Source organism: Heterocephalus glaber, unplaced genomic scaffold, assembly GCF_053883595.1.
Source record: "Heterocephalus glaber isolate CG9 unplaced genomic scaffold, H.glaber_assembly_v1.0 deba00000470, whole genome shotgun sequence".
Taxonomy (NCBI): Eukaryota; Metazoa; Chordata; class Mammalia; order Rodentia; family Bathyergidae; genus Heterocephalus; species Heterocephalus glaber.
Window position 1 is genome coordinate 15,028,350 of NW_028258145.1, and position 144,179 is coordinate 15,172,528.

Below are 144,179 nucleotides of genomic sequence, written 5' to 3' on the forward strand. Positions count from 1 at the left end.
CCTTAAAAAGAAAAAATGTACTTAGGAGATTCAAACTTTCTTACTTCAAGGTTTTTTTTTTTGGTAGTGGAATGGAATGAAACCTAGGGTCTCACATATGCTAGGCAAGCACTATACTTCAGATTGGGATTTTAAATCTTAACTACAATGTTTAAGTAATCAAGATTGCTTGGTTCTGGCATAATGATAGGCATATTGATTAATGGAAATAAAGTTGGGATTCCTAAACCAAATCCTTACATTTATGGTTAATTGCTCCTTGGTAAGGGTGGTAAATCAATGCAATGTTGAAAATAGGATTTTAAGCAAAGGGATGTGGAACAACTGAATATCTGCCTGCAAAATAATGAAGTTGAGGCCCTGTCAAATTCCATATATGAATATTAACACAAAATGTGACCAAGACCTAATGAAATAGCTGAAAAAATAAAATTTTCAGAACACAAATCAGATCTTGTGACTTAGCATTAGGCATCTGTTAGCTATGACATCAATGACAAAAAATCAAAGAAAAAACTTAGATAAATTAAACTTCATGAAACTGAATAAATTTTGTGCCCTCATGGGTACTTGAAGGAAAGTGAAAAGGTAAACCACAGATTGGGATATGTCCATACTTCTGAAAAGGGATTGGTGCCTCAGTTAATTCTCTCTGGAAGTCATACTAGGAGGTCAGCACTGGAAGAATGGTCTTAAACTTCATGCAAGCTGTGGGTTATAGAGAACTTATGTTAAGGAAAGAAGCCCCTTTCCCCAAGATGAGAATTGAGAGGTAAACTTAGAGGAAATAAAGAGCTTACAAGTCACAGAGTGCTCAGGTGGACAAAGGAATTATTACTTCACATTGTGCAGCAAGATGGTGGAGAACTGGGCTCAGCAGAGAGATTAACATTCCACAGGCAAAGACCTTCACTTAATATTATAGCTCAGTGAGAAGTTTTATAGGATTTTTTTCTATTTCTTCCAAGAAAAAGGAAACACAAAGAAATCAAATGTTTGGAAATAGGTTCAGATAAGCCAGATCTAGAGCACATTTTCAAATTCCTGGAATTCTTTTGTGTAAACAATCTAGTTTTTCTCAGTAATTTTACAGAGAAATCTACTCAGAAGATACTCATATGCATAGAGCCTTCCTTGAGCTGTTTATCAGTGTATTTGTCCATGGATTTATTCTTTAGTGGGCAATAATTTGTGATTATTTTGACAACAAAACTGGCTTTCTTCACAGACTGAGAGCCAGGAACTCATCCCAGATGACCCAGAGCTTTACAGAAGCTGCCTCAGTGGAGCTGGAATTCCTCCTCAAGGACAAACTGTCATATATAACAGAAGGAATCCTCAGTAAACACCAGTGGGGAGCAAGTCTCTGTGTGTCTAATCCCATCTAAAGCAGTGTAACTTTGGGTTCCTCGGATGAGTAGAGAACCATGTCTGCAGAATGTGTGACAATGTCATGCAAATAAGCCACAGATAACTCTATACAGAGATTGGTCTAGATGGTGTTTTTTTTTAAATCAGAAGCATAATTCTAAATGGTTTGTACCAAACTAAAGTTTATATTCTTTTTTATATTATTGAACTTTATGTACAAAACCACTTGATTCAAATAAATATTTAATGTAAAAGCAAACATTCTTTTAAACTGAGATTTTGTTTACATCTATTGTACCATTCAAATGCTTTACCATCTTACGTGATTTCTTCAAAATCTGTTATTAGGGGGCCGGGGATTTAGCTCAGTGGTTCTGGCACCTACCTTGCAAGCACAAGGTCCCAAGTTCGATCCCCGGTACCAAAAACAAAACAAAACAAAACAAAATCCGTTATTAAGGGTATATATAGAAAAGCATCTTCTTTATAAATAGAAATGAAGAGTTTTTTTCAGCTTTTATTATGACATAAAACATTTACTCAACAGAAGTAATTTCATTACTATTTGGGGAAGGGAATCACCAACTTTCGTGCAAACAATGCTAACCTTCTTTTAAGCATTAAGAGCATATCTGCTTAAGAAATGACATAAGCAATAATCCTACACCTACATCTCCCCTAAAATAATCTATTTTTATATATGTATACAGCTTTAACAAATTACAGCCAAAGAGGAATGTTCAAAATCCACTACTCAGAGGAAAAATGAGAGTTTAGTGGAATTTGTCATTTGTAGAGCTTACCAATCAACAAGTCTATAATGGAAGGGAAAGGAAAAATTATGAGAAAAGAAAAATTAATGGAAACAAAGTCTATGTAAATAGGGAAAGGTGAAGGGGGTGAAGGGTACACAGGTAATGGGGAAAAATAAGAACCAAGATACATCATGTACAGGTACAAGCACCCAATGATAAATGTAAACGTAGTATACCTAAAATGTACCAATTAAAGAATTTAAAGGAAAACGAAAAGAAGACTGTAATGAAAGCTGCTTCTTTCCTTCTTTCCTATTTTTTAACACAAAATCAGTTACCAAGAACTTAATATTGGATGACAAATCACATCCATACTATTAGTTAAATAGTGTCACAGTTAAACAAATCTTAAAGTCTAATCAAATGAACATTTAGATTTATAAATTTCTGGAGACACCATTAGAAAGCTTATAAATCCCATCACTAAACAAAATAGGGAACTGCATCTTGTGGTGGTGGAATGAAATTTAAAGATTAAATAATACTTGTATTTACAGCAACATTGATCCTTTATAAATAAAGAATATGAAAATGCAGTATCCCTAAATGATAATAAAAAATTGAGGTGATGTTACTCAACCACAGTGCTTGGAGTTGGAATAAAAAACAATTGGTGCTCATTAATGTGCAAGTAGTGAAAACCATTTTCTGTTGGAGAAAATCCAACAGCAAGTATGTGCACAAAACATATAACACAGGGAAAAATTTCTCAAAATAATTCAAGTAAGCTCATCTGTATTGGATATCTACTCACAAAATATATTACAAAGACATCCTTGTAATGATGAAAAGAAGGTATAACATTTTCTAGTTTGATTTTTTTAGTATAGAACACTTCCCCTCCCTTTTCAAAGTGGCATCTTAAAAATCACAAACTTCTGCATCCTTCCATTTACAATCCTATGAATTTTTCATGTTACTACCTAATGGAAAGAAAAATCAAAAAAGGAAAGTGTTCAAGTTTAAAAAATATACTGGATGAGCAATGTACTAAAATCCACATGAAAACAAATGGTCATGAACCCCTATAAACCAACAATGACACTTCACTGACAACAATGTAAAGAGTGTACATCATCTCAAACAGGCGTAAGATGAAGAAGTGCTACTTTAAAACTGTAAAATTAACTTATGTAATGTATATCTTACATTGCAATTTTTCATTCCAAATTGATCAAGAATCAAGTTTGATTGCAAGTAGTAATGCAACAATTTGACAAAATCTTCATTTTCTAAAAATAATCACATTCCAATTTTCCATCCCCCAGAAAATGACTCATAATTGCAAAATAGAAAAACTGCCAATCACAAATGCAAAAAGCATTATAATTTAAATATATGATATAATTTCCAGATTAAGTCAGTATATTTATAAGACAACTATTGCAGTTAAAGATTTTTTTTGAAATATTGCTTTTCATTTTCAAACTAGAAAATGTTTTGATGACATTAATAAAACTCATACACATGTAATGCTGCATAAGGAAGTGAAGTAGAACCCTGATACAAACATCCTTGTTGAAATCATTTACTTCATCTAACACTGCATATGAACCTATGAATTAAAAAGAAGAAACAAAATCACAACTCTTCCTAGAGGCTGAATTCCCTAGAATGGAATTTCAGTTTTTTCCATAATATGGGGTTAGATCTTTTCAGAGTTTTTGTTTTTTGCTCTGTTTTTATATTCACTTATTTTTCAAAAAGCCTAAAGAAGCAGATTTCAGGCACATAGACATTTACTTTGAATGTCCCAGGACACTTCACCATATTATAGTAAGATAAACCTAAGTTATGGAAGCCCTCAGCCCTATTGCCCACTGAAGCACCATGACCCTGAGAGTCCCCTCCATGCTTCTCTCTGATGTCACATGGTCACATGGGCCCTTTTTCCACATCCTCTCCTATTCAGAGTAGCAAACCTGTCCCCGGAGCCTGTAATCAGACTTCTGCTGTAAGGGCTTCCTGCCTGCAATCTTTTCAAAGCATTGCCTCCAAAATTAGGGAATGCATTTACTCTCCTGTGGTCATTTTTTTTTTTTTTTTGGTTTTTGGTGATGAACCTCTTGATACTTCCAAACACCTAAAAATATTATCACAGTCTCTGTGTGCAGAAACACTGGCTCCAGCTTAATGGAAACAAACAATCCATCTCCAAGACTCTTTTCCAGACATACAGATAATTCATATATTTCCAGTCATATGAACCCACACTAACAACCTCAGGCAAAAGAGATACAAATATAATAAAACTCCATAGGTATGGATCTTCCATTTTTTGACTGTGGTCATTAGAGACACAGGCCTGCTTTTTGGGTTATGCTTGCTCACATCTTTTTCTTCTCTGTGTTCCATGTGGAGGTATCACTTTGGTTGCTATTACTAAAGCCTTCATAGAATGTACTAATGTGTGTGTGAGAGAGAGAGAGAGAGAGAGAGAGAGAGAGAGAGAGAGAGAGAGACTCCTGTTTAGAATTAAGAATATTATCCTATAATTTATTATATAGTGTATACCTAAATTGTATCAATAAAGAATTTAAGGAAAAAGAAAGAATTTAAGGAAAAAATAATGATATGGTTTTGAAAATTCAAGTATGTTTAGACTAAAGAATTATTTTAATATACCTTTACATTTTGTGAATACATAAGTGTAACAGATTATGAGAGAAAACAACCACTCACAGGAGACTTGTTAAAGCCTCCTATTAAATTTCACAGGATTTAGCAATATTTCTTCAAATTCAATCTTCTTAAAAGAAACTTTGTAAAAAATAAACTTTCAAGAAATGAGCTATAAGCTGCACCCTGCTCCTTCCGTCTTGCCCAGTCTGCTTGGATCCAGGAGATGGTGAGGACAACCCCCCGGGCAGGCACACCTGCTGCCAGTTTGGCTGTGTGTTCAGACAAGGGTAGCTGCACCCTGCTCCTTCTGGCTTGCCCCATCTGCCTGCATCCAGGAGACCATGAGGACACCCCCTCCCTCAGGCCCACAGGCCCCCGGCTTGGCCTAGTGGGTGGCTGTAACAACAGAGCCCCACTCAGCCTCTGGCCTCTTGGCTGTGCAGCTACCCTGTTCCACACCACAGAGGCACAGAGGGACATAAAGAACATTGTCTTGAGTTGCAGAGGTGAACAGCAGAGAGAGGGCCTCTTTCATGCTCCCTGATGAAAACTGAAGCCCACTGGAAAAATTAAGGGAATCTCTGCAATATAGGCACACCAGACCAAAGTAATTGGTAAGTTGGAGGGATCATCGCCTCCCATTTGATCTTGGAGTATTTTCAGGGGAAAGATGGCTGGAACTTGTAGTAGAGCCTTATGGAGTTCAGCCCTATGGGAGGGCAGGGAGCTCAATTTGGGACATGCAGCCAGAAGTCTGTCTGAATCTCAGGGGTCTGTGCCTGGCTTATTGGAACTCATTGGCATAACTGACAGTACCAAAAACAAAACATGAAAAGACATTTAAGCAAGTCACAAACCCATGCTTCCATCCCACAAAAGGCAATTTCTGGGGAAAATGAGGTGGAAAAGTCTGATTATCAACCACCTGGACACCCTGAACTGATAGCACAGGAAGTAATAAAACAGATGAATGAGGCTCTAGAAAAATTCAAAGCAGAAATAATCTCCCAGATAACTACAGAGATGGTGAGTAGAGTGAAAGACATGATTAGAGGCTCTAGAACAGAAACAGGTAAAAAAATAGATGAGCTTAGAAATATGCTGGAAGCCATGGATGCCCAGCATAAGAAATAGAAACCATGATGGCCCAACATAAGAAAGAAGTGGAATCCATGAAACAGATGCAAACATATATTCAGGAGACTAAAAATTCCATTGTAAGCATGCATAGCAGATTGAGGGAATCTGAAGATAAAATATCAGATATAGAAGACAGGATCGTGGTTAGAGACCATGAAAACAGAGATTTCTTAAAAACAGTAAGGGACCATGAGAAGTCAATCCAGAAGCTGCTAGATGACGCAAGGAAGAATAAGATAAGACTGATAGGAGTCCACAAAAAAACAGGAGAAAATGCAATTGACATAAAAAACTGTCCACAGAAGTAACAGTAGAAAACTTCCCAGACAGAGGTAGAGAATTGGACATTCAGACAAGTGAGGCATATAGAACTCCAATTAGACTGATCAAAAAAAATCTACACATAGACACATAATAGTTAAGATCCCAGAAACCCAATAGAAGAACAAAATCCTATAGGCAGTTAGAGAAAAGAAACAAATCACCTATAATGCAAAGCCTATCAGAATCATGTCAGATTTCTCAACACAAACCCTCAAGTCAAGGAGAGCCTGGAGTGAAGTATTTCAAGCCCTAAATGATAATAACTTCCAACCTAGACTGTAAAATTATCTTTTAAAATCAATGGGGAAATTAGATACTTCCATGACAAAGAACACATGAGAAATTTCATGAATACCAAACCAGCACTCCAAACAATCCTAACTAATATCCTAGAAAAACATAATGAACATAACAACTCCATGAGGCCAAACAGAGGGAAGCCACTAGGCAAGGTAAGAAACTAAAGTGAAAGGAAAAAACAAACAAACAAAAAAACAAAAACAAGAAATAAAAGAATCACCAATAATAAAGCATCATGACAAGGATGAGTCAATATCTATCAATTATAACTATCAATGTCAGTGGTCTCAATTCACCAATCAAAAGAAATAGACTGACAGAATGGATTAAGAACCACAATCCAACAATATGCTGTGTACAAGAAACACACCTAACTCAAAAAGAAATACATAGACAGAAAGTAAAAGGATGGAAAACAGTTCTCCATACAACAGAAACCCAGAGAAAAGCAGGGGTAGCAATTCTATTTGCTGACAAACTAGATTTCAAACTAAAATTAATTAAGAGAGACAAAGATGGTCATTACATCCTTGTGAAAGGAACAGTCCAAGAGGAAGAGATAACAATCTTAAATATATATGTAACAAATAAGAATGCCCCCAACTATATAAAACAAATATTAATGGACATGAAAAGCCAAATAAGCCCTAATACAATTGTAGTGGGCGGATCTTAATACCTCTTTATCACAATTAGATCATCTAGACAAAAAATAAATAACGAAATTCTAGAATTGAACCAAGCTATTGAACAAATGGGCTTAATAGATATTTACAGAGTGTTCCACCCCACAAAATTAGAATACACATTATTTTTGGCTGCACATAAGTCATTCTCTAAAATAGACCACATGCTAGCTCATAGGACATGTCTAAGTAAATGTAAAAGAATTGAAGTTACCCCCTGTATACTTTCAGAACATAGTGCAATAAAATTGGAGATCAACAACATAAAAAATTGCAAAACTCCCACAAATACATGGAAATTAATAACACTCTCTTGAACATCCAATGGCTCACAGAGGAAATTAAAGAAGAAATTAGACAGTTTCTACAAGTAAATGATAATACCAGTACAACATACAGGAATGTGTGGGACACAATGAAAGCAGTTCTATGCGGGAAATTCATAGCAGTGAATGCCCATATTAGGAAAACAGAGAGAACTCAAATAAATAACCTAATGCAGAACCTCAAGCTCCTAGAAAAAGAAAAGCATAACAAACCCTAACCTTGTACAAGAGAGGAAATTATAAAGATCAGAGCAGAAATCAATGAAATGGAGACTCAGAGAATGATACAAAAAATTAATGAAACAAAGTTGTTTTTTTTAAAGGATAAATAAAATCGATAAACCTTTAGCCAACCTTATGAAAAAAAGGAAAGAAAAGGGTCAAGTCCATGCAATCAAGAATGAAAAAGGTGAAGCCACAACAGATACAGGAGAAATCCAAAGCATCATCAATTCTAACTTTGAGGACATGTACTCTAATAAATTGGAAAACACAGAAGAAATGGACAGATTCCTAGATACATATGAATTACCAACGTTAAATGAAGAAGATATAGAAATTCTAAACACCCCAATTACAATGAGTGAAATTGAAAACGTAACAAAAATTTACCAACCAAGAAAAGCCCAGGTCCTGATGTTTTTACTGCTGAATTCTACAAGACATGTAAAGGAGAACTATCACCATTACTCTTTAAACTTATCAAGGAAATTGAAAGAGAAGCAAAGCTTCCAAATTCATTCCTGGAGGCAATTATTACTTTGATTCCAAAACTAGGGAAAGACACAACCCAAAAAGAAAACTACAAGCCAATCTCCCTAATGAATATTGATGCAAAAATCCTCAACAAGATACTGGCAAACAGAATACAAAGGGTCATCAAGAAGATCATACACCCTGAAAAAGTCGGATTTATCCCAGGGATGTAAGGATGGTTCAACATTCATAAATCAATAAACATAACACACTATATTAACAGACTCAAGGACAAACACCATATGATTATCTCAATAGATGCAGAAAAGGCATTCGACAAAATCCAACACCCAATGCAGCAAAGGCATTCGACAAAATTCAACATCTATTTATAATTAAAAACCCTACAGAAAATTGAAATAGAAGGTCTTTATCAACTTTATTAATGCTATCAATGAAAAAACAACAGCCAACATCATACTAAATGCTCAAAAACTGAGAACTTTTATGCTAAAATCAGGAACAAGACAAGGATGCCCACTATCACCACTCCTGTTTAATATTGCACTTGAAACATTAGCCACAGCAATTAGAAAAGAGAAAGAAATAAAAGGCATAAAGATAGGAAAGGAACAAGTGAAACTGTCATTATTTGCTGATGATATGATACTTTACATTGAAGACCAAAAATACTCTGCCAAAAGACTTCTAGACTTAATTGAAAGATTCAGTAGAGTAGCTGGATATGAGGTCAACACTCAAAAAACAATAGCCTTTTATATATAAATAATAGACTCACAGAGAGAGAAATTAGGGAAGCAATTCCTTTTACAATAGCATACAAAAAAATTAAGTATCTAGGAGTCAATCTAACAAAAGAAGCAAAAGATCTCTACGTAGAAAACTGCAGCCCTCTGAAAAAAGAGATGGAAGAGGATATAAGAAAATTGAAAGACATCCCTTGTTCCTGGATAGAAAGAAACAATATAGTGAAAATGGCCATACTTCCAAAACTATTATATATGTTCAATGCAATCCTGATTGAAATTCCAATATATTTCACAGAACTAGAGAAAACAATCCAAAAATTCATTTGAAATGAGAAGAGACCTAGAATAGCAAAAGAAATTTTAGGCAACAGAGATATGGCTGGGGGTATTACAATCTCCAATTTAAAACTATACTACAAAGCTACTGTGATAAAAACAGCATGGTATTGGCAAAGAAACAGACCCAAGGATCAGTGGAATAGATTAGAAGATGAAGAAACAACTACAGATATGCTCAGCCACCTCATCTTTGACAAAGGAGCCAACCAACCTCATTGGAGGAAAGATAGCCTATTTAATAAATGGTGTTAGAAAAACTGGATTTCGTCCTGCCAAAGACTAAAACTTGACCCATGCCTATCACCATGCACTACATTAAGATCAAAGTGGATTAAAGATTTAAATATTAGGACAGAAACACTAAATTTTCTGGAAGATAAGTTAGGTAGAACTCTTGAAGCTGTTGGTATAGGTAAAGATTTTATGAATAAAACCTCAGTGGCACGGGAACTTGCACAAAGAATCAACAACTGGGATCTTATTAAAAAGCTTCTGGACTGCAAGAGAAACCACCAACAGAGCTAAGAGACAACCTACAATCTGGGAAAAAATTTTCAGCAACTGTACCTTAGACAAAGGCCTACTATCTAGAATATATAAAGTACTTAAACAAATCAGACCTCCCAAATTCAAAGACCCAATTCAAAAATGGGCATTTGAAATGAAGAGACATTTCTCAGAAAAAGAAGTAAAAGCAGCAAATAAATATATGAAAAAATGTTCAATATCACTGGTTATTTGATAGATGCAGATGAATACAACACTGAGATTCCACCTCACCCCAGAAATAATGGCTGCTGTTAAGAAATCATTTAATAACAAATGCTGGTGGGGGTGTGGGGAGAAAGGAATCCTTCTCTATTGTTTGCTGGGAGTGCAGATTGGTTCAACCACTGTGGAAATCTGTATGGTTATAACTCAAAGAATTAGGCTTAGAGGTCCCATTTGACCCAGCTATCCCCCTGCTGGGTATCTTCACAAAAGAATTAAAAGAATCTTACCACAGCAATATATGTGCACCCATGTTTATAGCTGCATGGTTTGTAATAGATAAAGCTTGGAAACAGCCCAAGTGCCCATCAACTGGAGACTGGATAAAGATGTGGTTTTTTATTAAAATGGAGTACTATTCAGCAATAAAGAACTAGAAACTACAGACATTTGTAGCTAAATTAATACATATTGAGGCCATCCTCTTAAGTGAAATAAATAGGACACATATGTGTAAATAGTGAATAATTTCTCTAGTGTGAGAAACTGAAAGTGTAATTAAGGATACACATGGATAAAATTGCCTAATAACATATTTCTTGGATTGTGTTTCCATCGCATGTCATATGACTGCATAGAAATTTAAATTAGGGAGAAGTTTGGCTTATGTGGAGTCTGCTAACTAACTGGAGTTTTTTTTTCCAGATCATTATTTGTTCAATATTGGTTTGGGGGACCTTTCTGAAACAAATCACATCCTCTGGTGTCTTGTTGGTGCTTGAGATGCTTTTTTAAGTTATATGGAAAAATGTTTAAGTTCTCTTCAGTTCTGTTTTGATTGAGTTCTACTGTATTTGAATACTATTGTAGTTTTTCCCCCCTTGCATTGTTCTTCTTTGGGTGGTTTTAATTTTTTTTTGTGTGTGTGTTTAATAATAAAGTTATTTAATAAAAAAGAAATGAGCTATATAGTAAAATGAAAATACTACATAATAGTTTTCTTACTTCTACTCATATCCCAAATATCATCTTTCCATATTGAATCATGAATAGAGTTGACTTGATTTCACAAACTGTTAGAATAATCACCTGAGCTAGCAAATAGATGCTCCATACTATTCTCTTTCAACTCACTTGTTTGTTTTTGATATTTCCTATATTTTCCCCTTTTTCAGCTCCTGGTGTTTCTCACTTCTCTCACGAGCATCATGCTAGGATTTTAATAATTTCAAGATTTTGAATGTGCTTTTTCAAAAGATGAAACAAAGTCAAATACAAAGAAACTTATAAAATGTATCAAAAGAATCAATAAATTTAAATATGGAAATGTGAGATATTTATTTTAATCCTTTCTCCCACAACAATTTGTTATCATCAGCTAGATTCTTGTCCTGAAATTCCATATTTAAAAATCAATATAATTTTTACTCAACTCTCTCCTCCAACCTTATGAAAATATGTTACTTTGGTAAATTTCCTAGGAAGATATTGAAGACCAAGCTGACTTGTGGAATCATACTTACTACTGCATTTGCTTACTTGTATTCATTAGCAATTAGTTTTGATTTTTCGATTAAAATAACTAAGATTACATAGGGTTGCACACTATTCTTTCCTTTACCCTAGATATGTTGGATTTATTTTTCAGGACAGTGACTGTTCTTGGGAAGTGACTTGATGTAGGCATAGTTCTACAGAAGCTACTTCATTCACCATAAAGTATATGAAGGATGGGCAAAGAACAATCTGGTTGTCTTCCTGAGTGCTAAGCAGTATGACAAAATGACAGCTCTGAGCAGTTAAAATCTTTAATGAGATGCCAGGAAAATGTCAATGACAGACACAGGAGACACTGAGACATCAGCCCTGTGGGTGCAGGTCTTGCTCTTCTCACAGAGTGTATTCTCACATCTTACTGTCCCATCCCATGTGGGGACACCCTTTTTATTACAAGCACAGCCCATAGTCATCTTTCTTGTGAGTGCCATGATGCAGGACCTCTTTCCATACTGTGTAAATATCCTGGCTTCCTCCTTTCATGTGTTGCCCCAGTCATTAATAACTGATTTCACTTTAAAATTACTAGAGATGTGTGATGGAGAAGGATAATAGTAACTCATGGCACAAAATATGTTTAGAAGAGATTTTAGCCAGACATGGTGGAGCATGCCTGTAATCCCAGCACTCTGAGAGATGAACACAAAAGGATTATAAATTTGAGCCCGGCTTGAGTAACTGAATGACTTAGTAAGGCCCTATCTCAAGATAAAAAATAAAAAGGGCAGTGAATGTAGCTCAACACAACATTTTTGCATTGAATTTCTGGTGGGGGGGGGGGGTCCTGTTATCCCAGAAAATATTTATAACAGTAACGGAAACAGAAACACAATCTCTATCAATGGCATTTACTGGAATTTTGTGTTATGTAGTCAATGCTTCCAAATTCATCTAACTTAATGTGACTCTGATTCTCCTGCCTTCTGCATCATCTCCATGAGTCCATGTGCTCCACTCATCCCAGGACAGACTTTCTCTCTCAGGCTGTCTAATCCCAGGTTTCCCCAAGCTTGATCTGCTTCCACGCCAACAAGTTTGTAAGTTTATCCTGACCCTTCTGGGACTCTGCTGCCTCATAGCAATTAGAGAAAAGTAACTGCTTATATCTCAAGCTGATTTAGTCACTGAAATGGTGGTCACTTCACTTTTTTATTGTCTTCCATTTTCTCTGGAAAGAGTTTTTCATGTTGTTATTATTTCATTTTCTTAACCATTTGACCCTTAGAAATGACATTATGCTGACATTTTTCCCAAAATTTGCAAATTAGACTGACTATATCCAGTAAAATCTCATTAGACCTTCTCTGATATCCCCTCTTTATATACCCCAAGGCTTCCACCCTTAACTACATGGCTTCCACAACAGTCAAAAGGCACAGTTCCTTTGATCTGAATGGTCTAAAGTGCCAAACTTCTTCAATGTACATTTCTAGATAAGTGCCATACATGAGCTGTGATTAAAATACATGGTAAATATGGAAATTTTTAAAATAGTTCAGTAAAGATACATTATTATTAACTTTCCTCAAAAAATACTGTTCCTCATTTTCAACACACTTATCCCATTGTTCTTGCTACTTTCTGAAGCAGCTCGGGAAGTCCTCTTTCATGAGTATCTTTTTGAAGTGTGATTAAAAAAAAAAAAAAAACCAATGTGGTAAATGCTGCCACCAAGTTCCAGATTGCAGAGAGGCAGACTCATATCTACATGGTAGTTCTTCATGCACTTCATTCACCAGATCTCACACTGTGCAATTTCTAGCTTTTCCTTAAAGTGAAAATGATTGTGAAGAACAAATGTTTTGAATCAATTCAGAACATTGAAACAACCATGAAAACACAACTAATGATACAAAGGAAGACTTCCAGAACAGCTTCAAAAAATGGCAGGTATGATGTTATAAATGTGTTCAATGTGAAGGAGAATATTTTGAAGGCATTAATGTAAATGTTTCTTTTACTGTAATACATTATAAATTTGTTGATCATATATCCTGGTTACAGCCATAGATCTTTTTTATTTAATTAATTTTATCAGTACATTTTAGATATAGATAATGATCACATTCACCATAGGCGATTTGTACCTACACTTCATATATCTTGATTCTTCTTTTTTTCCCTCCCCTCTCTTCAACCTCTCTTTTCCTCTTTATTTACAAAAGCTTGTTCCATTTTTTCTTTCTTTTCTGTTTTCTCTTCCATCCCTCTCCCCACAGTGCCCCTTCCCATTTGAATATTTTCTTCCTATTTCATAATATGTATTATACATTTTGGTGCTTATTTACACTTTTGGTTTCTCACACCAAAGAAATAATGTGATATTTTCACATGTGTGTTTGATTTATTTCACTTAAGAGTGTGATCTCAGGGTGCATCCATTGACCTAGTAATGTTCCAAGTTTATCTTTCTTCATGGCTGAGTAGTACTCTATTTTATTAAAAAACCCCACATCTTCTTTATCCATTCATTGATGGGCATTTGGGACGTTTCCAAGATTTAGCTATTACAAACTGTACCGTTAAAAACATAAGTGTGCATATATCACTTCAGTGTTATGCTTTTAATTCTTCTGGGAAGATACCAAGAAGGGGAATAACAGGGTCAAATGGAACCTCTAGTTATAGTTTTTTGAGGCATCTCCACACTGATTTCCACAGTGGTTGCACCAGTCTGCACTCCCACCCACAATGGAGAAGAGTTTATTTTTCCCCACAGCCCCACCAGTATTTGTTTTTGGTTGATAATACCCTTTCTTTCTGGAGTGAGATGGAATTTCAGTGTTGTTTTAGTTTACATCTCTCAATTGACCAGTGATGTTGACCATTTTTTCATATATTTATTTGCAATTTCTATTTCATCTGAGAAGTGTGTATTCATTTCAGATGCCCATTTTGGGATTAGGTCTTTAAATTTAGGGTGTATGTCTTTTTATTTTTTAGTTCTTTATACAGTCTAAATATTAGTCCTTTGTCTGAGGAACAGCTGTCAAAAAATTTTTCCACTCTGTGGGTTGTTGTTTTACTATATTGGTGATTTCTTTTGCTGTTTAAAAGTGCAGACTGGTACAACTACTGACCTAGGTATAAGCAAAAGCTTTATGAACAAAACCCTGATCGCATAGGAAGTGTTACAAAGAATCAACAACTGGGATCTCATCTCAACATCAGGGAAATGTGGAGGACAAGTATATTAAAACAAACATTACTATTTTTGGAATATTTTATAATTCTAAAACTATTTAAAGTTACTTCAAATAGACAAATAATATAATCAGAAAAGAACATGAGCTCTTAATAAATAATTCCACAGTTAGTATTCAATTTTTCTTTCATTCTTTCTTTGAAATTCTCATCACTAATAAAAATCTTGGATCCACTATCTATAGTGTATTCACTTCTTTGTTAAATCCTAGATTATATGTAAGGGAGTTTGAAAATTGTTAGTGACTATCCCTGAGAATAAGAAATTGAGGTATTGGATTTCAAAATGTGTCTGGGAGTATGCTTTTCTTTAACCTGTGGGTGTAGATATCAGTGAAAAGTTACATACACTTTGTTGAAAAGTTGCTTGTTAGTCCGCACACCCAGTCTCTTTCCACGCATCCATAAATTTCAGGTAAATTTAGTTTGGAGGCACTTCTACATACCATGTCTTAAAGAGTATAATAATCCTCTCTGCAGAAAACAAACAACAACAACAAAAACCTAATATAAAGCTGAAAAATTATCAAAATGACTTTCAAAGCTCTAGATATCACCAAAAGCATAAAATTTATAATTATTTACTGTTTAAAAAGTACTAGAGTTTGTGATAAGGACAGAAGAAGTCTCTGGGAATTGCTTAGGACTACTGGAGTCCACCTTATGCCATCAGCAAGAACTGTGTGCCGTCATGTCATTCAGGTGGCAGCAAAGTGTAGCAATTGTTCCCAAAAGGGAAGGACTTGAGCTTCTATGTGGAGTGAAGCAAGAGCCTTCATTGTTTCCAGCTAAATGTGGTGAACTGTGTAGGATATGAACAGGAAAACCCCAGAGGTTTACTGCACAAGTGACAGCCCTGATTGGGACAAGAAACAGACCAGGCAGAAAGTTAATAGTGGATTTCTGGAAATGACAGAGTCATACAATTATTGAGATCATTTCTACAGGTTTATTCCACATACAAGAGATAGAGACCCAAAAAGGCCCATGAGCAAAGGGACAGGAGGTAACAGCAGCTACACTTCGCATGCATACTTCAACCCACACACAGGACAACTGATGGAAGCATCGTGAGCTTGTGGTGTTTGAGCCAAAGTGCCCATCACTGGTACCTGTTATGGCATGTGGGTGGAGGGGCAGTTCCCAGAGATTCAAATTAGAAAGCCAATTAAACAAGAATAGAGACACTAGTAATCAATTACCAAAAGGAAAATAGACTTCAAGGCAGTTAATTTAAAGTTTTCAAGTTTTAAAAATTTTTTATAGGATCAAGGACTTCGAAAGGAAGGTATGAAGAAAATGATTCAATTAAGAACAACTCAGTAGAGAAGTGAAAGTTATGAAAACTACACCAAATGGGAATTCTAGAACTGAACAGTAAAATAAAGCAATTCAAAATGCACTACATAAGTACCTACCTGTTAATGATGGCAGAACCAGTAAAATCAAAGGAACATCAATAGAAATTATGGAATCTGAAGAAAATGGTTATAGAAAAAAGACTGAGGCCTCAGAGATTTAATAGTTCAGTGTGAAAAGTACCAACAACTGTGTGTGTCAGACTCGAAAAGAAGAAAAATTTTTGGAAGAAGATTGGCAAATAATTGTACTGTAGTTCAATAATTTATAGATCAGATAAATTTAAGAAACATCTTCAGATTCAACATAGCAGATTCAGAACTTTTTAAATTACAGATAAGATGCTGACATACAATGAAGAGGAGAAAATTTTCAAGGACAGACACAGAAAAAGAACAAAAAGACATTAAGTTTTCTTTATGATCAGTGGAGGTAAGAAGACAGTGGTATGATATATTTCAATGCTGAATGGAAAATAAGTCAGCCAAGAACTCTAAATTAAGTGACATTTTACATCAAAATAAAGCTAAACTAAAAATACTTTCCTTACAAACACAAGTGGGGAGAAATCATTGCATGTAAAAACACCTTACAAGAAATCCCAGAAGAAATCGTTCAGATTCACAACAGGTGAAAACAGGCAATTATCTGCATTCACATGGAAAAAAAATGAAAGCCTCAAAAATAGGCTAGAAACAAGAAAGCAGATAAAAGTAGAAAAAATACTTCAATTTATAGGATGTTCACATCTAGGACAAAAACAAACTTTTGTGGCAGACTTCAGCAAGATCTTATAAGTTACAGGAATCATTATAGATCGGGAAGGGGGATAAGAGAGGTATGTAGGGAATTGAATATTTAATTCCATACTTTTATCTGAATCATGACTATGTAAAAATATATTTGTTGAGCATTAAATGTCTCTGCTCTGTAAACTATAAGTGTATTACTTTTAACAAGTTAAAATATCACATCTAATAAACATCTACAAAAATAAATTTAAGAATACCAAATACATATGGAAACTCATTTTTATTAATGAAAAACAATGATTGAATCTCTGAGTTTTTCCTGAAACACAGGTGTTTTATGTCCCTTTGCTCACAGGAGAAGCCCTTCTATTGTCCCTTTTCATTTTTACACTTTTTTTTTGTTTTGTTTTATTTTTCTCACACAGCTGCACAATAGGGGATTTGCATAGTGTCTCTTGGGGAGGACCTGCCCTGCAAGACTGGGATAAAAGCTCATCTGTACTCTTGCCTTAACTGACCTGGTCTCCTCACTTCAGCTCAGAATGAGGCTCCCTGCTCAGCTGCTGGGGCTGCTGATGCTCTGCATCCCTGGTAAGGACACAGGGAGATGAGGTAGGGCGTGAGGTTGGAGGGTGAGCTCTGGGGACACACTGCAGCCCACATGTGTTCTGAGATTAGTTGCTTACCCTCCAGGATGGCACATGTGCTGTTTCCACCTGTGAGAGTGAGAAAGAACAAAGGAGCTAGGACTTGTATGCTGATGAAGACTCTGATACAGAGAGGATTGGTAGGAAATGAACTAAGTGTCTTGAAGTGTTCAATTCTTTTTAAAAATTAAATATTTCTGGTGTGTACATCAAAATCATAAAAATTATATAGCATGAAAAAAACCAAAAATGATTATTCTGAAGATGATTAAAATTTTCTCTACATGTCTTTCAATTTCTCTCTTATTGTTTCAGGATATAGTGTGGATATTGTGATGACCCAGTGTCCACTCTCCCTGTCTGTCAGCCCTGGAGGGCTGGCCTCCATCTCCTACAGGTCCACTCAGAGTGTTGAAGGCAGCTATGGTACCTATTTGTATTGGTACCTACAGAAGCCAGGCTAATCCCCACAGCTTCTGATCTACAAGGTTTCCAACTGGGCCTCTGGAGTCCCAGAAAGATTCAGTGGCAGTGGATCAAAGACAGATTTCACACTCAAAATCAGCCAGGTGGAAGCTGAGGACGCTGGAGTTTATTGCTGCATGCAAGCTCTAGAATATCCTCCCACAGTGATACATCCCCAAAGACAAACCTCCCTGACCCAGGAAGCCCAGCTGCCTTCATGCGTTTCTTGTCTCAGGAGCAGCACAGCAGAGTCTCAAGTCTATAACAGGAAGAGGGAAATAGATTGCTCTTGAGAGTCTTGGACTGTGAGTGACTCAGTTAAACCTCAAACACTGTCTGTTTATTTACCTGGCAGCTGAAAGAGACTTAGCACACCACAGGCAGATGCAGAATGGGGGTGGCTATCCCACTAGTGATGACAGAATTGAATAAAAGTCCACCCCAATCCTGTATGACTTTTTAAAATTTGTGAATTAAACATAATCTCCACAAATGCCATACAAACAAATTTGTGCCAGATTTGTTGAGTATATCTTTAGGTTTATCAAAATACATTTTTGTATTGATACTAGGGTCCTTTTTTCTTGTGCCAGGTCTTTGCACTTAGCAACATACCCAGCCCTCTTTCCACTGTTTACTTTAAGATTAGGTGTCACTAATCACTTAGTTACTGATCCAGGACTCAAACTTTTGAACCTCCTGCCTTTCAGAGTACTGGGATTACAGCTATGGGCCACCACACCCAGCTGAGGCTTCTCAATTTTTATTAATGAATTAATTAATTCAATTCATGTTTTTTGATTCTGAAAAGCCTATTTTAATTTTCTTTTTGAAACAAACCCTTACCAAGTTTCTATGTTGCCCAGGCTAGCCTTGAACTTGTGACCTTTCTGCTTCAGCCTCCCATAGGTCTGGGGTATAGATGTGCCCCACCAAGCCGACCTCAATATATTTTTACTATCATAATACTCTGAAACAAGTATTTTTTTATGATTCCCAAGTTCTTCTTCTGTTTTCTACTCATGGTCTCTTTCCATAAAGATAGTAGAGATCACATTCTGAACTGCTCATCTTTAGGTGCATCTGTCTAAAATTCCTGTCTAGAGAACTGAGACTATGGCACTATTTTCCTATTCACCCAAGGCAGCCCAAGGAAACTTTTTTTTTTTTTAATTCTTTGATTGGTACATTTTAGGTATACAACACATTTACATTTCTCATTGGGAACTTGTACCTTTACATGATGCATCTTGGTTCTTACTTTTTCTCCATTCCCAGCCCTCCCTTCACCCCCTCCACCCTTCCCTGTTTACAAAGACTTTGTTTCCATTTTTTCCATTTCCCATAATTTTTCCTTTCCCTTCTTTAAAAGGAAACTTCTGAAACTCATTCTGCCCCAAGAAGTCATGCAGCAGAGACCACGTGATGGGGTCAGAGACTATATAAGCTACAATGACATGTTGAAACACTGAGGGTGGAGATCAAATTCTGGTTTCAGATATATATCTATATAGATATCTGTATAGATATCTATATAGATATATATATCAGATATATATCAGATATATATTCATATATGTGAATGATTGTATGCACAGTTTTGATGGACACTCAAAGTATGTGGAGATTTCTATCTCTCTACCCCAGCAAATCCATTCTATCTTCTGCGTCAGATCTCAGGAAATGTCCTTTGAAAACAAGACTGCATTAGAAGTTCTGTTGGGCAACCTATGGGTGCAATGAGATTTTCTTTTCCCAGTTGGCTCTCTCATTCCATGCCAAGTGACAACTGTTTTCCAGTTTTAAATTTGGTAAATATGAGAGGAGAATAAAATGCCAGGTGGACTTCAGCTCAAATAGGTCAAGTTTCCTATTCATTCTGGAAAGTTGATCACATAATTCTCATTTCCACCATTGTTTTCTGATGCCCCTAATATACAGCTGTGCATTTTTTTCTTTTTTAAACTTTCTGAGATATTTGTATATTCACATGCAATTTTAAAGGGGACAAAGAAGATCTCATATACCCTCACATAATTCTCCCACTGATCACATCTTGCATGTTATAGCACATTATCACAAGAGGAAATTGATATTGATACAGCCCACCCATCTTGTTTAAATTCCAGTAGATTTATTGTATTGTGTGTTTACATACAGCTTTTTTACTCATTCATGTGTTTTTGCATGTCTATGTGTGTGTGTGTGTGTTTGTGTGTGTGTGTGTATGTAGTCTATACCACAGCAAGATACTTTCTTTTCCTACCCACCCCAGCCCACTATGGGAATATCTCATTTCTGTTTCTTAATCAAAAAACATTTTAAATATATATTATGTAAGGCATGTTGTTTTGAAATGTGTGTACATTGCTGAAAGGCTCAATTTAGATAAGTAGTATATAGATTACCTCATGTACTTATTTTTTTTGTGATGAGAACAATTAATGTCGTGTTAGTGATTTTCAAAATACAATACATTATTATTAATGATAGCCACCATGTTGTGCAATAGATCTTTTGAAATTATTCTCTTTATCTTACTGAAATTTTGTATTTCTTTAAGTATTTTAATGGGGTTCGTATTGAACCATATTCATTGTTTCAGTGTCATATTTTCACCTGTGCATAAAATACATCTTGATCACATCCTTCATCCCATTAACTTTCCTTATACCTTCTTTCCCCCCTCCCATTTATTCTCTTCTTGTATAATAACAATATCTCTTCAACATTTGTGGCTTTTTTTAGATACCACAAATTAGGGAAATGGATATACATTCCCACTCACTGACCCTGGTCATGGGACACAGAAGAGAGCTCTCTTACTGGGGAGGGATGGAATATTTTGAATGATTTACAGAGCAGTGTTCAGAAATATGAGACACAGAGTCTTGAGAGGACAGAAAGTGACCTTCTCCAAGCCTAGAGGAGAGCCAGAGTCAGAGAACAATCACTGCTGGACCTCAGTACTGCAATTCCTAGGCTCCAGAACTAGAAGAAAATAAATTTCTCTTGTTTAAACCAGGAAGCACAGTATATTTTGGTTCACTTGGAGGTCCAAGGAGATATATATGTCAGCTTGACCCTCCCCGACCAGAATGCTTCAGCAGATACCTTATGGGCTTGAGGACAAAGCTTTGTTCTTCTTCCTCCTACAGCCATGACTGCTGAGAAAGGAGGACTCAGAATTCATTCTCAGTATGTTTGCATTTACTACCATTGTTTCCTTGGGGACTTGGCTGTTGCCCCTATTTTCCTTTCAAATTAAAATTGTGTCCACTTGAATGGGAATTTCTTGGCATTTATATACATACAGTTTCCAACTTAGATGCCAGTAGGAACTGTGTGTTGTCTCCATCTCTAGCCTTGTTCCTATGGTCCAGAAGATAGGGTCACCATCCAATCTAGGACTCATCCAAGTATCAAAAATGTCACAGCTTGGGACCAGAACTCAGACCTACTTCCTAGGATCCTGCTCACTCACGCAACTCCTTTGACATAATGCCTTCCTGAGTAAGGGACAAATGTCATTCTGGCTATCAGTAATGGAACTGCCCTCGGTGCATGTGTTTCTCCTTCTTTCAGCTTGGGGCGATAATCTCCCTGGCTGTTGTTTCAACCTGTGGGAGCTTCTATAGGGCTCAGGCTATCTTAGGGGAATAGTCTGGGAGACAGCTGTGAAATAAAATCTTATTCCCTGTTCTTCTTCCACTCTCTTCACCACTTAGCACCTCTAGTTTATCTGCTCTGTAACATCAATTTGATCCTACAGTAGATGATTTTTAAATAAATCTCTGCTATGAAATCATTTGGTGAGTTTTTTTAAACTCAAAAGGTGGCAGTGGCCTCCAGAGTTGTTTCTTACACACATCATTATTGACCCAGAGTTTTTATTTTGTTCTATGAATACTTATGGAGGAGTCACTGTTGGTAAGTTGTGGTTTTTTGGAGACCAGAAAGAAACATGACAAATTTTCAGAAATATGCACATGTGGCAAAGTCAACTCACTGTAAACAGAGTCCCAGCAGCCATATAAACCATGAAATCTGGACAGAGAGACCCCCATGTCACTCAGTCAAAAGAGAGGCTGCCAGCAGGCTGTGCAGTGCCTTGTGCTTTGACCATCCAACTACCAAGCTGCCCTGCGTGATGGGAGCCAGTAGGGGAGATGCTGCTGACACCAAGAAAACTTTGGACATAAAACTTGTCTCCTCTTCATCCCCAGAGCATCTGTCCATCTCCCTATCACTTACTGCTATTTGTTCCCAGATTCCCTTGGGGCAGTAAGTGCCATCTACATGGGACAGGTTATGACTTGGTTCAACAGGGACAGAGGTGAGTCCTGGGTTTCCTGACCCATGGGCTCAGGAATAGAAAAGGGATCCCAGTGAGATGCAACAAGTCTGAGTTTTAAAGCTTCAGGTTCAATTTATCAAAGCTTTAAAGGATACATTATGCTGTTAATTCAAGTTACACTTTGCATTCACCATTAATTGGTTTTATGAAGGCATGAAGAGTACCAAAATTGATGAGCATTAAACAAATTGTTTGAGCTGCAAAGAGTAGCAACAAATGCTAGGACAAATTTTTCACATCAAACTTTGTGGAGTACCAAATTCCATGTATGCAGTCAAGTACCAAAGTATGACTGTATAGCTATTAACATATAAATATGTATATTATTTATTCCTAATATTGATGCACTACCATATAATTATATCAATAAAACATATAAACTATTATATGTATTATTTAACATGCAGATTACAGAACTATGAAAATGATTCATTTAAAATGTTCTTAGTTTCTTTCTAAGACAAGGGTCTGGGTGGGACATCTGCTAACACTTCTCTTTGGCCCCAAGAAGATATTGGCCCCTGAAAACTGATGAAAAGATTACTGAGAACACCTGGACCCAGAGAACCAGTACCAGCCCTGTGGTTTAGTCCCTGAGACTCTCACCGTGGCTCCAGGCTCTCAGCTTGCTTCGGTGCCTATGTGTAGTGAACAATTTCCTCCCCTGGGTGCCCTGCCAAGCAGCCCTATGGGCAGAACATCTGGTCCTCCCAGGTCCTCAGCTGCAGTGCTCAGGAGTGCAGCTGCTTTCAGCCCAGGTTTGAGGCCAGTGTTCCGAAATCCAGACATTTACTACAGTACCTGAAAGTCTGTGCTGACACTAAATTCACACTTTCCAAAGCCACAATTGTCACCCTAGTAATTAGAAATTTTACCTCATTGTGATCTTCACAAACTGAGATTCTCCAGCTCTACCAGATAATGATGCTCTGGGATCTTTCTTCCTCATACACCTTCACTTAGAAAAATTAATTAATTCAAAATTCAGTAAAACTCTTGACAGCTACACAGCAGCCAGTCCCCTTCTACGGTTTATTTACCACCAGCTCTGTCCTGCTGTGCATGGTAAGGACAGGTGAGCCTCTCCCACCCCAGGACAGGAGCAGGGACTGTGGGGTGCATGTAGTTGGCTCAGAAATAATCTGGGAGAGTAGAGCGATGGATGGACACAGTGTCTGAGAAAGATTTTGTTTCTTCGTTAAATGAGGGAATGTGAATAGTTCACCTTGCCCAGCCCCAGCTGATTTGCATGTGCCTAGGGCACAGCCCACTGCCCTGAGGATTTCTTCATAGGCTGCTCACACCCTGTGCAGGAATCAGTCCCAGTTAGGACACAGCATGGACATGAGGGCCCCCGCTCAGCTCCTGGGGCTCCTGCTGCTCTGGCTCCCAGATAAGGAAGGAGCACACTGGAATTATGCTCAATCCAGTGTGGTCAGTGTTGCTAGCTCCTTAGGAAAGTGTTCTTGTAACATGATTAATCATGTGGATGTTTGTATTTGTGTTCCCAATGTAGGTGCCAGCTGTGACATCCAGATGACCCAGTCTCCATCCTCCCTGTCTGCTTCTGAAGGAAACAGTATCACTATCACTTGCCGGGCCAGTCAAGGCATTAGCAGTTACTTAAACTGGTATCAGCAGAAACCAGGGAAAGCTCCTAAACTTCTGATCTATAGGGCATCCAGCTTAGAAAGTGGGGTTCCGTCGAGGTTCAGTGGCAGTGGATCTGGGACAGATTTCAGTCTCACCATTAACAGCGTGGAGCCTGAAGATGTTGCAACTTATTACTGTCAACAGGGTAACAACTGGCCTCCCACGGTGATACAAGCCATAACATAAACCTCCCAGGGAAGCAGAATTGTGAGGCTGGGCTGCCCTAGCTGCTCCTCTTGAGGCCACAGTCAGCTGAGAGTGTTTCTCAGATCCAGCAAGCCTATTCCTGGTGGGTCATGATTGTAACTTCAGTTGAGATTCATACAGCATAGTAAAAGTCATTATAGAAATTCTCAACAGGAATTGTTTTAAATGCAGGGAATGATACCTAAGGTACTTTATGCATCAAATTTTTAATATATTTTATTAGCACAATAATTGTACACATTCATGATATTCTCTAGGATTTTCCATATATGAACACAGCATATGTTGATCATACACATCCACCTTTCTTCTATTTTGTGTTCTTCCCCCTCACACCTAACATCATTCTTTATCTCTATTAATCACTATTATTTCTGATCATCTTTATTTTTACAGTTTCTCCGTATAAGTCAGGACAAGCGATACTTGTATTTTAGTGTCTTCATTTCACTTCATATGGTGTCCTACAGTTCCATTCATTTTTTTCCAAATGACAGGAATTTATTGTTTTATGGCTGAGTAATACTCAGTTTTGTATGTGTACCATATTTTATTTATCCAGTAATCTATTGCTGGTTATAGGCTGACCTCAGATCTTTTAGATGCTGCAAATACTGCTAGAATAAATACAGACATTCATGAATGTGCGTTGTATGCTGACTTTATTTTCTTTGTATACACGCCCAGGATTAATTGCCTGGATCATATGGTAATTCTATTTTTAATTTTCTGATGAATCTTTGTACTATTTTCTATAGAATCTGTGCTAATTTCCATGACCAACATTGTATGAGAGTTCCTTTTCAACATATTCCCAGCAGTTGCTATTTTTATATTAAACATCAAACTGTGGTGAGACCGTTCTTCAGCCACTGGTGCTGGGAAAATTGAATATGTGCCTGCAGAATATTGAGACCTGACCCCTATAAAGGTATTGGTACAGGCAATGATTTCCTGAATAGGATTCCGAAACCTTATGTGACACATGGGATTATATTAAACTTCCAAGCTTCTACACATCAAAGAAACACTCAACAGAGTGAAACAACAACGTAAAGGTTAGGAGAAAATATTTGCCAGCTTTTCACCTGACAGAGGGTTAATATGCAGATTATATAAGAAACTCACAAAATGTAGCAACGATTACCACAAAAAACAAAATGTGGTCAAATGATCTGAACAGACACTTCTCAAAAGAAGAAATACAAAAGGCCAGTAAGTATAGAAAAAATAGTCTATGGGCTTTAAAAGAAATGGCTGAGAAAAAAGGTAGTCGAAGTAGGCTATAAGAAACAGAGAAATCACTCACCCTCCTCTGGAAGCCAGAGAGCATTTGCCACAGGATCTATAAGCTGCCTAATGTGATTTTTCAGTGGTCTGTGACGCCCAGACGCTGATGCTCTTCCCTGCCTGATGCTCTTCCCTGCCAGAAACAACTCACAGGTGAGCGTCAGTCCTCATCTCTGATAAAGGGTCTGTCTCCAGGTGTTTTGGGATGCATGGGCTCTTCCTCTCCTGATTTCCAAATTCTACAGAGAACTCTCACTAAGCAACTCTATAGAAAATCCAGGAGGAAAAAAATTCTGGCAAAGATGCTTCTAAAATGTCAGTGATGATGTCATACTGACAGCTGACTACAGTGTTGTCACTGTTTCACAACTCTCAGGGTTTTATCACTCTTGCAGTGGACTTGGGCTACACTTGAAAATCCTTCTAAATCTACAAGATGATCTAGCTTCAGCATGAAATTTCATTAAGTCTTATGCTAAACCATGTGATATTTAAGATTGTGTGTCTGATTTAGTTTACTTAACATGCTCTTGAGGTGCATCCAATTTCCTACAATAATTTGTTTATGGCATATAGTACTTTATTGTGTATCAATATCACATTTTCTTTATCCATGCATCTGTTGATGGACATATAGGCCTTTTTCAATATTTCACTATTATAAATTGTGCTGCCATAAACATGGGTATGAATGTATTAAAATGATGATTTTAACTCTTTCAGGAAAATACCTAGAAGTGGAATAATTCAGTCAAATGGAATTTCTAGTTTTTACTTCTCTAAGCAATCTCCATACTGAATTCCACAATGGTTGTACTATATTACCTTCCCACCAACAATGTAAAAGGGCTGATTTTCCCCCCATGGTATAATCAACATTCATTATTATTTAATTTTTTGATGATGGCCATTCTTTCTGGAGTGAGATGGAATCTCAATTTTGTTTCAATTAGAATTTCTCTAATGGTCAGAAATGTTCCATGCTTTTTATATATCTATTGGCCATGTGTACTTCTGAGTAGAGTTTATTCATTTAGCTTGCCCATTTTTGATTGGGTCTTTTATTTTGGAGGATCTATTTTTAAAAATTTCTTCATATATTCTATATATTTGTCCTCTAAGAAATGGTTTGGAAAAACTCAACAAATGCAGTCATATCAAATAAAAAAAGCTTCTGCATAGCAAAATGAAAAATATTTAAATGGGACAAAGTATTCTTTATAAGTTAAGGAAAGAGACTGTTATATTTTCCATTTTAAAACCATCACTTAGAAATTTTAAAGTGTAATCAATATATAAAATGAATGTTTAATTAATAAAAATATATTACAGTGAAAGGCACAGTGATGTTATTCCCTTCAAAATACTCCCTCTTCTGCAGACATACTGATCCCATCCTTCTTGCCTCTTTCTGAAACAGTTCTGGAAGTTACCTTTTGTGAGTGTCTTCAGTTTCACTGTCTTGGTTGCCTTCGTGTCCTGAAATCCTTCAAAATGATTAATTGTCAATGCAATTTTGAGTTTGTGGAAGGACCAGATATTACACAATGACAGATCCATTGAATAAGGTAGAAAAGAATGCACTGTAATTTTTATGTTTGGCAGAAATTGCCTTAAACATTTGAATAGTGAGGGTGAATATGATGACTATTTAAATAAAACTATTTATTATAGGTAAAGGCATGTTGCCATTTATTCCTCTCAAAATTACTCATGCTCATTTCAAACATGCTTATACTATCATCCTTGGAAATATGTGTTTTACTGTAATAATTTTTATAAAATTTAAACATTCACTGCATTTGTATCATTTTTTATATAGCAATTTATCCTGAGTACTAAGCACAAGAACTATAATATATTTAACCATGTTTGCTCACTTAATCTATAGATATAAAAGTGGATTAAATTTTCTATTTTTTAAATTTTTGCATATTATTCATGTCAGTCACTGGCCTTTGGCCTTTATCTCTAATAACCTGATAAGCTTTGTAATGGGAAATTTTTATAATTTCATATAACACTTTTGGAAGATTTTACCCTTTATAATTCTCATGAAATTTTAAGTAATTTTGACAAGATTACTACCACCCACCACTAAAGAAAATATAAAATTGAATTTTGTCACCTAGCAATGTCTTTATTGCATATTTCTTTTTTTCCTTAAATTCTTTTATTGGTACATTTTAGGTATACAATACACTTACATTTATCATTGGGTAACCTGTACATTATGTATCTTGTTTCTTATTTTTTCCCCATTCCCTGTCCTCCCTTCACCCTCTCCACCCTTCCCTATTTACAAAGACTTTGTTTACATATTTTTCCTTTTCTCATAATTTTTTCTTTCATTTCTTTCCTTTCCCCTTCCCCTCCCACTTCCTCTACCCTTTTGGACCCTTCCTTCCTATTTCAAATTATCAATTATTCATTTTAATTATTTTAATCCTTATTTACACTTTCAGTTTCTCACACCAGAGAAACTATTTGGTATTTACACATGTGTGGCCTATCTATTTCACTTAAGAGTATGTCTTCAATATCCATTCATTTAGCTATAAATGTCTCCAGTTTGTCATTCTTTATGGCTGACTAGAGCTCCATTTTATAAAAAAAATACATCTTCTATATCCAGTTACCAGTTGATGGGCACTTGGGCTTTTTCCAAGCTTTAGCTATTACAAACTGTGCTGCTATAAACATGGGCTCACATATATTGCTGTGATATGATTCTTTTAATTTTTTTCGGAAGATACCCAGCAGGGGAATAGCTGGGTCAAATGGGACATCTAGTCCTAGTTCTTTGAGGTATCTCCATACTGATTTCCACAGTGGTTGCACCAGTCTGCACTCCCATCAACAATGGAGAAGGGTTTTTATTACATATTTCTTATTGTTCCTGTCAAATTACTGTAAAAATTACTGTTACTATAAAAATTTTCATAATACTTTCCTTTGATTTGTTCACTGTTGTCAACTCCGTAGTAATTTAACCATTTTTTTCCAATGTGGTACTTTGCATCTTTTTCTATCTTTCCTTTATCCCTCCTCATGGAATAAACATGTTTTCCACTTCTTTTGGGGACAGTATGCCCCATATGACTTGGTGGTTTTTCTGGGTATGACATTCTTCACCATGTTACCATGTTTACATTTTATGCTATGCAAAGTGCTGTGACATAGCCTGACCTTCACAGAAAATGTGGTCTGTGTCCAATCACACCCTCCTACTCCTCTATAGAAATCCCTGCTCCTTACAGATACAATCTACATAATTATTACAAGCCCAGATTCAAACTGGGCCTGTGCTCTACACAAGTCTGTATGCATAGGGAGATAAAAATCTGTTTGACAAGGAACACACAGTTCTTACACTACAAAGTAATCTAGCATTCTCCCATAAATGAGCCTAGTTTCTTGCATCTCTTCCTATCACTACAAACCTGTAGTGCCTAAGCAGATCTGTCAAATCTCCAACTCTACCACTCTAAGAACCACCATTTGTGGTGTATAGATGGAATTGAAATTAAGAGGAAGAGTAGAATTTGACTATGTTCCAGCATCTTCTAAACCTCAGAAGAATAGATTGGTACAATGAGAATGCCCTGCATGTTCTTCTCCATAAGCAATACTCTTCTTTTGTGAGCAGATTGTGTCTCCCATCTTATACTCCCTTGCCATGTAATCTGGCATAAGAGCCAATGGTCATCTTCTGCCATCCCACGGTGGGGGAGCCCTTTCCACAGTGGTTAGGTTCCAGAACCCTGTTAAATCTCCTGGTTTTCTCCTTTCACTTGTTACATTGCTTTCTTTCTGAAACTGTTTGGAAAGTGTACCCTAAACCCAGTCATTAAGAACTGCTTTCACTTCAGAAATAGAAGAGATATCTGATGTAGGAAAATGGTGAATTATGGAATGAAGTATATTTAAAGAAGTATTAGCCAGACATGGTGGTGCATTCCGGGGAGGTTGAGCCAGGATGATTACAAGTTTGAACCTAGTCTTAGTAATTTAGTGACATAGTGAGAACGTAACTCAAAAAAAAAAATTAAAAACGATGGTATACGTAGCTCAATACAATGACTTTGAGTTCAATCCCCAAGACTGAAAAAAGAGAGAGAGAGAGAGAAAGACAGACAGAGAGACAGAGAGATATGCTTAACAATATTTGATCTAAAGAACACTTCAGCTTCTGAGAAAAGAGAGCTTGGGTTAAAAGAGACAGGTGGCATGAGTAATCACCCAAAAGCTCATGAAATGTCTAGCACAAAAATGTGCAGTGGCCATGGAGAGGGACAGGTAGTTAAGGCATTTCAAAAATGGAAAGAAAAATATCCTTGACTTTGGTGGGAAAGTACCTTGAGAAAAGAGAACAACAGTCACTTACCCGGAGACCAGAAGTTAACCATGGCAAATTCCAAGATTCTAGGCCAATCTCTGCATCTAACAATATTTTTGACATATTTATTTTCACATTTTATCTTTTCTTTTCTTTTTATTTAAACACTCTATCTATCTATCATCTATCTATCTATCTATCTATCTATCATCTATCAGACTCTGGTTAGTAATGGCAATAATTAACCACAAGGGGTTCAGAAAATTAGAATAAATTAGTTTTCTGACTTCAGTAATATCCACAGGAGCCAACTGAGGGACATTCTAAAGTTTCTTCCAGTTTCTGGAGATATGTTTCCCTGAGAGGTTGTCTTAGATGAAAACCAAGTGAAAAAAAAAAGTATGTCACGAATCATGCGGAGAGCAAAAACAAACTTTCTACTCACAGTAGAAAAGACTGACTCAGTTCTCTGGTACCCAGAGGAAACCACAGCTTTTGCAGACAAACAATAATTAACACAGGTAGCCCTGCTGCTGCTTGGGCTACCTGGAAACAGGTTTTTCTGAGAAAAGCCAGCCCTGAGGTATGACCATCCAAGCTTACTCCTGCTGTGCCTAGAGCACAGCCCACTGTCCTGAGGACTTCTTCATAGGCTGCTCACACCCTGTGCAGGAGTCAGTCCCTGTCAGGACACAGCATGGACATGAGGGTTCCCACTCAGCTCCTGGGGCTCCTGCTGTTCTGGCTTCCAGGTAAGGAGGACAGCACTGGGTATTTATTCAGCCCAGTGTTGTTAGTACTTCCTGGATCCTCAGAGAAGTTTTCTTAAATCCTGATTGATTGTGTGGATCTTTGTATTCATGTTTCTTATGTCAGGTGTAGAATGTGACATCCAGATGACCCCGTCTGCATCTTTTCTGTCTGCCCCTCTAGGAGACACAGTCACCATCACTTGCAGAGCCAGAGTATTTACAACAGCTTATGTTGGTATCAGCAGAAACTGGGCAAAGCTCCTAAGCTTCTGATCTGTGCTACAAGCAATTTGCAATCTGGGGCCCCACTGAAGTTCAGCTGCAGTGGATCTAGGACAGATTTCACTCTCACCATTAGCAGCCTGAAGCCTGGTGATGTTACAACTTATTACTGTCAGTAGGGTGGCTATAGGCCTCCCACAGTGATACAAGCCATGATGTAAACCACTCAGGAAAGCAGAAATGTGAGGCTGGACTGCCCAAACTGCTCCTTCTGATGCGGCCCACCGCTGAGAGTGAAGCCAGGCTCCCGAGGTAGCTAAAAGGTTTTGTAGAAGGTTTAGCAAGTATTCTTTGAAACTTATACTCCCTCTTCTCCTCAGTTCCACCGTTACAGACATTAATACCTCTCTTGATTTAATGAAAGACACTGATCACGTCACAGGAACAGCATTGGTTACAGCAAGAGTTATGATTTATACAGAGAAGCAGAAGCCACTGAAGATTTCCAAACAGAATCCTATTTTTTTTAAATACAGGCAACAATACTTTTAAAGACCTGCAAATATTACAGTCAAAAATGTATATATAAAAATGTAACACAAAGTAGATAATACAAATGATAAATTATCTTGTCTTACTTCAGAAACCAGAACAATTTTTCAGAAGCCAAAGAAAATTCTGAGCAGTAACTGTGTTGATACAGACAGTACAACTCCCAACAGCAATGTTGCAGAGGCCAACCTTATACAATAAGGCAAGACAACGTTAGAAATCAGACATTCCTTGATGCTCCTCCAGAATCCACAGCACATTTGCCACTGAAAGTATGGCTGCCTGATCCTATGGCCCACAGACCTGTGTGCAATCACAGGCCTAGGAAAGCTAGAGCTCTTAGCTGCCCACAGCACCTCAGCAGGTGACTCTCCAGTCCTCACCTCTGTCCCTGTGTCTGACTTCAGGTAAGAATGGGTAGTGTTTTAGACCTTTTCTTCCTATTTCACAATATCAATTATACATTTTGATCCTTATTTACACTTTTAGTTTTTCATACCAGAGAATCTATTTGGTATTTACACATGTGTGTCCTAGTTATTTCACTTAAGAGTATGGCCTCAATGTGCATCCACTTAGCTGTAAATGTCTCTAGTTTCTCATTCTTTATGGCTGAGTGTTACACCATTTTATTAAAACACACACACACACACACACACACATATCTTTATCCAGTCTCCAGGTGATGGGCAATTGGGCTGTTTCCAAGTTTTAGAAGTAGGGGAAGTGGCAGGGGAAGGGGAAAGGAAAGAAGGGAAAGGAAAAATTATGAGAAAAGGAAAAAATGTAAACAAAGTCTTTGTAAATAGGGAAGGGTGGAGGGGGTGAAGGGAGGCCAGGGGAATGGAGAAAAAAATAAGAGTCAAGTTACATCACGTTAAGGTACAAGATGCCAATGATGAATGTAACTGTAGTGTATACATACCTAAAATGTACCAATAAGCTTAATGGAAAAAAAAAAAGAATGAGTAGTGTTGAATCAGCCCATGCTGACTTCTAAATCTCACATAAGGTCCCTCATTAAGCATCTCAGCAGGAGACAAGAGAGGAAAAGGAGTCTGGAAAATGTTTTTCAAGAAGTGATGGTAAGTTTACCTCGGATCTTCCTGTATTGTCACTCTTTTCCCAATTCTCAGAGATTTTTCCAGTTAGGCATGGCCCCAGATTAATTTCACATGTGTTTCTAAGTAACATTGACAAGGTGCAATAATAGTAATCAAAATTCATTAAATCATAGAGTCAACAGAAAATGAATAAATTATATAAAATTAGTAAGGATCATTTGATAAAGTAATATAAAAACTACCTCATAAAATAAAAGGCAAAACTAACTAGACATGGATGTAGCATTATTTTCATTAATACTCAAAATTTGTTGAAAATTGAAAAGTAGCATCAGCACTAGTGGTAGCATATTACAAATGCAAAATTGCAGAGCAACTGTATATGTATTGAATAAGAATCTGCATTGTAACAAGCTAACAGGTGACCTATATAATGAATAAGGAGCTATTGGAGGGAATTTTATGAGGGGAATTAATGGAAATCTTTTTCTATTATATCTTAAAAATTTAACATTTACCTTTATTCCAATCATACCTTGTGCGATATTCTCACATGTAGACTTTAAATATTTTTATTAAAATGTAGAGCATTAATATGAATATATATCAATTCATAAACATAGTAGGAAGAATTTAAGTTTAAATAATATTTAAACAAAAAGAGTAAAATTACATCCTTTTTCCATTTGTTTATAATATGTGTATAGGTGCACTTATATTTATTGGATATATTGTTGGATACAAACATTCATATATCCATGTATTCATGTTTTGTTAAAACTCTTGGAAAATCCAGATATTTTCTTCTATTTCTGAATTATTCCTGAATACAGAGACACAAGTTTCCCTTCATATTTATTTATCAGACACTTACAGTGGAATAATTTCACACCACAGCTTTAGTCAGTGGTGGCCTGGAAGAGTTAAAATCATAACAATGTAAACTCCAAGAGTTCCATCATGTAGTGCCTGACCAAAGATCAATTAGCAATCCCAATAACATCAAATATTGGTTTTGACAGATTATTAGATCTTTGAAGAAAAAAAGCTGAAGAACTGGAGACAAAAGTATTTTGGAAAATTATGACTGGACCTTTCACAATGGGCCGAATTTAAAACAATGACTTTTCAAGTGAATACACATCTGAAAGTCATTGCTCAACAGAAGATGCTAGATTCTTTTCTTTTTTTTTTTTTTTTGGTACCAGGGATTGAACTCGGGTCCTTGCGCTTGCGCAGCAGGCGGCAAAACCACTGAGCTAAATCCCCGGCCCAGATGCTAGATTCTTAATCTGATCCAACACAGAGACTTCAGTCAGCAATTACCCCCCACCCCAGCTTTTCCAGTGAGTTTCACACAGGTGCTACATATTATGGTTTTCAAGTAGCCAATGCTCATATGGCTACTGGTACTTCTGAACATCCAACTTGCCAAGAAGAATGACCCCTCATGAATCTCTGATATTGTGTCATGTACAGGGGATCAGACTAACACCTGGAATCCAGTTGATTGTAGTGGGGTAGCAGAAATGTGCTTGTCCTCTCCAGTGTTACTGTCTTGAACATGACCTTCCTCCCAAACTGGTATGTGGCAAGGTTCAGTGGTTTCTGCAGCTGCACTCCTTCGTAGGGTCAATTCAGAGAAACAGCATCAATTTCTGGGATGTTCCACAGGTGGTTTTAATTCCTCAAGATCTTCTTTTTCTGACAACACAAAAACCAAACACTATTTATTAATTCTAAAATGACATTTCTAGATCAGGCCTAAAAAAGATAGCATTCTAGTATGGTCTTTAAATTTATTTTTTTAAAGAGCTCTTTTTAAAGTTCTAAAGAGTACTAGGAAAAAAAGACAAGGAAAAAAGAAAGAAACAATAAATAAATAAAAGCCCTTATATCCAAAGAAATAATAACAATAACTGCAACATAAACACAATCTACACTGCCAATATCCTTTACTGAGATTTTTAAGACTTATGATGTGTATTAAACTGCACTAAGGGATTAATGATCTCATGCACGCATATATGATATATAGATGAACAATCAGAAGTGCTAAATCCTAAGTCAGAGCCTGCTCAAGGCAGCAGTACTTGTAGGAAGAAAGACAGACTCTGATAATCTGACTCCATGTATCATACTCATTAATTAATCAATTTTCAAATGTATACATACATATATACAGTAAAGCATAATTACTATAAGTAAAATGAATATAAGTACAGATTGATGACAATAAACATGTTTCCCCCTCTATTCACTACCCAGATCAGCACACGCACCGTCTCCAGGATTGTCCCAAAACTCCCCTAGCCCTTCTATCAATATTCATCAATTCTCTCTGTCCCTGAACTTCTTGTTAATGGAATCACTCAGAATCTGTCCTTAGTGTCTTACTTCTATAGATCAATATATTTTTAGATTCATGTATGTTTTTTCCGTGACAGTGATATGTTTCTTTTTATTGTAAAATATGCTTTAGAATATAATTTATTCATTGTTTGGTTTATGAATTGTCTTCAGTTTGGGCATATTACTGATGAAAAGTCTAGAAACATTTGTATACCTAGGGTCTAAGTATTCATTTTTCTTGGCATGAAAATGTTGAGTAACTGGGTTGGTGTACATTTTCCTTTCCTAATTACTGCCAACAGTTTACAGAATAGTGAGCAATACACTTAAGCAATCTTGTAATTGAGGATTCAGGTGCTATCTTCTCTACTACTTTGTACTATCAAAACTATTTTTGTATCTGGGGCCTGGTTAGAGAAAGAGAATCACTGGGTCATAACCTGGAAGGGTGAATTCTTGTCCTTGAATCCTCTCTTCTCGCTCTACTTTCTGGCTGCTGTGAGGTGGGAATTTTTCTTCTACCACGCCCTTCCACCATCATGTTTCTTCCTTGGAGAAGCTATCTATGGACTGAATCCCCCAAGACTAAAATCCATATTAAATTTTGCCTCCTTAGTTTCGCGTGTTGAGAATTGTGCCCAGGGATGGGACAGTGACTATTATCACTATCTAAAATTAAATAACCTTGAACTTACATAACATATTTAGCTTGGTCATGATGGATTACTTGAGAGAAGGGAGAGGGACAGAGCAAGGGAGAGAAATAGAAAAGTTACTTTATTATTTTAGTCCTACCTAATATCTCAGCCAACCAACACCATGCCAGGAAATACATATTGAGCAAAATAGACACATTTTCCCTCCAGATGTGCCAGAGGTCCTTATGTTCTCACCTGAACATCTTTAGTGTGAAGCTAACTGTGAAGAAGACTAGAACTTGGAAATCTAGCTATCTTTGCTCCCTGTGTCCTCCCCACCAGCAGCATCAGCAGAAACAAAGAATAACAGGAACCATAACTGCTTCCAATGCTTTCATCTCGGTGAGTTTTCCCCATCTGAATCTGTGACACTTAGAAACTGACGTGATAGAAATAATGCTGAAGCCTTCTTTTCATAATAAGAAAAGTGATCACACCTCAGAATAATGGAGATGTTAGATTAGTGATTCTCAAATTCTGGTTGGGCCAGTGCAAGGTACCCACACATGTATACAAATGTCCATGAAGCAACACTGTTAGTCCATTTGTCAGTCCTATGATATTCTATTCTATTGTATTTTTCTCTATTTTCTACCACTTAAGTTTATTTCATTTAAGTATGTTATTATGACTGAACAAATTAATTTGTTGACTAATTAATACTAAAAATACATGTTACAAAACACTGGGTTACAGAAGATGCCTCTCACAGGGATATTCTGCAAAAATAATACCTCAATTTCCCGAAAAGCTTTTTCTCAAGCAGATTCCAGAGCGATTATTGTAAATTTTCTGTATTTTATGACACGGCATAAGATTGAGGGAAAAGCAAAAATATGAAAACACAAGCCCGAGTCAAGAGTATATAAAAAAGACAATACTGTGGCACTCTCACCTTCCATAGGACAACACTTTGATAATGGATACAGGAGTGAATATATCAAAACTGCCTTTGTGGGCATGATTGACAGTCTGAGGGACACAGTATAGAATGAGCCAAAAAAAGATATGTGTACTTGTGAGTGAAAAATAAGCCCTGAAACCTGCCATCACTATGGATGAAAAATGCTTGAATCACAGAGAAATATGCTGTGAAGTAAGTACTATTGCTTATACAGTTTCACCCATGTAGGAACTGAAGCAAAGGGATCTTAAGGCATTTTACTGATAATGATGCAACCAGTGGGTAGGGATCTAACTTCTGCAAACCAAATAGTTTTACTAGAGGACCTGCATGACTGTAGGTGGACTATGGGTAGGAATGATGATTGCTTTCTGAGATTTTCCAAAAACGAAGAGGAGTGCTAATGAATCTACTTCACTGGAATGCTGAGAAAAGACAGAAAAGCAAAATTACAACTTCTTTGTGGAAATCAGCAGATTTAGAGGAAAAGAGGCTCAGAATCAGAAAATGTAACTCAAAGAGCTGATCAGACTGGAGAAAAAATGTGCTTTGAACCAAGCCTGGGAATGCAAAGTGCCTTCAGTGTTTCCAGCTAAATGTGGTGAACTGTATAGGAGATGAACAGGAAAAGCCCACAGGTTTACTTCCCTGGTTGAGACAAGAAACAGACCAGCCAGAAAGTTAAGGATTTCTGGAAATGACAGAGCCATAGAATTACTGAGATCATTTCTCCAAGTTTATTCCACATATGAGAGACAGAGACCCAAAATGGCCTATGAGCAAAGGGACAGGAGGTAACAACAGCTGCACTTTGCATGCACTCTTCAACCCACACAGGACAACTGGTGGAAACATTGTAAGCTCCTGGTATTTGAGGCAAAGTGCCATCTCTGGTACCTGCTATGGCATGTGGATGGAGGGACAGCTCCCAGAGATCCAAATTAGGAGCAAGAATTAAAGTAGAGACATTACTAATGAATAACAAAAGGGAAATAGATTCCAAAGCCATTAATCTAAAGATGTGAGGATTTTAAAATTATATGCTATGATCAAGGACATAAAAAGGAAGATATGAAGAAAGTGATTCAACCAATAGGGACTCAAGAGAGAAGGGAACATTATGAAAAAAGACCAAATGGGAATTTCAGAACTAAACAGTAAAATAAGGCAATTCCAAATTCATTAGATAGATGCATACTTGTTCAGGATGGCAGAATAATCAGTGAAGCCAAAGACAGATCAATAGAAAGTATGGAATCTGAAGAAAATAGTTAAAGAAAAGTGGCTGAAGGCCCCCAAGAGTTATAGTTCAATGTGAACAGTACCAACAACTGTGTGTCGGACTCAAAGAGGAAACTAAAGGGAGCAGAAAAAATTTAACAGGGCATCAGCAAAAAATTTGAAATATACTGAAATTCAATAATATATACATCAGAAAAACTTAAGGAAATATCTTTAAACACCAAAGGTTCATAACTATTGAAGTGAAAGATAAGATGCTGACATAAAATGAAAAAGTGAAAATTTCCAAAGAGAGACATAGAGAAATGATAATAAAGACATGGATTAATTTTTCATTATGACCAATAAAGGCTAGAAGACAGTGGAATAATATTTCTCAAGGCTGAATGGAAAACAAATCCACCAAAAACTACATTATATGATGTTTTATTTCACAATAAACACAAACTAAGAGCATTTTCCTTATAAACACAAGAGAAGAGAAATCATTACATGTAAAAACATTTTACAAAAAATCCAAGAAAAAATTCTTCAGATTCACAACATTTATCTGAATCCAGAAGAAAAAAAATGAAGGTCTCAATAATAGGTTAGAAACAAGATATCGGATAAAATCAGAAAAAAATTCTTACTGCCACTTATATGATGTTGAAGTCTAGGGAAAAAAACAAACCATTGGGTCAAGGTCTTGTAGGTTACAGGGGCAGTTGTAGACTAGAAAGGGGGATAAGAGAGATACTTGGGGAACTGATAATTATATAGTTTTATCTGAATCATTACTGTACATAAAACTATATTATTGCACATTAACTGCCTCTGCTTTGTACACTATATGTGTTTTATCTTACAAAAATTTAGAAAGATCACATCTAAGAAAGAAATAAGAAACACTAAATACATATGGAAACTCATTCTTAATAATGAAAAACAATGATTGAATCTCTTGAGTTTTCCTGAAACACAGATGTCACTTTGCTCACAGGAGAGGGCCTTCTGTTGTCCCTTTCCACTTTTGCACACTAGTTTTTTTTTTTTCACACAGCTGCATCACTAGGGGATTTTCATAGTGTCCCCCAGGGAGGACCTGCCCTGCAAGACTGAGATAAAAGCTCATCTGTACTCTTACCTTGACTCACCAAGCTTCCTCAGTTCAGCTGAAAATGAGGATTCCTGCTCTGCTCCTGGGGCTGCTGATGCTCTGAATCGCTGGTAAGGACAGGAGAAATGTGGGAGGAAATGAGGTTGGAGGGTGAGTTCTGGGGCCTCACTGCTGCCCACATACGTTCTGTGCATGAGTGAAATGAGCTGCCTACCCTTCAGGATGGCACATGTGCTCTTTCCACCTGTGATAGTGAGAAAGAACAAAGAAAGAGCTAGGGCTTGTATGCTGATGAAGACTGATATAGAGAGGATTGGTGTGGATGAATTCTCCAGGCCCCTGGAGCCTGAAAGTGTTGAGTTCTCTGTCAAAATTAAATATATCTGGTGTGTAATTCAAAATTATATAAAAAAAGTAGCCTGAAATTAACAACAAAAGGAAAATTGTGAAAATTATTGAAAATTTTTTCACATGATCTTGCAGTTCTCTCATTATTTCAGGATCCCACGGCAGTATTGTGGTGACCCAGACTCCACTGTTCCTGCCCATCACCCCAGGGAGCCAGCCTCCATCTCCTGCAGGTCTGGTCAGAGCCTCCTATGTAGTGGTGATGAAAACACCTATTTGCATTGATTTCTGGAGAAACCAAGCCAGTCTCCACGGCCCCTGATCTACACGGTTTCCAACTGGGTCTCTGGGGTCCCACACAGGTTCAGTGGCAGTAGGTCAGGAATAGATTTCACACTGAAAATCACTAGGGTGGAGGCTCAGGATGCTGGAGTTTATTACTGCATGCAAGGTAGCTATTTTTCTCCCACAGTGATACAGCCCTGAACATAAACCCCTGATGGAGGAGGCCCAGCTGCCCTCATGTGTTGCTTATCTGAGGAGCAGCACACAGGTGCTCAAGTTTGTGTAACAGGAAGATACTAGAATCCTTGAGGGAACAGGTTGCTTCTGAGCACTCTGGACCATGAGTGACTCAGTTAAACCTCAAGCACCATCTGTAAAAGAGAGTTTGCATGCAGCAGGCAGAAGGAGATGGAAGTGGCTATCCAGCTAATGACGTGGTGAAGTGGATATTTCTATGATAGAAGTGAATAAAAGCCTACCCCAACCCTGTATGACTTTCTTTAATTTGTCAATTAAATATAATAAGTATAAATTCTGACAAACATATTTGTGCCAGATTTGTTGAGTACATCTTTAGGCTTATCAGTTTTCTATTGTTTCAGTACTGGAGATCTTTTGGGGGTGTAGTGTCCTTGCACTGAGCAACATACCCAGCCCTTTTTTTATTTTTTAATTTTAAGATAGATCATCACTAATCACTTAGTTGTTGAAGCTGGGCTCAAATTTTGATCCTCCTGTCTCAGCCTTTCAGAGTACTCAGATTTATTTATTCACTTATTTTATTTGTAATTTTTGTTGTACTGAAAAGCCTATTTTAACACAGGTTCCCACTAATTAGTTCCTAAGTTGTCCAGGCTGGGTCTGAATTTGCAATCCTTCTCCCTCAGCTGCTCATAGTTCTGGGATTACAGGTGTGAAGCATCATACCCAGCCATATATATATATATTTGTTTTGTTTTTGATTTTTTTTTGGGGGGGGGATTGGGGATCGAACTCGGGACCTTGTGCCTATGAGGCAGGCGGTGGAACCACTGAACTAAATCCCCAACCCCTAGATATATTTTTAATAGCATATTATTTGGTAATATTTGGAAACATATTTTCATGATCCCAACTTCTTCCTCTATGCACTACTCACGGTCTCATTCCATAAAGATAGTAGAGGTCACATACTGTACTGCTTAACCTTAGGGGAATCTGTCTGAAATTCCTGTCCACAGACTTGTGGTCCTACCATCCTTTTCCTGTTGAACCTGACACAGCCAAAGGGAGCTTCTGAAACTCATTCTCCCCCAAGAAGTCACCCAGAAGAGACCATGTGGTTGGAGACTGTGGAGATATAACATACAATGACATGTTGACCAGAAAATCCACCCTGCTCAGCACCGTCAGAGGAGCAGTGTGGGTGGAGAACTATGGGTCAGGTACATATAGAAAAGATTTTGTGTCCAGTCTTGATAAAAACATTCATAATATGTGGGGATTTCTATCCTACTTCAGAAGACCCAGACTCTCTCCTGAGTCAGATCTCAGGAAATGTCCATTGGAGAAACAGGCCCTGTGTTATAAGTTGCCTTGGGTAACCTCCAGAGCTCAACTAGATTTTCTCCCCCATCAATTTTTTAATTCTGTCCCAAGTTAAAACTATTGTCTGTGTGCAAATTTGGTAAATATGCGAGAAGAAAAAAATGCCAATGCCAGGTGGACAGAAACTCAAATAGAATCAATTTCTTATTCTGAAATTTTAGATCACCTAATACTCACTTCTACCATTGTTTTCTGATGTTACTAATATACATGTCTGCATTTTATTCTTTTAAACTTTTTATTTTAAGACATTTATAGATTCACATGATATTTTCAGAAATGATACCTAGACATTTATATACCTTTCACTCAATTTCTCCCATTGATAACATCTTTCATACTATTACATTAACATGACCAGGAAAATAACATTGATACAGCCCACTTATGTTGCTCTCTTGCTCAAATTCCACCATTTGTACTATGTATGAATGCAGTTCTTTCACCCGTGTGTTTATGTGTGTGTGTGTGTGTGTGTGTGTGTGTGTGTGTGTGTGGTATGTGCTTCTATACAATGCCAAGATACTTCCTTGTGCTACCCACCCCACTCCCTGGGAAGGATATCTTATTTTATGTCTCCTAATTTAAAAAATCATAAATATTTATTGTGTACAGCCAGATGTTTAAAATATGTATACATTGCAGAACGGCTCGATTTAGCTAAATAACATATACATCACTTCACATACTCATTTTTTGTGATGAGAACAATTAATTTCAACTCTCATCATGAATATCAAAATACAATATATTGTTATTAATAGTAGCCACCATGTTGTACAATAGATCTTTTGAAATTATTCTTATCTTACAGAAATTTTGTACCTTTCTGTAAGTATTTTTATTGGCTCATATTAATTTTACCATTATATTGTTTCAATGTGACATTTTCATATATGCATTCAGCATAATTGGATCACTTCCATCACCCCCTTACCCTGTCTTATACCCTTTTTTCACTCCTGTTTATTCACTTCTTCTGGTCTAATAATAATATTTCTTGAACTTTCATGGTTTTCTAGATTCCACAAATAAGAGAAATACACATACATTCCCATTCACTGACCCTGTTCATAGAACACAGAGGAAAGAGGATATTTAGAAAAATTTATAAAGGACTGTTCAGAAACATGAATGTAAAGCAACTCCAAGTAGCAAAAAATCAACCTCCAAATGTTAACCATAATATTAGCAGGGACCCCAGAAAGCTTTCTATGTTATATTTATATAAATTTTCTTGTCTTGATCAAATTTCTCTTTTGCTACACTATAGCAGGGTCCAAAGATTGATGGTGGAATTACAATCTGTGGACAGAATCCATCTAATTTCCCAAGCTAGGCTGGCCTCAGTCTCCCAAAGAGCTGAAATTACAGCTGAAATTACCACGCTCAGCTATAGTTCTATTTCTTTTCATTCTCCTTGGTCACACTATGAGACACTCAAGTCAATGTATCAGTAGGCATATTTATGCTGTTTCATGCTCTTGCTTAAAGTTTTATTCGCACTTATTTTTCTTAAGCTTTTAATACTATGGGGATGTTTAATAAATTTATGCCATACTGTTTCTCTCTTTTCTTCAAATGTTTACTTTGGGGCAATTGTTTTGAAACTATTTCTCTTGTACATACCATTTTCACATACAGCTCTGAGAGTATTTTGAATCCAAGCCAAATTATTTTATGTAATTTTGGACATTAGAATTAAGACTTAAGAGATGTACTTTTAGTCATATAATCAAGAGTACTATTGACAAGTAAATATTTGCTTTAATTTCTTCATATAATCAACATAAAATCCCTTTATTTCTTCATTTTTATATAAATGTTTTCAGCGCAATCAGGCTTCCTCAAAGAGATTACGTAAAACAACTATGAGCAGTTTACAATTTCACTTGGGACTTCTAGAACATCAGAATATGAGAATGCCAGCCAGTTGGGGTATAAAGTCCTACCTGGTCTCCAAGGAACAGGATAAGAAAGGTTCCTAAGGCCTTTCTAAGTATCTAACAAATTTTCAGTTTTTGGTTCTTTTTAAAGTTTTATATTATTGACTTGAGGCTACTTTAAAAAGCTCAAAATTTATTTCAGTTCAAAATATTTACAAGTCAGCTGGGGATTTAGCTCAGTGGGCTTGCCACCTGCTGCACAAGCACAAGGACCCAAGTTCAATCCCTGGTGCCCCCCCACAAAAAATTTTTTTACAAGTCAGTGAGAGGGAGAACAGGGTCTTGACAATCCAGAAAAACATAAGAATGTAAGCATAGGTATTTCACAATATTTAGAGACAGCATTTAAACATAAAAGATAATCATATTCACAGCATTCTCTGAGCTTTCCACACCCTAGAATCCCATAAATGTATCCTCTAGTGAGGGTCAGTTTGCAATTACAGTAATACCTTGGTTCACGAACACTTGTATTTGTGAATAATTGGGTTTGGAAACAGAAGCATTTGGCAAAATTTTGGTCCATTCGTGAACTCCACAGCTGGTCACAAACACGACCACAACCTTCTTCCCTGGAATCATAGAACAAATTACGTTCATGAACTGGGGCTCCACTATATACTGAAGACATAACAGACGTGATTCATAGCTGCTTAAGTGCTCGGGAATCTACTACTGACATCCTATGTTTGGAGGAGATTATTCTGCTCGGCCATTGGTCTCAAGCCTCACAAAAGACAAATTAAAACTTTGAGTCGGAAAAATTTTTTTTTGTTTTTCTGTCTAGGACCGGAACACTCTTCCATATGTTTCTAATCTTGACCAAAGCAGTGTAGGTTTAGGGTATTTTGACTGATAAAATCTTCAAAACACAGTCTGGGTTATATGCACTATTAACACACTCTGCAGCACAAACAGCGATCACAGACCATATTCGCAGGTCCACTAACTACATTCATGCAAATTATATACCAGCTGCAATCTTACGGGTTTCAACCTAGTAACATTTGGCGTCAGAGACAATACCATAGTAAAGCCCATGTGGATAAGTCCTTTTTCCTTCAGCTAATAATGGTCACAGTTAAAGACAAAGAGAAGTCCCCACACTACCTGGATCCTCTTTAAAATATATTGTTCTTTGTTCCCAGTATGGTGGGACCAATTTTGTCTGCTCCTTAGGTTTGTTGTCAGACTACAGCATGGTAAGTTGACATACAGGAAAGTAAGGAGTTTCATACTTTCAATAGGTAGGGCTAAACTTTCCTGATGAACAAAGAATTTATATGTTATTTTACAGTTTCTATTGATAGATTATGATACTAAACAATCAAAATGGAAGCTTTAAAAGATTTTATATTCATTTCAAAGAAATTGGCAATGGTCTATGATGTTTGAGCTCATTAAGGAATACTTTTTAAAGGTAACATTTTTTGCACTTGGATTATAATAAAAGAAACCCCAACTGGTTTCTCACTCTTACTGATTTTCCAGCACTTCATGATTCCATTTTGGAAAGTGGATGTATTTATTCTCCAGAGTTGTCTTAACAAGTTCCACAAACTTGGTCTTAAACATCATGAACATATTCCCATAGCTCTGGAGGCAGGAGCTCTGAAACTAAGGTGCTACCAGGCTATGCTGTCTCTGCATTTGTAGGAGGAATCTTTTAACTTTTCCAGTCTTCAGTGGCCACAGGTTTTGATTGGCTTATAGGAGACACAATTTGTATTAGTCACTTCCCATCACTGGTACACAATATCCTACACACACATCTTAAAGGAGGAGACATTTAATTTGTTTCACAATTTTAGAGGGGTCAGTCCAATGTTGGTTGGGCCTATGGTAGAAACATTGTGAAAGAGAAAAGCTGCTTAGTTCATGGCTCATCTTTTAAAACCATACTTAACCTCCAAATAAACACACTGATAAGTTTATAATTCTGCACATGATGCATCTATCTTGCATGCAACTGAAAACATAATAATCCCTCCCCACAGAGTCCACAGTAACAGCAATTTTCAAAAGTCTAAGTCAGATTCTCTTGTGAGATTCAAGGCAAACTTTTAGCTGTGAACCTCTACAAAAATAAAAGAAAAAATTACATAACCCCAAATTACAATGACACATAGTAAGCATTCCTGTTCTATAAAGAAGGAATAGAGAGACAAGAATTGGACCAATGTAAAACAAATACCAAACAGAGAAAACATTAACTCTTGTGGCTCCATACCCAGCTTTGGGACACATGATGATAAGATGTGATTTCCAGAGGGCTTGGGTGGGTCCATCCCACGGCCTTGCTGGTTGTAGCCCACATGATCTGCCTTGACTTACATCTGTAGCTTTCCATGGTAGTCTTTTCATGTTGTGGCATCTCTTACTGTCAGGAATACTCAGTGAACCTGTGACCTCATTCCCATGCCTTCATACACTGCTCTGTTAGGGATTCCTTTATTGGCCTCCAGCTCTTTCCTTTGAAATCAAAGTGAGTGCCTCTATGGTGGCACAAGTCTTGATCTGTTACCAGAAGAAGCAGTCGTGAGGCCCACTTGGACTTGGCTACAGTGGGCACTGAATGCCTAGATGGCTGAATGCTGTGAAATAAATTCCGGAAAACCAATTCCTTTGGTGGGTCTTCTCAAATGGGGAACCATGGGCTTTCCTATCAAATGAGTTTAGATTTTTCACCTATTGACATTGTGAGTTTTGCTGATTTCTCAGATGCCATCAAAACTTCTTGTCCTTGCACAAATTATTTGGTTTCCTTTTAATGGTGCTAATCTCTTCCGCACCCATACCTTCTTTGGCCATAGATTTACACCTAGTTTTTAGGACAAAATTTAAGGCTTTCAAATTTTTCTCCTCTGTTTATTGCTCCCAGTTACCTTTATCTGTCTAAAGGCAGCCAGCATTATCCAAGCCACAGCCTGAATGTTGCCATGCCTTCAAATCATGCCTTCAAATTTCCGCCACCAGATCAAGTAGTCCACCAACCTTAATCTCACTTTCTTGTTTCTTACACACAACCTACACCATTGTTGGCCCACAGTTTTGTCTTGAGACCAGTGCAAAATGGAGACAAATTTTTCTGCCAGAGAGTAGCATTCATATACCGTAGTCCAAATGTCAGTGAAATTCTTGTTCTAAACTGAAACCTGCTGTGCCTGACCTTATTGTTCACATTTCTGTCCACATTCTGGATTTCTGAGCTTCATCCAGAATCACTTATCTGGGTCTAATTACAGCCTTCTAGCATTTCTCCAGGCAACTTCTCTAAATCTTTCCAAACTGGTTCCAAAGAATTCTGAGCTAAAGGGTAAGGTATTGTTACAGAAATAATTTATTTTTATTTAGTACCAGTTTTCTGTATTAGTCAGTTTTTCTATTGCTGTGAGCTGACACTCACAACTACAGGAGAAGAGGTTTAATTTAACTCCATGTTTCAAGGGATTCAGTCTATGGTTATTATGTGTGTAGTCAAGACTAAAATGCAGCCTCTAAGAGATGCAGCCTCTAAAATCCTAACAATGTCATGTGATGGAAAGACCATTAGATGGCAGCAAAACTCCATGTAAAAAAAAGAGTACTACTCTCAGCTATAGGAGAGAAACATTAGGAGATCCTGTCCTATTTTCAACAAAGAATCCCATAGGCTTCTGGGGACTCTGGGGCTGGCACTGTGCTGAGTTAAAAGTGAATCCCATTTTGTGCTCTGTGTTTTGTGGCCCAGCCATACTGCAGTCTCCTGCTTGCTCTGTGTCCCCAAGATCCATCTGTTGTGAACTGAATTGCCTTGCCTAAATTCATGTCTTAAAGGCCTACCAGAATGTGATTTCACTTGGGTGGAGGGGTTATAACAAAGTAATGAAAATTATATACGGTCATACAGGTAGGAGCTAATTCCATAGTACTAGTGTCTGTATAAGGTGAAGCAGCAGTGAGATTACTGTTCTTGCTCACAGACATCAAGGAAAAGTATTGAGAAGGCACAGAAAGAGGGTAACCTTCTGCTAGCCAGGAAGAGGGCCCTCATCAGAGATAAAAACACTGCTGGACCTTGATCTTAGGCTTTCTGGCCTCTAGAATGTGAATGAAATGAATTTCTCTTGTTTAAGTCATGCAGTACAGGGTATTTTGGTTTGATATAGGACTCTAGGCAGAGAAATACACCATGCTGACCCTCCCTGAGTAGGATAGCCTCAGCAGGCACCTCATGGACTTAGGGTCCATCTCTGCTTGTCTTCCTTCTCCTGCTATGACTGCTGAAAAATGAGGGCCCAGAATTCATTCTCACTATTGTTGTAATAACACAATTATTTCCTTGTGGATGTAATTGTTTTGCTTTCTTTTTAAACTGAGTGAGAGTTGCTTGGCATTTATGTCCATCTACTTACCAACTAAGATGCCAGTGTGAACCTTGAGTTGTATTGATCTTTAGCCCACTTTCATCTGTCCCAGAAGAGAATCACCATCCCTTGCAGGGTCTGCCTGAGTATCAACAATGTCCCATCCTGGCACCAGGAGAATTCAGACCTGACTCCTAAGTTCCTGCTCACTCACACTTGTTCCTAGACTTGAAACCTTCCAAAGTCTGGGACAAATGCCATTCTGGATATCAGTAACTGAACTTCCTGCTGAGCATGTATCCTTCCTTCTGTCACTGGGGATGAAAATGTCACCGAATTTGCTGCTTCAACTGAGGGTGGGGCTGCTGATGGTCTCAAGCCCTCTTAGTGGAGCAGGCTGGTGAACAGCTCTGAAATCACATCTCATCCTGTCTCCTCATCCCACTTCATCAGTATTGGACACCTCTAGTGTGTCTCCTCTCTATCACTAATTAGAGGTTTAAGGAGATTATCTTTTTAAATCTTTGCTATGAATTTAGAATTTCAATTCTTCCATACTTAACCAGTGCTTTTCCATGACTTAAAAGTTATTTTTTACACACATTCTATTCTGAACCATAGTTTGGATTATGTTCCATGAATACTCATGAACAGGGATCACTGTTGGTAAGCTGTGGTATTTTTGGAACCCCCCCCCCAAAATAGCAAATAATAAAAGCTTGTATGTGTGGCAGAGTTGACCCACAGTGAATAGTCTCAACCATGATGTAAACCATGAATGCTGAGCAGAGAGACCCCCATAGCCAGCCAGTGAACATCCAGCCACGGAGCTACATGAGCTGCCCAGTGTGATGAGAAGTAGCAAGGGAGAAGCTGCTTCTGCCTAGCAACCTCTGGCCATAAAAGATGTCCCCCCTTGGTCCGCAGAGCATCTATCCACCTTGGTTCAGTGTCTGTTCATGTTCATCATTTCTTTTCCTGGATTTCCACCCAGGCAGCACCAATGGCAGGGTTTCTCAGATGCAACCAGGATTTGAAAATTATTTGAAGGTGTAAGAGAAGGCAGGGTCTTGCTCCTTACCTCTATTTCCTCCTCCTCTGTTCCAGAAACTCAGACAAGAGCATGCCTCTCCTAATTTAATAAAGGACACAATCATTACACTGTAGGAGTATGGATTAGAGAAGTATTGAGATTCATACAACAAAAGGCAAGCAATGGTAGCTATTACAAGCAGAAATATAAAATAAAACACATATGGAAGTGAAAGAGATTTTTTTAAAAAGTAAAGCTCAAAATGCAGAATGAGGTGGACCTTGTGGTGCTTGCCTGTAATCATAGCAGTAGGGAGGCTGAGGCAAGATGATTGTAACAAATCCAGAGCTAGGCCTGGGCTATGTAAGGATTTAAGGCCAGCCTGAGCTACATAGTGAGACCCTTTCTCAAAAAGAAAGCAAAACAAATTACAAACACAGAAACAGCAACAATAACAGTATGTGCTAGAAATGTGTATATGCTAGGAATATGCCTATTTCAGCACCCCAAAAAACACCTGCAATGTAAATTCCAAGCAGGAATTGTTTTACTGAAACAATTAGAATGTAGATTACAACTTTTGAAAGGTCAAATTTTATTGTGATTGAGAAACCAGATGCTAGAAATGCAAGATCCTCTGATGGTGCCCCAGAAAACAGAGCACATCTGGGCCTGATGTCATGGTCCATCTGACCATGGGGTCCCCAGGTGTGTCTGGAAACCCAGGTATGGGAGGGCTGGTGTTCTCAGTAGCCCATAGCACAAGCTCATAGGGGATTCTCCCCCACTTCTCTCCCTGGAGGTGTGCACAGACCAAGCTGAATCCTACTCCTCCTAAGTCTCAGAGGTCCTTCTTTGAGCATTTCCATGGAAAAATGAGTGGATAAATCAGTTCAGGGAAGTCTACTTCCGGAACTGATGGTGATTATAGGAATAGGGCTTATCTGCTGACCTCTTTGAATGCCAATATGTCCCCCAGCTCAAAATTTTATTAGGTATGTAATAGACCCAAAGTATTTTTATAGGTGCTGTGAAGTGAAATCAGAAAGTTGAGGTCACAATAAAAAACAATCATAAAGTCCTAGTGTCAAGTGAAAGTCATGAGTTTTCCTGAATTGTATGAAAGTCATTTTATAAAACACAGCAACTTACTTGACAAAATCGAACCCAACTAAATGAGCATGTACCATTATTTTCTATCTACATAAAATTTGTTCAGAATCCAAAATCAGCAGTAGCACATCAGTGAGATTGTACAAATGCAAAATTTCAGAATCATATTAGACCTACTCAATGACAACCCCCATTTTAGCATGCCAAGATATGACCTATATAAGTATTAAGAAGCTATATTTAGAAGTTTATACCAGTTACTTAGAATCTTTTTACAGCAAATAAGTCTGTGGAAGGACATTTCTATTTAAAGCCACATATTAACAAATGAGTCACCTGTACATTTTCTTTGTTTTTGTTACTATAACAAAATATTTGAATCTGAGGACATTATAAAGAACATAGACATATTTCATGAAGCTTTGCAGGTTACAAGTTCAATATTATGCAGGTTTATCAGACCTTTGGAGAAACACATCTGAAGGACTACAGAGAAGAAAATATTGGGAAAGATATGATTGGATCCTTCAAGTTGGGCCAAAGTTGAAAATTATGAATTTCCTACTAAATTTCTCACATAAATGTCAGACATCAGCAGCCAAATCTCAATTGTTAGTATTATTCAATACATATACTTTAGTTGGTCACTCTTCCCAGCTTGTCCAATGAGGTGCATGCAAACATAAAATAATACGCAACTAACAAAAGTCTCACATGGCTACTGATGCTATTTTTTCCAAATCCTAATTGTAAACACATATGAATTGCATAAATTAATAAGAGTCACTATATTTCCATGTGTGTATACAACATGAGTCCTTTATGTTCATTTATCCATTTTTGACCCTCTCCCAGCTCTTCCTCTCTCTCTCTCTCTCTCTCTCTCTCTCTCTCTGTCCCTCTTTCTCTTCCTTTCTTCCTCTCTTTCGTTATTCTCACACTGTCTTAGTCCCTCATTATCCCTTCACTATATACAGTACAGATTTTTCTCTCTTAGCTTCTGTGTATATTACGGCTTATATCCAGACGTCCTCAGTAAAAGCCTCATGCTCTCATACTTGGGGCTTTTGGGAGTGAGTGGATCACGGGTGCATGATGGTGGATTAGTCCACTGCTTGGTTTATCATAGTTCTTGGTGTAGGTGATGGATTTGTTGAAGAGAGAAGACCCACACAGGGTGAGGGTGGAACCAACCAATGAGATTATAGCTTGAATGGAATACAAAGTGACAAAAAGGAAGTTGGCTGCTTCCTGCCTGTCTTGCCATGAATTGTTTCTCCTCTGCTATGCCCATTTGCCATGTCGTTCTGAATTGGAGCCAGCCAAGTATAGTCTAAAGCCTTTAAAAACTGCAAGCTAAAATAAACATTTCCTCCTTTACCTTGAGGTTCTCAGATATTTTGTTCCAGCAATGACAAAGTAACTAAGACAACAAATGAAAGTAAACATGAGATACTTGCTGTCTGGGGATTTAGCTCAGTGGCTCAGCACCTGCCTCACAAGTGCAAGGTCCTGAGTTCAATTCCTGATAGAAGAAAGAAGAGAGAGAGATTTGCTTTTCCTTGTCTGGCTTATTTCCACTTTTTTTTTTTTTTTTTTTTTTTTGGTAACGGGGATTGAACTCGGGTCCTCGTGCTTGCACAGCAGGCGGCGAAACCACTGAACTGAATCCCCAACCTTTGTCTGGCTTATTTCAATTAACATGATTCCCTCAATTTCAGTACATTTTCCTTAAGTGACAGAATTTTATTTTGATTCATGAATAAATAATAACCTACTGTGTATATACCATAGTTCTTTAGGACTTCATCTGTTAATGGACACCTCCTTACCTTAGCTCTTCTGAATAATGCTGCAATAAAAATACATACTGTACACAGCTATCTGTTCTGCATGCTGACTTCATTATCTCTGGAATGTACACAGTCGCAGGATACGTGGATCATACAGTGGTTCTATTCTTAATATTTTGAGGAATCTCTATATTGCTTTCCATCATGACTTTAATAATTTATATTTCCAGTGGGAATGCAGAAGCTTTTTCTATATACTTGCCACAATTTATAGTTTTAAAAAATATCTTTCTATTCATTGGTGCACCCAGCTTAGCAAGAAGAACGACATCTCCTAAATCCTCAAAGTCCCATGGCAGATGAAGGATCAGCCTCTCGCTCAGAGTTCAGGTGATGCAGTGGGCAGCAGGACAGTGCGGTTCCTGCACACTGTTACAGCCTTCAGCTTGAATCTTCTCCCAGCCTGCTGTGTAGTGAGGCTCAGGTCCTGTAGTTGTTTACTCCCTGTGGTCTTATCCGGGATTCACCATGGAATCTACTCTGCTTCTAATGAGGTGTAACTTGAAGGTTCTAGTGATTACAAATCTTAGGAAAATGTAATTTCTTCTTCCTTTTTTTCTCATTACATTCTTGAAGTGTAGTAGTGATAACTTACTAGGCCAAGATTATCGGAACATCAGAGCATGGGCAAGAATTCTGCACTAAATATTAATCACAGCTTCCAAACTCAGGTAACTAAAAAAACCCCAAAAAAAACAAAAGAAAAATTTTCTGTGGTATTGTGCTATAGCTAGCAAGCCCTGTGTCATATGGAAAGATACCCCCCCCCCAAAAAAGATGTGATGTGCATCTAAGAGAACAAAGCAACACTGTACTCAGAGGAAAAACTGAGTGATTTTGTTCTCTGGTCAAAAGAGAGAAAACATACTCTGCACAAAATAATCTATACCAGTGTGGGCTACTCTGGAACAACTGGGGAAACTGAGGCTGTGCTGAGTTAATGTACGATCCAGCCCTGCAGCTGTGCCCAACACCTGCTGATTTGCATGTGCCAACAGCACAGCCCACTGCCATGAGGACTTCTTCATAGGCTGCTCACACCCTGTGGAGGAGTCAGTCCCAGTCAGGACACAGCATAGACATGAGGTTCCCCACTCAGGTCCTGGGGCTCCTGGGGCTCCTGATGCTCTGGCTCCCAGGTAAGGAGGGACAGCCCTGGGGATTTATTCTGCACTGTTAGGACAGAGCCACCTGGAACTTCAAGTACCTTCTTTTATAATGTGATTAATTATGTAAATTTTTTTTTTTGTCTCCACTGTCAGGTGGAAGATGTGACATTCAGTTGACCCAGTCTCCATCTGTGGCTGCATCTTTAGGAGAGTTGGTTAAACTGACTTGCCAAGCCAGCCAGGGTATTAGTGATTATTTACACTGGTATCAGCAGAAACCAGGGGAAGCGCCGAAACTCCTAATCCGTTATGCAACCACTTTGCAGTCTGGGGTCCCCTCCAGGTTCAGTGGCAGTGGATCTGGGACAGATTTCACTCTCACCATCAACAGTGTGGAGCCAGAAGATACTGCAATTTATTTCTGTCAGCAGAGTTATAATACCCCTCCCACAGTGATACAAGCCATGACATAAACCACCCAGGGAAGGAGAAGTGTGAGGCTGGGCTGCCCCATCTGCTCTGCCTGGTGCCTCCACCTGATAAGAGTGTTTCTCAGCTGCAGCCATGATTTGAAGTTTGTTTGAAAGTTCTAAGGAAGGGGTCAGGCACAGTCCTTGCTCCTTACCACTGCTTCCTCCTCCTCATTCCAGCAACACAAACATGACAATGTCTGTCCTAATTTAATAAAGGACACACATCATTACACCTTAAGAGTATGGATTAGGACAAGTGTTGAGATTCCTTCTGGGAAAGGCAAGAAATGATAGCTATTTCAAGCAGCAATGTAAAATAAAATACATAGAATGGGAATTTAAATTTCTTTCACAGACCGGAAGTATGTAGTAAAAGAGACGTATAATAAAACACAACACAAAGTACAGAATGAGCCGGACATTGTGGTGCTTGCCTCTAATCACAGCAGTAGAGAGGCTGAGGCAAGAAGACTATAATACATCTGAGGTTAGAGTGAGGATACATAAGGTTTTAAGGCCAACCTGGGCTACACAGTGAGAACTTGTCTGAAAAACAAAGCAAAATAAACCAAAAAGCAGCAACAGCAACAATGAAAGTAGACTGTAGAAATTCGAGATTCCCTGATCATACTTCAGAAGCCCAAGAACACCTACAACATAAACTCCAGCCAGGAACGGTGCACTAAATGTAATTAGAATATAAGCAACATCTTTTAAAAGGCCAAATTTTGTAATGATTGGGATCGCAGATGCTAGAATTATGAGATGCTCTGATGCTGCCCCTGAAGCCAGAGCACATCTGCACATTCCATCATGGTCCATCTGACCGGGGTCCTCAGATGAGTTTGGAAAACCCAGGAATGGGAGCACTGGTTCTCAGCAGCCTATAGAACAACCTCCATCCACATCTCTCCCTGGAGGTATGTGCAGATTATGTGGAAATGTCTTCCTCTAGATCTAAGTCTCAGAGGCCCTTCTTTGGATATTTCTATGAAAAATGAGTTGGAAAAAAGCAATAAAGGGAAACCTACTTCCTGAAGTTATGGTGATCCAGGAATGAGGCATATCTGCTGACTTAGACCTAGTTAATGACAATCTGCATTTTACAATGTTAAGGTATAAACTATAGATGGATTTAAAAGCTATGTTTTGAAGTTTATTTCAGTTAATGAGAATTTTTTACAGTCAATAGGTCTATTCAAGGACATTTCTATTTAAAGCACACACATTAAAAAATCATACTCATGTACTTATCCTTTTTGTTACTATAAGAAAATATTTGAAACAGAGCACATTATAAAGAAAATTGGTTTGTTTCATTAAGGTCTGGAGTGTGTAAGTTCAAGATTGGGCAGGACATCTGGTTGTCCTCTGGTAAGGAAACAGGCATCTGAGCCAGAACATTGCATAGAAGTAGCAAGGAAACCAGCTGAATGCTGGAGTAGCCAAGCATACAGTGTGGCTTCACTTTATAACACCACCCTCTCATTAAAACTCACCCACTCTGTAAGATCAGCAGGAATCCTTTCAGCATGCAGCACCTGCAGTAACCTCATGAGCTCCCACTGGGCCCCAGCACTCACTGGCTCTGCCCTTCTAATAGGTACAGGGAGAACCCAGCATGTGTGTCAGAAGGGCTGTGGGATGTGCCGCATGCAGAGCTTAGCAATTTTCATCTCCATTTTTTAAAAATACCAAAAATTTATTGGCATATTTTAGCATACATATGATAACACTCATCACAGGGAATTTGTACATGATACATCCTGCCTCGTTTACCTGTTCTACCCCTGCAAATCTCCTCCCCTCCCTATGTACAAAAGCTGTTTTCATTTTTTTCCATTTTCACTTTTTCTTCTCCCCTTCTTCCTTTCTTCCTCCCCTTTTCATTGTTCCCCTTTCATTTGAACATTTTCTTCCCATTTGCCAATATCAATTGTACATTTTGTGCCTGTGCCATGGGTTGTTTTTCACTCTGTTGGTGATTTCTCTTGCTCTGCAAAAGCTTTTTAATAAGAAGAGGCCCAAGGTACTGATTCTTTGTAGTATTTTACCTATGGTCTAGGTTTTGTTCATGAAGTCTTTGCCCACTCCTTTGTCCTCAAGCATTCTCCCTATTCATTCTTCCAGCAGATTTAGTGTTTCTGTTTTAATATTTAGATCTTTGATCCATTTCAATTTTAGGTTAGTACATGGTGAGAGATATGGGAATAGTTTCAGTCTTTGGCACATGGAAAGCCAGTTTTCCAATCACCACTTATTAAAGAGGGTATGTTTCTTCAAGTGAAGGTGTGTGGGCATTTCATCAAAAATAAGGTGGCTGAGGATGTCTGGAGTTGTTTCTGCATCTTCTAATCTGTTCCAAATCAAGCGTCTTCCTGTACACAAATAAACTCACTGAGAGAGAAATTAGGGAAATAACACCTTCCAAAATAGCACCCAAAAAATGAAATACCTAGGAGTCAATCTAAGGAAGGAAGGAAGGAAGTAAAAGACCTTTTCATTGAAATCTACAGTACTGTGAAAAGGGAGATAGAAAAGGATATCAGAAAATGGAAAGATATCCCTTGTTCTTGGATTAGAAGAACTAGTATAATGCAAATAGCCATATTTCCAAAATGGCTATAGAGACTTAATGCAATCCCAATCCCAATTCTAACAGCATATCTCACAAAATTAGAAAAAAATAATGCTAAAATTCATTTGTAACCAGAAGAGACCCAGAATAGCAAAGGTAATTCTGGGCAACAAAGAAAAGGCAGGGAGTATCACAATGCCTGACCTGAAATTATACTACAAAATTACTGTGATAAAACCAGCATGGAACAGGCAAAAGAACAGAACTAAGGATCAATTGAACAGATTAGAATATGCAGAATCATCTCTGTTTTTAATTAATACGAAATGAAATGTGGAATATATTAAGATTACTTTCCTTGTCTAAGGAAAATGTGCACAAATATTTGTCAAAAGAACGACCAAATGCTTGCTTGTATGGTAAATTTGGGCATTTTGTTCACTCCTCTGACACATCATGACAGTATTGGACTCCAAGTAATCACTGCTCGGTTGTATTGCTCCTTGATCAAATAGATTATGGAGATGAGAAGAGGAGCCTGCATTAGAGAAGTAGCGAGTGAGCTCTGCCTACGTAGCCAAACCATGAGCATAAAGACCTAGGTACTTGAAAGTACGTGTTGATTGGTTTCTCTCTATGATGGGGGGGGGGGTTGTTTATTTTATTGTTTTTTGTGGGGTTTTTTGCTGCCATGGATCAAACTTGGGACCTTGCACTTGTGAGGCAGGTGGTGGAACCACTGAGCTACATCCTGGCCCCCTCTGTCTCTGATTTTTGAGTGGCTGTTTATTAATCATTTTCTTCCAGTACTGATCAACACAAAATTTCCACCTCTATCTTTTTACAGAACTGTTTAATAAACCTGTATAGAGTTAATATAAATATTTATTAATCAATTCATGAAGATCTTGAGAAGCTAAAACTGAATCATAGCTGAGTAAAAGACTAAAATTTGTATCATTGTGCCTACACGTTTATAATATAAATATAGACACATCTATTTTACTTGATATGCCATCAGCTACACATAATCACATACACATGGATTGATGTCTATGTTACAATTTTAGGTTAGTTCAAGCATTCATTTCTTTTTATCTCTGAATTATTTCTGGTTATATAGACAGGTTTTTGTTCTGACATTTATCAGTCCTTTGAATTCAGCTGACATCACACCACTGCATTAGTCAAGGACTTCCTGGAAAATGGAAATCACACAGTGTGAGCTCCATGTGTCAGGGCTCATTGTACCTTGACACAGAGCATTTTGCAATTCAGTGACATTAAATTCTGATTGTGACGAATTATCAGACCTTTTCATAAAGATATCTGAGTGATTGGAGAGAAGAAAATATTGTAAAATCTGTGACTGGACCCTTCAAGTTGGGCCAAAGTTGAAAATTATGAATTTCTAGTACATTTCTCATCTAAAGGTGATTCATAAGGAAATGAATCTCAATTGAGAGCATGATCCAATACCCACACTTCAGTTCTTCACTCCTCTAAGCTTGACCAATGTGGTGCATGCAAATATAAAATAATAAGTTTTTCAACAAAGGCTTATATGGTTACTGATTTTTTTCAAATCAAATTTATTATAAAGAAAAATGTAATTCATAAATTCATGGGAATCATTATATTTCCATGCATATGTTCTACAAGAGTCCTTCACTTCCATTTATCCATTTGCTGGTCTTCCTTCCACTTCTTCTCTCCCTCTTTCTCTCTCTTTCTCTGTCTCTCTCTCCTCCTCTCTTTCTCCCTCCAGTGTTGTTAGTCCCTAATCTTTCCTCCACTTTATACAGTGCATTTTTTTCTCTTTAGAGTTCACATGTATTATGGCTTATATCTGAATGTCTTCCCAAAGTCTTGTGCTTAATACGTGGGGCATTTGGGAGTGATCACAAGAGAGTCCTGGGTGGGTGATATGGGATTAGTCCACTGATTGGGTTGTTAGAGATCTGAGTGTCTGTGATGCATTTAATGAAGAGAGAAGACCCAGGGTGGGGAAAAAACAACCAACAGGATTATAGCTTTAATGGAATAATAGGGAAAAAAGAACTTGTGCTGTTTCCCACCTGCCTTGCCATGAGTTGTTTCTATACCCCCAGGCCCCTCTGCAATACCATCCTGCCATGGAGTCAGCTGATTGTGTTCTAAAACCTCTACAAACTGCCAGCTAAAATCAATCTTTCCTCCTTTGACTTGTGGGTGTCAGGTATCTTGGCCCAGGAATCAGAAAGTAACTAAGACAACATATGAAAGTAAACATGAGATACTTGTCTTTCTTTGTGTGGCTTCATTTAACATGATTTTCTCAATTTCAATACATTTTCCTTCAAATGACAGAATTTTATTCTACTTCATAAATAAATAATACACTCTTGTGTATATATACCATAGTTTCTTTATAATTTCATCTGTTAACGGACACCTAGGCTGTTTCCAAACCTTAACTATGGTTTATAATGCTGCAATAAGGATATGAACAGCACACAGCTATCTGTTCTGCCTGCTGACTTCATTTCCTCTGGAATATACCCAGGCATGGGATACCTGGATTATATAGTGATTTTATTCTTAGGTATTGAGGAATCTCTATACTGCTTTCCCCCATGTCTTTAATGATTTATATGTCCACCAGAAAGGCAGAAGCATTTTCAACATACTTGCCACAATTTGTACTTTTTCAAAATATCTTTCTGTTCTTCTGTGCATCCAGCTTAGCAAGAAGAACGACATCTCCTGAATCCTCAAACTTGCACCACAAATGAGGGATCAGCCACTCAGAGTTCAGATGATACAGTGGACAGCAGGACAGTGCCGTTCCTGCACACTGTTACAGCCTTCAGCTTGAATCATCTCCCAGGCTGGCTGTACAGTGAGGATCAGCACTTGGAGCTGTATTCTTCTTGTGGTGTGTTCTCCAGATACACCATGGAATCTACTCTACTTCAGGTGAAATGTAAGTTGAGGGTTGTGGTGATTACAAATCATGGAAACTAATTTCTCATTTCTCTTCTGCATTAAATTCCTGGAGAGTAGTGCTGAAAACTTACTACATCAAGACTAAGGCATCACAGCATGGGGAAAACTTCTGCTCTCAATATTAATCACAGGTTCCAAACTCAGGAATTTCCAAAAAACAAAACTCTGCGATTTTGTGGCATTGCACTATATCAGGTATTCCCTGTGTTTTATGGAAAGATAACAAAAGATGATGTGATGAGCATCTAAGAGAACAAAAAAAAAACTGCACTAAAAAAAAAAATCTGACTGTATTTGTGCTCTGATCACAAGGGAGATAACATACATGGCAAACAAATCCATACAAGTATGTTCTAATTCAGGACACCTGGGGCCACTAGACCTGTGCTGAGTGACAGAGGAGCAAGCCCTACAGCTGTGCCAAGCCTTGTCCAGCCCCTGCTGATTTGCATGTGCCCACAGCACTTCCCACTGCCCCGAGTACTTCTTCATAGGCTGTTCACAGTCTGTGCAAGGTCAGGACACAGCATGGACATGAGGGCCCCTGTTCAGGTTCTGGGGCTCCTGTTGCTCTGGCTCCCTTGTAAGGAGTGACAGCACTAGGAAATTACTCAGCACTCTATGGTCAGAGCCATCTGAGACTCAAGGGCAGTTCCTTTATATTGTGTTTAATTATGTAATTATTTCTTTTTATGTTTCAACTGTCAGGTGGCAGATGTGAAACACTGTTGACCCAGTTTCCATCTGTGTCTGCATCTTTAGGAGGCAAAGTCACCATCACTTGCTGAGCCAACCAGGGTATTAGCAATAATTTACACTGGTATCAGCACAAACCAAGGAAAACTCCTAAACACCTAATCCATTTTGCAACAAGTTTAGAATCTGGCATACCCTCCAGGTTCAGTGGCAGTGGATCTGGGACAGATTTCACACTCATAATCAGCAGCCTGAAACCTGAAGATGATGCAACTTATTACTGACAGCAGAGTAGTAGTTATCCTCCCATAGAGATTTAAATCATAACAAAAACCTCACCAGGAAGCAAAAGTGTGAGGCTGGGCTCCCCCAAGTGCTCTACCTGGTGACTCCATTTGACAAGGGTTTCTGGGATTCAGCCAGGATTTGAAAGTTATTTGAAGGTATTTGAAGGACCCTTGTTAGCAAGACAGACTCCATATTGCTGCTTGACCCACCTGCCTGCCCTTTAGATGAACTCAGAAGGAGGAAGCTTAGAAACCTCCTCCCCTTAGAGAGTCTCTTAGAAACAACAATTAATCAACTACTGTTTTAAAAATGTTCTAACAGCAGGACATTCTGCTTCTGTACCTTTTGCTTGCTTTACTAGTTCTATCCCATAGGTGGGCCTAGAAACTGTTGGCCTCAAAGGTGTATAAAACATGTTTGTCAACCCCCAGTTGAGGCTCGAGTCCCCGATGCTCAGCTCAGGTCCCGGCTGGTAATGATCTCCTGTGTGGATTTAATATCGGTCTCTGGTTGGTTCTCTCTCACTGGGTACAACAGTATTAGAGAAGGCAGGGTCTTGCTCCTTACCTCTATTTCCTCCTCCTCAGTTCCAGAAACTCAGACAAGACCATGCCTCTCCTAATTTAATAAAGGACACAATTATTACACTTTAGGTGTAGGGATTAGAGCAAGTATTGAGATTTATACAGCAAATGGCAAGCAATGGTAGCTATTTCAAGTAAAAATATAAAATAGAATACATGTGGAAGTGAAAGACATTTAAAAAAAAAGTAAAACACAAAACACAGAATGATCTGGACCTTGTGGTGCTTGCCTGTAATCATAGCAGTAGGGAGGCTGAGGCAAGATGATTGTAACAAATCCAGAGCTAGGCCTGGGCTATGTAAGGATTTAAGGCCAGCCTGAGCTACATAGTGAGACCCTTTCTCAAAAAGAAAGCAAAACAAATTACAAACACAGAAACAGCAACAATTAAAGTATATGCTAGAAATATGTATATGCTAGGCATATGCCTATTTCAGCACACAAAGAACAACTGCAATGTAAATTCCAAGCAGGAATTGTTTTACTAAAACAATTAGAATGTAGATTACAACTTTAGAAAGCTCAAATTTTATTGTGATTGAGAGACCAGATGCTAGAAATGCAAGCTCCTCTGATGGTGCCCCAGAAAACAGAGCACATCTGGGCCTGATGTCATGGTCCATCTGACCATGGGGTCCTCAGGTGTGTCTGGAAACCCAGGTATGGGAGGGCTGGTGTTCTCAGTAGCCCATAGCACAAGCTCATAGGGGATTCTCCCCCACTTCTCTCCCTGGAGGTGTGCACTGATCAAGCTGATTCATTCTTCTCTAAGTCTCAGAGGCCCTTCTTTGAGCATTTCCATGGGAAAATCAGTGGATAAATCAGTTCAAGGAAATCTACTTCCAGAACTGATGGTGATTATAGGAATAGGGCTTATCTGCTGACCTCTTTGAATGCCAATATGTCCCCCAGCTCAAAATTTTATTAGGTATGTAATAGACCCAAAGTATTTTTATAGGTGCTGTGAAGTGAAATCAGAAAGTTGAGGTCACAATAAAAAACAATCATAAAGTCCTAGTGTCAAGTGAAAGTCATGAGTTTTCCTGAATTGTATGAAAGTCATTTTATAAAACACAGCAACTTACTTGACAAAATCAAACCCAACTAAATTAGCATGTACCATTATTTTACATCTACACAAAATTTGTTCAGAATCCAAAATCAGCAGCAGCACATCAGTGAGATTGTACAAATGCAAAATTTCAGAATTACATTAGACCTGCTCAATGACAACCCCCATTTTAGCATGCCAAGATATGACCTATATAAGGGTTAAGAAGCTATATTTAGAAGTTTATACCAGTTACTTAGAATCTTTTTACAGCAAATGAGTCTGTGGAAGGACATTTCTATTTAAAGCCACATATTAACAAATGAGTCACCTGTACATTTTCTTTGTTTTTGATACTGTAGCAAAATATTTGAATCTGAGTACATTATAAAGAACATAGACATATTTCATGAATCTTTGGAGGTTACAAGTTCAATATTATGCAGGTTTATCAGACCTTTGGAGAAACACATCTGAATGACTACAGAGAAGAAAATATTGGGAAAGATATGATTGGATCCTTCTAGTTGAGTCAAAGTTGAAACTTATGAATTTCCTACTAAATTTCTCACATAAATGTCAGAGATCAGTCAAATCTCAATTGTTAATATTAATCAATACACATACTTTAGTTGGTCACTCTTCCCAGCTTGTCCAATGAGGTGCTTGTAAACAAAATTATAAGCGACTAACAAAAGTCTCACATGGCTACTGATACTACTTTTTCCAAATCCTAATTGTAAACACATATGAATTGTATGAATTAATGAGTCACTACATTTCCATGTGTGTGTACAACATGAGTCCTTCATGTTCATTTATCCATTTTTCGTTCTCTCCCAGCTTTTTCTCCTCCCCTCCCCTCCCCTCTCCTCCCCTCCTCCCTCCCTCCCTCTCTCTCTGCCTCTTTCTCTTCCTCTCTTTCTTTTTCCTCACACTGTTCTTAGTCCCTAATCATCCCTCCACTATATACAGTACAGATTTTTCTCTCTTAGCTTCTGTGTATATTACGGCTTATATCCAGACGTTCTCAGTAAAAGCCTCATGCTCTCATACTTGGGGCTTTGGGGAATGAGTGGATCGTGGGTGCGTGATGTTGGATTAGTCCACTTCTTGGTTCATCATAGCTCTGGGTGTAGATAATGGATTTGTTGAAGAGAGAAGACCCACACAGGATGAGGGTGGAATCAACCAATAAGATTATAGCTTGAATGGAATACAAAGTGACAAAAAGGAAGTTGGCTGCTTCCTGCCTGTCTTGCCATGAATTGTTTCTCCTCTGCCATGCCCACTTGACATGCTGTCCTGAATTGGAGCTAGCCAAGTATAGCCTTTAAAAACTGCAAGCTAAAATAAACATTTCCTCCTTTACCTTGTGGTTCTCAGGTATTTTTTCCAGAAATGAGAAAGTAACTAAGACAACAAATGAAAGTACAAATGAGATACTTGTTGTCTGGGGGTTGAGCTCAGTGGCTCACCACCTGCCTCACAAGTGCAAGGTCCTGAGTTCAATTCTTGATAGAAGAAAGAAAGAGAGAGAGAGAATTGTTCTTTTCTTGTCTGGCTTATTTCAATTAACATGATTCCCTCAATTTCAGTACATTTTCCTTAAGTGACAGAATTTTATTTTGATTGATGAATAAATAATAACGTCCTGAGTGTATACCATAGTTTCTTTATGACTTCATCTGTTAGTGGACACATTCTTACCTTAGCTGTTGTGAATAATGCTGCAATAAAAATACATACTGCACACAGCTATCTGTTCTGCACGCTCACTTCATTATCTGTGGAACGTACAGAGTCGCAGGATACTTGAATCATACAGTGGTGCTATTCTTAGTATTTTGAGGAAACTCTATATTGATTTTCATTATGACTTTAATAATTTATATTTCCAGTGGGAATGCAGAAGCATTTTCCACGTAGTTGCCACAATTCATAGTTTTTAAAAATATCTTTCTGTTCATTGGTGCACCCAGCTTAGCAAGAAGAATGACATTTCCTGAATCCTCAAAGTCTCATGGCAGATGAAGGATCAGCCTCTCACTCAGAGTTCAGGTGATGCAGTGGGCAGCAGGACAGTGCAGTTCCCGCACACTGTTACAGCCTTCAGCTTGAATCTCCTCCCAGTCTGCTGTGCAGTGAGGCTCGGGTCCTGGAGCTGTTTACTCCCTGTGGTCTTATCTGTGATTCACTGTGGAATCTACTCTGTTTCTAATGAGGTGCAACTTGAATGTTCTAGTGATTACAAATCATGGGAAAATGTAATTTCTTCTACCTCTTCTTCTCATTACATTCTTGGAGTATAGTAGCGATAACTTACTAGGCCAAGATTATCAGAGCATCAGAGCATGAATAAGACTTCTGCTCTCAATATTAACCACAGGTTCCAAATTCAGGTGACTAAAAAAAAAATCCTGTGCTGTTTTGCTATAGCTAGCAAGCCCTGTGTCATATGGAAAGATAACAACAACAACAACTAAAAAAGATGTGATGAGCATCTAAGAGAACTAAGCAACACTGTACTCAAAGGTAAAGCAGACGGATTTTGTCCTCTGGTCAGAAGACAGAAAACATACACTGCAAAAAAACTATTCCAGTGTGTCCTACTCTGGGACAACTTTGAAAGCTGACCCTGTGCTGAGTTAATGTATGATTCAGCCCTGCAGCTGTGCCCAGCCCCTGCTGATTTGCATGTGCCCACAGCGCAGCCCACTGGCCTGAGGACTTCTTCATAGGCTGCTCACATCCTGTGTAGGAGTCAGTACCTATCAGGACACAACATGGACATGAGCTTCCCTGCTCAGCTCCTGGGGCTCCTGGGGCTCCTGATGCTCTGGCTCCCAGGTAAGGAGGGACAGCCCTGGGGATTTATTCTGCACTGTTTGATCAGAACCACCTGGATCTTTAAGTAACTTCTTTTATAATGTGATTAATTATGTAAATATTTGTTTTTTTGTCTCCACTGTCAGGTGGAAGATGTGACATTCAGTTGACCCAGTCTCCATCTGTGGCTGCATCTTTAGGAGAGACGGTTAAACTGACTTGCCAAGCCAGCCAGGGTATTAGCAATAGTTTACACTGGTATCAGCAGAAACCAGGGGAAGCGCCGAAACTCCTAATCCGTTATGCAACCACTTTGCAGTCTGGGGTCCCCTCCAGGTTCAGTGGCAGTGGATCTGGGACAGATTTCACTCTCACCATCAACAGTGTGGAGCCAGAAGATACTGCAATTTATTTCTGTCAGCAGAGTTATAATACCCCTCCCACAGTGATACAAGCCATGACATAAACCACCCAGGGAAGGAGAAGTGTGAGGCTGGGCTGCCCCATCTGCTCTGCCTGTTGCCTCCACCTGATAAGAGTGTTTCTCAGCTGCAGCCACGATTTGAAGTTTGTTTGAAAGTTCTAAGGAAGGGGTCAGGCACAATCCTTGCTCCTTACCACTGTTTCCTCCTCCTCACTCCAGCAACACAAACATGACGATGTCTCTCCTAATTTAATAAAGGACAAACATCATTACACTTTAGAAGTAATGGATTAGGGCAAGTGTTGAGATTCCTACAGGGAATGTTAAGAAATGATAGCTATTTCAAGCAGCAATGTAAAATAAAATACATAGAATGGGAATTTAAATTTCTTTCAGGGACCAGAAGTATGTAGTAAAAGAGACATATTAAAAACCACAACACAAAATAAAGACTAAAATGTATAATAGTTAATGTGAAATAGGAAGAAAAGGGTAAAGGGGAAGGAAGTGGGAGGGCTAGGGGAAAGGATAGAAGGGAATGGGATTAATATGAGAAAATGGAAAAATAGGAACAAAATCTTTGTAAATAGGGAGGAATGGAAGAGTTGAAGGGAGGGCTAGGCAAGGGTGAAAAATAAGAACCAAGAGAGACTATGTAAAGGTGCAAATTTCCAAAGATGAATGTCATTATATTGTATACCTACAATGTACCAATGATTAGAATGAATAATTGATAATCCAAAATAGGAAGAAAAGGTCCAAAGGGGTAGGGGTAGTGGGAGGGGCAGGGGAAAGGAAAGAAGGGAAAGGAAAAATGATGAGAAATGAAAAAAAATGGAAATAAAGTCTTTATAAATAGGCAAGGGTGGAAGGGGTGAAGGAAGGGCTAGGAATGGGGAATAAATAAGAACCAAGATGCATTATGTAAATGTACAATTCCCAATGAGAAATGTAATTGTGTTGTAAACCTACAATGTACCAATAAAAGAATTTAATAAAGTGAAAAAAAAAAACACAAATTACAGAATGAGCTGGACATTGTGGTGCTTGCCTCTAATCACATCAGTGGAGAGGCTGAGGTAAGATGATTGTCATAAAGCTAGGCTTGGGCTACATAAGGATTTATGGGCAGTCTGAGCCACAGAGAGAAATGCTGTTTTAAAAACACAGCAAAACAACCAAAAAACAAAGCAGCAGCAACAACAAAAGTAGATTCTAGAAATTAGTGCCTCCCTGATCATACTTCAAAAGCCCTAGAACACCTATGACATAAACCCGTGCAGTTATTGTCTTAGTAAAGGTAGTGTGGATGTAGAGAACAACTTTTGAAGGCCAAATTGTACAGTGATTAAAAAAGGAGGTGCTAGAAATATAAGGTGCTCTAACACTGTCCCTGAAGCCAGAGCACATTTGCCCCTTCCATCATGGTCCATCTGACCTGGGGTCCTCAGATGTGTCTTTATAACCCAGGAATGGGAGCGCCAGTGTTCTCAGTGGCCTACAGCACAACCTCACAGCAGATTCTCCACCCACATCTCTCCCTGAGCTTGTGTACAGGTCATGTTGAATCATCTTCCTTTAGCTCTCAGTCTCAGAGGCCCTTATTTGAGCTTTTTCTCAGAAAAAAAATGAGTTGGAAAAAGAAGTTCAGGGAAACCTCCTTCCATAAGTGATAGTGGTTATAAGAATAAGGCATATCTGCTGACTTCTTTGAATGTCAGCATTTCCTCCACCTCAGAATTTTTGTCTGATAAGGACTAGCTCCAGAATAGTTTCATGTATGCTATGGAGTAAAGTCCATATGGAATAAAAAAAATAAAATATGGTGAAGTCATAGTGTCAGCAGAAAGTCAAAAGTGTTTTCGGCTCAGAATCAGTAACATTATTCTTCATTCCTATCAATAATATGCAAAAATTGTGAGAACTTGTTTGGTTTAAAGATGGATTTATACAAAATTTCAAATGTCCACATATGCAAGCCTGCAAGAACAACAAGTTATGAAAGAAATCAACCAATCATACATAGAAGAGGACTTCTTAAAACTTCATCATTCATTTTCACAAAAATGACAATATATTCTCAAATTCAAAGATCTTCAAAGAATTGTTTGTAAAAGAAAATATTTTCAAGAGTTGATTTATAGTAAAAGAAAAAATTAGATATCTTACATTTACACATTTGACCAGGAATCAAGTGTCCATATGGAAGAGTGGATAGAAGTACGAATGTGATTCTTTATTTAATACCATTTCAAAATAATTCTTTAATAGCAGCAGTAAGATTCAGCATAGTGCTCTCTTTCAGTCTGTATATTTGTTTTGTGACTTTTGCTTTAATTTTTCATTGCTAGCTTCTATTTCTATTATTTTATTTCTGATTATTATTCTATTTCTGATTATTATCAGAAATCTACTGTAAGAAATTTGGTAATTTCAAGACTTAGAATGACACTGTGATTGGTTCACATCTGAATGCAAACAAGCATTGACCTCTGAGTTCGCTCCTCAACACTCAGTGATTTATTTTCCAGCACTTTATTCCTTCTTAGAGTGGCAGGCTCAATGTCATGTGTAATTATTCTAAGATTTCTTCTTCTAACTACTGGAGAAAAATTTGAATTAATGTCTGCTTATTCCTCCATGGGATATTTTATACCATTATATACAGAGGAGGCACTGTCCTCCTGTTTTTCCTTCCCACTACATCCACCTGCCAAGGGATTTGCATAAGGTCACCTAGGGAGGTCCTTCCCTTGCCAGTGTGAGATAAAAAGTAGCTTCTAATCTTGCCTTAACTGATCAAGACTCCTCAGCTCAGTTTCTCAATATGAGGGGCCCTGCTCATCTCATGCTTTTGATCCCGCCTAAGGACAGAGGGAGATGAGAAAGGAGAATGGGGAGGAAGTCACCTATTGTTTACCATGTTTATTCTGACCATGTGTTAGAGGCAAATATTGTTTGCACCAGAGAAGAAAATTTGAAATTTTGCTCTGTGAGAATTAGCATATATCTAACAATGACTAATATTGTAATGAAAATCAGGAGGAAGAAAGAGGTAGCTGTGCCTTGTAAATGTAATAGCATGTTCTACCGCTGAAAATTTACTTTTCATAGTGTGATTAAGATATTAATTTAAATAACAAAAGAAAACTCATGAATGTTGCTCATAATATTAGTACATAAACTTGCACTTTTCTGTCCTTATTTTAGGATCCCATGGGGATGTTGTGTTGACCCAGACTCCACTCTCCCTGCCTGTTGTCCCTGGAGACCCAGCCTCCATCTCCTGCAGATCCAGTCAGAGCCTCCCGCAAAGGAATAGAATCACCTATTTGAGCTGGTCCTTACAGAAGCCAGGCCAGGCTCTGGAGCTTCTGATCCACAGGATTTCCAATTGGACCTCTGGGGTCCCAGACAGGTTCAGTGGCAGTGGGTCAGCCCAGATTTCACATTCAAAATCAGCAGGGTGGAGGCTGCGGATGTTAGATCTTCTTATTGGTAACAAGGGACACATTATTCTCCTCCCACAGTGATTCAGTCTCCAACACAAACCTCCCTGCTTAAGATGGCCCAGCTGTGACATGTGTGGCTGTGTGAGAGGCAGATGCTGGGGAACTCAGGGAAACGGTGTGCTGCTGTCTGTATCATGCATGCCTCAGTGACAACTCAGGCACCTCATGATTTGTCTGCTTTTCTGCAACAGCCCTGGTTGACATAGTGACTGTCCACATGCCCCGTGATCAACCAGGTATGGTGACAGTGATAGTTGCCTGAGACCTCATCTTAGGTATCCTTTTTGGCAGTCATTTATCAAAATAATTTAGTCAGCATAACAGCCAGACAGTTGTAGAACAGTAATAATAGAATTTAAATATATTTGAATATTACCATTTGCACTGTGTTTTATGTAGCATGTTATGGTTTGTGTCTCGATGTTCTCATAAATCCTCATGAGGTTTTAAGTGGGGGTTTTGGTGGTGGCTCAATCTGGAGTGTGTGATGCCAGGATCAATGCTGTGTGGTTACTAAATTAGTTCACTGGTTTGATTGGAATAGTTCTGTGTAGGAATAAGGGTGCCACACCCTTGATGTGAGTGCTATCTGCCCTAAGGGTGGGTAGTTTGGATAAGATATAAGAGACAAAAAGAGAATCTATGGTCGCTTTTTGCTTGTCACTTGCTGATTCTTACTTCCCTGCTACTGTCTTCTGCCTGCTTTGCTTTGCCATGGACTATTTCTCCTCTGTGATGACCATCTGAGGTGCCGCCCTGTCATGGAGCCAGTTAATATGGACTGAGTCTGGGCAAAACATGCATGAGTGTGGAAACAAATGCGCACGTCAGGTGAGTTCTGAGGACAAATCAAATCATGGAAAGAGGAAATCAAACATCCCCTATTCTAGGAACTATAATTTTATACCTACTAAAAATCTAGAAATAAATTTAAAAGCATAATTTTCACCAGTGATACCCAAAATTTCCAAATATGGAACATTTTTATTATCAAATGTACTCTTTCAAAGAAGCTACAATTTAAAACCATGAAATCATTTGTAACAACATATACGAAATAGGATATATAATTATGAAACATGCATATGATATATGTACATGGAATACACTTCCGTTCACTTGCTAGAATGAGAGAGTGCCCAATTTCTCTATCTCTGCCTTATTTTTAATTTTAAATAAACATTAGGTTTACTCTTAGTACAGATGCATGTCGATACATCCAAGTCAGACCGCTGATAATTCCTTCAGAACAAACGCAATGTAGCACCACATACTTAGGATTCACCGTTGTCCCTGCACTTTAGGTCAACCAGTTTCTCAAGCAAGAACTCAAGTCCTCCCAAGCCCTCTTTCTCTAACACAGCTAATGTGTCACAGCTCCTCCTGGCGGTACTAGGTGAAAGAGCTTCAGGTCCCAAGCTCTGCTGAAGTAACTGTTAATTCCTAAACACCACCATAAAATTATGCACATGCATGAACAATATCATGAACATGCTTTGGCATAGGTGTTTTGAACAAATCAACCAGAAACCCTCCCCTCATTGTGCTTTCATTTTATCGATAGGGAAAGTTAATAAACAAACAATATTTCTATTGCTGTCCAAGACCCTCCTTCTTGAGTATCCACCCCAAAAGGACTGCCATCACTCAGGGAAATAGGGTGATTGGTGTTATCTTAGTCACCTTCTTGTCTCTGAGACACAATAAAGGACATATACAACTTAAGGAAGGAGATATTTAGTGTGGCTCCCAGGTTGTAGAAGTTTGAATTATAGACAGATGGCTCCAAGGAAGGGCAGCATGGCAGCAGAGAAACAGCTCATGTCATGGCAAACAGGAAGCAGAGAGCAACCAAGGGAAGAGGGAGGGAGATAGACCCTTCCAGATCATCCCCCAGTGACCACCTCCTCTAACCAGGCATCACCTCCCAAATCACATTTAGCAATATACTCATGCATTAGTGGACTAATCCACTGATGACTATCACACCCCCATGATCCAATCACTCCTGAAAGCCCAATAGAAGGAATATAAACCCTATCAGGTCCAATCAGTGTCTCCTTGTCCCACAGTATGGACAGAGTCACAGGACAAGGGAACAAGCAGATATTCTTCGACACTTATGTTTCCTTGAGAAGTAAACTCACATGTAGCATCACTACTGCTATTTATCCAAATTCTGGTTTAATCAGGGACATTGGTTTCCTAACCTGTTACTGCCAAAACACAGATCAGTAACAAGAATTATTGCTCTGACATAATGTATACAAACAAAAAGGACCCACATTTAGAGAGCAGAATATCTTTTAGTAGATTTAATATTTTAGAACAGAAAACTCTTCTCCACGTATTTAGTTTACTTTTCATTTTTTTTGCAAAACTGCAGATTGAACCCAGGGTAGTTACACTGAGGGAAATACCAAATTTTTGAATATATTTTTGAAACACCATCTGGCTAAGTTGCTAACTTGGCCAGATGAGATTCTTCTGTTCTAGTTTCTGCAGGGCATTTATCATGAATGGAGCAGAATTTTGTCAAAGGCATTTGCTACACCTATTGAAATAATCATGTGACTTTTATTTTTGATTCTATTTATGCTTTTTATTACATGTGTTGATTTGCATATGATGAACCATCTCTGTATTCCTGGAATGAAACCAAATTGGTCACGTCCTATAAGGTTTTTAATGTGTTATGTAATTGTGTTTGTAAGAATTTACTGAAGAACATCATCAAGGATTTGGTCGACTCTTTTATTTTTTGTTGAGTTGTCATCTGGTTTTAAGATCAAGGTGAACTTGGAGGCATTATTCTATTTTTATTTCATACAACAGTTTTAGGAGAATTTGTGTTAGTTCTTTAAAGATGTAAAATTTAGCAAACTGCTTGTCGGAGCGGGTGCTTTCTGCATCACTGATGAGAAGTGGCTGCTGCATCCAGGAGACACAAAATATGCAGGGTATTCTGTTCTCCTGTGCTGCACAACAGACAGTGGGCTGCCTCTCGAGATGGTACCCAGTACCTTCAGTGTTTGCATTTGTAGGGAAATGTCTGAAATTTCTCCCATACCAGCTTGGTACATGGAACTCAGATCTCCCTTTCTCCCCTACTGCCTATTTGTCTGATGGCTTAGTCTTCTCTGTTCGATAACATTAGGATTCTCTTCTTTAGCCCCAGAAAGGAAAAGTTCACCACCCTCACTAAGCTACTATGCATTCAGTGTTGGTCCTCTCTATTTTTCTTATTTCACTTGCTATTCTAATTATCAATATTTTGGGGTATCACATGGTTACTGCCTTTTTTCTGCTTCATTCCATGCTTTCCAATGTCTGCTATACTTCATCATACTGCCACATACCTGCTGACTTATATTAAGCACCTGAGCAGACTATATACCCTGGTTTCCTGAAGTCCCAAGGTTGACATCTCTGAGATTAAAGTGTCTCATAATATAGGGGTATATAAAGTACAGAGGTAAGAAGAAATTAGATTTAAGTAATTCAAATGGGCCACTGATTTTAAAAGTCTTCTTCCCTATATTTTTCTTTTGTTTCAGATTTCTGTGTATTAATGCATTGTAAAGACTTGAGGGTGCTGGTGATTACAAATCATACAAACTGCAATTTCTTACTCCTCTTTTACTTCATTACATTCCAGGAGAGTAGTCCTGATAACTTACTACATCAAGATTATCAAGGAATCATAGCATGGGAAACACTTCTGCTCTCAATATTAACCACAGGATCCAAACTCAGAGAACCTGGAAAAAAAAAACTGTGATTTTTGTGGGATTGTTCTATGCCTAGCAGGCCCTCTGTTCTATGGGAAGATAGTAAATGTGATGAGCATCTGAGAGAGCAAAGAAACACAGTACTATAAAGAAAAGCTAACTGATTTTGTTCTCTAGGAACAAGGGAGAAAATATACACTGCAAAGAAATATATACCAGTGTGGTCTAATCTGGGACACCTGGGGGCACTGGGACTCTGGAGAGTCAATGAGAAGAATCAGCACTGCAACTGTGCCCAGCCCAGTCCAGCCCTGTTGATTTGCATGTTCCCAGAGCACAGCCTACTGCCCTGAGGACTTCTTCATAGGCTGCTCACACCTTGTGCAGGAGTCTGTACCAGTCAGGACACAGCATGGTCATGAGGGCACTTGCTCAGCTAGTGGGGCTCCTGCTGCTCTGGCTTCCAGGTAAGGTAGGGTAGCACTGTATGGTGAGAGCCATCTGAATTTTTAGGGAGCTTCTTTTGCACTGTGATTAATTATGTAAATATTTGTTTTTATGTTTCCACTATCAGAGGTAAGATGTGACATCCAGTTGACCCACTCTCCATCTGTGTCTGCATCTTTAGGACCCACAGTCATCATCAGTTGCCAAGCCAGCCAGGGTATTAGCAATAATTTACACGGGTATCAGCAGACACCAGGGAAAGCTCCTAAACTTCTAATCCATTATGCAAACACTTTGGAGTCTGGGGTCCCCTCCAGGTTCAGTGGCAGTAGATCTGGGACAGATTTCACTCTCACCATCAGCAGCCTGCAGCTTGAAGATGTTTCAACTTATTACTGTCACCAGGATTATAGTTCCCCTCCCACAGTGATACAAGCCATGACATAAACCACCCAGGGAAGGAGAAGTATGAGACTGAGCTGTTCCAGCTGCTCCTCCTGGTGCCTCTACCTGATAAGAGTGTTTCTCAGATGCAGCCAGGATTTGAGGATAATTTGAAGGTTTTAGAGAAGGAGTCAGGCAGGGCTCTTGCTCCTTACCACTATTTCCTCCTCCCCAACTGCAGCGACACAGAAATGACAATGCCTCTGCCAATTTAATAAAGGACACAAATCATTTCCCTTAAGATTATGGATTAGAGCAAGTATTGAGGTTTATACAGAAAAAGGCAAACAATGTTACTTGTTTCAAGCAGAAATATAAAATTTAATAGATAGAATAGAAATTTACATTTCATTCAGTGACCAGAAGTATGAAAAAATCAGAAGAAAGATCAGAGGAGAAATCAATGCAATGGAGACTAAGAGAACAGTGCAAAAAATCAATGAAGCCAAGAGTTGGTTCTTCGAATCAACAAAATTGACAAACCTTTAGCCAACCTTGTTAGAAAAAGGAAAGAAATGGCCCAAATCCATGCAATTAGGAATGAAAAGGGTGAAATTACAACAGACCCAGCAGAAATCCAGAGGATCATCAATACCTACTTCCAGAACCTATATGCCAATAAGATGGACAACACAGAAGAAATGGGCAGATTCCTAGATACATATGAATTACCAAAGTTGAACAAAGAAGACCTAAAAATTCTGAATAACACAATATGAACCAATGAAATTGAAAATGTAATTAAAAACTTATCAACTAAGAAAAGCCAGGGCCCTGATGGCTTCACTGCTGAATTCTACAAGACATTTAGAGAGGAACTGCTGCCACTACTGTTTAAACTCTTCAATGAAATTGAAAGGGAAGCAATACTCCCAAATTCATTCCTGGAAGCAAGCATCACCTTGATCCCCAAAGCAGAGAAAGACCCAACCGAAAAGGAGAAACATAGGCCAATCTCACTAATGAACATAGATGTAAAAATCCTTAATAAGATACTGGCAAACAGAATGCAGAAGATCATCAAGAAGATCACACACCCTGATCAAGTGGGATTCATCCCAGGGATGCAGGGATGGTTCAATATACAAAAATCAATCAATGTAATACACTATATCAATAGAGCCAAGGACAAAAACCATATGATTATCTCCATAGATGCAGAAAAAGCATTTGACAAAATCCAACATGCATTTATGATAAAAACCCTACAAAAAATTGGAATAGATGGTCTCTACCTCAAACTGATAGAAGCCATCTTTGAAAAACCAACAGCCAATATCAGACTAAATGGTCAAAAACTGAAATCCTTCACACTAAAATCAGGAACAAGACAAGGATGTCCACTATCACCACTCTTGTTCAATATAGTTCTGGAAACATTAGCCACGGCAATTAGACAAGAGAAAGAAATAAAAGGAATAAAGATAGGAAATGAAGAACTCAAATTGCCATTATTTGCAGATGACATGATACTCTATATAGAAGACCCCAAGACCTCCACCAAAAGTCTCCTAGACTTAATAACCAAATTCAGTCAAGTAGCTGGTTACAAGGTCAACACACAAAAATCAATAGCTTTCCTCTACACCAATGACAGACTCACTGAGAGAGAAATAGGGCAAATAATTCCTTTCACAATAGCATCCAAAAAACTGAAATACCTAGGAATCCACCTAATGAAAGAAATCAAAGACCTCTTCTCTGAAAACTATGGCACTCTGAAAAGAGAAATTGAAGATGATATCAGAAAATGGACAGACATCCCCCTGCTCTTGGGTAGGAAGGATTAATATAGTGAAAATGACCATACTTCCAAGACTGCTATATAGATTTAATGCAATTTCAATTGAGATCCCAGCAGCATACTTCATGGACCTGGAGAAAACAATCCAAAAATTAATTTGGAACAAGAAGAGACCCAGAATAGCAAAAGCAATTCTAGGTAACAGAGACCTGGCAGGGGGTATCACAATCCCCAACCTGCAACTATACTACAAAGCTACTGTGATAAAAAACAGCATGGTACTGGCAAAGAAACAGACTTGAGGACCAGTGGAACAGATTAGAAGATGCAGAAACAATGCCAGACACACTCAGCCATCTCATCTTCGATAAAGGAGCCAAATACCCTCACTGGAGGAAAGATAGCCTCTTTAATAAGTGGTGCTGGAAAAATTGGGCTTCAACTTGCCAAAGATTAAAACTAGACCTGTGTCTCTCACCATGCACTAAACTAAAATCGAAATGGATTAAAGATCTAAATATTAAAATAGAAATTCTGAACCAGTTGGAACAGAGGTTAGGTAGAACCCTTGAAGACATCGGTGTAGGAAAAGATTTTATGAACAAAACCTCAGTTGCCCATGAACTAACACAAACTATCAACAAGTGGGATCTCTTCTTTTTAAAAGGCTTCTGCACAGCAAGAGAAACCACCAGCACTGTGAAGAGACAATCCACAATGTGGGAAAAAATCTTCACCTGCTCTTCCTCAGACAAAGGTCTACTATCTCGAATCTATAAAGAACTTAAAAAGATCAGACCTCCCAAATTTAAAGACCCAATCCAAAAATGCGAATCTGAAATGAACAGACATTTCTCAGACAAAGAAGTAGAAATAGCAAATAAATACAAGAAAAAATGTTCAACATCACTGGTCATTCAAGAGTTGCAATTGAAAACAACACTGAGATTCCACCTCATTCCAGAAAGAATGGCTGCTATCATGAAATCAACCAGTAACAAATGCTGGTGGGGCTGTGGGGAAAGAGGACCCCTGCTCCACTGCTGGTGGGAGTGTAGACTGGCGCAAGCACTGTGGAAATCAGTATGGAGATACCTCAAAAAACTAGGACTGGAAGTCCCATTTGACCCTGCTATTCCACTGCTGGGAATCTTCTCCAAAGAATTAAAAGAATCATACCACAGTGATATATGTGCACCCATGTTCATAGCAGCACAGTTTGTAATAGCTAAAACTTGGAAACAGCCCAAATGCCCATCAACTGGAGACTGGATAAAGAAAATGGGGTTTTTTAATAAAATGGGGTACTACTGAGCCATAAAAAATGAGAAATTAGAGACATTTATAGCTAAATGGATGCACATTGAGGCCATACTCTTAAGTGAAATAAATAGGACACACATGAATAAATACCAAATAGTTTCTCTGGTGTGATAAACTGAAAGTGTAAATAATGACTAAATGTATAATAGGTAATGTGAAATAGGAAGAAAAGGGGCAAAGGGGAAGGAAGTGGGAGGGCTAGGGGAAAGGATAGAAGGGAATGAGATTAATATGAGAAAATGGAAAAATAGGAACAAAATCTTTGTAAATAGGGAGGAATGGAGGGGTTGAAGGGAGGGCTGGGTAAGGGTAAAAAATAAGAACCAAGAGAGACTATATAAAGGTGCAAGTTTCTAATGATGGATGGCATTATATTGTATACCTAAAATGTACCAATGAGTAGAATAAATAATCAAAAATGCAAAATAGGAAGAAAAGGTCCAAAGGGGTAAGCATAGTGGGAGGGGCAGGGGAAACAAAGAAGGGAAAGGAAAAATGATGAGAAATGGAAAAAGTGGAAATAAAGTCTTTGTAAATAGGGAAGGGTGGAGAGGGTGAAGGGAGGGCTAGAAATGGGGAAAAAATAAGAACCAAGATGCATTATGTAAAGGTACAATTCCCACTGAGAAATGTAATTGTGTTGTATACCTACAATGTACCAATAAAAAAATTTAATAAAAAAAAGGTTATTACCATAAACAATATGTTGGAAGACCCATACAATTAGAGGGCATGAATACATTTTGTACAAAAGAAAAGGAGCAGTAATAAATATCATAACTATATAAAACCTTATGTTCTTCAATGTAGTTTGGTACCAAAAGCATCTTTCTAATAACACTGTTTTGTTTGTGCCACAGAAATTAGTCTTTTGAAGATGATCAATGTAGACATATCACAATAACATGTTTAGAACTTAACCAATGTAAACATCTTATAATAACATATTTAGAATGTAAGCTTCAATGATAACCAACATAATCAATTTATAATAACAAATTGAGACAATATTTGTTGCTGTATGTCTCCCATAAGATTATGCAAATTACTAGGGGGTCCTCTTAGTAAATTAAGACCAGAATAATTATTTTCTGGGAAGCTGCTTCTTTATTCACCAAAGGGAATACACATGGTCTCTATTTACTTTGACAAACAAATAAACATATATATATATATATATATATATATCTTTTCATTTTTGTAACTGCTTCCTGCAATTTGTTTATTGCAAGTAGCTGACAATACACATTACTTTTGTAAAATAAATCTTGATGGCACTTTGATCAGTTAGCAACCTGGGGGAAGAAGGGCATGCCTTTAATTTAATAACATTTATCTGTTAGCCAATTTAATAATAGGTGAATATCTTTTAAGAAAAAAAATTTCAAAAGGTGAAAAGGGAAAGAGAGGAAAATAAATTTGAGCTCAACTGTACAAATAGACAAATAGACAACAGACATATAAGACAATTTATAAAACCAGATTACACTCAAATATATTTGGCCAAATTGAATTATAATATCCCTTTTATGGTTTTTAGGTTTATAATTGTATATAAGACTGGTCAAAAACATTTGTAGCCAATTAACGGAGATCTCTTAAAATTAGAATCAGAAGGAATGCAAGTGCTTTTATACCTGTAATTGTAAAAAGAGTATCTCCCCCATTTTTTTCATAAATCTATATTTATTCTTCCTCTGGGGGCTTCATCTCAGTCCTGGACCCCACTGTGGATTTGTTGGTCATTGGTGGTGAGGTGGGTCGCTCAGGTGCAGCTGGCTTATAGCTCTCAGCCAGGCTGCTATCACCCATTCTCTAAGATGTTGGTGGTTCCACCAGCATGACTCACCATCTCATGTTACAGGAGGGCAGCCACAAGGTTTCATCATTATCTGTCAGGACACAGGCAAAACCTCTCCCCCAAGTTATTAAGGCAGTGGGGCCACTCCACTTACCTGTTTGGACAACTTTCCAAAGGACTTGTGGTTTCTGAGTCTTAGCCATGGCATCTGTATACCAGTGGAGCATAGCAGGTGGTTGTGTGAAGCCTGCTACAGGATTTAAAAAATTAAGTACAAAAACAGCTAGATCTAAAACGGCTTGTGGAGGCAGCTGATTTCCCTGTGATTGTTTAAGTAATTGATGTTTGATGGTGGAATGGGCTCTTTCTACTATGGCTTATCCTTGTGGATTATATGGGATACCAGTACTATGCTTAACATGCCAAATAAAAAAGAATTTTTGGATAAATTTATTAACATATGATGGACCATTGTCAGTTTTAATATTTTTGGACACTCTATGGCAGCAAGGGCGGACAAGCAGTGTTGTTGAACATGGTGCCCTTTCTCAGTAGAGTGATACGTGGCATGTATCATGTGTGAAAGTATATCTATAGAGACATGTAAAAATTGAGAGTTTCCAAAAGAAGGGACATGAGCCACATCCATCTGCCAAATCATATTAATGGCTAGGTCTTTAGGGTTAGTTCCCTCAAGGGGATTGGGCTGCGGAATCTGCTGACAACTAGGATAGGCCATAACTATCTGTCGTGCCTGAGCTTGAGATAGCTGAAAATCATGTTGTAGTGCCTTGGAGTTCTGATGGAAATAGTGATGTGATTCCTTGGCCTGATCAAAAGCAGCAAGGAATCCTATAAGCTGATCTGCTTGTTTGTTGCCATAGGAAAGTGGTCCAGGAAAATTAGTATGTGACCCAATATGTGCAATATAAAAGGGAGCAGTTCTTTGATGCATGGCATTTTGTAATCTTAAAAACAAGTTTAATAACTTAGGTTCTAAGGTAGAGCAGACCATAGCTCCTTCCAGTCTTTGAGTCAAATAAACTGCATAAAAGGAATCACTCAAAATATTAAGAGGTTGGGAGGGAAAGTTTTCAATCACAAATAAAATGGCTAGCAATTCTGACTTCTGACCAGAGAGACCAGGTGTAGGCAACACATAACTAAAGGAAGAGCTCCAAATTGCTGCTTGGCCCTGAGAGGAGCCCCCAGTGAAATAGGTTGGGGCACCTTCCAATGGCTGAAATTGAGTAATCTTGGGGAGAATAAATTCATGTCGTGAAAAAAACTGAAACAGAGAATCACTAGGGTAATGATTATCTATCTGTCCAATGCACCCAATGATAAATGTAAATGTATTGTTTACCTAAAATGTACCAATAAAAGAATTTTAAAAATCTATAATTATAAGTGGCCACTTCTGGGGGATTCCCACTGGGTTTGGTAAGCCAGATTGCAGTGCCCCCATTGGAATGAAGCTTACATTAACTGCCTGTAAGTCCTGAAGCAAAGGCCATGTGCCTGACCTTTTAGGAATAACAAAGATAGGTGTGTTCCAAGGGCTCACAGATGGTTCTAAATGCCCCTTGTTAAGTTGTTCTAATATGAGTTGCTCTAGAATGGTTAGTTTCTCCTGTATTAGGGTCCATTGATCAACCCAAATGAGATCATTTGATTTCCATTGTAAAGGCAGGGCTGCCTTGGGTAGAGAAACTTCTTCAATAGCCCGAACTAAAAATTTTGATCATATACAATTCCAAATTAATTATTTTTGTGTTTCTATTCTATAGGCTGTGTTCTGCCCTGAAGTTGCTTGCCTAATCCTTTTCCCAGTTCATATGCCATTGTAGACAGCATCTGTTGGCCCGGTGAAGTTTCAGGGGGCAAAGTAGTCACTATGTCTCTCCATTCTTCCAATATATCTCTGCCACATAAATTTATAGGTATCGGAGCTATGTAAGGACAAATATGTCCCAATTGTCCATCAGGCCCTACATAAGGCAGGGGAATGGAGCTTTGCAAAACTTGTTGGGGGGCACCAGGACCTCCCAGAGATGTTTTAGTTGCTTTTGTCCCCAAGATAATGACCAAAAATGTGCCAATCATAGACACATCTGAGCCTGTGTCTATCAGTCCTGTAAAGAATTTCCCATTTAATTTAATTTTGCACATGGGGTGGTTTTTGGAAATCTCTTGGGTGAAATAAATCTCTTCTTGAGGAATTTCTGGCTGAGGATCCTCTTGGAAATTTTTAAAGCTAACATTATTTAATTTTGGTTTAACAACAATTGTGCAAAATAATCTCCTTGTTCTATTACCCAAAGTCCTGTGGAGCTAACAGGAACACACATTTTGGAGGTACAATCAGAATCAACAATAGCTGGAATAACAATAACACCTTTCAAAGTTAAGAGAGAATTTTCCAAGTATCAAACCACTTGTTCCAAGGGGTGGGGTGTCCTTGAATTCCTGTGGGGAAAGATACTGGATTGGAGTCTCACTTCCCAACAGGTGAACTTTCTGAGCAGCAGGAAGATCTACTCCTGAGCTCCCAAGTGTTCCCCTGACAGGGAAGAAATGTCCCTCCGGACACCCATGCCATCTGATTTTGTACTTGTACATGGGTCTGAATCAGGTACTGCTGACTCAAGGGGATTGGAGCCCCCTGGCCCTGATCCCCTATCATTTCTTGAGCCCAGGGAAGGGCTCAATTTCTGTTTCCCAGCAGCAAAGCACCATCCGTATCACATTTGGAGTGGCAATCTTTAGCCCAGTGAATGCCTTTTTAGCATTGAGAGCAAAGGCCAGGTGGTAAGTTTTTTTCACTGGATGCTTGACCTAGTGGCTCTGGGTCAGCTTGTAAAGCTACTTTTATTTTGCAAATTTTTCTGAGATGCCCTGTTTTTCCACAATTGAAACATTTTAAATCACTGTGTGTGCAGTGTAAATGCTGGGAGATGGCTTGAGCCATCAGAGCCAAATTGTATAAAGGAGACCCAATATTTTGGCATGCCTTAATATATGCTCCAAGATCTTTAGTGGAGCAAACAGGATTTATTGCCTGTTTGCAATCCATATTAGCATTTTCATAGTCTAGCTGTTAAATCAGGATTGCTGTTGCCTGGGAATTAGAAATCAGTCTCCTAATAGTTTGTTGTGATCTCACTACAAATTCTGTATAAGTTTCCAATGGCCCTTGGATGATTTGAGTAAAAGATTTCATTGGTGCACCATCCACTGGCACAGAAGCCCAAGCCCTCCACAGGAGGTCCTCTAGCTGGTGAAAGAATAGTGCTGGGCATTGGGCTTGCCTGCTTAAATCTGAAAAGTCACCCATGCCAGATAACATATCAATAGTAACCTTTCTCGACTGAGCATCTCCCTGAGCATTCTTATGAGCCTGTTCTCTGATTAATGAATGCAGTTCCACCTCAAAGTGGAATACTGATTGGGGGACAGGCATATACTGTCAATACTGAGTAGGGGACAGGCATGTTTTTGCAAGGTGAAAAACATCAGGCAAAACCAGAGAATAAGTCTGAAGTACATTGTCCAACAAACCCACTGTTTAGGGGCTTTGGATGCCATAAGTTAGCACACTCTGCCTGAGGTCCTTTAGGATGTTAAAATCAAATGAGAAATGAACATCCATGTTCACCTCTGAGTTATCAGTTTCAGGTAGAATTGAGATAGGAAAGCAGAAAAGGCTCCAACTGCCTTGCTAGATGCCATAGCCTTTTGCAAGATATGGTGGTAGGGAGTGTCCCCAGAAGTGGGCTTCACAAGAGGAGCTGTTAGACCTTTGTGAGATACCTGAGGAGGTTGAGGAGCTAGTGAATTAGAGTCCTCCTTAGCCTGCTACAGTGGTGGAGCAGAAGCCAAAGTGAGATGAAAGCAAACAGGGGAAGAAGCTGAACAAGGGGAAGCAGGGCCAGAAGGGCATGTGGGGGGATGGGCAGCCAGCTGAGCTCTCCTGAATTGACTGAGAGAAATTGAGAGCAGAGTGGACTAAGGTCCAAGTGGGTAGTGTTCGGGAAGGTGTGGGGGGAAGATGATCACTCCTTCACTGGGCCTCATGGAGAAGGGTACCTACACTTTCCCATGCTATTAAGTTAGTTGTTCCTTCCTGCGGAAAAAAATGGGATGAGCATTTGTAGTCTTTTAACAAATCTATCACAGCATCCTTTGGTACCAGATACATAGCTTGCATTAATAGCAACTTAAGCAATTTGGCAAAGTTACAATGCTCTGATGACAGAAACTGACCCATATTTGTAACTCAGCAAAGATAGAAAATTAACCCCAGCTGGACATGCTTACCACCAGTGTCCCTCGGTGGAGTCCAGAAATCGTCCTGGGAGATCCATGTGCTGTCACTTTTACTCCAAGTTTGTCTCACAGGCGAGTTCACCCATGGATCCAATTCACATCCACAATGGATGCCAGACATAGGGAACAGGGAAAGGGGACATTACTAGGACCTCTGCAGCGAGTCCTAGTCTCCTGTGAGCCAGGACAGCACAAGGTGAATTGACTTATTATACAGGAAAGGTAGAAAAAGTGAGACTTTCAGATGAAGCTGAGCTTTGGGCCTAATCAGCGCTGCTCTGGGTTGCAAAGAGGAAAGGCCCTGAGCTTGTTCCACCTTTTATTCAGTACATGGGGAGAAACAAATGTAAAAGATGACTGGAGAGTAGCAGAATTCCTAGATCAATGAGGAACCATGCAAATGAAGATTTGTTCTTCCCAGGATGTCTTCAGCTGGTGTAATCTTGTCCTGGAGCATCACAGCATCACTGGATCATTGAGGTCTCAGTTGTGACTGGAAGCCAAAATGGAGTTATGTCTCAAATGGCATAGCTGGCCTGTAGGCAGGAGAACTAGGCCTAATCTAATGATTTTTCCCCAAAATTATGTAGCATTGCTCCTGACAAAAAGTATATTCTAGATATGTTTGATTCTCCAATTCTACTTCAGAAGCCCAAGAAGTAATGCAACATAAATTCCAAATGTTTTAGTAAAGGTAATTAGAATCTAGACAACTTTGATAGGCCAAATTTTACAGTGATTGAAAAGCAGATGCTAGAAATATAAAATCCTCTGATTCTGCCCCAGAAGCCAGAACACACCTGCCCCTGACCTCAGGTGGATCTGAAAAACTCAGGTATGAAAGTACTTATGTTCTCAGCAACCTACAGCACAATCTCACAAGGGTTTCTCCATCCACATCCCTCCCTGGAGGTGTGCACAGATCTTGTTGAATCATCCTCCTTTAGCTCTAAGCCTCAGAGGTCCTTCTCTAACCATTTCCATAGAAAAATGTGTTGGGAAAATCAGTTCAGGGAAATCTACTTTAAAAAGTGATGGTGATTATAGGAAAACAGCATATTTGCTGACTTCTCTGGATGCCAGTATTTCCCCCAGCTCAGAATTTTGTTGGGTAAATAGTAGCCCCAGAGGATTTTTATGTATGCTGTGAAGTGAAATCAGAAAATCGAGGTCACAACAAGAAATAATCAGGAAGTCTTAGTGTCATCTGAAAGTCAAGAATTTTCATGAATTATATAAGAATTATTTTACAAAACACAACTTTCTTGACAGAAGCAAATTCAACTAAATCTGGATGTGGCCTTATTTTCCATGTACACAAAATTTGTCCAGAATGTAAAATAATCATCAGCATCAGTGAGATTTTACAAATGAAAAATTTAAGAATCACAATAGGCCTACTGAATGACAACCTACATTTTACCATGTTAACTTGTAATTTATAGAAGAATTAAGAAGCTATGTTTAGAAGTTTATTTCAGTTAATGAGAATCTTTACACACTCAAGGAGTCTATTGAAAGACATTTCTATTTAAAGCCATACATTAAAAAATGATTCACCTATACATTTTCTATTTTGTTACTATAACAAAATATTTGAAACTGAGTACATTATAAAGAAAATTGATTTGTTTCACTCTGTTTTAGAGGGCACAAGTTTAAGATTGTACAAGCACATCTGCTTGTGCTCTGGTAAGGACACAGCCACCTGTGTCAGAACATTGAATAGAAGTAGGAAGGAAACCAGCCTCATGCTGGAATGGCCAAGCATGTCATATGGCTTCACTTTATAACATCACCCTCTCATGAAAACTCATGAGGTTTCACCACCTCCCACTGGGCCCCAGCACTCACAGCATTCACAGGGAGAACTCACCCTCCAGGACAGAAGTGTTGTGGGATGAGCCACACCAAGAGCTTAGCCACTTTCATCTCCATTTTAATTAAAACAAAATGAAATGTGGAATAACTTAAAATTACTGTACTTACCTAAGGAAAAATATACAAAAATATTTTTCAGTAGACTGATCAAGTAATTGCTTGTGTGGATAAATGTGGGCATTTTGTTCACTCCTCCATCTGATCATGAGAATGTTGGACTTCATGTAATCACTGGTCCCTGAACAAACAGAATCTGGAGAGGAACTGAGAAGCCTGCATGAGACAAGTGGTGAGTGAACTCGGCCTGTGTAGCCAAATTATGAAAATGAAGACCTGGCAATATGAAAGTCGATGTTCATTATTTTCTGTCTCTGAATTTTGAATGCCCATTTATCAATCATTATTCTTCAAATACTGACCAACCCAAATTTGCACCTCTACCTCTTTACATAACTGTTTAAAATATATAACCTTAATGAATTCATGAAGATCTTGAGAAGATAAACTAAATAATAGTTGAGCAAAAGAGTAAAATTTGTATCATTGTTCCTACAAGTTTATAATATAAATGTAGGTGCACCTATTTTACTTGACATGTTATTGGCTATACAAACTCACTTATGTATGCATTCATGTCTATGTTACAATTCAAGGTTAATTCAAGCATTTCTCTCTGCCTCTGGATTATTTCTGGTTATACATACACATTTTTCCTCTGACACTTGTCAGTTATTTGAATTCAGCTGACATCATACTGCTGTTTTGGTTAAGGATGTCTTGGAAAAATAGAAATCACACAGTGTGAACTCCAAATGTCCTGGCTCATGATACCTTGATACAGGGCAATTTGCAATTCAGTGACATTGAAAATTGATTGCGATGGATTATCAGACCTCTCCAGAAACACATCTGAAGGACTGGAGAGAAGAAAATATTGGAAAAATTGTGACTGGACCCTTCAAATTGAAGCTTAAAATTATGAATTTCATAGTAAATTTCTCATTTAAGGGTTCTTGATCAGTAGGCGAATCTCAATTATTAACATGATCCAATCTGCACACTTCAGTCTGTCACTAGTCCCAGCTTGAACAATGAGGCAGGTGCCTGCAAATACAAAATAATAAGTTTTTCAACTAACCAAAGATTCACATGGATACAGACACTATTTTTAAATCATAATTATTATAAACTCATATGTACTGCATAAATTAATGGGAGTCACTATATTTACATGCAAGTACACCACGAGTCCTTCGTGTCTATTTATCCATTTTCTGTCCTCTCCCTGATTTCTCTCTCTCTCTCTCTCTCTCTCTCTCTCTGTCTGTCTATCTCTGTCTCTCTCTCTCTTGCTCTTTCTTTCTCTCCCACTATTCTTAGTCCCTAATCATCTCTCCACTATATACTGTGCAGTTTTTTCTCTTTAGATTCCATATATATTATGGCTTATATACAGATGTCCCATCAAAACCTCATGCTCTCATAGGTGGGGCTATTGGGAGTGGCTGGATCATGGGTCCACAACACTGGACTAGTCTACTGACTGGTTTATCAGGGCTCTGGGCATAGGTGATGCACGTAATAAAAAGAGAAGATTCACTCCTGGGTGGAGTCAAAATAACCAATGGCCTTACAGCTAAAATGGAATAAAAAGGAAAAAAGAAGGAAGTTGTGTTGACTTATGCCTGCATTGCCATGAGCTGTTCCCCGTCTGCCATGCCCCTCAGCCAAGCTGTCTTGCCTTAGAGACAGCCAACTGAGGTGTAGAGCCTCTAGAAACTGTGAGCTAAAATAAATCTTTTCTCCTTTGACTTGTGGGTGTCATATATTTTGGCCCAGTAGTAAGGAAGTTACTAAGACAATATATGAAATTAAACAAGAGGTACTTACCTTTCTTTGTCTGGCTTATTTCATTTAACATGATTCCCTCCATTTCAATATATTTTCCTTCAAATGACAGAATTTTATTCTGCTTTATGAATAAATAATAACCTCCTGTGTATATATACAATAGTTTCTTTATGCTATCATGTCTTAGTGGACACCTAGGCTGATTCCATACCTTAACTCCATACCTTAGCTATGGTGAATAATGCTTTAATAAGTATATGTACTGTACATAGCTATCTGTTCTGCCTGCTGACCTCATTTCCTCTGGAATGTTTGCAAGTATGGGATTCCCGGGTCATATAGTGGTTCTATTCTTAGGATTTTAAGAAATCTCTATACTACTTTCCCTCATGTCTTTAATAATTTACATTCCCAGCAGGAATGTAGAAGCATTTTCTGCATACTTGCTACAATTTTTAGTTTTTAAGAATATCTTTCTGTTCATCTGTGCATCCAACTCAGCAAGAAGTACAACATCTCCTGTATCCTCAAAGTCATACCAAAGATGACAGATCAGCCTCTCATTCAGAGTTGAGATGATGTAGTGGGCAGCAGAACAGCGTGGTTCCTGTACATTGTTACAGCCTTCAGCTTGAATCTCCTCCCAGCCTGCTGTGAGACTCTGGAGCTGTTTTCTCCCTGTGGTCTTTTCTGAGATTCAGCATTTAATCTACTCTGCTTTTAACGAGGTGTATCTTGAAGGTTCTGATAATTACAAAATATGGAAACTACAGTTTCTTATTCCTCTTTACTCATTACATTCCTGGAGAGTGGTACTGATAATTTACAATATCAAGATTATGAGACAATTACAGCATGGGGAAGACTTCTGCTCTCAATATTAACCACAGGTTCCAACCTTAGGGAACCTAAAAAACAAATTTGTGGAATTGCTCTAGATGTATCAAAGCCCATATTATATGGAAAGATAGCAAAAGAAGATGTGATGGAATCTAAGAGAGTGAAATGACACTGTACTAAAAAAAAAAAAAAAAAAAGCTGATTTTGTCCACTGATCACAAGGCAGAGAGTATACCTTGAAAACAAATCTCTACCAGTATAGTCTAATCTGGGACTAAAATTATTTTAGTTTATCCCGAAATTTACCTGATGCAATGAGCCTCTCTGGGCCTTACACCTATTCTCATCATGGATTTATGTGAGTGTGTGTGTTTATGGAGACCGATGGATGATGGTCTAGAACCCATAATTGCCATGTCCTCACTTGCTATTGAGTGGGTGTGGAACCCATCATTGTGCACATAATCATGCTGTGAAGGGAGAAACCCACATCATTAACAAGAGTTTATAAATCTTCTTCTCTTTCTATGCCACATATCTTTTTATATCCTCAACATAAGACAGCCTCATATTATTTTTAATTCCTGCCTCATTCAAGGGTCATTAACTTAGAATTCTTGTTAAGAAGAACAAAAAAGATGAAGAGAGTAATAGATTACTGTAATCAAAAGAGAGCAAACTGACTCTCTATTGTGGCCTGCAGGGAATGCAAGTGTGCAGGTAATTCTTTCCTGTCCTGGTCTGATGTGAGACTTCTAGGCACAATGAGTCTCTACTGAGTTAGAAAGGAGCCAGCCCTCCAGCTGTTCCCAGGCTTGCTCAACCCCTGTTGATTTGCATGTGCCTACAGCCAGCCCGCTGTCCTGAGGACTTCTTCATAGTCTGCTCACACCCTGTGCAGGAGTCAGTCCCAGTCAGGACACAACATGGACATGAGGGTCCCTATTCAGCTCTTGGGGCTGATGTTGCTCTGGTCCTCAGGTAAGCATGGGCAGCCTGGGAAATTTACTCAGGCCAGTGTGGTGAGTGCCACCTGGTCTTTCAGGGTAGTTTCATTGTGTCATCAATTGCATTGATATTTCTTTTTATGTTTCCCATGTCAAGTGCCAGAAGTGACATCCAGATGACCTAGTCTCCATCTTCTCTGTCTGTATCTCAAGGAGATAAAGTCACCACCACTTGCCGAGCCAGTCAGGACATTCAGAGCAATTTGATCTGGTATCAGCACAAACCAGGAAAAGCTCCCAAGTGTCTGATCTACTGGGCATCCACCTTGAACTCTGGGGTCCCATCGAGGTTCAGTGGCAGTGGATCTGGGACAGATTTCACTCTCACCATCAGCAGCCTGGAGCTTGAAGATGTTGCAATGTATTACAGCCAGCACAGTATCACTTACCCTCTCACAGTGATACAAGCCATGACATAAACCACCCAGGGAAGCAGAAGTGTGAGGCTGGGCTGCCCCAGCTGCTCTTCTGTTCCTCCATATGATTAAAGTGTTTCTTAGATGTGTCTAGTCTTTGAAGGCCACCAGGAATTTTTGGTAGAAGGGAAAATGCAGGCTCCTCTAGCCCCCAACTCTCTTTCCCCCTCAGCCCCAGCAGCACATACATGACAATGCCCCTATTAATTTGGTGATGAATAATCTTATTATAATAATACCCGAAGAGACTGTGTTAGAGCCTTATATGGGGATTCTGCAGGAATAGATAAATCCTTCTGTATATTCTATACAAGAATTACTTAAGATTTTATTTTTAAGAGTAATTTAATTTCAAAGTAAAATTGGGAAGAAATTAGTTATTATATATATCCTTACCTCCACATATCCAATATCCCCCAAGTGAATTTTACTTTTCTTATAATTCATCCACCTATATCCACCATCAGCATATTCACATATTGGCACTGTACACTCTGCAGATTTAAACAAATGTGTGAGACATCCAACATATATTATGAAACAATGTAATGTAGTGTCACTGACCTAAAAATGTACTCGTGTTCCTCTTATTCATCCCTCTTTTACCCCATCTCCTGGCAACAACTCACGTTTTAAATATCTCTCTATTTCTGCCTTGTCCAGAATGGACATGTCATTGGAATTTATAGTGGGGATCATTTCCAGAGTGGCTCGTATCCCTTCCTAAGTTGCATTTGAATTTTTCTCATGCACATTCATTGCTTGATAGCTCTTTCCTTCTTAGTGCTGAATAATATTCCATTGTCTGAACATACCAGTTTCTCTAACTATTCATCTAATAAAGTACATGTTGGTTGCTTCCAAGTTTTTGCACGAATGAATAATTCTGCTATAAACACCCATGTTCAAGATTTTGTGTGGATATAGTTTTCAACTCCTTTGAATAAATACCAAAGAACATGATTAATGGATTATTTGTGTGTAGACAGTTTGGATTTATAAGAATACACCAAAGTGTCTGCCAAATTTACTTCATTTTCAAGATAATTTTTTGTCATTTCCCAGATCATTGAACTGTTTGTAATTTGTTTGCACCTGCAACAAGATCAGTGGCACCAGCAGCCGGCAACTCTCCTTTGCTGCACATCTCCAGCTGCAGGCGCTTTCTGTTCCTAGGCTCCAGCCACTCTGCTAGATGTGGCATGGCATCTTCACGTTCCTGATGATCTACCATGTCAAAGTGATGTTTCCAAATCTGCGTGCAATGTGCAATGATTGGAGGAGAATAATTTACTTTAACATCACTTAAAATGTTGATCCTTTATACTTTGTTTTGAGGACTTTTTCCTCTTCTATGTTCCAAGCTTATTGTCTTTATCAGAAGTTTTACTTTCTAAATTCCTAGGCTTATCTGGGGTAGATCTGTGAGGTACAAATTCCCTTGGTTTTTCTACAATCAATGAGTTCTTGACTTTAGTTTCATTTCCAACAAATATCCCACCAGATCTAGAGTTTTTGGTTGATAATTATTTTCTTGAAGCACTTAAAATGTGTCATTTCCTTTTTTTCTCTATGATTTTTCAGGGGAAAAAATCTGTTTTTTCAAGTTGATTTTTCCCCTATAGTTTAGGAGTTATTTTTGTCTCACTGCTTGTTAGATTTTGTTTTCTTGTACTATAGATTTAGAAATGTGGTTGTGTGTCTTGGTGTAGCACTCCTTGCATTTATTCTGTTTTCAAAATCATTTTATTTTAAGTCTTGTTTCTATTAGGAATTACCATTATTTCCTTTTCCATGGTTCTGATTCCTTCTTATCTTCTCCATTCTCTTGTTGTCTTCAGTCTCTCCAGCATCTGTCTCTCAGTGTCTGCAAGAGAGAGCATCTCCAGTGCTTGCCAGAGAGCAGCGGATTCCAGATTCCATCCATGTGTTAGGTTTGCCTTGACCATAATAGATCTCCAGCTTGGTGCAGTGAGTATGGGATAAACAATTATCTACCATTTAGCAGCTTGTTTGTTCTGATGATATTGCTGATTATCACTCTCTCAAACTGTGCTGTGTCTTATGGTGTAAACTAGCAATGCAGAGTCACAAAAACAAATTAAAATTAGAAGCATAGTATCTCAGTTACACTAACAACTTTCCATGCTCAATGCACAGATATGGTTCATGCCTACCCTATTGTGCAGCACAAAGATAAACATTTTCCTCATCTTACAAAGCTCTTCTGGTTATTATTATTTTACTGATTTGCCTTGGTCACTCATGATGCTATACTGAGGAGAAACATCACCAGCCATTGGGCCAGAGTGATTTGTGGTCCCATGTGCTGTCCTGGCTGGGGAAGCTGCTGTGATCTGAGTCAATTCTGGAAAGGTTTCAAGGAGGAGAAGGACGAGGTTTCCCTGACACACCTAGCCCAGGAGCCCTCACTTCCCACCTCATACCCTGGCCTTAGGCCCTGTGGGTTCCTTCATGATCACATTTTTCCTCAAAAACACATCTTTGATATCTTATATGGATCATAGAACCTAGCCATTTATTATCTTGTGACTAATATCTTTTCTAAATATCCTTTGCCTTTTAACTAGGTGATTTAATTTTTGGCACTGGATATCACTGTTTTCCCTTAGATTATCAGTCCAACTGATGGATACAATAGGATCAGCCTCCTGAGTAACAGTGCAGACTCCAGTATAGAATTTCTGGGACTCACCCACTGAAACCCTATGAGATGCTATGTGACACAGCTGCCATTAGGTGGCATACAACTATACAGCTCTACTGGGAGACGAGAGAGAGAGAGAGAGAGAGAGAGAGAGAGAGAGAGAGAGAGAGAGAGAGAGAGAGAGAGAGGCGGGGGGGAGGGAGAGAGAGAGACTGAGACCTGATATGAGAAATACTGGAGAAGTGCCACAGCAGGAAGCACCTAGTGTGGATAGACTCTGGTGTGACCAGAAACCATAGGGAAGATTTGTGAAATTTTGTAAGGAAAACCTTTTCTGTGGTTTGTGCTCAGACTGGAAGCCTGGTCTTGCCCCTTCTTCTTACCTTGGCTGTGTTCTTCAAAGTCTACTGGATGGACTGAATTTTTGCTCTCTCCAATTAATAAACTGAAGCCTTAACTCTAATGTGACCTGATACATGTGGCAACCTGATGGAATAGTAATAGTGTTTTTAAAAGAAGGAAAGCCAAAGTTCAACCCTGCTGCCACTCTCAAAGCAGGTAATGAAGAAAGATCTTTTTAAGACTATAGCATGAGACTAGAGTCTGTAAACAAAGAGGAGGGTCATTTTCAGGAAGCAAACCCTCCTGAAACTTTATCTTGGAATTTCCAGCATCCAGAACCTTAAAAAAATAAAATTTATCTTGATGAAAGCACCCAGGCCAGGGTATTTTCCTTCTCTATCAATACCCAGATCCTCTCTGAGTATGATCAGCAGGAGCTCTTCATAGACATGAAGACACTCCTTTGCTCCTCTTCTGCCTGCTGCTCCCTCTGCTGAAGAAGGATGTAGGCTTCATCTTTAGTGTATTTGAATTAAACATAACGTTGCCTTCTGATGAATTTGTCTGCCTGTTTTGACTTTGGATTGGAATTCCATCAAACAGAATGAGCTACTAGCTTTGTATTGATGTTTGGGGATGCTCATAATTGTTTGCCACTAGAATACCCTTGGTGACATTACATGGAACCAATATGCAGGCAATTTACTTATGCCACTGTAGAGAGAATCATTCTCCTGAAAACATGGTCAAAGTATTAAAAACATGCCAGACTGACACCCACAGAGACTAGGCCAAGCTTCTCAGATCCCTTTGATTCACACTGACCCATTGACATGATGCCTGCCTGGTTCGGGATAGTGGATCTGGGACAGAAGTCATTCTGACCACCAGTGGCCATGTTCCCTTCAGAATAATTACCTCCATCATCAAATGGTCACAATCTCACCTTGACTATTCTTGCCAGGGAGTGTTGGTTTCAATATTCTTGGACTCTCCAGGGATCAGGCCAGGGATTAGCTCTAAAATACCACCCTTCTCTGCTCTTGTACTCTCCTCATCCTGTACAGGGCACACTAGTATTTCTCCTTTACATCACTGAATGAAGCTTCCTACTCTGAATTCAGAGCATTTCATCTTGAATACACTCATAGCTGTCCTAGTAGTAAGAGAAGCAAGCCCTGCTCTTGTGCACATCCTGGCTCACTGTTTAACTATACATCTGACCCCAACCCAAGTATCCTTGTGGGATGGTCATAGATAGTAAGATGTGTTTGTTGGAGGCCAAAAAATAAAACAGCAGAATCCGGAAGCTTGCACACAGGGTAGTGCAGGTCCTTGTGCTCTGAGTCCTAGTGGTCTTGTGACCTGGGAAACCTTGGCAGAGACACCCACATTGTTCCCAGTCAGAGGAGAGGCTACCAGTGGGAAAGGAGCAGCTCAACCTCAGACCATTTGGCCACTGTCTCATGTCCTGTCCTGTCTGTAATAAGCCACTAGAGGAGGGGTTGTCCATGCCAAGCTTTGGATACAAATCTTCTCTTTATTGCATTCCAGAATTACCGCTTCTCTCTGTGGCACCTGCTTATTGTGTGTGCAGATCCCTCTCAGTTCACTCAGTGCCCTCTGATTTGGGTGGGGCCATACTCAGACCCAGGAGGTTACAGAAGTGAGTTCTGAGCTTCGTGATGATCAGACCATGGGAGGGAAGAGACCTGGGGTCGTGCGCCCAGAGCTGTTTTTACATGTTCACACTCAGTTAACCAAACTTAGAATCATTTACTATAAAATTAATGGTTTACATGTGTATATAAATATACATCTCCTATCTATTCATAATATTGGAAAATAGTATACAGAAAGATAATATTTATCTGAAATATATATATTATAATTTATGGATTTATTTATCATTCACTTCTTTTTCTTGGAATAATAAACATAGGTGTAGACAAGACTCTCTGTTAGGCATTTGCTAACCCTTCTCTAACTATAGCAGGATCTTAACCCCTCAGGACCAGTGAGAATGATGCTTGTAACAGTCAACCTCACAGAGCAGGGCCCAGCTCTGAGGTCCTGGTCTCTCAGGCTCTCTCTCTGAACATGGACTCTGGCACCCAGAGGTGCTGAGCATCTTCCTTCCCTGGTGTGGGCTCAGGCTCCGGGCACACTCTGTCCTCCCATCACTCAGAAGAGCAGCTCTTTCCTCCTCTACCCAGGAACATAGGCCAGAACCACTCAGGCATTTTCAGCCTGACCGCAGCCCTGGTATGAGGACCATGTTCCAAATATCTCCCCTTTATTCCAACACCTCAGAGTGTGTGCTGGCCTTAAATTCACAGGCCACATCTCCACACTTGAAGAAGTGAGCATTGCCACTGGAATAATTGGAAAATTGATTTATTGTAATTCTAAGAGCCTGTCTTATTCTAATTCCACCAGGTTTAGATGCCTTTGGAATCTGGTCTTTTAATCCAACTTCAATAGGCGATGAAATTTAAAATGTGGCAAAACTCCTAAATCCTGTACAATAGTCAGCTCCCTTTTCCTTTTGCTTGTTGAGCACCAGATCTGTCCTGCTGTGCGTGGGCAGGAAATCAGCTCAGAAACAAGATATGAAGAAAGAGGGAGCATGGTACAGTTTCTGGCTAGAATTTCAATAACTCATAAAAATAAGTAAATTGAAGAGCCTTGCCCAGATTTTTTCCTTGAATAATTTTAAAACGAAATGATTCTTAGAACCATAGCAGCCCTCTTCAGATCATGTGGCATTAAAACAAAATGGGAATACAATGTGGTAACAAAAGCAATGTAGGAGTATTGATGGAAACTGAGTCCTCTCTTTCGCCTCCATGCTACCTCACCAACTCTAGATTCTCCACCCATCATAGTTTCTGTCACTGTTTAAGCAACCGCCATAGTTTCTTCTACTTGCTTCTAAACTTAGTTTAACTTCTCCAGCTATGATATGTGAACAAAGAGCCTGGCTGAGGTTGAACCTGCTGCTTAAGATATTGCAGTATTATTATATGTCTGCATGCATAGGGGTGGGAGTTGGTAGCAAGGCGGCTGGAAACCATAATGAGTTGTGTCCTCCTCCTTGGGATCTGGGCCATGCTGTGTTCACAGCTAGAAAATCCCAGCTGTAAGGTTTTGAAAAAGTTGATAAAAATGGGCAGAAATGAACTTTTTGAGGTTATGCATATTGTGTAACTTGATGTCATTGGTGGTCACATGATGTATTTATTTGTGATAATACAATGGACCGTCAAAATAGGTATTCATTATTTTAAATAAATTTTCTTTTAAAAAGTTGGTTAAGCACTTGGAAAGCTGACATAAGAGGATCATGATTTTAGGCCACCTTGGGATAGAAATTTCAAAGCCAGTCTAAACTAAATCTAGAGGGTCTGTCCCAAAAATCTGAACAAACAAGCAAGCAAGCAACCAAACAAACAAATGAATACGCTAATTAATAAAGCTAGTGTATAATGAATATATTCAGTGAGTTTAAGATTGAGTTTAATGATATTGTTTTCACATCTTCTATTCTTGTAGTTCACTGGACAGTATGAACAGGAGCTTCCTGGAGTTAATTTTAGCTCAGACACTGAAGAGCTGTGTGGTTTTTGGCAAGTTCTCTAATTTCTCTGTACACCGGTAGTGTTTTCTATAAAATGAGAATTTAAATAAGACTCATAGGTTAGACCAATTTGGTAGGGTGTTAATTCATATTTACTTTGTTTTTAGCTAAATTTTTAAGCAAAAAGGAAATATCATCTACAAATGACAAAAATATTTAAATAGGTAAAACATTCACTAAAAATATTAGGGTAAGAGAACTTTCACTGAATTCTTTTTCTTTTTTTTGGTACCAGAAATTTTAACTCAGGACCTTGTGTTTGCCAGGCAGGCACAGCACCACTGAGCTATATCCCTGGCCATTATTATTATTATTATTTTTTTTTGGTACCAGGTATCAAACTCGGGTCCTTGTGCTTGTGCAGCAGGTGACAAAACCACTGAGCTAAATCCCCGGCCCTCCCTGGCCATTTTTTGCATTCTTTTACTAATATTATTCAGGATTTTTGCTCATTAGAGTTTTAAACACAAAAACTGTCATGGACTACATATCTGTTTAATTAATCTAAAAATCGATTCAACTTTTTATTTTCTGTTTAGCTATTATTGTGTATGCTAGTTTTTGTTCTTTTTCAATTTACTATGATTTGGGTTAAATTCATCAATAATTACTAAAACTACAAAGTACCCTTTCAATACTCTCAAGAATTATGTTTCTAGTTCAGTGATTTTTCTTGTAAACAACTTGAATTTGGCAAAATTCTCAGGAGCCATTCAATTCAACACGACCTACATCAAGTTGACCCATGAAGAATAGACAGGATCCACCTGAGAAGCTCAGACCCAGCTCCCGACTCTGGTGAAGATCCTTAACCATGAGCTCATTCACAGGCACATTACAACAATAGATTCAGTCCAGTGTGAGAAAGGATTTCTGAAGGACCAATAAGAAAATGGTAACACAACCAAATCCTTGTTCATTCTGTCCCATGAATCTAAGGGTTTCCCTCATTAAACAGCCTTTCTTACTGCTCTGACCTGTGTCCTGTGGTAACTATAGAGGATGTTCACCATATTATAATCGCTGAGTATCTTGACTTTTATGTTCAGTGTCTGAGCTGTATAATTCTTCGTTTCTCTTCTGTTACATGGGGATATTGTTCTATAAGTGGAGATTTCTGTCTGTCAACCTCATTTTTTTCCATTAAGTTTATTGGTACATTTTAGGTTTACAATACAGTTACATTCATCATTGGGATCTCATACCTTTACATAATGTATCTTGGTTCTTATTTTTCCCCATTCCCCTGCCCTCCTTTCACCCCCTCCACCCTTCCCTATTTAAAAGAATTTGTTCCCATTTTTTGCTTTTCTCATATTTTTTTCTTTTCCCTTCTTTCCTTTCCCTTGCCCCTCCCACTTCCCCTACTCCTTTAGACCTTCTCTTCCTATTTCACATTATCAGTTATACATTTTGATCCTTATTTACAGTTTTAGTTTTTCACACCAGAGAGACTATTCGGTATTTACACATGTGTGTCCTATTTATTTCACTTAAGAGTATCGCCTCAATGTGCATCCATTTAGCTATGAATGTCTCTAGTTTCTCATTCTTTATGGCTGAGTAGTACTCCATTTATATATAAAAAAAAAAAAACTACATCTCTTTTATCCAGTCTCCAGTTGATGGGCAATTGGTCTGTTTCCACATTTTAGCTATTACAAACTGTGCCACTATAAACATAACTGCACATATATGGCTGTGGTATGATCTTTTAACTCTTTTGGAAAGATACCCAGCAGAGGAATAGCTGGGTCATATGGGACCTCTAGTCCTAGTTCTTTGAAGTATCTCCATATTGATTTCCACAGTGGTTCCACCAGTCTGCACTGCCACCAACAATGGAGAAGGGTTCCTTTCTCCCCACAACACTGGCAGCATTTATTTGTCAACTTCATTTTTAAAAAGTCCCTTTATTGGGATCCAATTGCCAGGTTAAGAGTCACAGATATGTAAAATATACAAATCAATGAGTTTGAGGTATACCTATGAAACATCACCACTCATAAAAATGTTGACACGTCATCACCCTAAATTTCTTTCCCCTTCTTGGAGTATTAATACTGATTTTCACTTTTATGTTTTGGTGATAAACACTTTACATAAAATATATTCTCCTAGTATTATTTTCTTTGCCCAAGTGCTCTTAAGGCAAATAATTTACTTAGTTCTAAGGAAAGACAATTCCTAAGCAATACATCTGACATTTTGTAATTGTTACCATTGTGCTCTCAGTTGCCAGAGAAGATGTGAACTATCTTGTCTTCATTCCGATTCAAATCCAGTCAGCATCATGATTGGTGGCCATTCCTCCTCTGTAAATTAGGTAGAGAGAGCCAAGCAAGATGGTTTTCTATGCCCAGAGGATGACCTGGCTACATTTGTCTTCATCATTGCTATTTACAATGCTATTTACAAGTAGCATATGGATTTAGAGTGCCAGGATCACATACACTATGTTTTCCCCACTGACAGTTTTCAGCATTTGACTTTCCCTCATCAGGCAACACAATTTTTTCTTTAATGGTTTACATCCAGACACACAAGATATTTTATGTACTTTTGCAAACACAAGAGACCCACAAGACCATTCCATTTATCTGGACCTGTTGTCCCTGAAAAGGATTTGCATATTGTTCTCTAGATAGTACCTTCTTTTGTAAGTGCAACACAAAAGCTCAGCTCTAAATTTTTGTTGATTGACCTAGACTCTGCAGTTCAACTTCTCAAAATGAGGTTCCCTCCTCAGCTCCTGGGGTTGCTAATGCTCTGCGTCTCTGGTTAGGACAGAGGGAGCTGAGGGAGGAGAATGGGGTGGTAGGGTCAGTTCTGGGCCCTAACTGCTGCCCCTGTGTGTTCTGTCCATATGTAAGAAGTGAGGGTCTTGTCCTCCAATGGGCCATGTGATGTCCACCCCTGTGTGAGTGAGGAAGATTTCAGATGGAACAAAGACCTGACACACATACTGGGGGACCTGGGGGATGGTACAGTTACATACAGAGGCACCTTGAGGCCTTCAACTCTCTTGTTCTTTTGTGAAAATGGATTTTGTGGGATATGAACAGAAAGTACATACAGAAAAACAAAGACTTCACCTGAGGAAATCACAAAAAGAAAAGTCACAAAAATCAATAATAATGTTGTTAAATAAATTTACATTTTCTGTCTTTATTTCAGGATCCACTGGGGATGTTGTGATAACCCAGACTCCATTCTCCCTACTCATCACCCCTGGAATGCCAGCCTCCATCTCCTGCAGGTCCAGTCAGAGCCTGCTGCAGAGTAAAAGGATGGCCTATTTGCATCGGTATCTTGAGAAGCCAGGCCAGGCTCCACAGTTTCTGAACTACAGGCTTTCCAACTGGGCCTCTGGAGTCTCAGATAGATTCAGTGGCAGTGGATCAGGGACAGATTTCACACTGAACATCAGCAGGGTGGAGGCTGAGGGTGCTGGAGTTTATTTCTGTCAGCAAGGTTGGCATGTTCCACCCACAGTGATACAACCCCAAATATAAACCTTTCTGCTTGATGTGGCCCTGCTGTCCTCATGCATTGCTAATCTGGACAGCAGCACAACAGTCTCTGAGTAAGAAGAATTAGCTGAAGCTGAGGGCTCTGGACCAGGCGTGCCTTGGCTACATCCCATTTATGGCTCCATCCCCAGCTATAGCCTTGATCAACACCATACGCAGCAGGAGAATGGAAAGATTTTAATATCCCTTCAGCAATCAGGTATGACAGAGATAGATCAAAGCTCATTGTAATCCTTCATCCCTTCTGTAACTTACTTCAGTGAATAAAGCCTTGTATAATGCCACTCCCTTTTTGAGGAGGTAAAACCTGGAAGTTGATTCTAACCAAATAGAGAAAGGGTGATGGAATGTTTTCCCATGATTTCTTTTCATTTTATAGGACTCTGTCTTAGTAGACTTGAGAAAAACATTCTCAACTGGCCTTGAGCAATTAAACAGCCATGGGTGAATTACCTATGTTAGGATAGGCAGACGATGATCCACAGGCTGTAACATCACTAATAAGAAATCAAAATCCTAAGTTGTAGGACTGTAAATAAATAAATTCTGCAATGGAATGGTTAATGGTGTTATGTCAATGTGACTAAATTAAGAAATGCCTAGTGGAAAAAAAATTTAAAAAAAAAGAAAGAAATGCCTAGTGGATCAGTAAAGCGTGGTTCTGGGTGTATCTATGGGGTGTTATTAGAGATGATTGGTATGTAGGCCAGTAAACTGAAGGGAGAAGACCCACCCAAGTTGTGGGTGGCAATAAGCAATAGGCTTGCAGCCTGAAGGAATAAAAGGGAAATATGAAGGAAGTTGAAGCACATTTTGAAGAGCTAAATGCTGCTTGGCCAGGTATGTCTTTTGGTTACATCACCTGCAGACGTCAGATATAGGTTTTGTCACCCTTCCTGTGAATGCTCATACCAGTGACTCTCCAGGGTCCTCATGGTATATCTTTGATCCTTGTGTTCTATAGCTTCCATATTCTTGGATTGAGCACTTACTGGACTCTCTGACTTGCCAATGCGCAGCCAGCCATTGTTGACTCTCCCACCTCTGATCCGAAGAAACATATATCATGCAATAACCTGACCAAACATTGATGTGCTTGTTTTCTCACATGAGTCTCCAGATGAGAATGCAGCCTGGGCCATATGTGCTACAGTGTGATCAAACATTACAGGCAAGGCCCAGGCAAGCCATGTGAAGACTACTACAGTTTCAAGAATCTGAAATGTTATAAGTGCTTGCATATTCAATCTTCTAAGGATGTGCTAATTCAGTACAAGACAATAAAATCTAACACTCATGTTAAGAGCAAATAACAGGCCAAAACAGAAACATGTCACAGAGCACATTAACGTAAGTAGGAAATAGTTTGATTAGTCTATTCACATAATGATTTAACATTTCTGAGCACACCAAGAGCAGGGGAAAGTACCAGTGAACCTCCACCTTCTAAGTGTCTGCATTTGTCACAATTGCTAGTATTTTACTGGCCAGAACAAAGCACTTGGGCAAGACCTACGTGCATCTAGGACAGGACTTAACAATAGTATGAGTGTGGAAAGGTGACTTTCTATATATACTTTTTAAAATAGTTTTTTCTTTATTTGTTGAGAAATGTTTACTCTGTCTGTCTTAGCTCTGTCAGTGGTTTCTCTTTCAGTGCAGAAGCTTTTTAATAAGATGAGATCCCAACTGTTGATTCTTTGTGCTAGTTCCCATGCTACTGAGGTTTTGTTCATAAAGTCTTTCACTATATAAATGTCTTTAAGAGTTCTACGTAACTTATCTTCCAGCAAGTTTAATGTTTCTGTTTTAATATTTAGATCTTTAATCCACTTCAATCTAAGTTTAGTGCATGGTGTTAGATATGGGTATAGTTTTAATCTTTGGCAGGTTGAAATCCAGTTTTTCCAACACCATTTATTAAATAGGCTATCTTTAATCCAGTGAGGATGGTTGGCTCCTTTGTCAAAGATGAAGTGGCTTGAGGATCAGTATTAAGGTTGTTTATTTGAGCTCTCTCTGTTTTTCTAATATGAGCATTCACTGCTATGGATTTCCGTCATAGAACTGTTTTCATTGTGTCCCATAGATTCCTATATGTTATACTGGCATTATCATTTACTTGTAGAAACTGTCTGATTTCTTCTTTAATATGCTCTGTGACCAATTGGTTGTTCAGAAGATTGTTATTCAATTTCCATGTGTTTGTGCAATTTTGCGGTTTCTTATGCTATTGATCTCCAATTTTATTGCACTATGGTCTGATAATATACAGGGGCTAATTTCAATTCTTTTACATTTACTTAAACATGTCCTTGGGCTATGAGCTACGAGATAGCATGTGGTTTATTTTGGAAAATGACCCATGCATAGCTGAAAAGAATGTGTATTCTGATTTTGTGGGGTGTAACACTCTGTAAACGTTTACTAAGTCCATTTGTTAAATAGCTTGGTTCAGTTCTAAAATTTTGGTGTTGATTTTTGTCAAGATGATCTGTCTATTTCTGATAGTGGGGTATTGAGGTCCCCCACTACAATTGTATTAGTACTTATTTGGTTTTCCATGTCCATTAATATTTGTTTTGTATAGTTGGGGCATTTGTATTTGGTGAGTATATATTTATGATTGTCATCTCTTCCTCTTGCATTGCTCCCTTCACAAGGGTGTAGTGACCATCTTTGTCTCTCTTAATTAGTTTTGGTTTGAAATCTGCTTTGTCTGTAAATAAGGTTGCTACCCTTGCTTTTCTCTGGGTTCCTGTCATGTGGAGAACTGTTTTCCATCCTTTTACTTTAAGTCTATGAATTTCTTTTTGAGATAGGTGTGTTTCTTGTATACAGCATATTGTTATATTTTGCTTCTTAATCCATTCTGCCAATCTATTTCTTTTGATTGGTGAACTGAGGCCATTAACATTGATGGTTATAATTGGTAAATATTGACTCATCTTTGTCATGATGTTTTACTGTTGTTAACTCTTTTATTTTTTATTTTTCCCCTTTTCCCTTTAGTTTTTTCCTTGCCTGGTGGCTTCCCTCTGTTGGGCCTCCTGGAGTTGTGACCTTCCTTGTCTTTTCCTAGGATATTGTTTAGAATTGTTTGGAGTGCTGGTTTGGTGTTCATGAAATTTCTCAGGTATTCTTTTTCATGGGAGTATCTAATTTCCCCATTGATTTTGAAAAATAATTTTGCAGGCTACAACAGTCTAGATTGGAAGTTATTTTCTTTCAGGGATTGAAATACTTCACTTGATGCTCTCCTTGACTTGAGGGTTTGTGTTGAGAAGTCTGCTGTGATTCTGATGGGCTTTCCTTTGTATGTGATTTGTTTCTTTTCTCTAACTGCTTGTAGTATTTTGTTCTTCTATTGGGTTTCTGGGATCTTGACTATTATATATCTAGTTGTAATTTTTTTATCATGGCTAGTTGGAGTTCTATATGCCTCACTTATCTGTATGTCAAATTCTTTACCTCTGTCTGGGAAGTTTTCTACAATTACTTCTATGAACATTTTTTTTTATGTCCTTTGTACTTTCTCCTGATTTTTCATGGACTCCTATCAGACCTATGTTATTCTACTTTGCATCATTTCGCAGGTGCTGGATTGATTTCTCTTGGTCCCTTACTATTTTTAAGAAATCAATTTTCGTGGTCATCAACCTCAATCCTGTCTTCTGTATCTGATATTTTATCTTCACTTTTGGTCAATCTGCTATGAATACTTTCAGTGGAGTTTTTAATCTCCTGGATATCTGTTTGAATCTGTTTCATGGCTTCCATTTCTTTCCTATGTTGGGTGATCATGGTTTCCATTTCTTTCTTATGTTGGGCATTCATGGCTTGCATCATGATCCTGAGTTCTTCTATTTTTTTATCTAGTTCTGTTCTAGAGCCTCTAATCATATCTTTCACTCTGCTCACCATCTCTGTATTTATCTGGCAAATTATTTCTGTTTTAAATTTTTCTAGAGCTTCATTCATCTGTTTTGTTACTTCCTGTGCTATCAGTTTAGGGTGTCCAGGTGGTTGACTTTTTCACCTCATTTCCCTCAGAGTTTGGCTTTGGTGGGGTAGAAGTCTGAGTTTGTGCCTTGTTTAAATATCTTTTCATTTTTGTTTTTGGTATTGTCCTTGGTTTAATTCTGGGGCTGATACTTCAAAATTGCTTATTGTAAGTACTTTGTTGCTTGTATTTAGAACCCTTTTATGGAATGAATGCTTCTCAGAGGTGTCTTCCAGATGTAGCTGGTCTTTAGGTTTTGAGTCTGTAATGACTGGGGCTATCTCATTTTCATTATACCAGGAAGGACAACTGATTAGATCAATTGCAACACCTGAGCCCAAGTGATACAATCAACAGCACAATAGCATCAAGCACAGCTTAGAGAATGACAATTTGTGGTAGTTGTTCATTTATCACCTTTAACTCTGTGAATTAAATCAAAATTTAGAACCAGCCCAACATACATTTATGTGAATAGACTCTTCAATATAGCAAATTTACCCTTTGGGATGGGAAGTTAGAAGGAGTTGGGGAGGCAGGGATAGATAGATAGAAGGATAGGGAAAGATTAGCAGTGTTCCCAGAGGACAAAGGAAGATCATGCAAACTCTAAGAAACTGTTGAAGAGGAAAAGACAGAATGAAAGATCAAAGATGAAAACAGAACAACCTAACAGCAATAGGGAAGCTAGAAACTGTATTTACTTTCCTTTAAAGCTAATGACAATTGAGAGAAGGTAAAAGAGAAGAAAAGTAAATACAGAAGAAATCCAAATTAGTGCTAGAACAGGAAAAAAAAGGGAAATGAACAAGGTGGTTCAGCAAGAGAAAGACAGAGTGAGAGAGAGAAAGAAAAGAGAAAAGAAGGAAAAAAACAACAAAAAATAAAAATTTGAAAAGAGTAGAAAAAAATAAAAATTAAAAATGAGAGTAAAAAAGTAATTTTGAAAATAAAAACTAAAACTGAAGGTCCTCCTTTGGGGTATGTCTCCACTATCACAATAGACAATGTGGGCTGCCCTGTGCAGATATAAGTCAATGAGTCTCAGCAAGCCAGTAGCAGACCTGTGAGTTTCAGGCTGACTTCTGGCTGCAAGGCCCAAGTTGAGGTCCCTGTCCTCCTGCAGGGTTGAACCCCGCAAGGTTGTACTGCTGGTTCTAGCTGCCCTTCCCCTGAAGATAGTCCACATTCTGATGGGAGGTGGTGATCCCTCCAACTTACCAAGTACAGTGGTCTGGTGTGCCTTTATTGTAGAGATTCTCTTCACTTTTCCAGTGGGCTTCAATTTTCATCAAGGAGCCCAAGAGAGGCCCTCTTTCTGTTGTTCACTACTGCTCTATCTTCTGGAGCTCAGGACGATGGCCTTTATGACCCCCTGTGCCTCTGTAGTGTGGATCCAGGTACCTGCATAACCAGGAGGTCAGAGGTGGGGCGGGGGGTGCTACAGGTCGCTGTGGTGTGGGGCTTGGGCAGGAGAGAGCCCCATTCCATGCCACCGAGGCCCTCCTCTGAGGACTTCTTTTTCTTTTCCCATTAAGTTTATTGGTACATTTTACGTGTAAAATACAGTTACATTCATCATTGGCACATTGTACCATTACATGAGTATCTTGGTTCTTCTTTTTCCCCTTCCCCTTCCCTCCCTTCACCTCCTCCACCCTTCCCTATTTGCAAAGACTTTGTTTCCATTTTTTTCTTTTCTCATATTTTTTCTTTTCCCTTCTTTCCTTTCCCCTACCCTTCCCACTTCCCCTGCTCCTTTAGAACTTTTGCTCCTATTACACAATATCAATCATACATTTTAAAAATTACAATATTAAGATCCAGGAAACATTACCACAGATTTTACATGATTTAAAAGGATATAGAAAGCATATTACAAAAATCTGTTTTGAAATAAATTTGACAACTTCTAAGAAATACCTTGGAAGACAAATTAATGAAGCTAACTCTGGAGGAAATAAAAAATTTGAATAGTACCTATTAAAGAGAATGTATTCCTAGCTTGAAAACCTACCTATATGACAACAACAGGCTCATATACATTTTCACTGATAAATTATATCAATCATTTAAAGCAGGAAAAAGAAGGAACACTTCTCCCCTCATTTTAGGAACTCAACATTGTACTAATCCTAAAACTGGATAAAGATAATAGAAGAAAAAAGTATGAACACAGATAGAAATTTGTTTAACAAAACAAACTATTAGAAATCAGATCTGTCAGTATGTTGAAAGTGGTTTTGTTATAGGGATGGCAGTGTTGCTTCAGCATTGGAAGATCCATCTCCAAAAGTCCTCATTATAACAGAGGAAAGGAAAAAGCCATATGATCCTGTCACTAGTTGGAGAAAGAGTATTGGACTAAATTCTACAGCTGTTCATGGTAAAAGCTATCAGGGGACTAGAAGTAGAGCAGAACCTTCTCAACAGATCAAAGACATGTACTCCATACTTCCTGCAAATGCGCCTTATATGAATGGAGAAGGTGCAATGCTTTCTCCCAAAGGTGGGGAACAAGGGCAGATATGGCTACTCTTCCTCTGTCCATTAAACTTTGAAACATAGGCCCAAACCAAAATAGTCTGGCAATAAAATGACACAATTAGGATAAGATTGGCAAGGTAGAAGCAAAATCTTTATATATAAATGAAATGATCATCTACAGAGAAATACTAAGAAATCTCTAGGAGCCCCTGGAACTTATCTAAATTTAGCAGGATTAGAATATACAAGGTATATATAAAAATTCAGGTCTAGGTATACTTGCTATAAATGAAGAATTGGATATTGAAATTTAAAAGTTATGTAGGAGTACAAAGGACCTAGAAAAGTAAAAAAAAAAGAAAAAAAAAGAAAAGAAAACAGTGTTGGAAGATGTTTAGTACCTAATTTTAAAACTTCTGGCAGCAACTGGCCCCTGTGAGACAAGACAAGCAGCTTGAAGCTCCTGCTGCCATCCCGGGCCACACCCATGGCACAGTGAGGTCCGCTTAGCCACGCAGGCACCTCCAAAGCTCAGTCCCCCCAACCCTGCCCTGTGCACCACCTACCTTCTGGCTTTTTTGCTACCTGGTCCCACACTAGAGAGGCACAGGAGATTATAAAGACCCTTGTCCTGAGCGCCACAAGATAGAGCAGAAGTTAGTAACAGAAAGAGGGCTTCTCAGGCTTCTGAAAGAAAACTGAAGCTCAGCAGAAAAGTAAAGAGAACCTCTACAATAAAGGCACATCAGACCACTGTACTTGGTCTGCTGCTGGCTTGCTGAGACTGATTGACTTGTATATGCACAGGGATTCCTATATTGCCTACTCTGACAACAGAGACATACCCTGAAGGAGGCCCATAATTTCTATTGCTATTTGCAAAAAAGAAAAAAAATTGTTTTCTTATGTTTAATTCTTAATTTTTATTTTTTTCTACTCTTCAAAGTTTTACTTTTCTTTCTTTTATCTTTTCTTTCTCTCTCTCATTCTCTCACTGTCCCACATTGCCCCTCATCTGCCCATTTGTTCCTTTCTGCACTGAATTTGGATTTCTCCCTTACTGTTCTTTTCTTCTCTTTTTCCTTCTCTTGATTATCATTAGGTTTAAAGGAAAGTAAAGTTGGTATCTAGCCTCCCTGTTGCTGTTAGGTGATTATATTCACATCTTTGTTCTTTCATTCTGCCATTTTCTCTTGCCTTTAACAACTTCTTAGAGTTTGTGTGATCTTTCTGTGTCTTCTGGCCTCACCACTAATCTTACTTGTTCTTTCTACCTGTCCCTCCTTTCCCAACTCCTTTTAGCTCCCCACCCCGAAGGGGAAAGATGCTATATTGAAGAGTTTATTCATTATAAACTTACATTCAGTTGGTCCTTGGTTTTAATTTAACTCACATAGTTAAAAGTGATAGATTAATAACTACCACAAATTGTCATTTTCTAAGCTGTGCTTGATGCTATGGTATTGCTGACTATATCATTTGGGCTAACATGTTGGGATTGATCTAATTAGTTTTCCTTCCTGGTATAAGAAAAATATAATAGCTCCAGAGTCATTAGAGTCTCAAAACCCAAACACAAGCCATATCTAGAAGACACCTCTGAAAAGCAATCATTCCACAAGAATTTTAAACACAAGCAACAAAGATACTTACATTAAGCAACCTTGAAATATCAACCCAGGAATTAAATCAAGGATAGTACCAAAAACAAAAATGAGAAGACACTTAAGCAAGGCACAAATGCAGGCTTCCACACCACAAAAAGGAAATTCTGGGGGAAATGAGGTGGAAAAGTCTGATAAGCAACCACTTGGACACCCTGAACTGATAGCACAGGAAGTAACAAAGCAGATGCGTGAGGCTCTAGAAAATTTCAAAACAGAAATAATCTCCCAGATAAATACAGACATGGTGAGCAGAGTGAAAGACATGATTAGAAGCTCTAGAGCAGAAACAGATAAGAAAATAGATGAGATCAGAAACATGCTGGAAGCCATGAATGCCCAGCATAAGAAAGAAATGGAAAACATGATCACTCAACATAAGAAAGAAATGGAATCCGTGAAACAGATTCAATCAGATATTCAGGAGATTAAAAACTCCACTGAAACCGTGCAGAGCAGGCTAAGAGAATCTGAAGACAGAATATCAGATATAGAAGACAGGTTTGTGGTTAAGGATCGTGAAAGCAGAGATTTCTTAAAGATAGTAAGGGACCACGAGAAGTCAATCCAACAGCTGCTAGGCTATGCAAAGAAGAATAACATAAGACTCATAAGAGTCCATGAAAAAACAGGAGAAAGTACAACAGACATAAAAAAAACTGTTCACAGAAATAATAGTAAATAACTTCCCAGACAGAGGTAGAGAGTTAGATGTACAGATAAGTGAGGAATATAGAACTCCATCCAGCCATGACCAAAAAAAATCTACACATAGACATATAATAGTCAAGATCCTAGAAACCCAACAGAAGAACAAAATTCTACAGGCAGTTAGAGAAAAGAAACAAATCACCTGCAAAGGAAAACCCATCAGAATCACGGCAGATTTCTCAACACAAACCCTCAAATCAAGGGAAGCCTGGAGTAAAGTATTTCAAGCCCTGAAAGAAAATAACTTCCAACTTAGACTGTTGAATCTGGCAAAATTATCTTTCAAAATCGATGGGGAAATTAGATACTTCCATGACAAAGAACATCTGAGAAATTTCATGAACACCAAACCAGCACTCCAAACAATTTTAAGCAATATCCTAGAAAAATACAATGAAGGTCACAACTCCACGAGGCCCAGCAGATAGAAGGCACCACACAAGGTAAAACAATAAAGCAAAAGGGGAGAAAATAAGAAAAGACCCAACAATAGTAAAACATCATGACAAGGATGAGTCAACGTCTGTCAATTATAACTATCAATGTTAATTGCCTCAATTCACCAATCAATAGAAATAGACTGACAGAATGGATTAAGAAGCAAAACCCAGCAATATGCTGTATACAAGAAACACACCTAACCCAAAAGGAAATCCATAGACTGAAAGTAAAAGGATGGAAAACAGTTCTCCACGTGACAGGAACCCAGAACAAAGCAGGCATAGCAATCTTATTTGCAGACAAAGTAGGTTTCAAACCAAAACTAATTAAGAGAGACAAAGATGGTCACTACATCCTTGTGAAAGGAACAATGCAAGAGGAAGAGATGACAATCATAAATATATATGCACCAAATATGAATGCCCCCAACTATATAAAAAAAATTAATGGACATGAAAAACCAAATAAGCACTAATACAATTGTAGAGGGGAACCTCAATACCCCTCTATCAAAAATAGACAGATCAACTAGAAAAAAATTAACAATCAAATACTAGAACTAAATGAAGCGATTGAACAAATGGACTTAATAGATGTTTACAGAGTGTTCCACCCCACAAAATCAGAATACACATTCTTTTCAGCTACACATGGGTCATTCTCCAAAACAGATCACATGCTAGCTCGTAGAACATATCTAAGTAAATGTAAAAGAATAGAAGTTATCCCCTGTATATTATGAGACCATAGTGCAATACAATTGGAGATCAATAGCATAAGAAACTGCAAAACACCCACAAACACATGGAAATTGAACAACACCCTCCTGAACAACAAATGGGTGAGAGAGGAAATTAAAGAAGAAATCAGATAGTTTCTACAAGTAAATGAAAATGCCAGTACAACATACAGGAATCTGTGAGACACAATGAAAGCAGTTATACATGGGAAATTCATAGCAGTGAATGCCCATATTAGGACAACAGAGAGAACTCAGTTAAATAACTTAATGCAGAATCTCAAGCTCCTAGAAAAAGAAGAGCATAACCAACCCAAAGCTCGTACAAGAAAGGAAATTATAAAGATCAGAGCAGAAATCAATGCAATGGAGACTAAAAGAACAATACAAAAAAATCAATGAATCAAAGAGTTGGTTTTTTGAAAGAATAAATAAAATTGATAAACCTTTAGCCAATCTTATCAAAAAAAGGAAAGAAAAGGCTCAAATATATGCAATTAAGAATGAAAAAGGAGAAGCCACAACAAATCCAGCAGAAATCCAGAGAATCATCAATACCTACTTTGAGAACCTGTACTCTAAGAAAATGGAAAACACAGAAGAAATGGACAGATTCCTAGGTACATATGAATTGCCAAAATTAAATGAAGAAGATAAAGAAATTGTAAACACCCCAATTACAATGAGTGAAATTGAAAATGTAATAAAAAACTTAGCAACAAAGAAAAGCCCAGGCCCTGATGGCTTCACTGTTGAATTCTACAAGACATTTAAAGAAGAACTGTCACCACTACTCTTTAAACTCATCAAGGAATTGAAAGGGAAGCAAGGCTTCCAAATTCATTCCTGGTAGCAAGTGTTACTTTGATTCCAATACCAGGGAAAGACCCAACCCAAAAAGAGAACTACAGACCAATCTCTAATGGACATAGATGCAAAAATCCTCAACAAGATAATGGCAAACAGAATACAGAGTGTCATCAAGAAAATCATACACCCTGACCAAGCTGCATTTATCTGAGGGATGCAAGGATGGTTCAACATCTGTAAATCAATAAATGTAATACACTATATTAACAGAGTCAAGGACAAAAACCACATGATCATCTCAATAGATGCAGAAAAAGCATTTGACAAAATCCAACACTCTTTCATGATAAAAACGCTACAGAAAATTGGAATAGGAGGTCTTTATCTCAACCTGATTAAGGCTATCTATGGAAAACCAACAGCCAACATCATACTAAATGATCAAAAACTGAAAACTTTCACACTAAAATCAGGAACAAGACAAGGATGCCCACTATCACCACTCCTGTTCAATACTGCTCTGGATACATTAGCCATAGCAATTAGACAAGAGAAAGAAATAAAAGGAACAAAGATAGGAAAGGAAGAAGTGAAACTGTCATTATTTGCTGATGATATGATACTTTACATAGAAGACCCAAAAAACTCATTCAAAAGTCTTCTAGACCTAATTGACAGAGTCAGTAGAGTAGCTGGATACAAGGTTAACACTCAAAAAACAATAGCCTTTTTATATGCAAATAGCAGACCCATTGAGAGAGAAATTCAGGAAATAATTCCTTTTCCAATAGCATCTAAAAAAAATGAAATATCTAGGAATCGACCTATCAAAGGAAGCAAAAGACCTCTACAATGAAAACTACAACACTCTGAAGAAGGAGATTGAAGAGGATATAAGAAAATGGAAAGATATCCCTTGTTCCTGGGTAGGAAGAACCAATATAGTGAAAATGGCCATACTTCCAAAACTACTATATACATTCAATGCAATGCCAATTGAAATACCAACAATATATTTCACAGAACTAGAGAAAACAATCCAAAAATTCATCTGGAAACAGAAGAAACCTAGAATAGCAAAAGCAATTCTAGGCAACAGAGACATGGCTGGGGGCATCACAATCCCCAACTTGAAACTATACTACAAAGCTACTGTGATAAAAACAGCATGATGCCGGGGATTTAGCTCAGTGGTACCAGCGCCTGCCTCACAAGCGCAAGGTCCCAAGTTCGATCCCTGGTACCAAAAATAAAAAAATAAAAACAGCATGGTACTGGCAAAGAAACAGACCTGAAGATCAGTGAAATAGATTAGAAGATGCAGAAACAACTCCAGACATACTCAGTCACCTCATCTTTGACAAAGGAGCCAACCACCCTCATTGGAGGAAAGATAGCCTATTTAATAAATGGTGTTGGAAAAACTGGATTTCAACCTGTCAGAAATTGAAACTAGACCCATACCTATCACCATGCACTAAACTAAGATCGAAGTGGATTAAAGATCTAAATATTAAGTCAGAAACACTAAACTTGCTGGAAGATAAGTTAGGTAGAACTCTTGATGACATTGGCATAGGAAAAGACTTTATGAACAAATCTTCAGTAGCACGGGAGCTAACATAAAGAATCAACAACTGGGATCTCATCATATTAAAAAGCTTTGGGACTGCAAGAGAAACTACCAACAGAGCTAAGAGTCAACCTACAATGTGGGAAGAAATATTTAGCAGCTGTAGCTCAGACAAATGTCTACTATCAAGAATATATAAAGAACTGAAAAAAATCAGACCTCCCAAATTTAAAGACCCAATTCAAAAATGGGCATCTGAAATGAACAGACATTTCTCAGACAAAGAAGTAAAAACAGCAAGTAAATATATGAAAAAATGTTCAACATCACTGGTCATTTGAGAGATGCAGATGAAAACGACACTGAGATTCCACCTCATCCCAGAAAGAATGGCTGCTATCAAGAAATTAACCAATAACAAATGCTGGTGGAGGTGTGGAGAAAAAGGAACCCTTCTCCATTGTTGGTGGGAATGTAGATTGGTGCAACCACTGTGGAAATCAGTATGGTGATACCTCAAAGAGCTAGGACTAGAGGTCCCATTTGACCCAGCTATTCCCCTACTGGGAATCTTCCCCAAAGAATTAAAAGAATCATACCACAGTGATATATGTGCACCTATGTTTATAGCAGCACAATTTGTAATAGCTAAAGCTTGGAAACAGCCCAAGTGCCCATCAACTGGAAACTGGATAAAGAAGATGTGGTTTTTTTATAAAATGGAGTACTACTCAGCCATAAAGAATGAGAAACTAGAGACATTTATAGCTAAATGGATGCATATTGAGGCCATACTCTTAAATAAATAGGACACACATGTGTAAATACCTAATAGTTTCTCTAGTGTGAGAAATTGAAAGTGTAAATAAGGATGAAAATGATTAAAATGAATAACTGATAATTTGAAATAAGAAAAGGTCCAAGGGTTTGGGGATGGTGGAAGGGAAAAGTGAAAGGGAAGAAGGGAAAGAAAAAAATTATGAGAAAAAAATAGAATCAAACTCTGTTTAGATAGGGAAGGGTGGAGGGGGTGAAGGGTGCACAGGTAATGGGAGACAAAATAAAACTAAGATGCATCATGTTCTGGTACAAACACCCAATGATAAATGTAAAAGTGTTTTTATACCTAAAATGCACCAATAAATACATATATTTAAATTTAAAAAAACTTCCTCTAAGGCCACAGTAAAAAGCAGTATTTGTGTAAGGAAAGCCATATAGATCATTGGAATAAAACAGAGAATCTAGAAATAGAACCACACATATATGGTCCACTGATTTTTGAAAGATTATTTAACATTAACATTTTGTAGAATAAAAACTCAATTCAAGAGCAGAGGAAATGATAGTGTTTTCAGCAAATGGCTCTAGAACGCCTGATATCCATATATAAAAATTTAACCTCAACACTTTATTTCCATACATAAAAATAACTTGAAAGTATCTATGAACCTAAATAAGAAAGTCTAAATCTATAAAACTTTAAGAAGAAATTAATAGGGAAAATGCTTATGAATTTAGGGTAGGCAAGAACTTCCCAGGATACAAAAAACATGATGTATAAAAGAAAAAAATTGAAAATGAGGTTCAATCAAAATTCAGAACTTTAAATGACATAGTTAAAATGAAAAGTAGTCCTTAAACAGGCCATATTTACAATCCATATAATCTATTACAGAATATATAAAGAACTCTTACAGCTTATTAATAGACAACCCAATTAAAAAGTAGACACAAGAAAATAATAGCCAGTACAGCACAAGAAAAGGTGTGCAACACTAGAATTAGAAAAATACTAATCAGTACAATAACATGATTGAATTATACGCTCTTTAGGGAGATGAAGTTAAAAGTTTTAAAAGTCTTGTCATGACTTTTGCTTTTTGTTGGATTCTCCCCCTTTGCATTTAATTTGTCATGCCCAACGGATTCATTCTGGTGGGCTTCCTGGGGTTGTGATCCTCATTGTCTTTTCCTAGGATATAGTCTAAAAATTTTGGAGTGCTGGTTTGATATTCATGAAGTTCCTAAGATGCTCTTTATCATGAAAGTATCTTATTTCTCCATCAATTTTGAAAGATAGTTTTGCAGGGTACATCAATCTGAGTTGGAGACTGTTTTCCTTTAGGGCTTGAAATATGTCACTCTAAGCTCTTCTTGCCTTGAGGGTTCTGATGGGCTTTGCTTTGTATCTGATTTGTTTCTTTTCTATCACTGCTTGTAGAATTTTGTTCTTCTGTTGGGTTTTTGGAATCCTATTATATGCCTATGTTTGGATTTTTTTTGATCAAGGCTAGTTGGAATCCTGTATGCCTCATTTATCTGTATCTCAAGCTCTTTTCCCCTGCTTGGGAAGTTTTCTGCCTTCACTTCTGTGAACAGGTTTTTTTTATGTCATCTGCATTCTCTCCTGTTTCTTCATTGACTCTGATCAGTCTTATATTATTCTTCTTTGCATCATCTAGCCCCTGCTGGATTGATTTCTCACGGTCTCTTATAATTTTAAAGCAGTTTTTCTTTTCCTGGTCACTAATTGCAATCTTATCTTCTATATCTGAAATTCTGTCTTCACATTGGTTCATTCGGCTGCATAGACTTTCAATGGAGTTTTTAATCTCCTGGAAATCTGTTTGCATCTGTTTTATGAATTCCATTTGTTTCCTATGTTGGGATTCCGTCATGTTCCTCATCTCCTCTATTTTTTTTAATCTGTGTCTGCTCTAGATTTATTGATCATGTCTTGCACTATGGGCACAATCTCTGCTGTTATCTGAGAAATTATTTCTGATTTCATTTTTTCCAGATCCTCTTTTGTTGTCAGTTCAGGGAGTCCAGGTCATTAAATATCAGATTGTTCCGTCTTGCTTCCCTTTGGGGTTGCTGTAGGTGATATGGAAGTCTGTTTTTGAGGCTTGTTTATATGTCTTCTCCTTTTCATGGGGGGGGTGTTTCTCCTGGTGCCTGCTGGGCTCAACTCCTCTGCCCTGGGAGTGGTGGAATGGTGGCCGGGGAGCCTACTCCTGGGCGCTGGGATTGGCTCATCTCCTCTGCCCCCTGAGGACTTCTTAACAAGCTGCTCAGGCCCTGTGCAGGAGTCAGTCCCAGACATGAGACCCCATGGACATGAGGGCCCCCACTCAGCTCCTGGGGCTCCTGCAGCTCTAGTTCCCTGGTAAGAAAGGACAACTCTGGGAATTACTCAACACAGTGTGCTCATATTTGCTTTTGTCTTCAAGAAAGTCCTCTTAAACATTTTTATTTTGTGGATACTTATTTTTATATTTCCAATGTCACATGCCAGATGTGACATCCAAATGACCCAGTCTCAAACCTTCATCTCTGTGTCAAGAGGATACAGAGTCACCATCAATTGCCAGGTCAGTCAGGACATTTACATTAATCTGGCCCAGTATCAACAGAAACCAGATAAAGCTCCCAAGCTCCTGATCTATGGTGCAGACAGTTTGGTATCCGAGGACCCGCTGGGATTCAGTCGCAGTGGACCTGGGACATATTTCACTTTCACCAACAGTAGCCTGGAAATTAAAGATGTTGCAACTTATTATTGTCAGCAATATAATAATTACCCTCCCACTCTAATACAAGCCATAATATAAACCACCAAGGAAGCAGAAGTGTAAGGCTGACCCTCTTGATGCCTCTGCCTATTGAGAGGATTTGTGAGAACCAGTCAGGCTTTCAAAGTCACTGGGTGGTTTTAGTAGGAGATTGAAGACAACCATCATCACTCTAACTAACTCACTTCCCTTCTCTTCCTCAGCTTCCATATCATAGTGCTGAAAATGTCTGTCTAGATTTAACAGAGGGAAGAGTTTATTACATTGTGTAGAAGGGTTATAGCAATATTGCAACTGATTTAGGGTGTGGCTTATCTTGATTGAGTGATGCCTTGTGTATTAGAAAAGCATACTTTTGCTTGGCTCTGTGAGGGTGTTTTCAGGGAAGATTGGTGTGTGGGTTTCAAAACTGAATAAGGAAGACTGGCCCTGGTTGCTGGATCAGACATTTAATAGTCTGGGTCCTAGGTAGAACTGAAAATCAAAAGGAGTTGCTGGTTTTCTTGCTTCTCTCTTGCTCCTTTCTGACGGGTTGCATTTTCTGCTGTTACTGACCTTGGACATCAAAGGACCTGTTCGTTTTTATTTGTACTTGGACTTGAACCACCAGCCCTCTGTGAAGGTTCTCAGGGCTTTGACTTGGATTAGGGATGCATCATTAACTTTTCTTCTGACACTTCAGGCTTCTTGGATTATGGTGCTGCTGACATCCCTATCTCTCCATCCTGCATTCAATCTTCCAGGGCTTTTCCACTTCAGTGATGCTATATGCAAATGCAATAAATCCCCTCCAATATAAACATATACTCTCTCTTTGTTCCATTTCTCTGGAGAAACCCAACTAATACTGGGATCATCTAATTTTATACAGCAACAAAATTCCACTATAAATATTAAAAACAGAAATTTCTCTAATACACAGAATTAGTCTAAACTACATTTAAAAGTCATGGAGTATGCTAGAGAAGCTGATATTAGAAAGAAGGGAATCTGTCTGGTTCTCACAAAAGAATCCAGAGTGTGTCTCCTAAAGAAAGCTTAGGCCATCTAACCATGCTCCGCCCAGTCTGAAAAGCCCTGGCTCGTGGCTGATGATGCTCTCAGGTGAGGAGAGCACTTAGCAAGTGAATCTGTACTTCTCATCTCTGTCCCTGTGTCTGCCTACAGATGTAGGTGAATTTTGAGTCCTCTTCTTCTGACTTCTACATGTAATGGGATAACCCATCAATGACCAAGTTCTTGGGAAACTCTAGAGAGAAAGGGAAATCTGAGAAATGTGCTTCCAGAAGTGATGTTGACAATGGAGAGTTTGCAATATGGAGAGTCCAGTACTATTACAATTTTCCAAACATTCAGATCTTTATGCAGTTAGAGGATGGCTCCAGAACATACTAAAATTGCATACAAATATTATCTAAAGGCTGAGATGAAACAAGGCATTTCAAACGTATGTGAAGCTGATGAGACAATTATTAAAAATGGGCAGTAAAAACTTTTTGAGCTTATGATACATTGTATATTTTAATTGTGGTGGTTGTTATGGGATATATTCATTTGTAATAATACATTGGATACTTAAAACTGGTATGCATTCTTATGAGCTATTTTTATGAAATAAAATTGCCTTAGTTACACCTCAGGTGCCACCTAGTTAGGCTCCATAAACTGCAACAACCTTATCAGGTCACTGATATCAAGCAAATGAAGGGAATTGAATGCTCTCTGAACAACAAGACAGTACAGAGGTGAATTGAAGCAAATCCTAAATTTCTATGTCTTAATAGTATTCATCAGTCTGTTACATTTATTCAGCAGAAGAGACAGATAATTGAGATTGACCAGTGAAAGCACAAAACTGACATTTTGTTTTGTTTTTGTTAGTAATAACTAGTCCTATGCTCATCTATAATATTTGTTTATCTTCAAATACTCTTCCCCGTCTCGTTGCCATCTCCTACTTTTACCTTAATGTGTATCCTTTTCCATGGGGAAAAGGGAAGGCATATTTTACCACAGTTTTAAGGGAGTACTAACTTAATGTTATTCACATTCTGTAATTTTTACTACTAGATACATCTCAGTATGTTTCACAGAAACAAATTCTTACTGCAGAAGTTTTTGAACAGAGTCAGGGACAACATGTTGAAATAAAATATTTTTCTGATTTCCAAAGATTTGAACAATGAAGATCTTAAAATAAAAATATAAAATATGCATGAATCAACAGAATTTGGACCACTGCAGGATAAAACATAAGCCAAATTTTGCCCATGAAAAATAATAATCTGGACACTTTTGATAGAAACCTGTATTGACAAATAAGGGCACATGTTGGGGTGTTGCTACTAGTAGCGTTGAGTCTGAGATTTGAACTCAGATGGAAGTTCTGATGTATTTATTGGGAAAGAAATTACAGTGCTTAAGAGCCTTGAAGCAGGAGAACCACATATTTCACAATTACTGTAAGTTGCCTAGTATTTGAGGAATATGTAATATAACAACCTACAGTGATGCTAACCCAAAAAAGTAGGATTAAACTCTAGTTTAATCTACACCCTCAAAGTGTGCATCACACCTATGTCTTACTACTAAACAGAAGAACATGGCAAGGTGATGGCATCTTTTCCATGGTTTTATTGCCTTATACAGGACTCTGCCTTAACAGACTGGAGAGAAACATTCTCTCCTGGCCTTAAATGAACAAGAGCCATGTGAATTGCCTATGAGAGCCTAGGGAGGGAATGATCCATAGCCCATAAGATAGGAAGGAAGACCCCATTCTATAATCAATAAGAAATTAAAGACCCAAGTGTTCTTTACCTGAAAGGAAATGAACTCTTCAAATTGACACAGCTGGAAAGTGATTAATTTCTCCCATGAGAATCAAGTTGAAAAGGAAGCTGTGTGTATATCTTGATAAATTCTGATCAAACCCTGTGGACAAGACCCATAAAATCCATGTGCAGACTCTTGATTCAGAATCTGTGATGTTATAAGGGTGTGTAGTTGCAAGCCACTCAGCATGTCCTAATTTGGTACAGGACAATAAAAAATTAACAGTCCCCTTAGAACAAACAACAGATCTAAGCAACATGCACAGTGAGCACAGAGTACATTAAATGTAGATGGGAATGAGTTTAATCAGGCTTATTCATAATATGATTAAAGACTCCAACCATACCCACCAAGAGGGTGTGTAAGCACCAATGTACTCCCCCTTTTCAAATATCTGCTTCCATCACAATTGCTAGTATCCTGCTGGTCAGAGAAAACCTAGATAATACACTTAGAACAAGATTTACCAAATGCATGAGTACAGGAAGGGGACTTATTTCAGATGTTTTTCAAATGTTTACTTGTTTTACAAATCATTTGTTGATAAATGTTTGCCCTGGAAGAAGGGGAGCTCTTCAAAGGACTTAAGGTTTCTAAGTTTTACCTCCATTCATTATAGTGTCTTGCTTTATATCTGAATGTAAATAATTCAGAAACTCTTCAATATGTTCTATGTATGAAAATTGTTTTCCTCTCTCTCTTACAAATAATCTGGAACCTGTGATCCTCTGACCAATTTTATTCTGTGGAACCAATAATTTGTCCATGTGCCCAGCGAGGCTAAGACAATGCTCTCCTTACTTTACACAGTTACCTCTTCCACTTGCCAAGCAGAGATGCTTTGAGCAGGAACCTGATGGAAGCTTTTAGTGGTTGTCCTTGTAAGCTCTGGAAATTTTTCTAGGATAGCAAAGATGAGTTTGGGGTAGCAGATTTAGACCAACAACCCTCAGCCTCTCAGCCTGTTCCCAACAATTTCACCATCCAGCACCCTGCAGGGGCCCCTCATCTTTGCCAAAAATACATCTTTGCATTCATGTGGATTACAAGTCTGGGCCCTTATGTGGCTTCCAACCATTACCTTTTTCAAATTCCTGGTAAAATGTTAGTTTTTTGTCCTTAAGTAGTTGGATGATTTTTTGAGAGGAAATACTTGAGGTTTCCACAGTACCTGCTCTGGTGCTGGATGGATTAGATCAGCTTCATGAATACAGATAAAATGATTCACAGTCAAGACACTGGGTCCCTGAATCAAAAATCCTGCAAGTTGCTATATCACAAACTGACCATTAGATGGCATACATACCCCTACAATAAATGAAACACAAAAGTCTGATCTTACAAAAAACAGGAATTCAGTGATACGTGTCATTAGTGACCCCTAAGGCTTCTTATTAGTGACCTCTCAGGGTTTACATGGCTGTGGGAACTTCCTTTACTATGGGCCATGTCTTTCCAATGTTCCAGGTCCTGAATATTTTCTACTGTACTTTGTAATATGTAAGAACTACAACCTAACAGCAATGACATCTTCACAAAAATTCATACAGTAGATTCAGGGTGGGTGAAAATTTACATGGACTTGGTGTGTAAGAGATCAAGGGCTGCAATGCTGAAGACAGCCATGATGTTTGCATTGTGGAGGAATTGGCTTTATGAATTCAGAATGAAAGTGGACAGAACACACTGAGGGCTCCACTCATTGCTTCTGTGGAGAAACACAGGAAGTGATTTATACAGGATGGTGAAGGGAATCAACAGGGGAGAGGAGATATGATTTCATATCTGTCCCCCAATTGTTCTCTAGAGTCCTCGGAAATGGACAGGTCACTGCGTGGTCTACAGCAACTCAGGGTGGGTTCTGAGTTTCATGCTGCTCAATCTTTCAGGGAGCTAAAGGCAGGTGGTGCTGCAACCATTGTGAGTTCTCAGTATGCATACTCAATTTGTCAGAACTTAAAATGTTATAGCAATGATTAAAATTGTATAACATTGTTAATATGTTAACAGTTAATTTTTTAAATGGAGACAATAGATGTAAATTAAATTTGACATATGCTTTTCATCATTCAAGGAAAAGAGAGACTAATGAGACTAAGACTATGAGATAAAGATATTTGCTTTTCTTCCTTTTGGTCTTGGTCCCTCAGATCCAGGAAGAACAGTGCTGAGAACAATTGGCCACATAAAGCCAGGCCTAGCTCTGAAGTCCTGTTCTCTCAGATGTGGATTCTCCATGAAGTTTTTAGCCCTGTTCAGTGCCTGAGGAAGTTGAGCACCTTTGTTCCCTGGATTTTCTCCCAGGCAGCTTCATGGACACAGCCTTTTACTGCCCTTCCCCATTACTGGGCCCCATTGTTTACAGGAATAGTTGCCTTCTGCAGTTCCTGAAAGCTCTCAGCATGGCTAGTCTGAACCCTATCATGGTTTGAGGCTCCTATTCCAAAATTATTTCATTCATTTGAGTGCCTAACAGTCTTTTCTGGCCTTAAATTCATAAGTCTTATTTCCACAATAGACAAAGCCAATGCTGCTACCGCCATAAGGACAATCTGATTTCATTTTCATCCCCCAGACCTGCTTGGTTCCAAACACAGTAGATAGATTCCCTTTAACTCTCTCTCCCATCTAACTTTATTGGAAACATAGGGCTATTGATGAGGGGGAAAGTTTTTGAAAACTACACAATGCCCTTCCAAATTTCACTGTGGTTAATTGAGCTCCAGTTCTGTCTTCTTATGGACAGCAAGGCTTTCTCAGCCCAGGCACAATGAGGGATTAGATGCCACATGATAAGCTCAGAAATAAAATTAAAGAAGAGCATGGTGAGAGGTGTTCTGAAGTGTTTAGTTCCTCTAAACAGTGGAAAGGTAAAGAGCCGTACCCTGAATTTCTTCCTGGAATGATTATGAGAGTGTTTGATCCTTAGGGCCAAAAACTACCCTTCTGAGTCCACATAGCATTAAGTCCAAGATTAAAAAGCCTATGTTGTGAAAGTGTCAAAGTAAGAATATAGAGAAAACTTGGATCCTATCACCAAACTGCTGCACAAACCCTAAATTATCCAACTTTCTCACTTCTTTTTATGACCACTGTTATAATTTTCTTCATTTGCTTCTAAAATGATGACAATTGGTAAGAAAATACACTTAAGAGGAAAGTCTGGATGGACCCCAGATCAAGTTTTAGAGCAAGAATCAGATGATAATCTGATCATATGTTTCTGTGCTATTTTGAGAAGACTGAGGCACAAAGGGTATAAATCATAATGGAATATAGCTTTCCTTGCATTTTGGCATGCAGTGTTAATGTCTAGTGAAAACAAAACAGCTGCAAAGGGTTTATAAATTCTATTCTCTTCCTGTCTCTATATCTTAGTTTATAACTAACCATGAAATATTCACTTGTTTTCCTCATTTCCTCCTTCCTCTCAGGGTCACTAATATAGATTACGCTTAAAAACAGAAGACAACTATTTCCTACTCCATGAAAAGAATGAGAGATGACTCCACCCATACGATAGCAGATAGTTCCTGTCCTGTGTCCTGTGAGGAGAACCACATTTTCTGCAAGCAAATCTGTGCTGACCTGGTCTGACCTGGAACCTCAAGTCTGTGCTGAGTAATTGATGTGAAAATGATGCTTAATTTAGGGTGTGAACTTGTCTGGATTGAATGCTGCCTAGAATATTAGAACATCTGTGTCTGTGAATGTGTTTCCAAACAAGATTAGTTTTGGGGTCAGAAACCCTAGTGAAGAAGACCTGCTGGGACTGTAGTCAGCAACACCCAATAACCTAGAGTCCTAGATGGAACTGAAAAACCAAAAGCAAAATCTATTTTAACAAAAATAGATTTCCCAAAGATGTAAACATTGCCAAGTTTTTTAAATTAGTTGCTACCTTTCATGAGGTGGCCAGCAGGGAGAAAGGACATTTAACAAAGAAAATTTCTGAGTATTTAAAATAATATGAAACTCTATGATTTGCATAAATATTTCTCCTTTCCTGTGTACTGGACCTGCTTCTGAGAATATTATAAGAAGGTCTTTTTTGAGGATGTAGTGCGAGCAAACTATACAAGGTCACAGCATCAAGATGATTCCCCCATCACCTCTCCTCGGAATTCTGCTCCTCTGGGTTCCAGGTGAGGATATGTGGACAAAGCTCAAAGTGGGGATGATACTTAAATCTCTGATTTTCTTTTTTCACCGAGAATCCTGCACCATGTGGAATTTGGTTTGATGTTTAGATCTAAAATTAAGAAAATAAGGATATTATTTTCCCTTTCCTAACTAGGCTAAGGGTGTTTTTCTGTGCACACAGTTATGTTCTGCTAATGTTTCTTCTTTGTTTTCAGCCTCCAGTGGTGAGATTGTGCTGACACAGTCTCCAGCTGTCCTGTCTTTGAGTCCAGAAGAAAAAGCCACCATCACCTGCCAGGCCAGCCAGGGCATTAGCAGCAGCTTACACTGGTACCAGCAAAAGCCAAATCAGGCTCCAAAACTCCTCATAAAATATGCTTCTGAGTCTATCTCTGGTGTGTCTTCGAGGTTTAGTGGCAGTGGATCTGGGACAGATTTTACCCTCACCATCAGCAGCCTGGAGCCTGAAGATGTTGCCACTTATTACTGCCAGCAAAGCAGAAGTTATCCTTCTCCCACAGTAGTGCAACCCAGAACAAAAACTAGTTCGGGCTGGTGGAACAGAGATACTGTTGCACTCTTATGACCCTAGCCGGTGGAAATGGGACAATGACCTAGCGATACAATGAAGTCTGACCCACACCAGCACAGCTGGGACCCCAGTCACTTAGCTTCACGGCTACCCACAGTATTTTTTTTTAAATAAGTGAACAATTGTAAACTTCCTCTTTTTATAACCTTATATGAACCATCTGGTCCAAATACATAAAACCTTCAGGTTTTGGTGCACTGGCCACAGTTACTCATTTGTGGCAAAAGGATATTAGAGAAGGGAGAGCAGGAAAGAATCAGAATTTGGCTCAGGACTGATTTGTCCATGGAGCCTATGAATTCATACTTTGGGTGTCATGAGTTCAAATGAGTAGAAATTGAGCCCATTCCCTTGGAAAATACCTGAAACCCAGAAAATCATTGTAATAGAGTGATATTTACATTCAATTCTGCCAGTACAGTATTTTGACTGGGAATTGAAGAAAGTGGTAGAGTTTCATTTGAAAAACTGGTCCATCATTAAAATGAGTATAGGTATCTCAACAGAGTTTGGGAAAAGCAAACTCCAGTAGAGGTGACACTTAGGTGGAATTAGGAAAGGAATCCGAGTCCTTTCTTGCCAGTTCTTGGAGCAGAGTAGGCTTCTGGGCTGAAGGGTGTTGAAATGAAGACTCCTGAAGTTCTCCAATAACAGTCCCTTTACCAAAGATTGTATATATGAAGCCAAGTGAGATTGGCAATCCTAGTTAAGAATGGAAAAGCATGGGCTGGGATTTAGCTCAGTGGTTTCTCCGTCTGCTATGCAAGCGCAAAGACCCGAATTCAATTCCTGGTACCAAAAAAAAAAAAAAAGAATGGAAAAGCTAAATGAATATTTTCATTTCATGTTTTAATTGACATAAGAAAATAATTTCTTTGTACCCTGATTATTCTTTTCAGACTCAGTGTCTTTTGTGCTAAATATATTTAGTTCAAAGAACAACAAAGATTATTTAATTATGTCTCCCAGGAAATTTTTCAAAAACTTGACAACTATTTTTGGTCCAAAATCTAGGCCCAGGAATGATAGACTTATAATTCATGACACTGTCAATAATATCTTTCACCACATTTGGTTAGAGAAATGTATACCAATTTTATGTATTCCTACACCACAAAGCCAAATCAGAGTCTAAAACTCCAGTTTTGTTTTCTATAGTGTTAAAAGATACATTATAATAAGAAGTATTCTGCATTATGGTTTCAGGAAAATACCAACTAATGAATTTATGCCACATGATAGCCTCTAGTTAGAGAACAGCATGTGAAAAATGTAGACTGTGTTTATGATGGAGAAAACCTGAATATCAAGAAAAAGTGATGAGATAAGTTTTCAAAAATACTTTGATTGGTCTTGGTGTAAGCTATCTCTCCATGTTTTAATGCATGTTGTTTTCAGTTTTATTCTGTGGAAATATAAGTTTCTTCCATTGAGAATCTTTTTCCATTATTTTACTTATGAGTAAGACCTTAAATAATAAATCTTAAAGACAAGAATAGTATATTGCAGCCATAAATACCTGGTCTTGATGCTGAACGCCTAGTGAAAGCTGATTATCTGATCCTTCACTACCTTCCAGGATCTGATTATCCAATTCTTTATTGATTAGGTGACATCCATTGTTAGGGTTCTTTTTGGGAGGTCCCTTTTGGTAAGTGAAATAAATATTCATTCTTATACATTACATATACAAAATATCTTTATTTAATTTTAAATGTTAGTCATGTGAATTTGCTTGTCATTATTCATCTGATCTTCCATTTAAAAGATTTAATTCTTTATTTTTTACATCAGTTTTCCAATCAGAGAAAATTGAGAGGAAGGTACAGAGATATCCCATGAATTTCCTGCCTGTATACATGCACAGATTCACTTATTATCAGTATCTCCCACCTAAGCAGTGTTATAATAGATGAATCCATCATTATACATCATTATACATTAATACATCATTGATGGAGCATTACCATTAACAGTGTAAGGTTTACATTAGGGCTGCATCTTGGTTTTTTACCATCTATGAGCTTGGATAAATATGTAAATATGTAAAAGCCTGAATCCACCATTGTAGTATCATATGGAGTTGTTGCACGTGTTCTGTTGGAGTTGTTGCACTACATTAAAAATACTCTGAATTCTGCTTATATTTATCATGCCCTGTCCCTAATGGTTGGTCACAGCTATTGATTTATTTTATTATCTCAATCATTTTGCCTTTTCTAGAATGTCATATACTTGAAATAATACAGTAATATAAATTTTCATACTGACTCTTCTCCAAGTAATGATTTCTAAGCCTCCTCTGCATTTTCATGCCTTGACAGCTCACTCCTACTTATGTAGATGTTCGTCATTTTATTTATCAATCCTCCAATATGAAGCATATGTGTCTATATTCTTTTATTTTGCATATAGATGGTCAGTCATTCTTGAACTACTTTATCCATTGTATTACTATTGTTCATCAGAGATCAGTTGTCTACCCCATTGTATTGATCCACTTGTCTGATCTTTTGCCGTTTTCATAAGGTCCTGATTACTGTAGCTTTATACTGAATCTTGAAGTTGAGTACCATCAGTCTTCCAATTTTATTCTTTATGAATATTGTGGATGCAATTCTTAGTCTTGTACTTGTTCATATACATGCTAAAATTGGTTTTAAAATATCTGCTAAATACCTTCTCCAGATTTTGATTCATTTGGTATTGAATCTATAGGTAAAATTGGAAAGAGGTAATGTTTTAAAAACATTAAATTTTATTACTTATGAACATAGAATATTTCTAGTTATCAACTGATTTCTCTTATCATGATTGTCATAGATTAACTTACAGAGATTCTTACATAAATTGTTAGATTTATACATATAAGAGTTTCATATAATTTTAATTTCAGAATCCACTGACTTTTGTAGAATAATCTAATTTCTTATTATTTCTAGGTGTTTCAGTTGTTGATTCATTATTATTTCTTATATAAATAATCATCATGTGTGAAGAAATAGTTATTTTCTCAATCAATGTATCATTTATTTCCTTTTCTTTTTTATTGCTTTTATTATAACTTCAAGTACAATGTTGAAAAAGGAAGGTAAGAGAGGGCATCATAAATCTGGCAAGGAAATGAACATTTAGATTCCTGAAGCCCCAAATTCTTCACATAGGATAAGTCTAAATAAGACACATTTTTATACCAAATATTACTTTCTATTGGAAATTAGGAATAGGGGCCACTTAGGAGATAACAACTATGGCAGTAACAGTGAAAAGCATTCAATATATCTTTAGGTGATTTTTCTCTTGGTTAACTTACCCTTCTTTTAGGGAAAATCCCTTAAAATAACCTGAGTACTTCATGGTTTCTGAAAGAGGAATGTGCAAAGCAACAGGGACACGTGCAGTGTCTTTGAAGACAGCCTGTCCGCACCCACATCTTCTCAGCTCTTTCTCATAGATGGAATGCACACCTAGAACTCTGAGGTTTCCACTGATTTTCCTCTGATTTTCTTTCCTTCTCAGTCAAGTAAAATTCTATAACAGAGAAAGAGGAGAATGCTTCCGTTCAACATACCACCACTTACAGCCCAGAGGAGGAGGCTTCCAGGTCAACATGCCACTGGTCCCAGTGCAGAGGAAGAGTCTTCTGGGCTGCTGTAGCACCACTCCCAGCACAGAGCAGGTGAGCTGAGTGGGCCTCAGCAGCAAACTCCCACCCTAAAATTGAGAAGACATGTAAACAAGTCTCAAAATCAGACTTCCAGATCACCTACAGCAACTGCAAAAGGAAACAACATGGAACAATCTGATACTCAACCACCTGTACTCCCTGAACTGGCAAAAAAAGATCTGGGAAAAATGAAATAAGAAATAATTTCTCAGATAACAGCAGAGATTGTGCCCATAGTGCAAGACATGATTAATCAATTTAGAGAAGAGCTGAGGAACATGATGGAATCCCAACATAGGAAGCAAATGGAATCCATACAACAGATGCAAAGAGATTTCCAGGAGATTAAAAGCTCCATTGAAAGTCTACACAACAGAATGAGCCAATGTGAGAACAGAATTTCAGATATAGAAGATAAGATGGCAATTAGTGACCAGGAAAAGAAAAATTGCTTTAAAATTGTAAGGGATCATGAGAAATCAATCCAGCAGCTGCTAGACAAACAAAAGAAGAATAGCATAAGACTGACTAGAGTCAATGAAGAAACAGGAGAGAGTGCAGATGACACAAAAAAAATGTTCACAGAAGTGATGGCAGAAAACTTCCCAAGCAGGGGAAAAGAACTTGACATTCAGATAAGTGAGGCATATAGGACTCCAACTAGCCTTGATCAAAAAATATCTGCACATAGGTATATAATTGTTAAGATTCCAGAAACCCAACAGAAGAACAAAGTTCCACAAACAGTTAGAGAAAAGAAACAAATCACATACAAAGGAAATCCCATCAGAATCACAGCATACTTCTCAATGCAAACCCTGAAGGCAAGAAGAGCTTGGAGTGATGTATTTCAAGCCCTAAAGGAAAACAGCCTCCAACCCAGACTGATATACCTTGCAAAACTATCTTTCAAAATTGATGGAGAAATAAGATACTTTCATGACATAGAGCACATTAGAAACTTCATGAATAGCAACAAAGCACTCCAAAACAATTTAGACAATATCATAGGAGAAGACAATGAGGATCACAACCCCAGGAAGCCCAGCAGAATGAATCCATTGGGCACAAGAAGAAATTAAATGCAAAGGGGGAGAAACCAACAAAAAGAAAAAGTCATGACAATGATAAGGCAATACATTTCAGTTGTAACCATAGAATATATTTAAGTAAGTACAAAGGAATTGAAGTTATCCCCTATATATTATCAGACCATAGGGCGATGAAATTGGAGATCAATAGCAAAAGAAACTACAAAAGTTTCTTAAACACATGGAAATAGAACAACACACTTCTGAATAAACAATGGGTCACAGAGGAAATTAAAAAGAAATCAGACAGTTCCTTCTATTAAATGACAATGAGAATGCAACATATCAGAATCTATGTGACACAATGATAGCAGTTTTACTAGGGAAGTTCATAGCAATGAATACTCAAATTAGGAAAACAGAGCAAGCTCAAATAAACAACCTGATGCTGAACCTTAAATTTGTAAAAAAGAAAGAGGACAAACCTACATCTCATATAAGTGAGGAAATTATAAAGATCAGAGGAGAAATCAATGCAATGGAGACTAAGAGAACAATACAAAAAAATCAATGAAGCCAAGAGTTGGTTTGTCGAAAGAATCAACAAAATTGACAAACCCTTAGACAAACTTATCAGAAAAAGGAAAGAAAAGGCCCGAATCCATGTAATTAGGAATGAAATGGGTGAAATTACAACAGACCCAGCAGAAATCCAGAGGATCATCAATACCTACTTCGAGAACCTATACACCAGTAAGATGGAAAACACAGAAGAAATGGACAGATTCCTAGATACATATCAATTACCAAAGATGAACACATAAAAATTCTAAACAACCCAATGTCAATTAATGAAATTGAAAATGTAATTAAAACCTTACCAACTAAGAAAATTCTGGGTCATGATGGCTACACCGCTGAATTCTACAAGACATTTAGAGAGGAACTACTGCCACTACTGTTTAAACCCTTCAATGAAATTGAAAGGGAAGCAATACTCCCAAATTCATTCCTGGAAGTAAGCATCACCTTGATCCCCAAAGCAGAGAAAGACTCAATCGAAAAAGAGAACTATAGGCCAATCTCACTAATGGACATAGATGCAAAAGTCCTTAATAAGGTACTGGAAAATGGAATGCAGAAGATCATCAAGAAGGTCATACACCATGATCAAGTGGGGTTCATCCCAGGGATTCAGGGAGATGGTTCACTGTAGTCAGATCAATAAATGTAATACATTATATCAATAGAGCCAAGGACAAAAACCATATGATCATCTCAATTGATGCAGAAAAAGCATTTGACAAAATCCAACAGGCATTTATGATAAAAACCCTACAAAAAATTGGAATAGATGGTCTCTACCTCAATCTGATAAAGCCGTCTGTGAAAAACCAACAGCCAATAAAAATTGGGTTTCAACTTCCTAAATATTAAAACTAGACCTATATCACTCACCATGCACTAAACTAAAATCAAAATGGATTAAAGATCTAAATATTAAAACAGAAACACTGAACTGGCTAGAACCAGGTTAGAAAGAACTCTCAAAAATATTGGCATACGAAAAGACTTTATAAACAAAACCTCAGTTACCCGTGAACTAGCACAAACAATCAACAACTGGGATCTCTTCTTACTAAAAAGCTTCTGCACAGCAAGAGAAACCACCAACGTGTGTAGAGAACACACAATGTGGGAAAAATTTTTCACCTGCTGTTTCTCAGACAAAGGTGTACTGTCTAGAATCTATAAAGAACTTTAAAAAATCAGACCTCCCAAATTTAAAGACCCAATCCAAAAATGGGCATCTGAAATGAACAGATATTTCTCAGACAAAGAGGTAGAAATAGCAAATAAACATATGAAAAAATGTTGAACATCACTGGTCATTTGAGAGCTGCAAATGAAAACAAAATTGAGATTCCACCTCACCCCAGCAAGAATGGCTGCTATCATGAAATCAACCAATAACATGCTGATGGGGCTGTGGCAAAAGAGGAACTCTGCTCCACTGCTGGTGGGAGTGTAGACTGGTGCAACCACTGTGGAAATCAGTATGGAGATACCTCAAAGAACTAGGAGTGGAATTCCCATTTAACCCAGCTATTCCCCTGCTGGGTATCTCCCCCACAGAACTGAAAGTATAATACCATGGAGATATATGTGCACTCATGTTCTTAGCAGCATAGTTTGTAATAGCTGAAACTTGGAAACAGCCCAAATTCCCATCAACTGCAGACTGGATAAAGAAAATGTGTTTTTTTTAAATAAAATGGAGTACTACTCACCCATAAAAAATGAAAAAATAGAGACATTTATAGCTAAATGGATGCACATTGAGGAGATACTCTTAAGTGAAATAAATAGGAGACACATGTGTAAATACTGAATAGTTTCTCTAGTGTGAGAAACTGATAGTGTAAATAAGAACTAAAAGGTATAATAGATAATGCGAAATAGGAAGAAAAGGGGCAAAGTGGAAGGGGAAGTAGGAGGGGTAGGGGAATAGACAGAAGGGAATGGAATTAATTTGAGAAAATGAAAAAATGGAAAGAAAGTCTTTGTAAATAGAGAGAGATGGAGGGTTTACAGGGAGGGCAGGGGAAGTGGGAAAAATAAGAGCCACGTGAGAGTATATAATGTTGCAAATTTCCAATAATGAATGTCATTATATTGTATACCTAAAATGTACTAATAAGATAAAATTTTAAAAACTTGTGTAATAGAAACAGTGAGTGTGAAATGTGAATGGTTAATTCAAATTGTTATAACAAGATTAACCATCAACACATTGTAGATAAAATATACATCATAAAATGTTTTGCTGTTTTTTCTTTACAACAAAATTAGGCAACATTTACAGACTTTCAAAAGCCATTGTTTAGACCCCGGAATAATGAATGAAGGATAACTACTCAAAAAATATAAAACTTGGAAATCCTGAGTCAATCAGCTGACCACATGTAATCAACACTGATCCACCAAAATCTTTCTATAGGCAGCTACGGTATATAGGTGCCATTATTCAATGACAGCCAAATTTTCTCAAAAACATGGTAGATATTGGCACCAAAACTAGCTCACAAATTAACCACTCAACTGCTTAAATTGAAAGAACAAAAAAAGTAATGAGAGATAAAGTTTCACAAGAACAATAGAATCACTGAGAGAGCTGCTTGCAAAGTATAAACAAATTTTTCTTGTTTATACTTTGGAGGATGGTCCCTTCTTATATTAAGAAAGGCTTTAAATAGAGAACGTTTGTGATGAAGTAGAAAGAATTTCCATGGGCAAAATACTGATTGGTAAATAAAGACTGAACCACAACCTGATAATTTTGATTATAATTTTATACATGATGAAATTTGTAGATCAAAACTGAAAGGAAGGGCCGGGAGATTTAGCTGAGTGTCACCTCACCTGCCTCGCAAGTGCAAGCTCCTGAGTTTAATCCCAGGTACAAAAGAAAAATTGTTTCTCTAAGGAAAGATTGTATTAATCGGGATAGGTAAAAATATGCTGTGATAACAACAATTCCCAACAACTAAAAATATGTTTTTGCTCATGTATGAAAGCAATACATAATTTCAAATAGGAAATATTTCTACAAAAAATAATAAATTTCATGTCTTTTACCCTCAAGGCACTGTGTTCCCTTCTCAGTGTTAATAATCTGAATTTTAAGCTTATTCTAGTATAAATACCCATTAATCTATCCATCTGTATCTATTTGTGGAATTTTATGAGATAGAGCAATGAATAGATAAGAAAGCTTAAAATGAGAAAGATATATGAAAGAAGACAAGAAGAAATGAAAGAAGGACGGAAGGAAGGAAGGAAGGAAAGAAAGAAAGAAAGAAAGAAAGAAAGAAAGAAAGAAAGAAAGAAAGAAAAGAAAAGAAAAGAAAGAGGTGGAAAAGGAGAAGAATTTCTTGATTACATCTGTCAAGATAAATTTGAACAATTCTTACAGACATACATATATTTCCAAAGTTGACTCAACATCACTTAGAAAATATGAAGACTTAAAAATAAAAAACTAGTTCCTTTCTAGGACTCACTAAAACAAAAGCTACAAGTGAGATAATTTAAAAGTTTCTAAAGAAAAGCCCAGACTCATGACTTCATTGGTGAATTGTGTCAAGTACTTAATGAAGAAATAGGTATTGATCAATACAGAATGAAAGAAAATCAATCTTGAGAGGCATTTCAGATCCCTAAAAATAGTTGTTTCTGTCTGTTGCTCAGCTTTCTAGTTTTTTATAATAGGTGATTCTTGAACATCTTATTCTCTCAAGACCAGAAGTTAAACTGTGACAATTCAAAATAAGAAAATAAATTGTCTCATTATTTTTCCATCTTAACATAACATTTGAACCATGCTAATTAATGTTATTTAATATTGAAAACGTTTTAAAAAGGAGAATTCAATCTCTAATCTCAAAAAAGAAGATGGAGGGAGACAAGAGCTCTCTTGTATATTATATATTAAATATACATGTAGTTGCTAAAATAATAACCTCCCAAAGATATCTATGTCATAATTAAAGACCTATGATTTTGTTTTCACATATTGAAAGCAACTAGGTATATATGATGTCTTAGTCACTTTTTTGTTGCTGGGACTAAATACTCAATATCCATAAGTTAAAGGAGGAAAAGTTTATTTCAGCTCACAGTTTGTAGAGGTTTCATTTCAAACTTGGTTGGCTCCAGGATAGGGTGTCATGGCAGAGGAACATCACAGAGGAGAAACAGTCCATGGCAGGGCAGACAGGAGGTGGCAGCTGTAACAGCAAGCCTCCCTTTCTCTTTCTATTACATTCAGGCTATAAGCCTATTGAGTGATGCCACCTACACTCAGGATGGGCCTTCCCATTTGCCATATCCAGGACTACACTAAATCCATCATTAGACTAATCCAGTTATCAAAACCATAATCCACATTCACACACCCATGATCTAGCCATCTCTGAAAAGCCCAACCTATGAGTGAAAAGTCCCACCCATGGGGCTTTGAGGGTCCACCTAGATACAATCCATAATGTGATCTTGAAAGACAGAGATTATCCTTAATTACTCTTGTGGACATAATGTCATCATAAGCCTTTTAAAAAATTTTTTATCTTATTTTTTGGTACCAGGGATCGAACTCAAGACCTTGTGCTTGAAAAGCAGGCAGTGGAACCACTGAATTAAATCTCCGACCCCTCACAAGCCTTTTTATAAGAGAAAGGCAGGATGGTCACAATCAGGAAAGGTGACTTGTCAACAAAATGATGCCTCTATAAGCCTAGCAGTGTGGGCAGTCTCTAAAAGGTTGAAAAGGCAAGAAATAGATTCCTTGGTAGATCATCAAGAAAGGAATATAGCCTAGATTTTAGCTCCATTAAATCCATTTTGGACTGCTTCAGGACTGCAAAACAGTTTACACTTATGTTTGTAAGCCAGTAAGTTTTTGGTATTTTTATAGTAACATAAATGACTACATACATCAGTGTATAAAACACTGAAAGCCCACTTTAAAAAAACACATATATCTTTGCCCAATCAAAATAACTGTGTAAAAAAAGAAAAAGCAAAGACAGGTACAAAGGAAACAAAATCATAATTTTGGACTGGGGATTTAGCTCAGTGGCACTGTGCCTGCCTCACAAGTGCAAGGTCCTGAGTTTGATCCTCAGTACCAAAATAAAACAACAACAAAAAGAAAAACACAAACAAACAAACAAAAAGAAAGTCATACTTTTAAGATTGTATATTTTCTCTGGTGGTACTGGAGACTGAATCCAAGGTCTTTCACTGAGCTACATACCCAAACCTTTATATTTACTATTTTTTTCCATTTTGAGATAGAGTCTCACTAATGTTCCCTGCCAGAACTCAAACTTGTAATTGTCCTGCTTTTACTTCTCAAAATGCTGAGATTAGGCATATGCCACAATGCCTGCCCTATAAAACAACAACAACAAAATAAACCTAAGCTTCAGATCACAAAGTTACCCAAGGTTACAATTCCTTTTTTCCCTTTAGAAAACTCCAAAAAAATCTCACTTTTGAAAATTACAATATCCCTGAATGTTGGGGGCTCATGTTTTTACCTATAAATTAAGCCTGCCCTTTTCTTCCCACAGACCGTCATTCTCAAGAAATCAAGTATTATGTGGGCAGCAGATTTCTAAACTTGGAATGCATTCAAATTTTAACATTACCTATCAAGTGGGTAGCCTGACTGATAGGTAATAAGAATCCACATTCTAGATCATCTATCTCACATGCCTAAGACTATATGAAACCCACAGGAACTACATATGAGAATCCTTATTTTCACTATCATCTAATTCAGATGAAGACATTCTGAATTTTGACCTGATGCTGTAAAATGGGGTGAAGCTTTGGATGACTTTGGGTATGGGAAGGTGAATTTATGAGAGGGAGCATAATAAGATGTCATTATAAATAACTCTGACTCAAAATATGAAAACTATGTGAAAAGATAGATTTAATAATGCATAAATACATGCAGTTTCCCAAAACTGAAATAAGATGAATAGAAAATGGAAGCTATCCTGTGTCTATTTCAGAACCAGGGGCTGAAAAGAAAACTGCTAAGGTAAGTTGATACAGAAATTGTTGGAGGTCTGTAGAATGAAAAAACGTATAGGTATTTTCATTCTATAATATGCAGAATGAAAAAAGATATTAACCTTTCAAGAATCAGTTCTTATAGAGCATGCTCTCTAATTCTTAGATAGTGGACAAAGTATGGTGATCCTATTGCTTCCTCCATAGTCGCTTTATGTAGAGAAATGCTACACCTGGGCTTCCAACTCCCACATTCACCCACTGAATTTTCAGTACTGGAGAGATGGAAATAGATCAGGAATATGAGAGGATGGACTTCTTTTCAGAGACTGGGGCTCTGACTACTCTACTGAAAAAGAATCTGTGTCACCACTATGAAATCCAAGGCAACGAGAAATGAAAGTGCTGAAGAACACCCAGCTTTCCAGGGCAGGGAACACTTGTGTGAGTTTCTACAGCAAGAAAGACTTGAAGAGAGTGCACAGGAAGGGAACATTCGAGGTCACCATACCACCACCTGGAGTGCCAAGGAGCAGAGCTGCCCCCATCACAGAGGAGGAGAAAGTTTTGGGCAACTGTACCACCAACCCCAGTGCCAAGGACCAGAGCTGCCCCAAGCACAGAGGAGGTGAACATTCCAGGCTGCCATACCACTGCCCCCAGTGTCAAGGAGGTGAGCAGCACAGGGCAGGGGCACATATTCACCCCACCCTGTTGAAAGGAAAACACATTTAAACAAGTCTCAAAACCAGAATTCCAGATCGCCTAAAACAACCCCAAAGGGAAATGACATGGAACTATCTGATACTCAACCACCTGGACTCCCTGAGCTGGCAATGAAAGAGGATCTGGAAAAAATGAAATCAGAAATAATTTCTCAGATAACAGCAGAGATTGTGCCAATAGTGAAAGACATGATTAATAAATCTAGAGAAGGCACAGATTAAAAAATAGAGAGGCTGAGGAACATGGTGGAATCCCAACATAGGAAACAAATGGAATCCATAAAACAGATGCAAACAGATTTCCAGGAGATTAAAATCTCCACTGACAGTTTACAAAGCAGAATGAGCCAATGTGAGGACAGAATTTCAGATATAGAAGATTGCAATTAGTGACAAAGAAGAGAAAAACCTTTTTTAAATAGTAAGGGACCATGAGAAATCAATCCACTAGCTGCTAGATGATGCAAAGAAGAATAGCATAAGACTGTTCACAGTCAATGAAGAAAGAGGAGAAAGTACAGATGACATAAAAAAACTGTTCACAGAAGTGATGGCAGAAAACTTCCCAAGCAGGGGGAAAGAATTTGACATACAGATGAGGGAGGTATATAGGACTCCAAATAGCCTTGATCAAGAAAAAGGTACACATAGATACATAACAGTTAAGATTTCAGAAACCCAACAGAAGGAAAAAATTCTACAAGCAGTTAGAGAAAAGAAATAAATCACATACAAAGGAAAGCCCATCAGAATCATAGCAGACTGCTCAATGCAAAGCCTCAGGGCAAGAAGAGCTTTGAGTGATGTATTGCAAGCTCTAAAGGAAAACAGCCTCCAACCCAGATTGTTGTGCCCTGCAAAACTCTTTCAAAATTGATGGAGAAATATGATACCTTCATGACAAACAGCAGCTTAGGAACTTCATGAATAGCAAACCAGCACTCAAAAAAATTTTAGACAATATCCTAGGAAAAGATAATGTGGATCGCTACCCCAGAAAGCCCAGCAGAATAAATCATCAGGCATTACAAGAAATTAAAGGCAAAGAGGGAGATTCCAACAAAAAGAAAAAATTATGAAAATGAAAAGTCAATAAATATCAGCTATGACCATTAATGTTAATGTTTTCAATTCAGCAATCAAAAGGAATAGACTGAGCATAAACCAGTGAGACAAGCAGTGTGAACCTCCGCAGCCATCTTGGGCCCTGCCCATGCCACGGTGAGGTCCCAGGTGCAGTTTGCAGCCCCAACTCCATCAGTCGCTCAAGCCAGCACGACCATCCAGCATAAACTGGTGAGACAAGCAGCATGAAGCTCCTCGGCTGTCCTGGCCCCATCCATGCCAAGGTGAGGTCTGCTTATCACCCCTCTGCCCCACGCCTCTGGCCTTCTGGCTTTTCTGCTACCTGGCCCCACACTACAGAAGCACAGGGGATTACAAAGACCCTTGTCCTGAGTGCCACAAGATAGAGCAGAAGTTAGTAACAGAAAGAGAGCTTCTTAGGCTCCTCGATGAAAACTGAAGCTCAGTGGAAAAGTAAAGAGAATCTTTACAATAAAGGCATTATCAGACCACTGTACTTGTTCTGCTGCTGACTTGCGAAGACTCATTGACTCATATATGTACATGGATTCCTACGCTGCCTACTGTGACAGCAGAGACATACCCTGAAGGAGGCCCATAATTTTTATTTTTTGCTATATGCAAAAAAGAAAAAAAATTCTTTTTTCTCTTATTTTTAATTCTTAATTTTTACTTTTTTCTACTCTTCAAATTTTTACTTTTCTTTCTTTTGTGTTTTTTTCTCTCTCTCTCCCTCTCTCACTTGTTCTGTTGCTGTCCCACATTGCTCTTCATCTCCCCATTTGTTCCATTCTGCACTGAATATGGATTTCTCTTTTATTTTTCTTTTGTTCTCTTTTTCCTGCTCTTGATTATCATTAGGTTTAAAAAAAAGTAAATATGGTATTTAGCCTCCCTGTGGCTGTTAGGTGATTCTATTCACATCTTTGTTCTTTCACTCTGCCTTTTCCTCTTGCCTTTAAATACTTCTTAGAGTTTGTATGATCTTCCTATGTCTTCTGGCCTCACCGCTAATCTTTCCTGATCTTTCTACTTGTTTCTCCTTCCCCAACTCCTTCTAACTCCCTACCCCGAAGGGGAAAGATGCTATATTGAAGAGTTTATTCACTATAAACCTATGTTGGGTTGGTCCTTGGTTTTAATTTAACTCACATAGTTAAATGTGATAGTTAATAACTACCACAAATTGTCACTTTCTAAGCTGTGCTTGATGCTATGGGATTGCTGATTGTGTCATGTGGGGTAACATGTTGTGATTGATCTAATTAGATTTCCTTCCTGGTATAAGGAAAATAAAATAGCCTCAGAGTCATTAGAGTCTGAAACCCCAAACACAAGCTATATCTGGAAGACACCTCTAAAAAGCAATCATTCCACAAGGGTTTTAAACACAAACAACAAAGACACCTATATTAAACAATTTTGAAATATCAACCCAGGAAATAAACCAAGGACAGTACCAAAAACAAAAATGAGAAGACACTTAAGCAAGGCACAAAGGCGGGCTTACATGCCATAAAAAGGAAATTCTGGGGGAAATGAGGTGGAAAAGTCTGATATGCAACCACTTGGACACCCTGAACTGATAGCACAGGAAGTAACAAAGCAGATCCATGAGACTCTAGAATAATTCAAAACAGAAATAATCTCCCAGATAAATACAGACATGGTGAGCAGAGTGAAAGACATGATTAGAAGCTCTAGAGCAGAAACAGATAGAAAATAGATGAGATCGGAAACATGCTGGAAGCCATGAATGCCCAGCATAAGAAAGAAATGGAAAACATGATCGCCCAACATAAAAAGAAATGGAATTCATGAAACAGGTTCAAACAGATATTAGGGAGATTAAAAACTCCATTGAAAGCATGCAGAGCAGACTAAGAGAATCTAAAGACAGAATATCAGATATAGAAGACAGAATTGTAGTTACGGACCATGAAAACAGAGATTTCTTAAAGATAGAAAGGGATCATGAGAAATCAATCCAACAGCTGCTAGATGATGCAAAGAAGTAAAACATAAGACTGATAGGAGTCCAGGAAAAAACAGGAGAAAGTACAACTGACATTAAAAAAAAAAAACTTCACAGAAGTAGTAGTATAAAATTTCCCAGACAGAGGTAGAGAATTGGACATACAGATAAGTGAGGCATATAGAACTCCAACTAGCCATGACCAAAAAAAATCTACACCTAGACATGTAATAGTCAAGATCCCAGAAACCCAACAGAAAAACAAAATTCTACAGGCAGTTAGAGAAAAGAAACAAATCACCTACAAAGGAAAGCCCATCAGAATCAAGGCAGATTTCTCCACACAAACTTCAAATCAAACAGAGCCTGGAGTGAAGTATTTCAAGCCCAAATAACTTCCAACTTAGACTGTTGTATCCAGCAAAACTATCTTTCAAAATCGATGGGGAAATTAGATACTTTCATGACAAAGAACACCTGAGAAATTTCATGAACACTAAACCAGCACTCTAAACAATTTTAAGCAATATCCTAGAAAAAGACAAAGAAAGTCACAACTCCATGAGGCCCAACAGAGGGAATCCATCAGGCAAAGTAAGACACTAACATGAAAGGGGGGAAAATAAGAAACAAAAGAGCCAACAACAGTAAAACTTCATGACAAGGATGAGTCAATATCTCTCAATTATAACTATCAATGTTAATGGCCTCAATTCACCAATCAAAAGAAATAGACTGACAGAATGGATTAAGAAGCAAAACCCACCAATATTCTGTATACAGGAAACACACCTACTCAAAAAGGAAATTCATAGACTGAAAGTAAAAGGATGGAAAACAGTTCTCCACGTGAGAGAAACCCAGAAAAAAGCAAGGGTACCAATCTTGTTTGCAGAAAAAGTAGATTTCAAACCAAAACTAATTAAGAGAGACAAAGATGGTCACTACATACTTGTAAAGGGAACAATCCAAGAGGAAGAGACGACAATCCTAAATATATATGCACCAAATAGGAATGCCCCAAACTATACAAAACAAATATAAATGGACATGAAAAACCAAATAAGCACTAATACAATTGTAGTGGGGAAACTCAACAGCCCTTTATCACAAATAGATCACCTAGGAAAAAAATTAACAATGAAATTCTAGAACTGAATCAAGCTATTCAACAAATAGACTTAGATGTTTACAGAGTGTTCCACCCCACAAAATCAGAATACATATTCTTTTCAGCTGCACATGCATCATTCTCCAAAATAGACCACATGCTAGCTCATAGGACATATCTCAGTAAATGTAAAAGAACTGAAGTTATCCCCTGCATATTATCAGACCATAGTGCAATAAAATTAGAGATCAATAACATAAGAAACTGCAAAATTCCCACAAATACATGGAAATTGAACAACACCCTCCTGAACAAACAATGGATGACAGAGGAAATTAAAGAAGAAATTAGACAGTTTCTACAAGTAAATGATTATGTCAGTACAACATACGGGAATCTGTGGGACACAATGAAAGCCATTCTATGTGGGAAATTCATAGCAGTGAATGCCCATATTAGGACAACAGAGAGAACTCAGTTAAATAACTTAATGCAGAACCTCAAGCTCCTAGATAAAGAAGTGGATAACAAACCCAAAGCTCACACAAGAGAGGAAATTATAAAGATCAGAGCAGAAATCAATGCAATGGAGACTAAGAGAATGATACAAAAAACCAATGAATCAAAGAGTTGGTTTTTTGAAAGAATAAATAAAGTCAATAAAGCTTTAGCCAACCTTATCAAAAAAAAGGAAAGAAAAGGCTCAAATCCATGCACTTAAGAACAAAAAAAGTGAAGCCATGACAGATCCAGCAGAAATCCAGAGGATCATCAATACCTGCTTCAAGAACCTGTACTCTAATAAAATGGAAAACACAGAAGAAATGGACAGATTCCTAGGTACATATGAAATGCCAAAATTAAATGAAGAAGATATAGAAATTCTAAACACCCCAATTACAATGAGTGAAATGGAAAATGTAATAAAAAAAACTTACCAACAAATAAAAGCCCAGGTCCTGATGGCTTCACTGCTGAATTCTGCAAGACATTTAAAGAACTATCACCATTACTCTTTAAACTCATCAAGGAAATTGAAAGGGAAGCAAGGCTTCCAAATTCATTCCTGGGAACAAGTGTTACTTTGATTCCAAAACCAGGGAAAGACCCAACCCAAAAAGAGAACTACAGACCAATCTCCCTAATGAACATAGATGCAAAAATCCTCAACAAGATACTGGCAAACAGAATACAGAGTGTCATCAGGAAGATCATACACCCTGACTAAGTCAGATTTCCCAGGGATGCCAGGATGTTTCAACATTCGTAAATCAATAAATGTAATAAACTATATTAACAGAGTTAAAGACAAAAACCATATGATCATCTCAATAGATGCAGAAAAAAGCATTTGACAAAATCCAACACCTATACATGATAAAAACTCTACAGAAAATTGGAATAGAAGGTCTTTATCTCAACCTGGTTAAGGCTATGAAAAACCAACAGCCAACATCATACTAAATGGTCAAAAACTTAAAACTTTCACACTAAAATCAGGAACAAGACAAGGATAACCACTATCACCACTCCTGTTCAATACTGTTCTGGAAACATTAGCCATAGCAATTAGAAAAGAGAAAGAAATAAAAAGAATAAAGATAGCAAAGGAAGAAGTGAAATTGTCATTATTTGCTGATGATATGATACTTTACATAGAAGATCCAAAAAACTCAGTCAAAAGTATTTGAGATATAATGGACAGATTCAGTAGAGTGGCTGGATACAAGGTCAACACGCAAAAAACAATAGCCTTCTTATGTGCAAATAGCAGACCCATTGAGAGAGAAATTCGATAAATAATTCCTTTTCCAATAGCATCTAAAAAAAATGAAATAATTAGGAATCAACCTAACAAAGGAAGCAGAAATCCTTTACACTGAAAACTACGCCACTCTGACAAAGGAGATCAAAGAGGATATAAGAAAATGGAAAGATATCCCTTCTTCCTGGGTAGGAAGAACCAATATAGTGAAAATGGCCATACTTCCAAAACTACTATATAGATTTAATGCAATGCCAATTGAAATACCAACAAAATACTTCACAGAACTGGAGAAAACAATCCAAAAATTCATTTGGAAGCACAAGAAACCTAGAATAGCAAAAGCAATTCTAGGCAACAGAGATATGGCTGAGGGTATCACAATCCCCAACTTGAAACTATACTACAAAGCTACTGTGATAAAAACAGCATGATACTGACAAAGAAACAGACCTGAAGATCAGTGGAATAGATTAGAAGATGCGGAAACAACTCCAGACATACTCAGCCACCTCATCTTTGACAAAGCAGCCAACCACCCTCAGTCCAAAAAAGATAGCCTATTTAATAAATGGTGTTGGAAAAACTGGATTACAACCTGCCAAAGATTAAAACTAGACCCATACCTATCACCATGCACTAAACTAAGATTGAAGTGGATTAAAGATCTAAATATTAAGACAGAAACACCAAACTTTCTGGAAGATAAATTAGATAGAACTCTTGATGACATTGGCATAGGAAAAGACTTTATGAACAAATCTTCAGTAGCACAGGAGCTAGCACAAGGAATCAACAACTGGGATCTCATCATATTAAAAAGCTTCTACAATGCAAGATAAACCACCAACAGAGCTAAAAGACCACCTACAGTATGGGAAGAAATTTTTAGCAGCTGTACCTCAGAAAAAGGTCTACTATTTAGAATATATAAAGAATCGAAAAAAATCAGACCCCCCAAATTCAAAGACCCAGTTCAAAAATGGGCATCCAAAATGAAGAGACATTTCTCAGACAAAGAAGTAAAAAGAACAAATAAATATATGAAAAAATGTTCAACATCACTGGTCATTTGAGAGATGCAGATGAAAATAACACTGAAATTCCACCTCACCCCACAAAGAATGGCTACTATCAAGAAATCAACCAATAACAAATGCTGGCAGGAGTGTGGAGAGAAAGGAAACCTTCTCCATTGTTGGTGGGAGTGCAGACTGGTGCAACCACTGTGGAAATCAGTATGCAAATACCTCAAAGAACTAGGACTAGAGGTCCCATTTGACCCAGCTATTCCCCTACTGGGTATCTTCCCTAAAGAATTTAAAGTATCATACCACAGTGATATATGTGCACCTGTTTATAGCGGCACAGTTTGTAATAGCTAAAGCTTGGAAAAAGCCCAAGTGCCCATCGACTGGAAACTGGATAAAGAAGATGGTTTTTTTTATAAAATGGAATACTATTCGGCCATAAAGAATGAGAAATTAGAGACATTTATAGCTAAATGGATGCATATTGAGGCCATACTTTTAAGTGAAATAAATAGGACACACATGAGTAAATACCAAATAGTTTGTCTAGTGTGAGAAACTGAAAGTGTAAATAAGGATGAAAATGATTAAAATGAATGAATAATTGATAATTTGAAATAGGAAAAGGTAAAAGAGTTTGTGGGTGGTGGATGGAGAAGGGGAAAAGGAAGAAGGGAAAGGAAAAATTATGAGAAAAAAATGGAATCAAAGTCTGTGGAAATAGGGAAGGGTGGAGGGGGTGAAGGGTGCACAGGTAATGGGAGAAAAAATAAGAACTAAGATACATCATGTTCAGGTATAAACACCCAATGATAAATGTAAATGTATTGTATACCTAAAATGTACGTATATTTATATATATATATATATATATATATATATATATATATATATATAAATATAGACTGGCAGAACAGGTCAAGAAACAAGATCCAACAATATGCTGCATACAAGAAACACACTTAACTCAAAAAGAAACTCATAGACTGAAATTTAAAGGGTGGAAAACAATACTCAATGGGACAGGAACAAAAAAAATAAAAGGAAAAAAAAAAACAGGAGTAGCTACCCTCTTTGCTGATCAAGTGGATTTCAAACCAACACTGATTAAGAGAGATAAAGAAGGACACTACATCCTTGTATAGGGAACAATCCAAGAGGAAGAGATGACAATCACAAACATTTATGCACCAAACACTACTGCACCAAAATATATAAAACAAATATTAATGGACAAGAAAAATCAAACAAGCACTAATACAGTAGTAGTGAGGGACCTCAATATCCCACTGTCACAATTAGATAGATCAACTAGACAAAAAATAAGCAATGAAGTACTAGAACTCAATCACACTCTTGAACAAATGAACTTAACAGATGTTTACAGGGATTTCCACCCCACAAAATCAGAATACATATTCTTTTCAGCTGCACAAGCATCATTCTCCAAAATAGACCACATACTCACACATAGAACATGTTTAAGTAAGTGCGAAGGAATTGAAGTTATCCTCTGTATAATGTCAGAGCATAATGTGATGAATTTGAGATCAATAGTAAAAGAAACCACAAAAATTTCATAAACACATGGAAATTGAACAACACTTGTCTGAATAACCCATGGGTCACAGAGGAAATTAAAGGGGAAATCAGACAGTTCCTTCAATTAAATGACAATGACAATACAACATATCAGAATCTATGGGACACAATGAAAGCAGTCTTATGAAGAAAATTCGTAGCAGTGAATACTCTTATTAGGAAAACAGAGTGAGCCCAATTAAACAACCTGTTGCTGAACCTGAAGTTTCTAGAAAAAGAAGAGTAGGACCAACCCAAAGCTTACACAAGGAAGGAAATTATAAAGAGCAGAGCAGAAATCAATGCAATGGAGACTAAGAGAATGATACAAGAAATCAGTGAAGCCAAGAGTTGATTCTTCAAAAGAATAAACAAAATTGACAAACCCTTAGCCATCCTTATCAGAAAAAGGAAAGAAAAGGCCCAAATACATGCAATTAGGAATGAAAATGGTGAAATTACAACAGACCCAGCAGAAATCCAGAGGATCATCAATACCTACAGCAATAACCTATATGCCAATAAGATGGAAAACACAGAAGAAATGGACAGATACCTAGATAAGTATGAATTATCAAAGTTGAATGAAGATCTAAAAATTCTAAATGACCCCCATCAATCAATGAAATTGAAAATGTAATTAAAAACATACTAACTAAGAAAAGCCCAGGTCCTCATGGCTTCACTGCTGAATTCCACAAGACATTTAGAGAGGAACTACTGCCACTACTGTTCAAATGCTTTGGTGAAATTGAAAGGGAAGCAATACTCCTGAATTCATTTCAGGAAGCAAGCATCACCTTGATCCCCAAAGGAGAGAAAGACCCAACCAAAATAGAGAACTGTAGGCCAATCTCACTAATGAACATAGATGCAAAAATCCTTAATAAGACACTGGCAAATAGAATTCAGAAGAGCATCAAGAAGATCATACACCCTGACCAAGTGAAATTTATCCCAGGGATGCAAGGTTGTTTCAACATAAGCAAATCAATAAATGTAATATACTATATCAACAGAGCCAAGGAGAAAAAACATATGATCATCTCCATAGATGCAGAAGACGCATTTGACAAAATCCATCTCACACTTATGATAAAAACACTACAAAACATTGGAATAGACAGAGTCTTCCTCAATCTGATAAAAGCTATCTATGAAAAACCAACAGCCAATATCATACTAAATAATCAAAAATTGAAATCTTTCACACTAAAATCAGGAACAAGACAAGGGTGTCCACTATCACCACTCTTGTTCAATATAGTCTTGGAAACATTAGCCACAGAAATTAGACAAGAGAACGAAATGAAAAGAATATGGATAGGAAATGAAGAAGTCAAATTGTCATTTTTTGCAGATGACATGATACTCTATATAGAAGACCTCAAGAAGTCCACCAAAAGTCTTCTAGAGTTAATAATCAAATTCAGTAAAGTAGCTGAAATTAAGGTCAACACAAAAATCAATAGCTTTTCTCTACAGGAACCGCTGACTCACCGAAGAGAGAAATAGGGCAATCAAATCATTTCACAATAGCATCCAAGAAACTAACATACCTCCCAATCAACCTAACAAAAGAAATCAAAGACCTCTTCTCTGAAAACTATAACACTCTGAAAAAAGAGATTGAAGACAATATCAGAAAATGGAAAGACATCCCTTGCTCCTGGGTAGGAAGACTCAACATAGTAAAAAGCACCATATTTCCACAACTGCCACATAGATTCAATGCAATCCCAATGGAAATTCCAGCATCATACTTCACACACCTCGAGAAAACAATGCAAAAATTCATTTGGAACAAGAAGAGACTCAGAATAGCAAAAGAAATTCTAGGCAACAGAGACATGGCAGGGGGTATTACAACCCGCAACTTGAAACTACCACAAAGCTACTGTGATAAAACAGCATGGTACTGGTAATGAAACAGACTTGAGGACCAGTGGAACAGATTAGACGATGCAGAAACAACTCCAGACACACTCAGCCACCTTCTTAGACAAAGGAGCCAAACACCTTCACTGGAGGAAAGATAGCCCCTTTAATAAATGTTGCTGGGAAAATTGGGTTTCAATTTGCCAAAGATTAAAACTAGACCTATATCTCTCACCATGCACTAAATTAAAATTGAAATGGATTAAAGATCTAAATATAACAGAAACTCTGAACCGGCTGGAACAGAGG

At 38.0% G+C, this 144,179-nt stretch overlaps 1 long non-coding RNA gene across 1 annotated transcript; it reads left to right on the forward strand.

Moving 5' to 3' along the window:
• Positions 1-52,344: 52,344 nt before the first annotated feature.
• LOC147829776 (uncharacterized) lies at positions 52,345-52,868 on the forward strand. The gene is made up of 2 exons (XR_015447763.1): positions 52,345-52,465; positions 52,589-52,868. It is a non-coding gene; the product is annotated as an uncharacterized LOC147829776 (long non-coding RNA).
• Positions 52,869-144,179: the final 91,311 nt, after the last annotated feature.